The sequence below is a fragment of the Neoarius graeffei genome, chromosome 2 (genome assembly GCF_027579695.1).
Source record: "Neoarius graeffei isolate fNeoGra1 chromosome 2, fNeoGra1.pri, whole genome shotgun sequence".
NCBI classification, from domain to species: Eukaryota; Metazoa; Chordata; class Actinopteri; order Siluriformes; family Ariidae; genus Neoarius; species Neoarius graeffei.
Genome location: NC_083570.1, coordinates 36,106,605 through 36,250,783, shown reverse-complemented (window position 1 = coordinate 36,250,783; position 144,179 = coordinate 36,106,605).

The window sequence follows — 144,179 nt, the reverse complement described above, 5'->3', positions numbered from 1 at the left end:
AGTAATCCCATGTAGACATGGGGAGAACATGCAAACTCCACACAGAAAGGCCCCCATGGGCCACTGGGCTCGAATCCAGAACCTTCTTGCTGTGAGGTGACAGTGCTAACCACTACACCACTGTGCCACCTATTTACAAAATGCAAAGTACATTTTTCAGTTTCAGCATTTTGTATTTTATTTTTAACACATTTAAATTTATTGTGTTGCAGTGGGCACGGGCGATTGCTCTAAGACAATGAGGGAGGCTCAGCCTCCTCTAAAAATGACGAACATCGTGTAGGATGAATTGCGCTAGGCTTATGTTATAGCCGACCTTATAACATTGCTATTTCAGATCCAGAATCATAGAAATATATGTGCTCAACCCAACTACAGTGCGAAATCATTCCGTTATAACTTTCCCCAGTTCGCCTAATGTGTGCGTGAGTTTTTCCCCCTCGTGACAGCACGATGTAGCCCAGCCTCAGTGGACTTCAATGGCATTTGGGAGCTATGCGCTTTTCAATCTCAAAATGCAAGACGGTTATTGGACAAATACTGCGACAATGCCCGCCCACGGACTCCCAGCCTCACAGTGGGAGGGACATGGCAAAGCTTTCCACGAGGAGACTGGTGATTGGTGAAAGTGGCTGGATATTTTCTTTGATTGACAGCTCATTTTAAATATAGACAGGCAGCGGTGAATTTCAGTTCAGTCCCATGCGGATTCGCAAGTGCTATGGTGTATTGTAAGAGATCAGCTTACATTTCGATTTCATTCATTACATACGGTTTCTACCAGCTTTTTTAGTTTGTATATATTTTCATTGTAAATAAAGTGTAAATATAGTGTTGTCAAGTTTGCTATCTTAGTTCCAGAAATTTCGTTTATTTGAGTGACTGAACTTGAACTTGAGGGGGCTAGTCAGCTAGCAAGAAAGCTGCGCACGGATGCCAAGCATTGCTGATTTAATTTTGGCGAAGCCATTTGCCAGTCTTCCTTTCGAGGAAAAAATTAAAATTAAAGAGCAGGGTAGACCAACGCCTCAAATTGACTTGGTGAAAAAGGTAGGGAATAATACTCGTTCCTTTCAGCTCTCCTGGTACAAGAAAGTGAATTGGCTAACAGCAAGTGACCCACATCAACAACAGTGAATAGGCTACTTTAGTAATATGTCATGGATGGACCAAAAATATAGAATCTATTTAAAATGTTTATGCTGAGTATATTATATTGGAATATATATTTTTCTGGATATGAATTAAACACAGCTACAATTTGGAAAACATTTTTAAACAAAAACACAGCCGAGAACATTTCACACTACAGACCTGGATTAAAAGTGAAGGGTTATCAAAATTGTCAATAAAACATTTCTCAGTCAAAATAAGTAAAATATAGAGAAAGTGTCATTGAATGAAATGTGTGGCACCCAGCTCTATGTTTGGCTCCCCAAGGTCAGTGCTTGTGCCTATTCCAGAACACTGCTGTTACTGCTGAGGTTCCTGACAAAGAGCTGCTTTCAATAATGATCAATTTTTAACCAACATGCCACAATTTTAAAATATAAAATGTTTTTAAACAGATCACACCGCACTCACGATAAAAAGGTGCCAAACAAAACCAAAAGACTGTTGAAACAAGAAAAAATGTCTGCACACTTAGATCCTTTAGTTCATTTAATTGCCAAGCTTTCGGTCAGAGACCTTCCTCAGTGCCCTGAGGAAGGTCTCTGACCGAAAGCTTGGCAATTAAATGAACTAAAGGATCTAAGTGTGCAGACATTTTTTCTTGTTTCAACAAAATATAAAATGTTAAAATATACCCCCCCCAACACCACCATCATGTATATTGGACAGTAGGCTAATGGGCCAAAAGAACCTGCTATTTCACAGTTTGTGACCCTGCCAACAATCAGCCAGATCATAGACAAGAGTATGGGCAAAATTGATGTGTTTTTTTCTTTTTAAATCTGGAAATATCGTAACCGACCAGCCTCCCCTGTTTGAAAGACTACCAGCCGCCACTGGCAAGTGTTATTATTGCCTCCTTATGGATCTCCGGTTTGATTCTGCGCTCAGGTTAATGTCTGTGTGGAGTTTCTATCCACCGTCTCCAAATGTCTATGTAGGTTTCCTCTGGGTTCTTTGGTTTCCTCCCAAAAATTGGCACTTGTGTGTTTTGCCTATTCAAATTGATATCAGTAATTCACATCTGTTTGCTTATGTTATATATACATATTTTTCTTATTTGTGCCTTAACAGTGCTTTTTTTAATGGCAGATGATCTTTTATAAATCAGGAACATGCAACATACAGTACCAGTCAAACATTTGGACACACCTTCTAATTCAATGTGTACTCTTTATTCTTATTAATTAGAAGACATTTCATATCTGAAAGTAATGATGGACTTCTCTTAGTTGAGCAGTTCTTGGCAAAATATGGATTACTACAGTTGTGGAATAGGGCTATTTACTGTATTTTTATTATTTACGATTGATTGTTTGATTATCTCAAACACATTAAGAAGGCAAGAAATTGCACTAACTAACTTTTGACGAGACACACCTGTTAATAGACCTCTTGCAGTCACGTGACCAAATCCCGGCTGGAATGTACAGTAAACAGCCGCCATCTTGTCGGTCAACAACACAGCTGAATATTGTTGCACTCGTATACAAAATGGATCAATTTCAACCGACGGACTACACGGCTCATTTTTCTAATGAACAGATAACGATAGTTACGAATGTAACCGTGGTTCTATGACTAAGTGGAAGACTGCCAGGGCGGTGCTAAAAGCACTAGTGGAAGGATCTTTGCATCCACGCGTTTCAAGAGTCGCATACAAAAGTTGTCATCTCATGACGTATGACGTGCCTGCCTATATAAGGCAACATCCCACGTCATTTGGCCTCAAGATCATTCTCGCACAATCCGAGTGACCAAAGACCCTGGCGGTCTTCCACTTAGTCATAGAACCACGGTTACATTCGTAACCAGCGTTCTATTTCCTTCACTCCAGACCGCCAGGGCGGTGCTAAAAGCACTAGTGGAAGACGAATACCAACCCAGTCATGAGGAATTCAGAAGAGCATCACCACCTTCTGGAAGAACAGCTGCACACAGCAATGGCATGGACGCAACATTTAGCCTGTAGTACCGGGCAAATGTACATGTATTGGACCAAGTTGCAGCAGCACAAATGTCAGAGAGTGGTACACCCCGGAGAGCTGCCCATGATGTTGCCTGAGCACGCGTCGAATGGCAGCAGACAGGAGAGGGCACAGTACGTCCCATAGATTCATAGGCATGGGTGATTGCCTCCACAACCCAACGGGAGAGCCGCTGCTTGGACAGAGGCCTTCCTCTCAGAGCGCCACCAAAACAAACAAACAATTGGTCTGTCGTACGAAAGGCTGCCGTCCTATCAAAATAAAACCTCAGAGCCCTGACAGGGCACAACTCAGCATGCAAGTCCGTCCTGTCCGTTGGTATAGCAGTCAGCAAAATCGGCTGGTTGCTAAACTGGGGAGATAAGACTTTCGGGAGGAAAGCTGGGTTAGGCCACAATCAAACACTGTCAAACATAGGCCCCCAATGAAGACAAACAGTACTCACTGAGAGGGCATGTAGCTCACTCACATGCCGGGCTGTTGTGATGGCAAGGAGAAAAGCTGTTTTAACAGATAGCCACTTAATGTCAGCTGCTGCCAGGGGCTCATAAGGAGGCAAGCAAAGGGATTCGAGCACAGTGTTCAGATCCCATGACGGACTCCGCACAAAATGAGGAGGATTAAGACAAACTGCCCCTCTCAAAAAGGCTACCACCAGCCGGTGGGACCCAAGTGAAACACCTCCAACCTCTGAACGGTGAGCTGTTAGTGCTGCAACATACACCTTAAGTTTAGATGCAGCACTGCCAAGCTCTAAAAGGTGCTGCAGGAAATCTAAAATCTGTGGAACAGAGCAGCTTAGGGGGTCAATGTTGCGTTCTGCACACCAATCACAGAACACCTTCCACTTGCCTGCATACAAGCATCGGGTAGATTCTGCATGTGCGTTCACCACAGTGTTTCTGGTCCCTTCTGAACACTCCAGTAGTAGCCCCGGGGCCCCAAGGGCCACACCCAGAGCTTCAGGCATTCGGGACATGGGTGTTGAATCCTGCCCTCCATCTGCATCAGCAAGTCGTGCCTGCTGGGCAGCTGACAAGGGGGTCCCACTAGTAGTGACAGCAGGAGCTGGAACCATGGCCTGGATGGCCAATGAGGAGCTATCAATAGCACATGGTGACCGTGATCGTGCACACGGCAGAGAGTCCTCCACAACAGTGGTAGAGGGGGAAAGCCATAAAGGATGGCCCTCGGCCAGTTGTGGGCCAGAGCATCCTGGCCCAATGCTGCCGTTTCTTCTCTCAGGGAAAACCATCTCAGACAATGAGTTGTCTGACTGCTCGCAAACAGGTCCACAGTTGCTCTCCCAGAGGTTTTCCAGATCTGTTCCACCGTGTCTGGATGCAGTTTCCAATCCCCTTGAGACACCTTGCCGCGTGACAGAGCATCTGCCACACTGTTTAGGCGTCCAGGTAGATAAGATGCCCTTATGGAAAGGAGGTTGTCCTGAGCCCATATTAGGAGACTGTGAAGCCACCTGAAGCGCAACTACAGACCTTATGCTCCCCTGATGATTGATATAGAAAACAGTTGCCACATTGTCTGTACGTACCAATACATGTTTGCCCCGCAGCACTTCCTGAAAGTGGTACAACGTCAGAAACACCGCCATCAACTCCAGTGTGTTGATGTGGGATGTGCACCACGGAGCAGGCCAGGTGCCATTCACACCTTGCCGACGCCAGACTCCACCCCAACCCATGAGGGAAGCATCTGTCCGGATAACCTCCCACCATCCCGGTGGGGGACCAAGTGGAACTCCACGAGTGAGAAAGTGTGCCTGGGACCAAGGTCTTAGCGTGAGCATGCAACGGCATGTTATTCTCACCCTCATGTGCCTGTCTCACACTGGACACAGACGCAGTTGAAGAAGCCATCTCTGAAAAGCCCTTAGCCACGGAAGACCCAGAGGAATGACTACTGAGGCCGCTGTGAGTTTCCCCAACAGCCGAAGGAGAGAAACGTAACGCTGAGTTCCCCCGACATGAAGGTGGTTCACGCCAGTGAGAATTGAACTTATTCTGTCTGGCGTGGGACTGGCCAGCATAGTGTTCGAATCCAGGGCAAGGCCGATGAAACGTGCTGCCTGGACTGCGACCAGTTTGCACTTCCTCTGGTTCACCCTGAACCCCAGAGCCATAATGTGTAGTAGCAACCGGTGAGCATGTTCCCTGGCCTGTTCGGGTAATGCCGCACAAAGAAGCCAGTCGTCCAAGTAAGGGAGCACTCTTATACCCTCCTTCTGAAGGGGTTCTAGTGCTACTTGGATGCATTTCAAGAACACCCTTGGCGCCAGAGAAAGTCCAAAGAGGAGAACTTTGAACTGAAAAATCTTTCCCATGAACAAAAAACAAAGGAAGCGCCTGTGGTCCATGGCAATGGGTATGTGAAAATAGGCGTCCTCGAGATCTACGGTCACAAACCAGTCCTGGTTTGTGACTGCTTGCAGTACATCTGTTGTTCGTAGCATTCGAAAAGGAAGCACCTTCAAGAAACGGTTTAACCTTCTTAAATCTAAAATCGGCCTGAACCCGCCGTCTTTCTTTGGAACGAGAAAATAAACTGAAAAGAAACCCCCTGGGTGAACAATGGGGTCAACCATCTCTATGGCTCCTTTTTGTAGCAACAACTGAACTTCTCTCGACAAGGCTTGTAAACATGTTACAAGTTGTAAACAAGTTACAAGTTTATAAAACAAGTTACCTTAGCGACCAAACAGCTCGCGTGGAGTCAAGTCCCACTGAAGTCATCTTCAGTCACGAGCTGCACTGTAGATTGTCACAGGTATTCCCACAGTTAACACAATTCCAATAGAAAAGATGTGATTCCAACGCGAGAAAAAAGAAGAGGCCAAATGACGTGGGATGTTGACTTATATAGGCAGGCACATCATACGTCATGAGATGACAACTTTTGTATGTGACTCTCGAAACGATCGGATGCAAAGATCCTTCCACTAGTGCTTTTAGCACCACCCTGGCGGTCTGGAGTGAAGGAAATAAAACTAGATATATGTCTAAAATAAACGACTTACAGATTAGTGACCCTTATCGATTACCCCTACAGTTTTTAAATGAGAAGCCTTAAAGTAAGGAGAGGACAGGCGCGCTTCCCTATAGACTCCCATTATAAATGTGGCAGCGCTTGTACTGCAAAATCAGAAAAGTCACTCGTTTTTAACTCACTCTAGCATCCTCATTTTTTAAACTACAGACAAAAAAATTACATCAACGTGTTCAGGAAAGCCTTGTGGCACTCATTGTGAAATTTTGTGAATATCTCCTTCCGATTTCGTGTAAATCCCCGTTGTTTGGAGGGTGCACTCTGAGCAAATACTGCCCTTTCTGTGTGCCTTTCTGTCTCTAAGCGCAACGCGCGGGTGGGGGAGGGGCTGCTCGCTCTCTCTCTCTCACACACACACACACACACACACACACAGGAGGGAGGGGCTGCTCCCTCTCAGAGAGACACAGGTTTGTAGCATCAGGGCAAGTCACACATTCACACAGTTCAGTGGAGCTCCTGCACTTGCGGCTGCTATGCGCACTGCATCACTCTCACAATTTCCCACAGGGGTAATTATATGCCATACAACTCTCCGGCATTCTGGCACGGTAATATTTGCAGATTTGGGCGAAAAACAACAAAAGTCAGTGTCGGTAAATTGCGATGGCGGAAATATGGCGTTTGACTGACAAGATGGCGTCTGTTTACAATCTGGATTGGCTGTGACGTCACATGCAAGTGGACTATTGAAATGCATTCCAGGTGATGACCTCATGAAGCTGGTCCAGATAATAGTGTGCCAAGCTGTCATAAAGATGGATCCTTTGACAAATATAAAATCTAAAACAATTTGTTGTTTTGGCGGCACAGTGGTGTAGTGGTTAGTGCTGTCGCCTCACAGCAAGAAGGTCCGGGTTCGAGCCCCGTGGCCGGCGAGGGCCTTTCTGTGTGGAGTTTGCATGTTCTCCCCGTGTCTGCATGGGTTTCCTCCAGGTGCTCCGGTTTCCCCCACAGTCCAAAGACATGCAGGTTAGGTTAACTGGTGACTCTAAATTGACTGTAGTTGTGAGTGTGAATGGTTGTCAGTGTCTATGTGCCAGCCCTGTGATGACCTGGCGACTTGTCCAGGGTGTACCCCACCTTTCGCCTGTAGTCAGCTGGGATAGGCTCCAGCTTGCCTGTGACCCTGTAGAACAGGATAAAGCAGCTAGAGATAATGAGATGATATATAAACTATTTTCTACAATGTAGAACAATATTGAACATGTCAAAAAACTATGAAATAAATGGAAAAAAATATATAGATAGATAGATACACAGTAGTGCTTGAAAGTTTGTGAACCCTTTGGAATTTTCTATATTTCTGCATAAATATGACCTAAATCATCATCAGATTTTCACACAAGTCCTAAAAGTAGATAAAGAGAACCCAGTTAAACAAATGAGACAAAAATATTATACTTGGTCATTTATTTATTGAGGAAAATGATCTAATATTACATATCTGTGAGTGGCAAAAGTATGTGAACCTCTAGTATTAGCAGTTCATTTGAAGGTGAAATTAGAGTCAGGAGTTTTCAATCAATGGGATGACAATCAGGTGTGAGTGGGCACCCTGTTTTATTTAAAGAACAGAGATCTATCAAAGTCTGATCTTCACAACACACTTGTGGACGTGTATCATGGCACGAACAAAGGAGATTTCTGAGGACCTCAGAAAAAGCGTTGTTGATGCTCATCAGGCTGGAAAAGGTTACAAAACCATCTCTAAAGAGTTTGGACTCCACCAATCCACAGTCAGACAGATTGTGTACAAATGGAGGAAATTCAAGACCATTGTTACCCTCCCCAGGAGTGGTCGACCAACAAAGATCACTCCAAGAGCAAGGCGTGTAATAGTCAGCGAGGTAACAAAGGACCCCAGGGTAACTTCTAAGCAACTGAAAGCCTCTCTCACATTGGTTAATGTTAATGTTCATGAGTCATGAGAAGCGTTATGTTTGGAGAAAGGAAAACACTGCATTCCAGCCTAAGAACCTTATCCCATCTGTGAAACATGGTGGTGGTAGTATCATGGTTTGGGCTTGTTTTGCTGCATCTGGGCCAGGACGGCTTGCCATCATTGATGGAATGATGAATTCCAAATTATACCAGCGAATTCTAAAGGAAAATGTCAGGACATCTGTCCATGAACTGAATCTCAAGAGAAGGTGGGTCATGCAGCAAGACAATGACCCTAAGCACACAAGTTGTTCTACCAAAGAATGGTTAAAGAAGAATAAAGTTAATGTTTTGGAATGGCCAAGTCAAAGTCCTGACCTTAATCCAATCAAAATGTTGTGGAAGGACCTGAAACGAGCAGTTAATGTGAGGAAACCCACCAACATCCCAGAGTTGAAGCTGTTCTGTACAGAGGAATGGGCTAAAATTCCTCCAAGGACTGATCAACAGTTACCGGAAACATTTAGTTGCAGTTATTGCTGCACAAGGGGGTCACACCAGATACTGAAAGCAAAGTTTCACATACTTTTGCCACTCACAGATATGTAATATTGGATCATTTACTCAATAAATAAATGTCCAAGTATAATATTTTTGTCTCATTTGTTTAACTTGGTTCTTTTTATCTTCTTTTAGGACTTGTGTGAAAATCTGATGATGTTTTAGGTCATATTTATGCAGAATTATAGAACATTGTAAAGAGTTCACAAACTTTCAAGCCCCACTGTATTTCATATGAAAAATGTGTTATTCAACATGAGAAGATAAACTTCATATCTTCAAGCCAATGATTTTCTTTTTATTATATATACACACACATTCACAAACAAAAAGTACCCATATTTATCAAAACAGTTCATTATTCATATATTCCATTTATTTCATAGTTTTGACATGTTCAGTATTGTTCTACATTGTAGAAAATAGCTGAAATATAGAAAAACCTATGAATGAGTAGGTGTATACAAATTTTGATTGGTACTGTATGTGGAAACCAAGCAAACTAAAATCCATTGAAAATCATATAACTCTCACACTGTAAGTAATTTTCATCTTGTGAGGACAGCTCATAGCCGAAACTTGTCCAAGGACTCAGTGATTTTTTTTTCAGAGGGTGCAAAAACACACTGTGCTACAGAATGATAATACATGGTTTATCTGAGTCAACACTGTAAGAAAAAAAAATGGATAATTGGCAACAGGTCAGCAACATGATTGGGTATAAAAAGAGCATCCCAGAGAGGCGGAGTCTCTCAGAAGAAAGGATGGGAAGGGGTTCACCACTCTGTGACTCCGTGGGCAAACAGTGCAACAATTTAAGAATAACGTTCCTCAATGTAAAATTGCAAAGAATTTGGGGATCACATCATCTATGGTACATAGTATAAGATTCAGAGAATCTGGAGAAATCTCTGTATGCAAGAGACAAGGCTGAAAATTGACATTTGGATGCCTGTGATCTTCAGGCCCTCAGGCAACATTGCATTAAAAACAGATACATGTCTGTACTGGAAATCACTATAGGCTCAGGAACACTTCAGAAAATGCCTGTGAAAACAGTTAATTACTGCATCCACAAATACAAGTTAAAACCATATATAAACAATATCCAGAAACACCACCACCTTCTCTGGGCCTGAGCTCTTTTATGATGGACTGAGGCGAAGTGGAAGTTTGTCCCAAGGTCTGACAAATCAAAAGTAGAAATTCTTTTTTTTAGAAATCATGGACACCGCGTCTTCCAGGGTAAAGAGGAGAGGGACCATCTGGTTTGTTATCAGTGCACAGGTCAAAAGCCAGCATCTGTAATGTTATGAGGGTGCATTATTGACATGGGTAGCTTGTACATCTGGGAAGGCATCATTAATGCTGAATTATATATACACGTTTCAGAGCAATATGCTCCTATCCAGACAAAATCTTTTTCAGGGAAGGCCTTCCTTCTTTCAGCAAGACAATGCCAAACTGCTTTATGCATGTATTAAAACTGCATGGCTCTGTGGTAAGTCCAGGTACTAAACTGGCCTGCCTGCAGTCCAGATCTGTCTCCCATTTCAAACATTTGGTGCATTATGAAGCACAAAATATGACAAAGGAGACGCCAAACTGTTAAGCAACTGAAAGTGTATATCAGGCAAGAATAGGACAACATTTCTCTTTCAAAATTATAGCAATTTGTCTCCTCAGTTCCCAAATGTTTAGAGTGTTGTTAAAAGTAGAGGTGATGCAACACAGTGGTAAGCACTCCCCTTTCCCAATTCTTTTGAAACGTGTTGCCGACATCAAATTCCAAATGAGCATATATTTAAAAAAAATAAAATAAAATTTCTCAGTTCCAACATTTAATACTGTATATTGTCTTTGTACTATTTTCAATGAAATATAGGGTTTCCATGATTTGCAAATTATTGCATTCTATTTTTATTCACGTTTTACACAGCATCCCAAATTAATGGAATTGGGTTTGTACATAAATACACGTATTTTCTTACACTCTAAAAAATGCTAAAATACAATAATGAGTGGGATCCATCACATTCTAATGAGATACAGTGGTCAGATAAATCCACCACAATATGTACAAAATGAACATTTTTATTATTTCTTTAGGACAACTTTTTCCTCTTGTAAACATGTAGCATAAGTGCATTATGAACACTTTTAAATGAGAAAAAAATAAATGAAAATTGCATTCAGTGACGTGTGCATTAAAACAGGTGATTAAAACACCAAAATGACAACAGTTAATTTAACAATGTACAAAACACTATTAAGAATACTAGCTTTGTAGAAAACTTTTTTTTTCCTTTAACCAGCAACAAACAGAATAAAACACAACAAAATAAAAAAAATAAAATGAAGACACATTCAACAATGAGCAATGTGCCTGTACAATAATGGTGTTGTACCAAGAGTCATAACAGTAAAGTTTTACATTTTTGAAATAAGTGAAACTTTTAAGATTCAAAACCATTTTCAAACACGTAACAAGGCTATTGTCACCACTGAAATGTTTGTGCCATTTTTCTTTCACTGAACAAAGTTGGGTTATTAACCTTGTATTCATTCAAGTGCTGTGAATGAAGTGAAAGGCAAGGCTCCACACGTGTGTGTATGCGTGTGTATACTCTTGGTACCTCTCTCCATGTGCCACTGTGAGCAAGCTACTGAATGTAAAACCAGAGAAGCCTCTTCTCTGGTCATCTGCATGTTCATCAAATTCCATTTTGATTTTCCATGGATTTTCAAAGTCGTTCTGTTCATACAGGAACTTCAGCAGTCTTGAAGGAATGTGTTGCTGTTTTGTTCCCTTCTTCTCAGCCTTTGACCCTCATTCAGGATTTATTCCCAAAAATCTCTAAAGGAAATATACAGTTAACAATAAATTAATAAGTTAACTTTTGGAATTTGTTATATTCACTAAAGATGTTGCCAAGAACAGACTAGGGTTGTCAAACTTTGGTGCAAAGTATTTACATTGTGACAATATGTGCTAAAATTTTGCATTTGAATTGAAGATTATGAAATTATTAAATTGCCATCTTTAATACTTTCCAATCCAGCCATTGTCTTTATAATGTCATGACATATGTTTCCAGTGGTTGCCATTTGCATCTAAGTCTTCAGCTTGTAAGCTCAACTATTACAATATATTTCATCCTGGGGTAAGCAAGATTCAACAATGTCCAATTTACTAAACAGCAACATAACAATATACTCTAACCACAACATTTCAAAACAATGTGTTGCTTACCTTTGTATAAATTCCAGAGTAAGTGGCCTCTCCTTTGGGCATTTTATGTTTAGGACATAAAACAAAGAAAAAGTGTAGCTCAGGACCACAACGGGAGAGTTAATGTGGTCATTAACAACTTCCTGATTGACAGCAATCTTGAATTAAATCACCTTAAAATATATTAAGATATGACAAAAAGAAAAACATCACATGTCCACTTCAGAAAACTGCTCCAAGCGTAGTTTTGAAATCTTCTATAATCAATTTGGTTTTCTCCGCACCATATAAAGTTTTTAATAATAACAAGATTAACATGCTTGGAAAAAGTATTCAGCAACCAACATTTTTTCTTGACAGTTTCTTTTCCCAGACTGTACATTTTACATACATTTGAAGATTTTGTCCCCACCAATCAACATAGTCCTGAGCACCATTTCAAATTCACAAACTCCAGACAACTTCAGTAAAGCAATAAAAATCATGTCCCAAATTATCCAACTATCTTAGCAATAAAATTAAAATCCGGTGAACAATAAATCACAAATTAACTGCTGTGAGAAAATATTAATATGTTACAACACAAACCCATGATAATGATGCAAGGGGTGCTCAGTTCAACAACAGTTGAGTCCTCATCTAATCTCATTATCTCTAGCCGCTTTATCCTTCTACAGGGTCGCAGGCGAGCTGGAGCCTATCCCAGCTGACTACAGGCGAAAGGCGGGGTACACCCTGGACAAGTCGCCAGGTCATCACAGGGCTGACACATAGACACAGACAACCATTCACACTCACACCTACGGTCAATTTAGAGTCACCAGTTAACCTAACCTGCATGTCTTTGGACTGTGGGGGAAACCGGAGCACCCGGAGGAAACCCACGCGGACACGGGGAGAACATGCAAACTCCACACAGAAAGGCCCTCGCCGGCCCCGGGGCTCGAACCCAGGACCTTCTTGCTGTGAGGCGACAACGCTAACCACTACACCACCGTGCCGCCCACAGTTGAGTCCTGTTGTTAGAAAATAAAACATCAAAGAAACCACTATGAATGTCATGAATTATATTTCCATTGTATGTTTCCCATATACTTACATCATAAATGACTTGTAAGAATTAATAATCGAGATTCACTGATGTGCTTTTTCAGTTCTGATCCGCCTTCAGTACTTGAATATGGATATCTGCTGATACTGATGCTGATATCAATACCAGAGCTCTTTTTTATGTTGATTTATTATTATTATTATTATTATTATTATTATTATTACAAAAAGTGTAGGACTGCCAATTGCTATAGGAACTCCTTTAATGTTTTAAAAAACTTGAACAAATCAAGTGCATAGCTTCTCTAAACCTAATCCTATTTCACCAAGAAGAGATATTGTCAGGATGAGGAGCAGGGAAAGAGAGAAGCAGATCAAGAAACAAAAACAAGACAAAAAATGACGAAACCTACCTCATTTTGGTTGAAAAGGTGATCAGTGTTTTCCCTGAAGAATTTCGCAATGCCAGAGATCAGCTGTAGTGGCTCTTCACTGATTTGCATCCCTTTTGAGTGAAGGAAGTCTTTGATAGCCTTTCCATTTCTTGACAATTGAGGTATTTCACCCACGTGACCAAGTCACGTGATGCAGCCATTTTGGACGGCACGCTTAAGTCCTTCAGTGCAAGGCCGTATGAGATGGTGGAGACCTTTGCACATTTTAACAAGAAAGTAAGCTGTGATTCGTGTTAAATTGGATCTGTCTTTTATCACAAACACTGTACCCAGCCTTGGTATGGAGCCAAGGTTGTCGACAGAAGTCAACAGTTTGATGAAGGATGACCCCAGCAGTTTGAAACGGTACAAGGTAGGTTATGTTCACAACACTGTCTTGTTACTCGGGGGATCCGAGATCCCCTGAAACAGACATGAGACCCTTTAAAAACATGATTTGGGAAATGTTGGGGGGGTCTCTAAAATATTGGCAAAATGATGTTTATTGACATAGCAATCGTTTGTAACGGGAAGCATTTGCATATCCGAAGTGTTGTGTTTACATGACAATGACTGCTGCTGCCAGGTTGGTTGTTGAGTAGCCTGACTTTTTTTTTTTTTCTTGCGTGTGGTATCATTGTTGACACGAGGTTGTTTTTTGAACATGCCAATGCGGACACGATTTCCCCTGATGAGTTATGACTTCAGACGCGATGCGTGTGTGGAGTCCGCGTGATATGTGCGTAAGATAGGCTTCTCATGTGTTTGGAGATCCGCGCTCTTTTTTTTTTCTTTTTTTTTTCTTCCTCTTTCTTTCTTTTTACTTAATTTCCCTGTTTATTTCTGTGTCCCGTTTCTTTCTAGCCTCTGTTATTGCGTTTTATGTCTGATGTCTGCTACATGCAACCCTAGACAAATTAACACTGTCTTGTTTCACTGTTCAGATGGGTTAACAAACACTGACCCATTTACTTTTTGCTATATATTTTATCAAAATTGCGTTAACTGATAAACTAACCTGAAATGAAATGATCACTGCAAAGTCTGGAGTACTCTGTTGGCTCCCAATCCTGTCTCTTCACAGCTGTAATCCCTCTTGTTTGGGTCAGTAGTAAACCGGTAGTGATGTGTCGGTCGCGAACGATCTGGTTCAAAGAGCCGGCTCTTTGAAGTGAATGACGGGAGCCAGCTCTTCGGTGGGAGCCGAGCTTGGGAGCCGAAAGAGCCGACTCCTTATAGTAAGAAAAGCCAAAAGAGCCGAAATTCCCATCACTAGAAACGGGTAAAAGGAGCGTTCTGCACGCTGTCCCTGTCTGTTGTGGCAGCCCACAGCACAACAAGCAAACACCATGGTTATTTATAGAGTGCTTACTGACAAATTAATCTATTCTAGGTGTCTGTAACACGTTTTTTTTCAAGCCGGTTCTCCCTCTCTGTCTGCAGCGTTAGTATGTAGCTTGACGTTCAAAATGGCGGACACCGGGGCGTCACGTGACCCTGTGACGTCAGGTGAAATACCTCAATTCCTCTGCCAACTTTGCAGCAGAAAGCCAAGGAGGGGACATGTGATCAAACAGGTGAACCACTTCAAAAAGGAAGGGCCACTCTTCAAATACTGTGTCTATAGTGCTTCCTTTGTTGATAGTTGCATGCTGGATGCAACATGCTTCAGCCATCAATTTTCAAACACATGTCTCCTGAAAATGATGGGTTTTGAAGGCAGTTTTCAGTTCATCTTGTTTAGATTCTAGTTCTGCTGTACCTACCTGTTCAGTAGGTTGCCACTCCACACATGCATAACGATCTGAACATATAGACCTTTTCCTCATTGCATCTTCGTCCTCTGCTGGCCTCTTGACTGAGCTGATGGTTAATGGCCTCCGAACATTTTTGACTCAGTTTTCCAGCTGTATAAAGAGAGCATCATATCCTGTTCCAGTGACATTAGTTCCATTGGACTCTGTGTCTTGGAAAGAGCATGGATATTCCTCTACAATCTGCTTTGAAGTCTCACGCAGCTTTGCTCTTCCTGGCCTTCCATGCTCTTTACAGAGCATATCAATGACTATACAAACCAGCTCTCTTTAGGCTGTGGTATTTTCTTTTCACTCAAGGCAAGCATGAGGTTTGGGGCATTTTGTGCTATGGTACAGCATATGTCTCACGGGGTAGTGAATACTCCATGGGGCCAGGTGTTGGAGCTTGTGTTTGGGGCAGATGTACATTCTGTGGCAGAGGTGTCAAAATGGGACCAGGTACAGCTTGTGACTCTAAGGGTAACATACATCCCCAAAAATTAATGACATGTCCAATGTTACATTTGTATACAAGATTTAAGCTATTACAATCCAGACCATGGTATAAGTAAATGCATGTCAGAGCTTGCTACCATAACCAATCAGTGGATTATAGGATATTGAGGCCATACAGTGCAGAAGGATTAGGGTTAGAAATCTAAAAACTTACCTGCACTGAAAGCTTGAATTAGTCTTCTACACTGAATAGGTGGCAGAATTCCATCGATGTCCTCAGTCTTGACAAAGTTAAGATCATGTACACAATTTACTCCCATCACCTCCAGTCTAGCCATAAGTGAGTCCATCAGATCACTGCTGAGCGATGGCATTACTTTCTGAACTAATTCTTTCACAAGCTCCTTAGTGTCATATGCTTAAGTAGGATGAGTAACCTCTGTGATAAAAAGAAAGTGGAGCATAATCATTAAGCTTGTCAAGATTTTTGCAAATGAGCTTATCAGAACTATTTTTATCGATTTCATAGACTCCAAGCTCAGGCACTCAGCTGGCAGTTTTGTTTTGTTTTTTTCCCTGCAGCAAAAGTAGGACAGTTGTTTCACTTTTGATAAAAATGCTCACTATTTGCCCTAACTATAGTTGCCTTTTTGTATATTTCAGTCAGACAAACATGCCATTTGCATATGAAGTGCCTCTAACTTGGACTTTATCTGTGACAACTGAGTTAGATGAGGTAAGTCCAACTTCTGCAGCTGCTGCCCTGATGCCACTATCATAGAGCTCTGGATAAAAGCTAGTGGAGTCTGAAGCCTGTAATACACTGCTGTGACTCTGATACACCTGAAACAACTGATGTCTATCAGCAAGTGACTTAGTCACATTTCTGAAGTTTTTACTTAACCTGACACATCTTTTGAAATAGCTTTGCTTACTTTCAAACCACACGGTCCAAGTGTGAGTGGACCAAACTATAAACTCAAGTCAGCATAGTGCTGTTTTGGTCTAAGATTTACATGTGGGAATAACTCTTGCCTCATTTCCACATACTATTCAATCAGTACTTTCCTGTAAGCAATCAGAGACTCTGAAAGGATAGGTGTGCAGACAAATTCAGCTAACTCCCTGAGAAGAAGTACCAGCTGCCATACAGCATTGTCCTCATCTTCAAGTCTGTCACGTAATAAAATAGGTAAGAACCTCAATAGCCACCTGTTTTGGGCTGCATGGCTTCTAAGCTTTGTTCCTGTGTTGGGAATAGCATTTGGCTTGTTGCAGTTTTAACTAGGAAATGATTTGAGCCTGTCATTTAGTAACTGGTAACTGAACCACTTTTTCATTTTAATGAAGAACTGCACACACATTGCTAAGTCATAGTCAACACCCTCAAAAATGTCATGCTAGACAGGGCAGCAGTCCAGGCTGACACATGAAAATTAGACAGTTAGTTGAAAACACTGTTGCCGTTAATGCCTTGATGCATAGTCCCTTCAGGGTGACTCTCCAAAAACTGCACAGACTCATTATAACCAGCAAGATCTCTCTGAGGGGCAACTGTGAAAGGGTTTAACTGAAATACATCCTTTTGTGACTAGACAGTATCCAGTGAAATAGTCAGCAAAGCTGAATTTTTTTTTTTTTGTAAACCCACCAATCATGTGGGAGCCCAGGTTATCTACCATTATGCATGCAACAATACCTTTATATATCTTACCCACAAAAGGTATGCCCTTTACCTCCAGCTCACACAAGTCTGACTGAAAACTGAAAACTTTATCCACTCCAAAATATTTACAGTCTTTCTCTATACAGAGCAGTACCAACTGTATTTGATCAACAGTTGATTGGTGATGTAGATGGAAATTTCCCAGACAGACAAAACTTTGTGCTTTTGCTTGGCAGATCCAAGAGGATTGGCCACCTCAAAAGGATCTTGAAAAAGCATCACCTTTGTTGTGTACAAATTATGTTCCTAGCCTGTGGTTTTTTTGTTTTTGTTTTTTTAGTCATTTTTTTGGTTACTTTACACACATTCCATCCTCATTACTTATGCTGTGCAATAGCATTCACTACCTGGTGCAATATTTCTATTTCAGCTACCAGTATTTTATTAGTGCAATATTTCTACTTCAGGTGAAGTAATACTCTTATTTAAGTTCCATTCTTATTTTGTTGTGTAAATTACATACGTTTTTACTTTTTTATTTTTATACATAGACATATATATTTTTCCTATAGGTTTTTTATATACTTTTATTGCACTCTAGTTTTTTGTTACTGTTTATTCCTGCCTCTTTTATATTTGTGAGCTGCTGAAACATGTACATTTCCCTACCACGGGATGAATAAAGTTTATCTTATCTTTGAGTAATCTGGGTCTGAGGCAAACATGGCATTAGATCTAATGACATGTCCATCTGTCAAATCACGAAAGGTACCATCTTCAACAAGAGGAGGGTTAAAACTCTGCTGAGCTGCACTTCCCTCTCTTAGCATTACTTTGATACTTTCCAGTACTGAAATGTAATGTTCCTCTTCTGCCCTCTATCATTGTACCCAAGTGTGACTTCAACAGGTTGAACATACACCAGTAACTTTATTAGGTACACCCATACACCTGCTGTTTTATGCAGTTATCTAATCAGCCAATCCCTTGACAGCAGCAATCATGCAATAAAATCATGCAGATACAAATCAAGAGCTTCAGTTAATGTTCACTTCAAACATCAGAATAGGAAAAATTGTGATCTCTGTGACTTTCACTGTGGCATGGGTGTTGGTGCTAGATGGACTGGTTTGAGTATTTCAGAAACTGCTGATCTCCTGGGAATTTCACACGCAACAGTCTCTAGAGTTTATACAGAATGGTGAAAAAAAAAAAAGCATTGAGCAAGTGGCACTTCTGTGGGTGGAAATGTCTTGTTGATAAGAGAGGTCAGAGGTAAATGGCCAGATTGCTTCAAGCAGCCAGGAAGGATATAGCAACTCATAGCAACTCTTTACAACCGTGGTGAGCAGAAAAGCATCTCAGTATGGAACAGCAGAAGACCACATTGGGTTCCATTCCTGCCAGCCAAGAACAGGAATCTTAGATTCAAGAACAAGTTCCTATTAAAGTGGCTGGTGAGTGTAGTTAAAGTACGTACTTAATAAAAGATGCCTTTAATACTGCAACCTTCAATAGTGTGAAGTTAAAGGACCATTTGCATGTAAGGCCTCATGCATAGTGCTGTGCTCATATGCATTCTTCACAAGACATGTTAATGTCTCTGTTGGAACACCATACTGTTCAAGTTCTCGAGATAGCACGTCCATTGTATACTCCTGTTGAATATCCTGAAGATTTTTCATTTATTTTATTATCTCTGTAATAGTGGAGGCTGGGATTAAATACTGTGCCTGTAAACCCAAGTCAAACAGAGACAGATTTTCTGTGTAGGCATCTTGCACTTTATCACTCCCAACATCCTTACTTTGTTCTGCATCAATCACATCAGTTCCTCCAGGTCCATTCTCTGCTTTATGTACTCCCTCATCTGGAAAAGGCTGTTCTGCAACTTCATACAGATGAATAGGTGCTATCTGGGTGACATTCCTCCCTCTATGATATCTGGAAATATAAGATGAAAAACATATCTTTACATTTAATCTTAGAACATCCATGAAAGGGACAAGTTACAGTCAGACCTTCTTGTATATGGCCTCTCAAGTGAGACACAAGCCCTTTAAAATCTACATATTCTCTGCTGCAAAATTTCAACGAACACTTCAACTGTACTACAGTTCCAAGTTTGTCTGGGTATGTTTGTAACATGTGAAGAGCAGAGGAGTTGAATGAGGAAAACCTTCTTCCACAATCTTTATGGCCATATAAATACAGTGGTGCTTGAAAGTTTGTGAACCCTTTAGAATTTTCTATATTTCTGCATAAATATGACCTAAAACATCATCAGATTTTCACACAAGTCCTAAAAGTAGATAAAGAGAACCCAGTTAAACAAATGAGACAAAAATATTATACTTGGTCATTTATTTATTGAGGAAAATGATCCAATATTACATATCTGTGAGTGGCAAAAGTATGTGAACCTCTAGGATTAGCAGTTAATTTGAAGGTGAAATTAGAGTCAGGTGTTCTCAATCAATGGGATGACAATCAGGTGTGAGTGGGCGCCCTGTTTTATTTAAAGAACAGGGATCTATCAAAGTCTGATCTTCACAACACATGTTTGTGGAAGTGTATCATGGCACGAACAAAGGAGATTTCTGAGGACCTCAGAAAAAGCGTTGTTGATACTCATCAGGCTGGAAAAGGTTACAAAACAATCTCTAAAGTGTTTGGACTCCACCAATCCACAGTCAGACAGATTGTGTACAAATGGAGGAAATTCAAGACCATTCTTACCCTCCCCAGGAGTGGTCGACCAACAAATATAACTCCAAGAGCAAGGCGTGTAATAGTTGGTGAGGTCACAAAGGACCCCAGGGTAACTTCTAAGCAACTGAAGGCCTCTCTCACATTGGCTAATGTTAATGTTCATGAGTCCACCATCAGGAGAACAATGAACAACAATGGTGTGCATGGCAGAGTTGCAAGGAGAAAGCCACTGCTCTCCAAAAAGAACATTGCTGCTTGTCTGCAGTTTGCTAAAGATCACGTGGACAAGCCAGAAGGCTATTGGAAAAATGTTTTGTGGATGGATGAGACCAAATTAGAAATTTTTGGTTTAAATGAGAAGCGTTATGTTTGGAGAAAGGAAAACACTGCATTCCAGCATAAGAACCTTATCCTATCTGTGAAACATGGTGGTGGTAGTATCATGGTTTGGGCTTGTTTTGCTGCATCTGGGCCAGGACGGCTTGCCATCATTGATGGAACGATGAATTCCGAATTATACCAGCGAATTCTAAAGGAAAATGTCAGGACATCTGTCCATGAACTGAATCTCAAGAGAAGGTGGGTCATGCAGCAAGACAATGACCCTAAGCACACAAGTTGTTCTACCAAAGAATGGTTAAAGAAGAATAAAGTTAATGTTTTGGAATGGCCAAGTCAAAGTCCTGACCTTAATCCAATCAAAATGTTGTGGAAGGACCTGAAGCGAGCAGTTCATGTGAGGAAACCCACCAACATCCCAGAGTTGAAGCTGTTCTGTATGGAGGAATGGGCTAAAATTCCTCCAAGCCAGTGTGCAGGACTGATCAACAGTTACCGCAAACGTTTGGTTGCAGTTATTGCTGCACAAGGGGGTCACACCAGATACTGAAAGCAAAGGTTCACATACTTTTGCCACTTACAGATGTGTAATATTGGATCATTTTCCTCAATAAATAAATGACCAAGTATAATATTTTTTGTCTCATTTGTTTAACTGGGTTCTCTTTATCTACTTTTAGGACTTGTGTGAAAACCTGATGATGTTTTAGGTCATATTTATGCAGAAACAGAGAAAATTCTAAAGGGTTCACAAACTTTCAAGCACCACTGTACATTGTTAACCTGCCTGTGTGATCTACAGTGCCTCAGGTATTCAGTCAATGAGATGCATTTAAATTCACAAACATTACAAACCAACATAGCTGACTGCCTTATCCAATTTTTCACTAGGAAAGTTCAAATTGTTCAACGAAAAAAATGGTATATTTTTTGACTTGACTTCCTAATAGGGTAAGAGGTTGACAGTTGTCAGTCAGGAGCTCAGGTGACTCGGATGCTTCTAGCCAAAGCTCAGGATTTGAGGGTCTCCGAGGAAGGAGATATGATTTTGCAAATAAAACAAATGCTGTGCCTGCCTTTTCAGAGTCTCATATGCAACTCAAACTGAATTTAGAGCTTTGACATGTGTAAAGCTCTCAAGCGATGAGAAACAGATGCTGAAAGTTAATTCAGAATGAAAAAGTAAACAGGTGTGTTAATATATTTGCATGGTTAGAGTTCCAGCTTTCTCTCTCACTCACATACACCTGAGCTGTCTTGGCTAACAACTGAACTAGGCCAGCAGTAATCAATCACAGCCTCATCTGACGCAGCCACAAGTTCAAGATCATCACACAAATACTAAGATGTAATGTGCCGGCACCACCACCACTGCTAACTGGTGAAGGAATTAAACAGACCTATACACACAGTCACTGCACTTTATATGTTATTACAATTGCTGAACAACATCACTACGGCAAAGCGCCATATGCTTGAAACGATCTGCTCAGCATTACAAAGACTGCATTACATAGACCACGGCGTGAGTACACAGTAACACATACACAGTAACATATACACCTGAATAATATGAAGCTACAACTGGGGCTAACACAGTCCTTGGGTGGATCACCCCATGCTACAACTGGGGCTAGTGCCTGAGGCTAAAGCTGGGACTAACATTAGCCCAACTCTTTCTAACATCCACTACACTACACTAACTCAGCACTAACATGCCACGGTAGCCCATTATCTCACTAACTGGCATTAGCTGGTTAACTAACAAGCCAAACTTTTGCAACCCTGGTAGGAAGACAGGCATTACCATTTGTACCTATCGGTCATTGGCTGGACCACTTGAGGCTAAATCTGGGGTTAGCACTATGTCCACTAAAGTCTAAAATATAAGTAATATGTGTAAACATGACATTTTTCAAAATGAGTCCTGAAAACATTTATGGCTTATCTGGTAATGTTAATGGCAGACATGAGTTAATAAAACCTGAACAACTCTTTGAAACTAAAATGACACTGAGCTAATTCCTTAACATTAGCTCACTAAATTACACTAAATACGTAATTCTTAATTTTTACCACAGATGTGTGAGAAAGGTTACTCCATCTCTGAAATCTGAATGAAACTTGAATGGACATGTTTAATGACCACCGTGTGTACAATGGCACCTGCACTTAGAGGAGGTTCTAGCTCCCAGGATGCAATGCACAACTCAAAAAAACAGGTAAAACACCTGTGAAAAATCAATACAAAAAAATTCCTTCATATAAACATGGTAGATTTGGCTGTATTTTTACAGACTTTAGAGTGTATATTAATGCACCTAACTAACTAACTAACTAACTAACTAGTGTAATACCCTCTAATGGCAGGTTTGGACACAGACAGGCTTGTGAGGTGAAAAAGTGCCCTTTTATCTTTCTGGGAGGCTGTCCATCTGTGCTCTGGGTTCTTGGCCTGGCTTGTAACTCCAGTGATGGAACTTGGCAGCAGCCTGGGTGAGGGAGAGCCTGCGGCAGGCCAGGATCTCTTCTTTGAGGAGATTGTAGTCCTCAGCATCGACCAGAGGGAGTGCATGGTAGGCCTACTGTGCTTCCCCAGGCAGTGGGGCGAGGATATGGGCCCATTCTCTGGGGTGCCAGCCTTCTCTCTCTGTGACCCTCTTGATGGTCCCCAGGAACACCTCAATGTCATCAATGGCGTTGAATTTTGTGAGGAGGTGCTGAGCATCCCAGACTGGGTCAGGGAGGGAGACTGCAGTGGCGGTTTATGTGTGTTTAAGGGTCAGGAGCTCCTAGGTGACCCTGTGCAAACTGTGGGCCAGTTCATGGAACAGCTGCCCTTGCTGCACACTAACATCCAGAAGATACTTTATCTCTGGGTCCATGGCTGGGGTGGCTGGGTTTGTGTCATTTGCCCACATTCTCCACCAGTGTAGCATCCTCTAGTGACAGTATTGGACACAGACATGGGGACAGGCTTGTGAGGTGAAAAAGTGCTCTTTTATTTATTTATTTTCTTTTCTTTAAAGGAAATAGTGGGTCTTTGCTGGTGAAAGGAGTGAAGATCTGAGTGAAGGAGGCATGCTGGAGGGTGCCAGAGTGTGAAGAGTGGCTGGTTCTCTTCAAGGGCGACAAGGAGCAGCTTTGCAGAGTTCCAAATGGGGAGGGTTTCATCTGAGCTGGTATGTGCTGGCATATGAGACAATGAGTTAAAAGTAAGCATGCATATGAGCGTACTCACTCAGTGTTTGATGTGATGCTTTTTATATATTCTCCTGATACCTCCTGGAGCATGCATGAACGTGCTGTACAATCCTGCCAGTAACTTCTTGAGTAGTGGGTATTGAGAAAAGTAGTAGGCAGACCCAAAGCACCACCACTATGATGTGAAAAAGATGGGTGTTCTGGGGGTTTTCCCCTAAAAATGTTTAAAATATAAATATAAAATAGTGCATCCTGAGTGATCCGGAATGTAACATTTTGCATCTCAGAGTAAATAAAATGTTCTTCTTGATCTCATGATTTAAGTGTGTAATACACTGCCCAGCAAAATAATAATAATAAAAATAAAATAAAATAAATATAATTCACCATTTGGATTCAGTTCAATTCAAAACACTTTATTTGTCCCCTGGGGCAATTTAAAGGCACAGAGAGAAGTACAGTTAAACACATCATAAATATAAAAAAAAAAAAAACATAAATTATGACAGTGTGCAAGGTGGCAGTTTGTGGATAATTAAATCAGCAAATCGTCACTGTCAGGTCAAAACCTGCTATGTGACATTTTTCGTTTTTTACAGGAGACGTAAAAAACTGAATAAAACTCTGAAAAACTCTGTCTTCATGTTAAAACTGTTAATATTATAGTCATGCTGTCTGTTGTTGCCCAAATGAGGATGGGTTCCCTTTTGAGTCTGGTTCCTCTCGAGGTTTCTTCCTCATGTCGTCTGAGGGAGTTTTTCCTTGCCACCGTCACCACAGGCTTGCTCATTGGGGATAGATTAGGGATAAAATTAGCTCATGTTTTAAGTCGTTCAAATTCTGTAAAGCTGCTTTGTGACAATGTTTATTGTTAAAAGCGCTATACAAATAAACTTGACTTGAATTGACTTGACTTGTTTGTCTCTATGTGTTAGCCCTGTGATGACCTGGCGACTTGTCCAGGGTGTACCCCGCCTCTCACCCATAGTCAGCTGGGATAGGCTCCAGCTTGCCTGTGACCCTGTACAGGATAAGCGACTACAGGTAATGGATGGATGATACAGTGAGAAGATTCTCATTTCTTAAGCAAACATGTTGGAAGACATATCCCGTGCTTATGGAAAAGATGTTACTGTGTTTCAGAAGGGTCAAATTATTGGCCTGCTTCAAACAAAGAAAGCAACTCAGGTGATTGCTGAAATGACTGGAATTGGGTTAAGAATTGTTCAATACAATATTAAAACCTGGAAGGACAGTGGTGAACCATCAGCTTCAGGAAGAAAAAAAATCCTGACTGACCATGATCAGAGATCACTAAAATGCTTGGTGAAGTCAAATCATTAAAAAAAAACAGTAGAACTCATGGCTATGTTTAATAGTGAAAGTAACAGCATTTCCACACTCACAATGTGATGAGAACTCACAGGATTGGTACTGAACAGCTGTGTGGCTATAAGAAAATCACTTGTTAGTGAGACTAATCAAGAGAAAAGGCTTTAATTTGCTAGGGAGTATAAAGATTGAACTCCGGAGCAATGGAGAAAGGTCACGTGGTTTGATAAGTCCAGATTTACCCTATTCCTGAGTGATGGGTGTGTCAGGGTGTCCATCATGCATAGTGGCCACTGTACAACCCTCTGGAGGCAGTCTTACGTATGATCTGTGGTTGCTTCCATCTGTGGTTGCTGTGGTTGTAGTTGCTTACAAAGTTTTATAAGTGAAGTCAGCTCATCAGCTGAATGTACTGAATGACCAGGTTATCCCATCAATGGATTTTTTTCTTCCCTGATAGCACAAGCATAAAATTAGGGTTCAGATTGTGAAAGAGTGGTTGAGGAAGCATGATGAATCATTTTCACACATGAAATGGCCACCACAGAGTCCTGACCTTAACCCCATTGAGAATATTTGGGATGTGCTGGAGAAGACTATGCAGTGGATGGATCCTCAACACAAGATGTAGGTGAAAAATTAAAGCAGCTCTGGACTGAAGTAAATTTCGCTTGACATTACATAAGTTAATCAAAACAATGTCATGGTGAACGCATGCTGTAATCAAAGCTACAGGCAGTCCAACCAAATATTGGAGTGCATTGCGCTTTTTTTGGCAGGGCAGCGTATGTCTCATCTCATCTCATTATCTCTAGCCGCTTTATCCTGTTCTACAGGGTCGCAGGCAAGCTGGAGCCTATCCCAGCTGACTACGGGCGAAAGGTGGGGTACACCCTGGACAAGTCGCCAGGTCATCACAGGGCTGACACATAGACACAGACAACCATTCACACTCACATTCACACCTACGGTCAATTTAGAGTCATCAGTTAACCTAACCTGCATGTCTTTGGACTGTGGGGCAAACTGGAGCACCCGGAGGAAACCCACGCGGACACAGGGAGAACATGCAAACTCTGCACAGAAAGGCCCTCGCCGGCCACGGGGCTCGAACCCGGACCTTCTGGCTGTGAGGCGACAGTGCTAACCACTACACCACCGTGCCGCCCCCATGCCAATTATTATTTATATGATTTATGCATTTATACAGTATGTATTTATACTACTATTAAACACTTAATGCAAAAATGTTACTGAAACTATTCAATTGTAATTCTATTAATCTAAACAAAAGCTAACACAAATTGCACTTTTTACTCATCTACATATTCACTTTGTACTTCATAAGAATACAAACCAAAAAGTCAAATGCTAAATCATTACAAAGTTTTTTAAGTGTCACAAAGAATTATTTTTGAGGGGCATGGAAGCATTTCTTTCTTTACAAAACTGAGAAAGATAAGTGAATCTAGTAATGAACACATTCCAAGATAATCCTGCCAAATGTTTCCATAGAAATATGTATTTACCTGTTGTAAAATGATCCGAACATAGGTAGGTAAATGTTAAAGTATCTCATTTTGACCCATCAGACATCCCCATGCTTATACCCAGTTTTCCCACCCTTCCAGGTATTTGTAATGATCAGGAAATTTACTAAATGTTTGTTTGTTTGTTTGTTTGTTTGTTTGTTTTGTTTTTTCTCCATGCATCATGTTGTGGTTGTGACAAGCAGAGGCAGCACAACTTTTTGGCATACTTTTTGCAGAGAAACAGTGATTCTCGTTACTATGGTAGATGCAATAAAGAGCTTTGTTTTCACCTACCTGAAGTGTAACTAAGGACCGGCATTGGCCAAATGCCTGGATGGTCGAATCGGTCAATCAATAAAACCTTGTGATTTTTACTGGCAACAAAATATGCGATCAATAGAGTTCACTTTTATGAAGTATAAATCTAACTCGGCTAGATAACTCATGCACAATCTTGACACAGATACTCATAAACAATTGCCATTGTCATAGCACAAATGTGATTCTTGCTGTCAAAAAATATTGCTTTTCTCAGTGAATAAAAACAAATAAAGTGTGTCATACAAAAATGCAAGGGAAATTTTCATTTTTTGAAAAAACAAACAAACAACAAACTGTGAGTAACTGACGATGGAGTGTTTATAGGTGGCAAAATCACTGGCTACCGGCACTTATTGACAGGGATGGCTGTATTAGTGCCTGCCAGCTGTTAAAACACTCCTCCTCTTGTCTGTGTGCTCGATGCTGTCTTTTGCCAGTGGTACTGAACTGTCATTTCTGTGTCTCGGCACAGGAGATGGGGTGATTTCCTGTCAGCACCACTGTGGTGGTGCAGCAAGGAGTGCCTGCAGAGAGGGAGAAGAATGCTGCTGGTCTGCCATCATTACTCTATTTAGCAATAACATTTCTTAATTTGTTCACCCCTGGAGGAGAAACATCCAAGACCTTTATTTTATGTCACTGCCAACAGGGTGATTTAGTTTGTACCTTTGTGTTTTGTACAAAAATGTCCAGTGGTGCAGTAGTGATAGATTGACAGTCTTTCCAAGACTGGAAATGTTCTTCACGGACAGATAGAGATTTAAAATACTTAAGATGAAAGAAATGAACTGGGTATAAAACAGGTCTTCAAGTCTACTAGAGGCAGTGAGTCAAACCATGCCATACTCAGACAGTATTTGTATTTATACCCACTATACAACTCTAAGAGCTGGCATTAGCTTTGCCTTTAGGAGAGATGAGTGGATTTGAAATGGCAGCTATTTCTTTTTGAGACAATCACATACAGTAAAGGCAGTGTGTGACTCAGAAGTGACAGACAGTCAGTTGCTAATATGTTTTCATTCTGCTTGAGATGGACAGAACCTATCAGAGCTGCTTGATTTAATTCTACTGGGGAAAGTTTATCCTATATGGTACTCCTGCTTTCTTATCAAGAACATGCTTATTTCTAACTTGATGGGAAGTGGCTACCTCCCGAATGCAGAATAGTAGCATTTAATTATTGATCAGGCATGAGTTTAGTGTTTGCTTGGCGACTACTTACTTTAATGTGACAACCTGGTTTAATAAACAAGTATCACTCCAAGTATCACTGTGTTTCACTCTACTTGTCTATAGTCACTACATAAAATTCCACTTTTAGCAATAATTCATTACACTGAAACCATTACTACACTTATTACAGGCTGTCAGTCAGACTGTGCCATCAACTGTATAAAAAATGGACAGTGCATCATCTCGAGAAAAAAAAAATAGTGAAGCCACTACAGATCTAGCACCCCTCCTGGTTTGGTTGCAGTACAATGTTTAGCCCCACCCAACCATATGTGTTTCAGTGACAAAATAGCCTATTTTCCATGTCACTTTTCTCATCTAAACTGTCTTTCCATCTCATTCAAATAGTTAGTTTTCCCTATGCTAATCTCTGTACATTTTTATTTTCCCCAGAAATTAATTTTTAAAATATAATTCTATAATAATGTAAGCAGGCATGCCTACACTTCAAAATTATGTGACTGACAGATTTCCTAGGAAGAGACCGGCTATAGACGGTCCAGCTAATTCACAGAATTTACTGTCACAATACCTACTTATTTGATCTTATCTGGACACATGCACTAATACAAATTGTTAGGAATTTCTATTAAAATGTTTGAAACATTGAGAGGTTTAATATGGAAAACGCTAGTTTAATTGTGTTAGTTTAATCTCACTAGCTCAGACAGCCACCATGATAGCAATATTATTTCAGTATTAACAACATTCAGCCAGCCAGTGATCGAAATTTGCACAAAGGCATACACAAACAATAACATTAGAATTGATTTTATTAGTTTTTAACTCACTGTGTGCTATCAGCTGCAGTCTAAACCAGTTGCTCTTCCTGACTCACTCACTCATGGCGGCCTCAGCCGAGTCACACGCCTGGAGCCCCAATCCCGTTGATCAGCCATGCAGTTGGCTAGCTCAGCGGTACTGGCAGCACCCACATCCCTTTTCAGGGTGTTGATGAAGGTTGCAGGGAGACAGCCTTGACTTTTGCAACTGTGGAGAGGCTCCCATAGCACAAGCTCACCAGTAGGCAGATTCTTGTGCCTGAAGCAGTGGCCCGCAAGCCCAAGTCTCCGCCAGGCCACCTTGTTAGAAATTCTGGGGAGGGTACCATTTGGTATAGCTCTGCCAGATGATGTTCAGGGCCACACAACATTTGAGTGTAGGAGCCATCAAGAGATCTATCTAAGGTAGAGGTAAGGGCCCAGCATTCGCATCTGTCCAGGAGGACAGACTTGATGGTGGCCACAAAGAGCCTATGCTTCAGCTCACGGGAGACACTTGATTTCTAGATCTTACTCATATCATTCAGTGCCTGCCAGGCTAGTGTCTTGCAGACTTTGATATCCTGCTCAGTTGAATTAACCCATGAGCATAGATACTTGAAATCATCTACTTCTGCTTCATGTTCTTCCTGAAACCACGGTTAATCTGTTGGTGAATATCCAGGTCATGTCCATGTGATTAATGTCCTTCCTTGACGAATCCATATTCATGAAATATCTCCAACTGAAATTAATTAAGCTCTCTGGACTCTGGATAGATGCAATAAAAAGAATTTGAGAATGAGACTGTATTTGTCTGATACATTTCAGAGCGGGGGTCTACCAAAGTAGTGACCTTGGCACTACTGCGCAAATTTGAGAACAAGAAAGTCCCTACTGTGCTACTCTGTACTGCTCTGGTTACTCTGGTTACCCCTACTCTGGTTGCAAATTTGACAACGTGGTTGAGGGTATTTTAGATTCCGTTCTAGAAAATGGGAGTGAACAGGAGCACACCATCCATTTTTTTTTTTTGTAATACAGTTGATGGTCTGTGCATTGGCATTGAAACATGCAACGCTCTGTCCAGCTGTGGCTTCTTTGGGAACTATTTCCTTTGATGACGAGAAAAATAAACAAAATATTTCAATATCACATGCTGTTGTACTGAATATCAACATGGCTATGATTACACGGCAGTCTCGTGTGTACAGGCTGAATCACTTCCATGCCAATATTCAGTATAACAGCACTCTTGTTCATCTGACATTACTTTGACATTTTATGCAAAATGTTGAAAGAAAAATGTTGACAGAAAAAATCTGCAATCAGCAAAAAAATGAAAATGAGTTACTCAGAACTCTACTTTTTTCAAACATTAATATTAGTCAGAGTTTGCTTTGCAAACATGACAATTAAAACATCAGTGAGTGTGCGCCTTTGGAGTGGGGTGTCCACACAATGACCACTTTAATAGGAACACTTGTAAACCTGCCAATTATGTGACAGGAGCAGAATGTAGATACAAGTCAAGAGCTACAGAGTCTCAGTAATTTTCACATTAAACTTCAAAACTGGGAATAAAATGTGATCTAAGTGACTTTGACCATATGAGAATTTCAATTACTGACGATCTCATGAAATTATCCAGGACACCAGTCTCTGATGAACAGTCTGTAGAATAACCACACTGGTTTACACTGACATTCAGACTATACCAACACAAATAACCTCTCTTTGTAACCGTAGTGAGCAATGGAGTATCTCAAAACACACAACACATTGAACATTGAACATTTCCCATTTTACTGTGTTGGTCAATCCAATGAGTGCTGTAAACAAACCCTTTTTATGAAGGCACAGAGAAGCTACCGGCTGTAGTCAATCATGATCACTAAGAGGAAGTTAAGAGACCTCGGCCTTGGCAAGATAAGAGACATTTTGGAAGTTTCAGTACCTCTGAATTAATAATCTAAGTGAGTGTATGTACATTTTTGACCCTGTATGTATAATTTTGACCCCATGTTGATTTCAGAAAACCCAAAGAAAATTAAAACTTGTGCACCAAATTCTAGTGTGTTTTTTTTTTTAATTAAAGATGTATGCTGTACAATCATTCTGCCACAGAAAAAGAACAGTTCAAAGAAATTACTGAAAGCCCAAATATTCCCATGATATTCATATCCAAGATGGCATTCATGTCACTGTATGTAAACTTCTGACCACAACTGTATATCAGGATCTGATCCAATGACCTATTCTTGTATACATGCTGTTAAAGAGTGTGACATTGACTGGTAGATCTTGAGCATAAACACAAGGCATAAATTGTCTGAAAGAAACTGGCCAAAAACAAAATGCATACAAATTTCCCTCTTACTCCAAATGTAGCTGATCAGCCAAAACATAGAAATAGAACGTTAGTAGGTGAACTAACAATATACTCAAAGTACAACCCTGATTCCAAAAAAGTTGGGACAAAGTACAAATTGTAAATAAAAACGGAATGCAATAATTTACAAATCTCAAAAACTGATATTGTATTCACAATACAACATAGACAACATATCAAATGTCGAAAGTGAGACATTTTGAAATTTCATGCCAAATATTGGCTCATTTGAAATTTCATGACAACAAAACATTTCAAAAAAGTTGGGATGGGGCAATAAGAGGCTGGAAAAGTTAAAGGTACAAAAAAGGAACAGCTGGAGGACCAAATTGCAACTCATTAGGTCAGTTGGCAATAGGTCATTAACATGACTGGGTATAAAAAGAGCATCTTGGAGAGGCAGCGGCTCTCAGAAGTAAAGATGGGAAGAGGATCACCAATCCCCCTAATTCTGTGCCGACAAATAGTGGAGCAATATCAGAAAGGAGTTCGACAGTGTAAAATTGCAAAGAGTTTGAACATATCATCATCTACAGTGCATAATATCATCAAAAGATTCAGAGAATCTGGAAGAATCTCTGTGCGTAAGGGTCAAGGCCGGAAAACCTTACTGGGTGCCTGTGATCTTCGGGCCCTTAGACAGCACTGCATCACATACAGGCATGCTTCTGTATTGGAAATCACAAAATGGGCTCAGGAATATTTCCAGAGAACTGTTAGGGTTTTGCTGGGATTCGAACCTGGTTCGTTGGTGTGATAATCCAGCAAACCCCCACTAGGCCACCAGGGGGATGACTCAAATGCAGAGGCGTGAGGCGGAAGTAGAAAAAGAATCAAAAGGTTTATTTAAACTATATACACTATATACAGGGCAAAACAAAAGACAAAAAAAACCAAAGAGTATAATCCAAAAGAAAAGCAAAGTGCAAAAATACAAAAGCTAAGAAGATCAAAAAACACAGTACAAAGGAAACTGGAGATAAACATAACAGCACAAAGACTCCGTGACAAGAGGACTGAACTCAGGGGTATAAATAGACAAACTAATTAAGGACACAGGTGAAGATAATTAGGCAATTAACACAAACACAAAACACAGGAACAGTGGCGGCCTCTAGAGGCCAAAATAAACACGACATGAAAAGGAAATAACAGCGGCCTCTAGAGGCCAAAACAGTCCTAGTCCTAACAGGACCCCCCCCTCTAGGAGCGTCTCCTGACGTTCCCAGGGCGATCCGGATGGGCCGAATGGAAGTCCCGACATAGTTCTTTATCAAGGACATCCCGAGCAGGAACCCAGCAGCGCTCCTCAGGACCATAGCCCTCCCAGTCCACCAGATATTGCAACCCGCCGCGGACCCGGCGGGAGTCAAGCAGGCGATTCACAGTGAACACAGTCTGCCCCTGGAAGATGCGGGGGGGTGGGGGGTTCCTAGGGGCAGGGGCATACGTAGACGTCAGTACGGGCCGTAACAGGGAAACATGGAAAGTGGGGTTGATCCTCAGAGTCCGGGGCAACTGGAGCCGGTAGGAGACAGGGTTCACCCTGCGCGCCACCTTGAAGGGGCCAATGTAGCGAGGAGCAAGCTTGCGGTTCTCCACCCGCAGTGGAAGGTCCTTAGTGGACAGCCAAACACGCTGCCCAGGGCGGAAAGCGTGTGCAGGTCTTCTATGGCGGTTGGCCTGAGTCTGGTTGGTTCTGGAGGTCTGTATGAGGGTCTTCCTGACCTTGCTCCAGGTCTTGCGACACCGTCTCACATATTGGTTGACCGAGGGCACCCCCGCGTCCTCCTCCTGGTCCGGGAACAGAGGTGGCTGGAACCCGAATTGGCACTGGAATGGCGACAGCTTGGTGGCCGATGACTGCAGGGTGTTGTGGGCGTACTCCGCCCATGGCAGCCAGGTGCTCCACGATGTCGGGTTATCCATAGCCAGGCCTCGCAGGGTGGTTTCCAGGTCCTGGTTGAGCCTCTCCGTCTGACCATTGGACTGTGGGTGAAACCCAGAGGAGAGGCTGGCAGTGGCTCCGATGACCTTGCAGAACCCGTGCCACACTCGGGAGGAGAACTGGGGCCCTCGGTCTGAGACGATGTCCTGTGGAAGACCAAAGACTCGGAAGACATGATTAAACAAAAGTTTCGCAGTTTCAAGAGCAGAGGGGAGTTTGCACAGTGGTATGAAGCGGCAGGCCTTGGAGAATCTGTCAACTAAGACCAAAATGACCGTGTTACCTTGTGACTCAGGGAGACCCGTGATAAAGTCGACTGCCACGTGGGACCAGGGACGCCGGGGAATGGTCAGAGGATGCAGGAGACCCTGGGGACGCTGTCGTGGGTTCTTGGTTCTGGTGCAAACCTCACAGGACAGGACAAATGACCTTACTTCCTTCTCCATGTTAGGCCACCAGAAGCGTCTTTTCAGGAAGTCCAGGGTCCTCCGAGCTCCCGGGTGGGCGGTGAGAGGGGAAGAGTGACCCCACTGGAGAACCTTGGCCCGGGCTTGATGTGGGACGTACAAGAGGCCTGGTGGCCCCGTCCCAGGACCGGGGTCCTGGCGTTGGGCTCGTCGGACAGCCTCCTCAATACCCCAGCGGACAGGGGCCACAATCCGGGACACAGGGATAATAGGCCCGACTTCATTCTCCCTGTTAGTGGCAGAGAACAGTCTGGACAGTGCGTCAGGTTTGGTGTTCTTGGAGCCGGGGCGGTATGAGAGGGTGAAGTCAAACCGACTGAAAAACAGGGCCCACCTAGCCTGTCGAGGGTTCAGTCTCTTGGCTTGCTGGAGGTACTCCAGGTTCTTGTGGTCAGTCCAAACCAGGAATGGATGTTGTGCTCCCTCCAGCCAGTGCCTCCACTCCTCAAGGGCCAGTTTGACCGCTAGCAGTTCTCGATCCCCCACATCGTACCGGGACTCAGCAGGACTCAGGCGGTGGGAGAAGTAAGCGCAGGGGTGCAGCTTTCCTTCCGAACGTTGAGAGAGCACCGCGCCGACACCACTGTCCGAGGCGTCCACCTCCACGATGAATGGTTGGGAGGTGTCCGGGAGAACCAGAATGGGTGCCGTGCAGAAGCGGTCCTTGAGGTCTTTGAACGCCTTTTCTGCCTGAGGAGACCAGCCATAAGATCCACCTGTCCCTTTGGTGAGGTCTGACATGGGTGCTGCCACAGAACTGAAGTTCCTGATGAACTTGCGGTAGAAGTTAGCGAATCCTAAGAACCGCTGAACCTCCTTAACGGACTTGGGAGTAGGCCAATCCCGGACGGCCAGGGTCTTGGCAGGGTCCATTTGGAGTTGGCCTGTCCGTACAATAAATCCCAGAAAGGAGACCTCGGGAACATGAAATTCGCATTTCTGGGCCTTGGCGAACAGATTGTTCTGTAGCAGCCTCTGGAGAACCTGGCGGACATGGTGGCGGTGCTCCTGCACGGTCTTGGAAAAGATAAGGATGTCGTCGAGGTAGACAAAAACGTATAGGTTAATCATGTCCCTTAAGACGTCGTTGATTAGGGCCTGAAAAACAGCTGGTGCGTTGGTGAGTCCGAAGGGCATCACCTGGTATTCGTAGTGCCCAGACGGGGTGTTAAAGGCAGTCTTCCACTCGTCTCCCTGTCGGATACGGATGAGGTGGTATGCGTTCCGTAGGTCCAACTTGGTGAAGACGGTGGCGCCTTGGAGCAGGTCGAAAGCTGTGGACATCAGCGGAAGGGGATATCGGTTGCGCACAGTGATCTTATTCAGGCCCCTGTAATCAATACATGGTCGGAGCCCCCCATCCTTCTTGCCGACAAAGAAGAAGCCGGCTCCAGCAGGTGAAGTGGAGGGTCGAATAAACCCAGAGACCAGGGCATCTTTGAGGTATTCCTCCATGGCCTTGCGTTCTGGCTGAGAGAGTGAAAACAGTCTGCCACGAGGAGGGGTAGTCCCAGGGAGCAAGTCGATGGCACAGTCGTAGGCCCGGTGCGGAGGAAGAACGGCGGCCCTGCTCTTGCTGAATACCTCCTTGAGATCCCAGTACTCTGTGGGAACTTGAGATAACTCGGTGAGATCAGGGGGCTCGGCAGGAGACACAGGAGAGCTAGAGAGCAAACAAGAGGCATGGCATGCAGGGCCCCATTCCACAACCTGGCTTGTTACCCAGTCTATGCGAGGGTTGTGGCGAGTAAGCCAAGGAAGGCCTAGAATAACTGGGAACTCAGGTGAAGGAATCAGGTGCAGGGATATTTCTTCCTTGTGACTTTGAGACTGGAGGAAGACTGGAGAAGTAACTTGAGTGACTCTTCCATCACCTAACGCTTGGCCATCGAGGGCAGACACAGACAGAGGGACTTCAAGAGGTGCAGTAGGTATATTGATGCTTTGGGCGAAGTGAATATCCATAAAGTTCCCAGCCGCCCCTGAGTCTATCAAAGCTTGACAAGAATGGACAGACTCACCCCAGGAGATGGAGACCGGGATGTAGATTCCTTGGCCAGGGAGTCCGGGAGAGAGGGTAGGCCCCGTCACAACCCTCCCTCGGCTGGATGGGGCGGTCCTTTTCCCAAGAGTTCGGGACATGATGCTCGGAAGTGACCAGGCTTGCCACAGTAGATGCAGCACTTGTCCCTCCTTCTGCGCTCCCTCTCAGATGCGGAGAGGCGAGTACGACCCACTTGCATGGGTTCTGGACAGTCACTGAAGGAGGTAGACGGTCTCCAGGTAGAGGTAGGGAGGCTGGGGGGGCTCAAGGCTTGGTGGCGTTCTCTCATCCTGTTGTCCAGACGAATAGCATGTGAGATGAGGGTTTCGAGGTCACTTGGGCATCCAATAGAGGCCAGACCGTCCTTGATGGGGTCAGACAGACCATGGTGGAAGGCTGACACCAGGGCAGTCTCGTTCCATCCACTTACTGCTGCGAGTGTTCGGAACGAGATGGCGTAATCTGCGACGCTTCCTCCTTGCCGGATGGACATGAGCTTTCGGGCTGCGTCGGTACTGATGTCTGTCTGATCGAAGACCCGAAGCATCTCTTCAGAAAACAGCTGGAAATCAAAGCACTCAGGTCCCTGTCTTTGCCAGATAGCAGTAGCCCAGGCTCGCGCCTTACCAGCTAATAAGGTGATCACAAAGGCAATCTTGCGGCGATCCGTAGTGTAGGTGGTAGGCTGAAGCTCAAAGGTGAGTTGACACTGGGTAAGGAACTCTCGGCACTCACTGTGCTTGCCGTCATACCTCTGTGGTGCAGGAAGGCTGGGTTCGCGAGGTGAAGAAGGCAGCATTGCAGGAGGCACTGGAGCAGGAGTGGGAGCTGGATCAGGAGCAGGAACTGGATCAGGGGCAGGAGATGCAGGCAGAGATGTCAGCTGTGCCAGGGTTTTCCCAATTTGCTGAAGCAGTTCCTCGTGGCGAGCGAGGGCCTCACGTTGGCTGGTGAGCGTACGTCCATGAGCGTCCATGGTCGCTCCGAAGCGTGTCAAAGCTGCCATAATTCCCTGAAGGTTGGCCGGGTAGACAGTTGAAGCAGCCTCTGCTGAGTCGGTCATGACGGAGTCTTTCTGTTAGGGTTTTGCTGGGATTCGAACCTGGTTCGTTGGTGTGATAATCCAGCAAACCCCCACTAGGCCACCAGGGGGATGACTCAAATGCAGAGGCGTGAGGCGGAAGTAGAAAAAGAATCAAAAGGTTTATTTAAACTATATACACTATATACAGGGCAAAACAAAAGACAAAAAAAACCAAAGAGTATAATCCAAAAGAAAAGCAAAGTGCAAAAATACAAAAGCTAAGAAGATCAAAAAACACAGTACAAAGGAAACTGGAGATAAACATAACAGCACAAAGACTCCGTGACAAGAGGACTGAACTCAGGGGTATAAATAGACAAACTAATTAAGGACACAGGTGAAGATAATTAGGCAATTAACACAAACACAAAACACAGGAACAGTGGCGGCCTCTAGAGGCCAAAATAAACACGACATGAAAAGGAAATAACAGCGGCCTCTAGAGGCCAAAACAGTCCTAGTCCTAACAAGAACATTATCTGTGAACACAATTCACCATGCCATCTGCCATTGCCAGCTAAAACTCTATAGTTCAAAGAAGAAGTCGTATCTAAACATGATCCAGAAGCGCAGACATCTTCTCTGGGCCAAGGCTCATTTAAAATGGACTGTGGCAAAGTGGAAAACTGTTCTGTGGTCAGACGAATCAAAATTTGAAGTTCTTTATGGAAATCAGGGACACCGTGTCATTCGGACTAAAGAGGAGAAGGACGACCCAAGTTGTTATCAGCACTCAGTTCAGAAGCCTGCATCTCTGATGGCATGGGGTTGCATTAGTGCATGTGGCATGGGCAGCTTACACATCTGGAAAGACACCATCAATGCTGAAAGGTATATCCAGGTTCTAGAGCAACATATGCTCCCGTCCAGACGACGTCTCTTTCAGGGAAGACCTTGCATTTTCCAACATGACAATGCCAAACCACATACTGCATCAATTACAGCATCATGGCTGCGTAGAAGAAGGGTCTGGGTACTGAACTGACCAGCCTGCAGTCCAAATCTTTCACCCATAGAAAACATTTGGCGCATCATAAAACGGAAGATACGACAAAAAAGACCTAAGACAACTGAGCAACTAGAATCCTACATTAGACAAGAATGGGTTAACATTCCTATCCCTAAACTTGAGCAACTTGTCTCCTCAGTCCCCAGATGTTTACAGACTGTTGTAAAGAGAAAAGGGGATGTCTCACAGTGGTAAACATGGCCTTGTCCCAACTTTTTTGAGATGTGTTGTTGTCATGAAATTTAAAATCACCTAATTTTTCTCTTTAAATGATACATTTTCTCAGTTTAAGCATTTGATATGTCATCTATGTTCTATTCTGAATAAAATATGGAATTTTGAAACTTCCACATCATTGCATTCCATTTTTATTTACAATTTGTACTTTGTCCCAATTTTTTTGGAATCAGGGTTGTATAAAAGGTTAAACGTGTAAGATTACTATTGGATAAACTAACTAATAATTCTAGCTTATCGCAAAACATTATTAAATTTGTGGGTAAATCACAGGTAAGCTAGCATTGGCCTTCGCTAACATTACAGCTGAATGCTACACCGACTGGAAGGTAACTAGACTGCCATGCTAACAGCACTGAGTCATGGGTAAGCTAGCATTGGCTCTCACCAACACTGCAGCTGAGTGCTACACTGGCTGGAAGGTAACTGGACTGCCATGCTAACAGCACTGAGTTGCGGTGCACGTATAGGATGTTGAGTGGCATGAGCTGTCAAGCAAAAATAATCTAATTCTAAAATTTGTGAAGATTTGTAATGTGACTGAGGACTTATTGGGATTACTGAACTAACACACTATAATTATAATGTGATTTATCACAATGACTGTCCAGAAATGTAGAGCATGTCACACATCAAAGCCAGACATGTTTCTCCATGCAAGTGGTGATTTCATGTGTCCACGCTGTGCAGCCCGTAAAGACGATTGTCTTGAAAGAGGAATCATGTCCAACTTTGAGGCCCTCATCACATCAGTTGATCAGCAGGACACAACAACAGCACAAGTTGCCCCATTTCAACCAACAGCACCTGTGCTTGACGGGATCGACACAGATCCAGTACCCCAGGATCTCTTGGAGAGACTCATTGCCACAATGGATAATGCAGCATTTGTCAATGTGTTCAGAAACAACCTGTGCCAAATCTACACCTATGATCAAGCTGAGATTATCAACTGTCTCTGCAACATGCCACAGGCTAAGGAAATGTTAATGGAGCTGAGGCTGTCATTGTACGAAGATGCCATCTCACTCTTACCAGAATATTCCACGACAGAGATGTTCAATAGAAGGAAGACTAGTCTCTTAGCTGAGGATGTATTCATATTCAGCTATTGTATTATTAATAAGTCCCGTGACATAAGGCTGTCCAAACTCATGAAAAATCCTCCTGACCCTGTGACCAACCCTAAGCCGTCGGGATCAGCAGTCCATGAAGCTCACAGAAGAACTAAGTGAACATGAGAACACGGTACAGCAAGCTGAGTTACATCCACACACCAAGACACCTTGCTCTGATGAGATGGAGTCTGCTTCAGAATCACAGACTGTGGCGCCACTGGAACGGGACGATGAATGATGAAACTCCATTCCCGTTACCTGCTTATCGACAGAGATGATTTTGCCAAGGAAAGGTGCCAAATAACCCTGACAGAAAACCAATCATTGGTGCTTCATCGGACCTTCATCATGTTAAAGCTGCGAGGAACACACATAACATCCACTATAAAGTCGTGTATGTGGGTGCCATGGACGACAGGGTGACCATACAAGATATGAAACTTCACCTCAGAGATATTGGCATCAAGAACATTGTGGATGTTTTGCAGTTATTGTACAGAGAGGGTAAACAATCATCATTTTGTGTCAGAGTGTCTGCTATGAAGGACGAAGAGATCCTATATGACCCCCATAACTGGCCCCTTGGTGTCAGAGTGAAATTGTATCAGTATAGACCACTGGCAGCCAAACGTCAACATCACTCTCAGACAGACAGGCGGACAGCCACACGTCACAACCATCATTATCATCATCAACAGCAATGTGATTATCACTATCCAGATAACTGTAGAAAGGACAATAACTCCATTTGGCCTACCTTATCATCGGCATCAGGAGAGAATTTACACTTCCACCAGCAGCACCATCAGAGAACATACACCTGGTGTCATAACCAGGCACATTGCCAGCAGAATCCTGGAACTAGGTTTCACATCAGCAGCTTCTGATGAACATTCTCTCTAGACCACGTGTGTTGTATCTGCATGTCCACTTTTTTATGGTGAATAATCAAAGCACAAATAATTTAATGCTTTGATTAATATGCATCTGGTCCTATAACTGTAAGGGCCTAAAATTATCATGTGTATATCAAATGTAATTTGATATTTTTATAGGAACATTGGTTAAATCATCATGAAATGTCAGTTTTTACCAAGTGTTTTAAGGACAGACATATGTGGGTGAGTCTTAAATCTAGTATAGACCCCGAGGAAACTCTTATCAGTCGCCCATACAGTTAGGTCCATAAATATTTGGACAGAGACAACATTTTTCTAATTTTGGTTCTGTACATTACCACAATTAATTTTGAACAAAACAATTCATATGCAGTTGAAGTTCAGACTTTCAGCTTTAATTCAGTGGGTTGAACAAAATGATTGCATAAAAATGTGAGGAACTAAAGCATTTTTTAAACACAATCCCTTCATTTCAGGGGCTCAAAAGTAATTGGACAAATTAAATAATTGTAAATAAAATGTTCATTTCTAATACTTGGTTGAAAACCCTTTGTTGGCAATGACTGCCTGAAGTCTTGAACTCATGGACATCACCAGACGCTGTGTTTCCTCCTTTTTAATGCTCTGCCAGGCCTTTACTGCAGCGGTTTTCAGTTGCTGTTTGTTTGTGGGCCTTTCTGTCTGAAGTTTAGTCTTTAACAAGTGAAATGCATGCTCAATTGGGTTGAGATCAAGTGACTGACTTGGCCATTCAAGAATATTCCACTTCTTTGCTTTTATAAACTCCTGTGTTGCTTTGGCTTTATGTTTTGGGTCATTGTCCATCTGTATTATGAAACGCCGACCAATCAGTTTGGCTGCATTTGGCTGGATTTGAGCACACAGTATGTCTCTGAATACCTCAGAATTCATCTGGCTGCTTCTGTCCTGTGTCACATCATCAATAAACACTAGTGACCCAGTGCCACTGGTAGCCATGCATGCCCAAGCCATCACACTGCCTCCACCGTGTTTTACAGATGATGTGGTATGCTTTGGATCATGAGCTGTACCACGCCTTCGCCATACTTTTTTCTTTCCATCATTCTGGTAGAGGTTGATCTTGGTTTCATCTGTCCAAAGAATGTTCTTCCAGAACTGTGCTGGCATTTTTAGATTTTTTTTAGCAAAGTCCAATCCAGCCTTTTTATTCTTGAGGCTTATGAGTGGCTTGCACCATGCAGTGAACCCTCTGTATTTACTTTCATGCAGTCTTCTCTTTATGGTAGATTTGGATATTGATACGCCTACCTCCTGGAGAATGTTGTTCACTTGGTTGGCTGTTGTGAAGGGGTTTCTCTTCACCATGGAAATTATTCTGCGATCATCCACTACTGTTGTCTTCTGTGAGTGTCCAGGTCTTTTTGCATTGATGAGTTCACCAGTGCTTTCTTTCTTTCTCAGGATGTACCAAACTGTAGATTTTGCCACTCCTAATATTGTAGCAATTTCTCGGATGTTTTTTTTCTGTTTTCGCAGCTTAAGGATGGCTTGTTTCACCTGCATGGAGAGCTCCTTTGACCGCATGTTTTCTTCACAGCAAAATCTTCCAAATGCAAGCACCACACCTCAAATCAACTCCAGGCCTTTTATCTGCTTAATTGAGAATGACATAATGAAGGAATTTCCCACACCTGCCCATGAAATAGCCTTTGAGTCAATTGTCCAATTACTTTTGGTCCCTTTAAAAACAGGGTGGCACATGTTAAGGAGCTGAAACTCCTAAACCCTTCATCCAATTTTAATGTGGGTACCCTCAAATGAAAGCTGAAAGTCTAGACTTTATGTCCATGTCCATTATATAACTATAACTTGAATATGTTTCAGTAAACAGATAAAAAAACAAAATTTGTGTCAGTGTCCAAATATATACGGACCTAACTGTATGGTGGAATCGGATTCATGGGTAGGAAAATTCAGAATGTGATATATAAACTCATAACAGTAAACTCTGACAGAATAGCAGGCATACAGCTAGTAATGACTGGTAAGATTGTATTGACTCTGCTTAGTGTATACTTGCCATACTATAACAGTACAACAGAGCATCTTCAGTTGTACAATGAGACTCTAGATATTCTGCAATCAACGATGCATACAGTGGATGCATCACTTGTCATAATTGTGGGCGACATGAACACAAGTCTGCCTCAGCAGCAGCAACTACCTCATCACTGGTACAGAGCTTACCCTTTTACTGTATATAGCAATATTTTACATGACTTCTTGTGCAATAATGACGTTTTGTTTTATACAACGTATCAATTATACATTTTTAATGATATGCCAACATATTATATAGACTATGTATTTGTATCTAGTCATATTGCAGATGATGTTACATCTTGTAGAATCGTGGAACTGGAAGACAATGTCAGTGACCATCACCCGATACATGCGTGTGTTGATTTATGTGTTCATGAAATGAATTATGAGGATTTGAACAGTGCCAACTATGATGAACCTAGGTATTGTAGGTTTGATTTGTCAAATACTAATAACTGTCAAATGTATCGAGCCCATATAAATGAACTTGCACAGAATATAGATACTAGGGATGTTAGTAATATTGTTAATGTTTCTGGGGCTGAACAAGCTATCTATCAATACCCTATGTAAGTCTGTCACAGAGACAGTTCATGTAGCCTGTGATGCAACTGTTTAATACAAAGATTCATGCTACAAAGGTCGCTACAAGCCGAACAAATGGTGGAATCATGACTGTTTGGCCACTAGGGATCAGCAGAGATTTTGGCACAGAATTTGGGTTTCATGTGGATGCCCTCAATCTGGCCATGTACATGATTGCTATAAAGCCACCAGGAAAGCCTACAGAGATGCCTGTAGGTGCACCAGTAATGGTCATATCAGGCATGTGACCCAGACATTTGTTAACTTACGTCATGCAGGCCATATAAACCAGTTCTAAAACCATGTGAGGGGGCTGTGCCGTGCTGAAACAAACTATGATGACATATCACTGTCCTGTCTGTACGATCACTTCAGTAGTAAACTATTGGGTGACAGGCGATGTGACAGTGAACAGTATCGTCAGGCTGTTTGTGAAGTCAGTAGTCACTATGATCAACTGAACTCTGTTGTCATGGATAATGTAATTATAGTCTCGATGCTGATGAGATTTATAAAGAGACTGAGATATGGATGTTTACCGAGTATAGATAGAATCATGGCCAAGCATCTGAAGAACGCACGAGATACACTGCTGATTGATAGACTCAGTGATGTGTTCATGCTGTGTGTACGATACAGGGTGGTACCATTGATAATCGGTCATGGGTTGTTGGTCCCGTTGCTAAAGAAGCTGAGTCTAGATCCCAGTGTGTCAAAGAACTACTGCCTGGTAACAATTTCCTCAACATTGTTGAAACTCCTGGAACTATACATCATAGAGTCCGTTCATGTCTACATGTGGAATGACTTACAATTTGGCTTTGTATTTGGTAGAGGGACTGAGATGGTTGTAGCTTTAGTGAATGATGTGATCTCGTATTGTACAAACAGAGGATCTCCCATTTATACATGCAGTTTAAATGCAGAGAGGGCATTTGACAGTCAGCCACCGCCGATATTATTTTGGAAATGTATGGACACTAGGGGTGGCACGGTGGTGTAGTGGTTAGCGCTGTCGCCTCACAGCAAGAAGGTCCGGGTTCGAGCCCCGTGGCCGGCGAGGGCCTTTCTGTGCGGAGTTTGCATGTTCTCCCCGTGTCCGTATGGGTTTCCTCCGGGTGCTCCGGTTTCCCCCACAGTCCAAAGACATGCAGGTTAGGTTAACTGGTGACTCTAAATTGACCATAGGTGTGAATGTGAGTGTGAATGGTTGTCTGTGTCTATGTGTCAGCCCTGTGATGACCTGGTGACTTGTCCAGGGTGTACCCCACCTTTCGCCCATAGCCAGCTGGGATAGGCTCCAGCTTGCCTGCAACCCTGTAGAACAGGATAAAGCGGCTAGAGATAATGAGATGAGATGAGATGAGATGAGATGAGATGAGATGAGATGAGATGAGATGAGATGAGATGAGATGTATGGACACTATACCAGATCACCATTGGAGGATGCTTGTCCAGTGGTACTCTGCTCTCAGATTAAATGGGGTGGTAGCTTGAGTGGCCTCATCAGCATTAGAAAAGGGACCAGACAGTGTGGATTGACCCCTCCTGTGTTTAACATGTTTTACTATGATCTCATCCACTCATTATCTACTACTAATTGTGGTATATGTATTAATGGTCTTAGCTTCAATGTTTTCTGTTATGCAGATGACATCCTGTTAACAAGTCTAACAATTTCTGGTCTGCAGGAGCTTATTATTGTGGCAAATGAATATATCCATCCATTATCTGTAACCACTTATCCTGTGCAGGGTCACAGGCAAACTAGAGCCTATCCCAGCTGGCTATGGACGAGAGGCAGGGTACACCCTGGACAAGTTGCCAGATCATTACAGGGCTGACACATAGAGACAAACAACCATTCACACTCGCACCTACAGTAAATTTAGAGTCACCAATTAGCCTAATCTGCATGTCTTTGGACTGCGGGGAAAACCGGAGCACCCGGAGGAAACCCACACAGACACAGGAAGTGTCTGCATGGGTTTGCAGACATATAAACTCCATACAGAAAGGCCCCCATCGGCTGCTGGGCTTGAACCCAGAACCTTCTTGCTGTGAGGTGACAGTGCTAACCACTACACCACCATGCTGCCCCCAAATGAAGATATTTTTTCTCATAGTTTGCAGTTTAACTTTCCCAAAACAGAATTTGTACGTTTTGCAAATGCTATTTACACCCTCATCCGCTTTGATACCTGAATAACAATGAAATTGTTGAAAATGATAGTATAAAGTATCTTGGTGTTACACTGTCAAGTAGTCAGAAACCACTGCATGTAGACAACCAAGTGAAAGCCTGTAGGAATCCTTTTTTTTTTTCATTGCAAGGCATAGGATTATGTACATATGCAGTGTTTGTCCCCAGAGCACTTTTGTGTGTCAGGGCCGACACGCTTTAATTTCATGCTGACATGCTTTAAATTTGCCAACATGCTATTTTTTTGTTCTGACACACACTGAAAAATCACATCAGATTTCTACCTTTTGGTGTTTGGGGCATATTTTGAAGGAAAATCAGTGTTTTGGGCTGGTTTGCTGCCATGATGCACTCAGGCAGACCGGAAATGCCCCCAGAAATCCCAAATCACAACAAACGCCCTTAATCACTTTGCTGTTGCACTGGTATCATGATGCTTCAGTGCGTGAGTGAGCACCCTTGCTCTGACGTCACATTTACTTTAGCAACCATCACTACCCTATGCCTGGGGGACAAGTGAACTTTGTTTACATACTGTTCACATACTGAAGCCAAGCAAAGATGTCCAGCATCTGTTACCTGAAGAAAACTACAGCTAAAAAAGCTCTACTACTAGATTACTTGGATAATCTTAGTCAGAAAGAAGCAAAGGATAGATATACATGTAAATTTGAGTTTATTAGTGGTTATGATCCATTCAAAATTCCTCAAAACGACTGGAGTGATGGTGCAGATTTGTGGCCTAGCATTAGCATTAGCTAGATGTTGGACTATACCTTCATTTTCCCAAAGAGTCTTGACATGGAAGAACAGTTAAAAAAAAACTACAAAAGCAAGAAAACCTTCTTTGTGTAAAGACTTTTTCCTGACATCAGCTTTTGGGAATATAATGTTGCAAAAGCCAAAGCATTTACGGTACTCTCAAAGGACTCCTACCTGAACTGTGGACTCCATGGTACTCCATATAAATGTATTTGTGTGGGCGGCACGGTGGTGTAGTGGTTAGCGCTGTTGCCTCACAGCAAGAAGGTCCTGGGTTCGAGCCCCGGGGCCAGCGAGGGCCTTTCTGTGTGGAGTTTGCATGTTCTCCCCGTGTCTGCATGTGTTTCCTCCAGGTGCTCCGGTTTTCCCCACAGTCCAAAGACATGCAGGTTAGGTTAACTGGTGACTCTAAATTGACCGTAGGTGTGAGTGTGAATGGTTGTCTGTGTCTATGTGTCAGCCCTGTGATGACCTGGCGACTTGTCCAGGGTGTACCCCGCCTTTCGCCCGTAGTCAGCTGGGATAGGCTCCAGCTTGCCTGCGACCCTGTAGAAGGATAAAGCGGCTAGAGATAATGAGATGAGATGAGACATGTACTAGTAGCAATATTATTGCTCAATCATGTTGTTTATTCTAAGGTGCTTTTGGTGTTTGAAGTATTAAGTATAAAGGGCATTTGTGCAGTAAATGCAGTCTGCAGGGTTTTTTTTGTTTGTTTGTTTGTTTATTGTTGTTGTTTTTATAACTACAACAGAACTCATTTAAACTTTTGGTTAGTGGTGTTCTGGCAGTGGTTCAGGTAATAAAACAGCATTATTATATAATACATTGTTGTCAGATTATGACTTTATTTATTACTCATGTGAACCCCATGCTGCAAACCACAGCATCGCAGACCTTCACTTGTTGTAGCAACCTTTTCAATCACGTTAACAGTAAAAAAGTGACTGTGTCAGTACCACCACAAAATGCTCCTAAAAATCACCAGATGCCACCAAATGGGCTCCCTTTTTTTCAAAATTTTCCGGGGGAGCCCCCCCGTACTCTCGGCCCACGCAGCTACGTACTGTACTCTCCACCCTACAGGCCATGCAAGTTAGAGCTTTAATTTTAATCCTGGAGAGAACACTGATATGGATCCAATGCTGAAACTGTCAGTGGAATACAGTGATTAGACTGGTACTTATATATGTACTTATATATACCAGTACTTATATACTGTGTTAACATGACAAAATCCTTGTTGGCTAACTTATAGCAAATTTAATTGAAGTTGATCAAGGCTGCAATCGTTGTTCATAAGTTTTGTCAAAATGGTCCCCTGTTGAATGCGATAGGAGTGCATAGGATTGAGACTACATTGGGCATTGGTTATTTACAATCGTTATGAAATGTGTTAGTGACTGATTCTAGGGCCATATCTTTTTATATATTTTTACTTGTCCAAAAATCATGTGATAAATCATCTATTCAAGACAACCTAGTCGCACAAGCTCATCAAATGTGTCTTAACCATGGAATATCTCTTAAGTATATTTTTGATAATTATGCATGATATTGACAATGCAACCTGAAATGTTTTACCAGAGATGATGGCCTAGTCGACTCTGTTCACCAGTTATTGCTAAGTCATGATCTATATGACAGAAATGTTCTTAATATGATGATCATGCCATTTTAAAAAATTTTATGTGATTTATTATTTTTAATTGATGCTGTATGTATATTGCTCTGATTTTATGTATTTAATTGTATGTTCTCACCTTTTGAAGGCAATAAACATGCTACTACTACTACTACTACTACTACTACTATTCCCTTTGGACACAAGGAAAAATACTATGGAACTTCATGCTATGGAACTTCACGTGTACAATTGTACACATTATGTCCGAAAGGATTATTATTGCATTCAGATGGCTCTGGAAAGCCATATCATAGTCAAAGTAAATTCTACTCTAGAATAATGATTCTCAGTTAAATTTGCCAATTATGAATAAAAGAATACTTTTGTCTCAGAATATGTCTACAAAAAGACTGATTATCTGCTGCTAGACTGTGTTCTGTCAATAGAACCCTGGATGGCTCTTTGCATTATTGGATATTTAGAGCCCTGAAGTTGTGGCTGTTAGACTGCATGAAGCTACCAACTCCAATCTTGATATAATATATTGGGCAATTATTGAAGTGAAAAGTGAGAGTGACCCTGCAATCAGGCTATACTGTGGAGCCTATTTATTTACTTACTGAAGGAAGTCAGTTTATTTTTCTTAAGAATAATGAGCTGAGATTGTATCATTTTCTTTTCTTTGCTTTTTTATTTTCTTTTTCTTCATGTGGCCTCCTTCTTTATACTCATCTTCCTTCCATCCTCCCTTCCCTTTTATCTTTCTATTCAATTTTATTTTATTTGTGTAGCACTTTTAAAAATAGACATTGTCACAAAGCAGCTTTACAGAAATATATAAATTCAGGATATAAATTTAAAATGTATAAATTTATCCCTAATAAGAAGCCAGAGATGACAGTGGGAAGGAAAAACTCCCTGAGAGGATATGCGGAGGAAACCTTGAGGGTAACCAGACTCAAAAGGGAACACATCCTCATCTGGGTGACACTGGATAGTGTGATTGTAAATAATTTCCTAACTGTATACTGTAAACTGTCAGAAATACAATTGTGTAACCAGGAAATTATGAGATTATGAGCAACTTATGACTACGAGCACCAGAGTCATTTCCAAATTCATTATAGTTTTAACTTGACATCTATTTTGTGGAAGTTATTAACTGCTCAATGATAGAGACTTGAATGCAAAACTGTTCATAGCAATTGCAGTCCCTAAGGCTATCCACAGAAGAACATCCACAGCCATCTTTATGGTTTCTAAGTGGTACCATCAGTAATCACATTGATCTTTAGGATCACCGAAACAATCTATGCCCAAGAACCCTCCAGATCTGCTCTTTTATGTAAGAAAAAACTATTAACAAAAGGCTTAATGAAACAAATATGTTTTAGCCTATATTTAAACACTGAGACTGTGTCAGGGTCCAGAACACTAAATAGAAGGCTGTTCCATAAATTTGGGGCTTTGTAAGAGAAGGCTCTGCCTCTGATTGTAGCCTTCACTATTCAAGGTCCCAATAAACAACCTGCCCCTTTTGATCTAAGTAGACATGGCATATCATAAAAGACCACAAGTTCTCTCAGTCACTGGGGCATGAGACTATTTAATGCTTTATAGGTCAATAGTAGTATTTTAAAATCAAGGCAAAATGTGATTTGTATGCAATGCAGTGTGGATCATAGTGATGATGTAGTTGTACACTACTGTTCAAAAGTTTGGGGTCACCCAGACAATTTTGTGTTTTCCAATAAAAGTCACACTTTTATTTACCACCATAATTTGTAAAATGAATAGAAAATATAGTCAAGACATTTTTCTGGCCATTTGAGCATTTAATCGACTCCACAAATGTGATGCTCCAGAAACTCAATCTGCTCAAAGGAAGGTCAGTTTTATAGCTTCTCTAAAGAGCTAAACTGTTTTCAGCTGTGCTAACATGATTGTACAAGGGTTTTCTAATCATCCATTTGCCTTCTGAGGCAATGAGCAAACACATTGTACCATTAGAACACTGGAGTGATAGTTGCTGGAAATGGGCCTCTATTGAGGTTTTTCACCTGACATCACAGGGTCACGTGATGCCCCGGTGTCCGCCATTTTGAATGGCAAGCTAGCTAATGTCAACATCATAGTACCTAGTATGTTACTGTAGCAACGTTTACGTTCAGTCATTTCGATGACTGTTAAAACCTTTCAGTCTCAAGTTTTTCCTTTACTGTATTTACTAGTTTACTGAACCAGCCAGCCCCGGAGCACGCTAGCTAGCTAGCGCCAGCCAGCCAGCCCTGGAGCGCGCTAGCTAGTTAGCGCCAGCCCTGGAGCGCGCTAGCTAGCTAGCGCCAGCCAGCCAACCCCGGAGCGCGCTAGCTAGCTAGCACCAGCCAGCCAGCCAGCCCCGGAGCGCGCTAGCTAGCTAGCTAGCGCCAGCCAGCCAGCCCCGGAGTACGCTCAGTAAACTAGTAAATACAGTAAAGGAAAAACTTATAATGGGCCATGTCTCAACAGACTAAGAAGTTATTTCAATGACATTTAATAACATTTTGTTTATCCTGAGGACTGAAAGTAAATGAAAATGTGAACAAACCTTAGCTGTCAGTGAACAATCCTGGTGGAAGCAGGTAAACGTCGTTCTCTAAGCCTGCTAACCTCAATTTTTGCAAATACCTCTCCCTCTGCTTGCCCTGTAAATGCCCTACATCGCTGGATAGTGAAGGTGTTTTCTGCATCTCGCTCCTTTTTCTTTTATGTTTTTCGTTTGTCGCCTTCCTCGCATTCAAACTGATTCGAGCTGTGCCGTCCAAAATGGCAGCATCACATGACTTGGTCACGTGGGTGAAATACCTCAATACACCTATGTAGATATTGCACCAAAAAACAGACATTTAGTAGAATTTAGCTAGAATAGTCATTTACCACATTAGCAATGTATAGAGCGTATTTCTGATTAGTTTAAAGTGATCTTCATTGAAAAGAACAGTGCTTTTCTTTCAAAAATAAGGAAATTTCAAAGTGACCCCAAACTTTTGAACGGTAGTGTATATTTTGGTTCTAGTAAGGAGTCTGGCTGCTGCATTCTGGACTAACTAGAGCTTGTTTATTAACCTTTTATTAACCTATTGTTTTGGGAATATCCAGACAGTAAGGCAATAATCTACAATAATCTAACCTATAGGTAACAATAGTATGTTTTTCTGCATTGTGAAATGACATTATATTTCTTAGCACTATTTCTGAGATGAAAGAAGGCTATCTTAGTAATATTGACTACATAAGCTTCAAATGAAAGACTGGATTCAATAATCATGCTAAAGTATTTTATTGCTGCACATGATGAAACAGAAACACCATCCAAAAGTTACTATGTAATCGGAAAGCTTACTCCTAGCTGCATTTGATCCTAATACAAGTAATTCTGTCTTGTCAGAAATCAGTAGAAGGTAGTTAATGAGCATCTAGTTTTTTACACGTTTCTCAACTTTATTAAACTGTTGTCTCTCATCTGGCTTTGCTGAAGCATACAACTGTGTGTCATCAGCATAAAATTGAAAGCTAATTTCATGCTTATGAATAATATTAACCCAAGGTACCATTTTTTTAAAGTGGGCCTAAAACAGAACCTTGTGGAACACAAAACTTTACCTTAGTATGCATAAAGAAGTCACTATTTACATCTAAAAACTGATATGATCAGTCCAATAAGACCTGATCCAGGAGAGGGCCCTTAACTCCAATAATATTTTCTAGTCTATCAAGGAGAATAGTGTGATCAGTGGTGTCAAAAGCTGCACTAAGGTTAAGCAACATAAGCAAGAAGACACTACCTTTCTTTCTTTCTTTCTTTCTTTCTTTATTTATTTATTTATTTCACCACATGTCAGTGTGAGCTCCTGATGCCTGAGATCTGAGTACACTTTTACAGATCTACATTATGTGTAGGCAATCCATATTTTAGCACTAGAGTATGTTGCTATGAGTTATCACTCAAAAATACATAAAAAGAGGAGTACAAAAGATAAATAGATGAGACAACTGACATTTGAATCTGAAATGATTGACAGTTCTTTTGCACAGAACTTTTGAACTCTGATATTAACTGATACCCTGGAAGCCCCACCCCTTTTCTACCATGAGACATACCGTAAGTAATATCTCCCACTTGGAGGATGCACCTTCACTTTAAGAATGTTTTGAGGCCACTGATATGAAATAAAATCTATTAATGCAGCATGTTCCACTTGGCTAACATTAGACAAGTATATAGAGTACTATGATTATGTTAGTTAGAATTTGATCAAATATGCTGGGGGGGGTTCAGCCATCTGAACATTAAACATTAAACAAATGATTTGTTAAAAGGGTGTAGCAAGTGTTCTAGGTGGGTGGAGCACAGAAGCACGGCAGGCCAGAACTGAGTTCTCAAAAACCTGTTTATTATAGCTTTTCAGCCTTAACTACACACATACGCACGCACACAAGTCTCCAGGTTGGGGAGTAGCTCCCTTCCTCCACTCTCCGTCTCCTCTTATAGGGCGCGGTCACTGGGGAAGACACACAAATGTAGGTTAATTCCCATCAGGTGCAGTGATTCCACCACTTACCTTCCCTGACTCCGCCCTCCATTCACAGACCGACGCTTGACCACGCCCCCGCTGCCACATACCCCCACCGCCCGACTCAGGCCGGGCAGCCGTCCGGCCTGCAGCCGACTCCCCCCCCCCCCGACGGGAGAGGAAGTCCACCACAACCATCTGTGCCCCCGGCCTGTGGACCACCTCAAACTTAAACGGCTGGAGTGCCAGATACCAACGGGTGATCTGCGCGTTGGCATCCTTCATGCGGTGGAGCCACTGCAGGGACGCGTGGTCCGGCCAGAGGCTGAAAGGACGCCCCAGCAGATAGTAGCAGAGGGCAAGAACCACCCACTTGATGGCAAGGCATTACTTCTCTATGGTGCTGTACCTGCCCTCGTGCACTGACAGCTTGCGGCTGATGTACAGCACTGGACGGTCCTCCCCCTTCACCTCCTGGGACAGAACAGGCCCCAGCCCTCTGTCCGATGCGTCCATATGTAAAACAAAGGGGAGAGAAAAGTCAGGGGAGTGTAACAGTGGCCCACCACACAGTGCAGCCTTTACCTTAGAAAAAGCCCGCTGGCATTGCTCCGTCCAATGGACCGGATCTGGTGCCCCCTTTTTAGTGAGATCAGTCAGCGGGCTGGTGACGTCCGAATAATTAGGTATAAACCTACGATAGTAGCCAGCAAGCCCCAGGAACTGCCTCACCCCCTTTTTGGTCTTGGGCCTCGGGCAGGCTGCAATCGCTGCCATCTTATTGATTTGGGGATGCACCTGCCCATTGCCCAAGTGGAAGCCCAGATACCGTACTTCCACCCACCCAATCGCACACTTCTTCAGGTTGGCTGTGAGCCCCGCTCGCCTCAGTGACCCCAGGATGGCCCTCAGGTGTTTTAGGTGCCGCGGCCAGTCATTACTATCAATAATAATGTCATCTAAGTATGCGTCCGCATAGGTGGTGTGGGGGCGGAGGACCCTATCCATAAGCTGCTGGAACGTAGCGGGCACCCCAAACAGCCCAAACAGAAGTGTGACGAACTGGTGTAAGCCAAATGGTGTGGAAAAGGCTGTTTTCTCTCGGGATAGCGGAGTCAAGGGGATCTGCCAATATCCCTTTGTCAAATCCAGTGTCGAATAAAAATGAACCATGCCTAGTCGCAATACGAGGCATTGGGTACACGTCAAATTTAGACACCGCGTTGACTTTTCTGTATTCCACACAGAACCGGACCGACCCGTCGGCCTTGGGAACCAAGACCACCGGACTGCTCCAGTCACTGTGGGACTCCTCGACAATGCCCATTTCAAGCATGGCCTCGAGTTCTTCCCAAACCACCTTTTTCTTGTGTTTGGGCAGTCTGTAAGGGCGGCTGCGCACTACCACCCCCGGGGGCATCTCAGTGTGGTGTTCTATGAGGTGGGTGCAGCCGGGCAGGGGCGAGAACACGTCAGAAAATTCTGTTTGCAACCGGGCAACCCCCGCGAGCTGGGTCGGGGAGAGGTGGGCTCCACAGGGGACCGGAGCGGTGGGTGATGCCGATTTTCCCTTTTGAACCTCCGGCCCCAGCTCCGCCTTCTCTGGAACCACCGACACCAGCGCCAAGGGGTCCTCCTCGCTCCAATGTTTTAACAGATTGAGGTGGTATACCTGTAACGCCCCGCCCCTGTCCATTCGCCTCACCTCATAGTCGACGTCCCCGACTCGCCGTGTGACCTCAAAGGGTCCTTGCTACCTGCCAATTAATTTAGAGCTCAACATGGGCAATAACACGAGTACTTTGTCTCCCGGTGTGAATTCCCTAAGGCGCGTGCCCCTGCTGAACAGGCAGACTTGATGTTCTTGAGCCTGCCGCAAATTCTCCTGGGTTAGGTGTGTGAGTGTGTGGAGTTTTGCACGCAGGTCAATAACGTATTGAATTTCATTTTTGCACGGGGGAGGTCCCTCCTCCCAATTTTCCCGCAGCACATCTAGGATGCCACGCGGCTTATGCCCATATAATAATTCGAACGGGGAGAACCCTGTGGAGGCTTTGTGGGACCTCTCGCACTGCGAAAAGCAGGGGTTCGAGCCATTTATCCCAGTTATGTGTGTCCTCACTTACATATTTTTTAATTATGTTTTTGAGGGTGCGATTAAACCGTTCAACTAAGCCGTCCGTTTGTGGGTGATAAACGCTGGTGCAGATCGGCTTGATTCCCAATAACCCATACAGTTCACGCAGTGTGTGTGACATGAACATAGTGCCTTGATCAGTCAGAATCTCTTTGGGGATTCCGACTTGGGAGATGACGTGGAAGAGTGCTTCCGCAATACTATGTGCGGAGATATTGCGAAGCGGCACTGCTTCCGGATATTGCGTTGCATAGTCCACCAGAACTAAAATAAAGTGATACCCTCGTGTTGACCGATCTAATGGCCTGACGAGATCCATCCCAATTCTTTGGAACGGGGTCTCAATTAATGGTAGAGGGCACAAAGGCACTTTTGGGATGGCCGCTGGATTTACTAACTGGCATTCACGGCATGCTGTACACCACCTATGGACATCGCCGCGAATCCCTGGCCAATAGAACCGGGCCATTATTTGGGCTAGTGTCTTATCCTGCCCTAAGTGTCCAGCCATGGGATTAAAGTGAGCCGCCTGGAATACCAATTCCCGGCGGCTCTTTGGGATCAAAAGTTGGGTTATTTGTTCCTTAGTTTGAGTGTCCTGCGTCACTCGGTATAACCTATCCTTAATAATGGATAAATAGGGGAAAGACGGGGTGGCGTTTGGCTGGAGCATTTGACCATCGATTACTCTCACTTGGTCAAACGCATGCCGCAGAGACTCGTCTCGTGATTGCTCTAATGGTAAATCCGCAAGGGATTCCCCGAGAGAGGGAGGAGGAGCCTGCTGCTCCTCAATCTGACGCAGTGATGACGTAGATGGCTCTGTGACAGCTGCTCCCACCAATGCCACTCCGGGACCTCCCCCTGCTGAACTACGGCAGGACCCACTCTTCACTAAGTGCGTCATTAAATCCCGAAATCCCAGCCAATCAGTCCCCAAAATTATAGAGTGGGTGAGGCGAGGATTAACCGCCGCCTGAACTCTAAATTTCTCCCCTTGAAACAGAATGTGGACCGACACTAAAGGGTAGTTGTGAACATCCCCGTGCACACACAACACCTTCACCAATTGTGCTCTCCCCAATGCCTCGTCTTGCACCAGGCTTTGGTGGATTGAGGTCTGATTACAGCCGGAGTCCACCAAAGCCTGATACGTATCTCCTTGGATACTCACTGGTATGCGATACGCTCTGGCCTGATCAAGGGCGGTTCCTGGCGCATCGGGGATCTGGACCACCACGCCCACCTCCATCGCCGAGCACTGATGCTGGAGGTGCCCCGGCTCCCCGCAGCGCCAGCAAACCAGCCCAGGCTCTCTCTCTGCACCAGTGTCCCGGATATCACTCATCTGAGGGGGGGGAGGCTGCGGCGGGCCAGCTGGGGTGGAGCTGGACCCTGCCCCCGTGGTGGGGGAATGGGGCGAGGGAGAGGAACAGAAGGGGAGAGAGAGGGGAGGGGAGAAGGGGAGACATGCTGTCCTGCCATTGGAATGCCCACCATATGGTCCTCCGCCAGCTCAATGGCCTGATCCAGTGACGCCGGGCAATGGCACTGGACCCACTCCGTGGTTCCTTCTGGAAGTCGAGCGACGAACTGCTCCAGCACCACCAGATCGATGATCTCCTCGGCGTTGCGGTTGTCAGCCCTCAGCCACCAGCGGCAGGCGTCCCGGAGTTGCTGGCCAAACGCAAATGGCCGGCCGACCTCCTCCAGGTGCAGTGTGCGGGAGCGCTGCCGCTGCTGCTCCGGAGTGCTACCCACGTGCTGGAGGATGGCCCTGCGGAGGTCCGCGTAGACCAGCTGGCTGTCGGCGGGGAGCTGTAGCGCGGCCAGCTGCGCCTTGCCCGTGAGCAGGGGGAAGAGGCGCGCCGCACGCTGTTCCACTGGCCAACCCCACACCTCTGCTGCCTGCTCAAAGAGAGCGAGGAAGGCCTCAGGGTCGTCATGTGGGCCCATCTTTGTTAGGATGAGGTGGGAAGGACCCGCGGCGGTGGAGGTGGTGGACCCCGCCGACGCGAGTAGGTGCCAGAATGCCTGGAGATCTTCCTGCTGCGCCAGCACCAGGGCCTGGAACCTTTTGCTCCTGTTCCTTCCGGAGGGTGACCAGCGCCTGGTGCTGGCTCTGCCGGGCCGTGGCGAGGGCATGGATCAGGTCCTTGAAGGGGGAGGACTCCATGGGGCTGTTCTCTCCTGCGCTCCGTCCCGGGTTTCGGCACCACTGTAGCAAGTGTTCTAGGTGGTTGGAGCACAGAAGCACAGCAGGCCAGAACCAAGTTTTCAAAAACCTGTTTATTATAACTTTTCAGCCTTAACTACACACATACACACAAGTCTCCAGGTTGGGGAGTAGCTCCCTTCCTCCGCTCTCCCTCTCCTCTTATAGGGCACAGTCACTGGGGAAGACACACAAATGCAGGTTAATTCCCATCAGGTACAGTGATTCCGCCACTTACCTTCCTTGACTCCGCCCTCCATTCACAGACCAATGCTTGACCATGCCCCCGCTGCCACAAAGGGTTACGTCAAGAATGACTTTTAGTGATTGTCTTCCCTACTCTCTTTAAACCTGAAATAGCTTTAGGCCGGTATATCACGTATTGTGTATTTTTGGTGGTAAATTGTAAGCAGGGAAAATCTATATTGCACAAGCCTAATGCATAAAAATGATCAAACTATATTCAACTGTAATAAATCATAATGATATTTTAGCCTCCTCAAGATGATGCTACTTATCTAAGCTTAAACATTGCACTCTCTCTTCTGTCCATGATCTTATGCTCGTTCCCACAAAAAACAGACAGTTACAGTGCAGATTAATTTTCCTCCCATGAAACAAAACCATCTCCATGGCAACGTGACAAAATATCTCATCCTGGCACTGTACTGGCTGTAAATGAGATGACAGTCTAACAATTTCACAGAGAATGTAAAGGAGCTTAAAGATTGCATACAGAAGTGTATCTATCACACACACACTCACACTTATACACAAACACACAGGCTCGATACCAACCTGTTCTCATGCAGAATTCAACAAATCTACTGAGCCAGGGAAATTTCTTTAAAAAGAAAGCATAAGGAAAATAGAACAAACTTTACCCCCGTCTCTTACATTAACTATTTTCACATGACACGGTTGATGCTAATTCTTACAGATTTGGAGTCATAAGACTGTTCTGCACATACCCATCATGTTACATTGTATTTAAATGCTGGAGGCTAGTTGTGGGTGCTAGCAGACGGAGAGAATGTGTGAGGCAAAAAGCAGTAGTGAGACGTTCCTGAGTTGAATTTAAATCTGCATCAGAAATCCTGCAGCTATGCTCCACCATCTCCCATCTAGTCCCATAAGAGACACTAGCACTCATCTTAAAAGAGATTCCCCATCAAAGCTTCTGGCATTAACACCAAGGGAGATAAATCACACTCCAGCACAGCATCGAGGAAATGATGCTGACTTTCATACACTGGACCACATTAGCACAAAGTTTATGGTTATTTTGTTTACATTAGCTTTATTGGATGTTTTCCGTAGTCACTTTTTAATGCCTCTCAAGGGTTGAGGAGAACTTTCTCAAATCTGAAAAAGCCAATATATGAAATTTATGGAAGAAGTTAAATCTAACTTCTTTAAGCCTCGCTTGTATTTACAAAAGCAGCAATAGCAGATGAAAGGAATTCAGATAAGTAGAGTGATTACAGTGGATTTCCTGCAAATAAACATCTACGTTCCTAACATTTCCTGAGAATTGGCTTATGGAAATTGTAATTAGTTTGCAGTTGCAAGATTGTGTATTTAACCCAGTTGTCATAAAAATAAACAGAATAAGTCCTACAAACAAATTAAGTTCATCACTGCCCATATGGGGAAATTTGACTTTCAAAAGCTTCAACCAAAAAAAAAAAAGACAAACATTTGTATCAAAAGGTTAAACAACAATACAGAAACAGTGAAGTACAAAAGGGTGTACACATAGTACAAAACAATAAAAAATAATTTGAAAAAAAAAAGAAGTGTTAAACTCTTGTGCAGAATTAACCTACAGGATGTTCAAATTAATCAAGTTTACACCACAGTGCTGTTGAATGCTTCATTCTGATTGGTTAGAAGGGATCCACTTTGGGATCCATTTCTGTCAGCCAAGAACAGAAAGCTGAGGCTGCAGTGTGCACAGACTCACCAAAACTGGACAGCTGACTGAAAAAAATGTAGCCTGGTCTGAGGAATCTCCATTTCTGCTGAGGCACACAGACTGTAGGGTCAGAATTTGGTGGCAACAACATGAATCTATGGAGCCAACCAGTCTTGTGTTAACAGTCCAGGCTGGTGGAGGTGGTGTAATGGTGTGAGGAATGTTTTCTTGGCACAATTTGAGCCTGTTAATACCAATAAATCATCACTTGAGTGCCACACACTGTGATTTTTTTTTCTGTCTTATACTAACTCCAAGACACGAAGGGGGCTAGCTTGTTGTATGAATGTTTCACTACCTTAAACATAACAATAAATGAACAAAAGGCTCAATTTGTTATTCTTTAATTTAAACAAATAATAAAAGGACTGGGGCGGCACGGTGGTGTAGTGGTTAGCGCTGTCGCCTCACAGCAAGAAGGTCCTGGGTTCGAGCCCCGGGGCTGGCGAGGGCCTTTCTGTGTGGAGTTTGCATGTTCTCCCCGTGTCCGCGTGGGTTTCCTCCGGGTGCTCCGGTTTCCCCCACAGTCCAAAGACATGCAGGTTAGGTTAACTGGTGACTCTAAATTGACCGTAGGTGTGAATGTGAGTGTGAATGGTTGTCTGTGTCTATGTGTCAGCCCTGTGATGACCTGGCGACTTGTCCAGGGTGTACCCCGCCTTTCGCCCGTAGTCAGCTGGGATAGGCTCCAGCTTGCCTGCGACCCTGTAGAAGGATAAAGCGGCTAGAGATAATGAGATGAGATGAGATAAAAGGACTGGCAAATTGCTGTGGTATTAAGGAAATTAAATGCACACTTCAGAGTGTTTTATTCCTCTTATGCCACAACAATTTCCCATCGATTACCATTTTTCATATATTATTAAACAACTAATCATGCTTTTAAAGCATTCATTGTTGGGTTTAATGTTGTGAAACTTTCATATGACAAGTTTTTTTCCTGGTATTGTTTACTTTTATAACATCTACTATAAACCACCTCTCTTTTTTCCTCTCTCTTGAGTTAATAAGGCAAAAATAAAACAGCTGCAGAAAAAGTCCAAATTTTCAAGACTTTCTCATGGTGGAAAACCTTCTGACACACTGGAGACTTGTTCAATGAATAAGTGGTAAATAAATATTTCATACTACAATATTTCACCATACCAGTGGTTATATATTTGTCTTTATTCAGTACGATGTGAATTACAGCTGACACTACTGTCTGAGCCATGCTAGCATATAAAAATTAATCAACACACCTTCTGTCCAGTCAGATTTTGAATTCAACAGCAATGTGGTATAAAAATGATTTTTCCAAAATATGATTTTTATAAACAAAGTTGATTTTTTTCTATTGTAGAAAGGAGCTTGTTGATGATTTTGTAATGCACCTACCTCATGGTGACTCTAACAATCATTATTGTACAGAAATACTGTATACAGCAAAGGAGACAGGACCTATCCTTGAGGAGATGACACTATTGTAGAAAGGAGTTTGTTGATGATTTTGTAATGTGCCTACCTCATGGTGACTCTAACAATCATTATTGTACAGAAATACTGTATACAGCAAAGGAGACAGGACATATCCTTGAGGAGATGATAACCTTTCTTCTCTGTGGCCTGCATGTTAGAAAATCACTTCACAGTGCTGAAAAGGTAAATAAATAAATAAATATTACAATAGTTACAAGCACAGTGCCACTTTTTGACATCTTTCACTGTTACCATTTATATCTTATATATTTATATATTACCATTTATATATAAGTTTACTATATTACTGTGGCATCCTACCCAGTTTTTCCTGCTGTGCTTGTGCTGAACCGCTCCCCTTATGAATAAATCTAAACAACGGGTGAGCAACTTCAGAAGAGTTCTGAAAGGTTATTACATTGTCGCCTCAAGCAATTGTGTAACCTTCCACAAACCTCATTTTCTGTTGTGGACGTTACCGGAAAAGAATGCACTCATGAAAGATCATGAGAGATTTTAGACTACTTGAATAAATATTCCATGCACAAGCTCATGTAACCTTTGCTTCTTGTATATATTTTATAAAAATGTATATGAGTGTGTTTGGCTGTGAATAGAAAACTTTTTTTGTCAGATTTGACCTTTTCACTTTTGTTAATTGGAAACTGATGCTTTTGTTCCTTGCCCTCTTGGCAATTTACAGGTCTGAAAGATCCAAAAACCCAATTTTTAATATCTTGAGTATTCATGCTGCACATTTTCTCTTCACTTGAACTGCTGATGTATCGTAGGTGTTATATTCACTGAAGAATGACATTATATCTAAAAATTATTGAGCAATTTTCAGATTTAAAAAAAATCCCAGGTTATTATTCAGTAAATAATGTTAAGGATCGACTGTCAGTTATCCAGTGCATAATAAAAGGGTATACAAGACCGAGCAGACCCTCCTAATATTTGATATATTCAACACAATTCCTAGTTCTATTTGATATATGTTTTTGAAAAAAAAGTAGAACTCATCCTCTTTTTTTCTTTTTTCTTTTTTTTTAACACAGTGTACTGCCCTGTCATTTTTTCTCAATAGGTGTTTTGTGGTTGTTAATGTTGTATGCTTTGTGGGAGATGGGCTATACACTTTTATGGCATTGGAGAGCTTAGTGATATTTGCAGAAGTGAATTGAAACAGTGACCCCCATTTATACCTGGTCATGTCATGCGCTTGAGAATGATGTAAGTAATAAAACTGTTGGGGATGTGCTATTATAGGAAAATAATCAATGACAGGGTGTTTTGATATGGCCTGATGCAAAGCAGTCAGTGTTACTGCTGAATTTGTGTTCCAATACCAATACATCCTGAAGGGTTTTATTCAATTTATACTACCAACTTGCCAAAAAAGACTAATTTTCATTTATGAACAGCTCATTGAGCTTTTTAACCATCCATCCATTATCCATAAGTGCTTATCCTGTGCAGGGTTGCAGGTAAGCTGGAGCCTATCCCAGCTGACTATGGGCAAGAGGCAGGGTACACCTTGGACAAGTCGCCAGATCATCACAGGGCTGACACATAGAGATAAACAACCATTCACACCTACGGTCAATTTTTAGAGCCTCCAATTAGCCTAACCTGCATGTCTTTGGACTGTGGGGGAAACTGGAGCACCCGGAAGAAACCCGGGGAGAACATGCAAACTCCACACAGAAAGGCCCTTGTCGGCCACTAGGCTCAAACCCAGAACCTTCTTGCTGTGAGGCGACAGTGCTAACCACTACACCACTGTGCCACCTCCTTTTTAACCATTTTAGTTATATATAAAATTTTAAGAAGCATGACATTCAAGATTCAAGAGAGTTTTACTGTCAATACATCCATATACATTTAAATACCGTTTCCCTCAGGCTCCCCATGGTGCATTTATAGAGAAAAATGTCCACTTATAGAGAAAGAAAAAAATGAGACCTGGTGTGGCTGCTGCGACCTAGCACACCACCATGTCATGAGACAAGTTTGTTCCTGTTATCATTTATGTTATAGCTGCTATAAACTTTGTTCCTTAACCAGTCTCAATTTTTTCTCTCTCGAAGTTAAAAACATGTCTTGTCATGTTCTCAAGAAACAGGAAAGAGCACTGTCCTCTGTCCTGAAGCCTGACCATTGCTTGAGGGCAAAAGCACAGACAGTGATTAGTCAGCTGGTTCTCTGGGCGTTCCATCTGGCTGTCATCCAGGTCATGGCACCATGATAATAAATGTTGGCACAAGAAATCTTGTCTTAGCCAGGTGTTAGGTGTAAAAGATAAATCTGGAGACAGAAGCTTGAAGTAGATTGGATTTATTTGCAGATTTTTCTTCAGCTAGAGAAGTGCAGAAGTTTAGCTAAGAGTTCTTTTTCAACTTTGTCACTTTCCATAAGCATTTATGTACAGTAAATCATTTGAATATGTATATGTATACAAATCTGGAACATGAGATGTCTGCAATAAAGAGAATAGAACAAAAAGAGAAGTCAAACATCAGAGAAAATCCAAATAATTTGACATCGTCCATAAATATCACATGTACAGAAAGTTTTTCTTTAATAACAAATACATTAATATAAACCTGTGAGTTGGCCTGCAGCTGCTGTTAAGTAACATCACATGAGATGAAGTGCTGTTGTATTAAAACATATTTTAAGTCAAAAGTTATATTACTGAAAAGTATTATTTGCCATGATATGTAACCGATTAGAAAGAGGAAGTGGAGTTTTACATGACAAGCCAAATGATACACACAGTGAAACGTCCCAGTGCTGTTATCATGACATATCAGTTCTCTTGGAACACTGCTCAACCAATCAGATTAGTGGACCAGAACTAACTTTTGTATAAAGAAAATTAATCAACACCTTGTGACAAATCCACAAATTATCCGCAAATTATCCAAAAATCCTTTAAGATAAGTATTTGTATCTGTTATTTAAACCACAGGAGGTCTGACATAAGGCTGCAATGATTAGTTGATAAAATTGACAATGTTGATTACGAAAAATGATCAATGTGAAAGTTTATATTCAGATAAGAAGTATTGCACCACACAGCGCTGCGTGCAAAACTGTTTTCAGCAACACCAAAAACAGATGTACTGGTTTCACATTTTTCTCTCATTTTTTTGACTAATTTCATTTGAACCACGTAGGCTTTAGATGCCAAGAAACCAAACAGAGCTATTATATAGGTCCAAATGTGAGTTTACCGTAAATGTAGTTTGCACTAAAATGTAGTTTCACTCAAAAAGTAAAGCATGGTACAATATAGTCTGGGGATAGCTGTACATTGATAATGTAAGAGCACTCTATTAGCAGATAATTTTGTTTCTTTTTGAAATAAATGCTTGGAATATAGTAAGTAGAAGGCACCTGAAAATTTCCGTCTTGTTAGTGAAATATACATTTCATAGAAGGGTCTTGATTTTTTAATGTTAATTTTTTTAATGTGCACCAATTTAATAGATTAATCAGGCTTCTTAAGTTTACCCTGTTTAATTTTGGCTTGTTAATATTAATGATGAGACAACATCTATGATTTAGTACAGTTTACATAAAAGGGTAAAGATAAAGATCTGTTTAAATCCATAAATTTCAAGTATCTTGTACTTTTATTTAAAATAAATCCCTTATCAAATCCCATGTTTGTAATTTAAATTGGTTATTGGAGCAGATTATAAATTAGATAAGCATGAGAAAAGAAAGTAATCTGAGTAACAAGCTCCTCAGTTTTATATTATATACTCTGAAAAATGACATCTTAGCAAGTGAAGATATGTTGAATAAAGGAAAGGTTCTATAAAATCTCATTTTGAGATTATTATTATTATTATTATTATTATTATTATTACAAATATTAAGGTTATTTCTAGATATATTTACTCATTTCAAGCACAAAACTGTTTTACTCTATTAGCAGATCATTTTGTTTCTTTTTGAAATAAATGCTTGGAATATAGTAAGTAGGCGGCACAGCAAGAATGTTCTGGGTTCAAGCCCAGCGGCTGAGGGGGGCCTTTCTGTGTGGAGTTTGCATGTTCTCCCCGTGTCTGTGTGGGTTTCCTCTGGATGCTCCGGTTTCGCCCACAGTCCAAAGACATGCAGGTTAGGCTAATTGGTGGCTCTAAATTGACCGTAGGTGTGAATGTGAGTGTGAGCGCGGCACAGACGCAGCGGCCCCTCTCTCTCCCGTGTTTTGTTTGTTTACTTTCTAAAATGTGTTTTTCGGAGTGTCTTTCTTGTCAATGTATGTCGGAACACAAGTACAGCCGACAGGAATTGTTGCAAATTCGGAACAGCAAGATATGCGATGTTTTGGACATTGAAACACGGACGCTACAGGAGCTGGGAATCCTGCGCAGACCTGCAGACTCGCCTAGCATGTCGACCCCAGGAAAGAGGCATCGACCACGGTGCTCACGAACTAGGAAGCAGGGGAAACGCGGAGGCATCCGGAACAGGCTAGCAACTAACCCTACTCGGCCAGCCATACCATCTATCCTGCTAGCAAACGTCAGATCACTGGATAACAAAATGGACCACATTCGACCTCTAAGATCAGCGAACCAGACAGTAAGCAGCTGTTGTGTGTTCATTTTCACTGAAACATGGCTAAACGACAACATCCCTGACTCAGCCATACAACTGGAGCAGCTAACATGCTACCGAGCGGACAGAGCGCTCTCGGAAGGAGGTAAAAGTCGTGGCGGGGGCTTGTGTGTGAACAACAGATAACACACCCAGATGGTTTCATCATTCTCGCCGGGGATTTCAACCATGCTGATCTAAAAACTGTCCTTCCAAAATACCACCAGCATGTGGATTTTCCAACAAGGGGAAAAACACACTGGACATAGTATACACTTCCCATAAAGAAGCCTACAGAGCAACACACCTCCCCCAAATCAGACTATCAGACCATGAAACTGTCCTGCTACTGCCTGCATACAGACAAAAGGCGAAACTCACCAAACCGGTTCCAAAAGAGGTGAGAGTATGGTCAGACGGCGCCCAAGCTGCTCTCCAGCACTGCTTTGAAATAACTGATTGGGACATTTTCAGACAAGCAGCCACCTACAACAACCAAACAGACATTGAGGAGTACACAGACACCGTGACCTCCTACATCACCAAGTTCATTGATGATGTGACGTACACAAAAACCATCATCACTCGGGCCAACCAGAAGCCATGGCTGACAGGGAATGTCCACAGGCTGCTGAGGGCTAGAGATAAAGCCTTCAGAGCTGGGGATGAAGCGGGCCTGAAAACAGCAAGAGCCAACCTGTCACGAGGCATTAGGAAAGCAAAAAAGGACTACACACAGAAAATAACCTCCTACTTCAGAGATAGCAAAAATGCACAGAGCCTATGGAAGGGCATCCAAGCTATCACTGACTACAAGCCTGCGCCACGAAGCTGCGAAAGCAACACACCTCTACTGAACGACCTGAACAGCTTCTTCGCACGTTTCGAGGAACAAAACAACATCCATCCACAGAAAACACCAGCCCCACCTCACGACCAGACACTGTGTCTGTCTGTCGCTAGCGTGAAGAGAGCACTCACCGACATCAACCCACGCAAAGCAACAGGCCCAGACAACATCCCTGGTCGGGTGCTGAACGACTGCGCTGAGGAACTAAAGCATGTCTTCACTGACATCTTTAACACCTCACTGGAACAAGCCATCGTCCCCACCTGCTTCAAAGCTGCCACCATCATACCCATGCCAAAGAAGCCATCACCATCCTGCTTCAACGACTACCGTCCTGTAGCACTGACACCCATCATTATGAAGTGCTTCGAATAACTGGTCATGGCACACATCAAATCCACCCTCCCACCCACCCTGGACCCCTTCCAGTTCGCATACAGGGCCTGATGCTCCACAGAGGATGCAATCTGCTCTGCTCTTCATCCAGCCCTCACTCACCTGGAGAAAAAAGATTCATATGTGAGAATGCTGTTCATTGACTTCAGCTCAGCATTCAATGCCATAATACCCCAACAGCTGATCTGCAAACTGGACAAGCTGGGCCTCAGCACCTCCCTCTGCAACTGGCTACTAGATTTCCTCAGCAAGAGACCACAAGCAGTACGTGTCGGCAACAACACCTCGAGCACCATCACGCTAAGCACAGGAGCTCCACAAGGCTGTGTGCTCAGTCCTATGCTCTTCACCCTGCTGACACACGACTGCAAAACAACCTACAGTACCAACCACCTGGTGAAGTTTGCAGATGACACAATTCTGGTGGGTCTCATCACCAGCGGTGATGAGACACACTACAGGACTGAGGTGGACCTTCTGGCCAAGTGGTGCAGAGACAACAACCTCCTGCTGAACGTCAGCAAGACAAAGGAGATTGTTGTCAACTTCCAGAGAGGCCACAGCCAACACCTGCCACTGACCATCGATGGTGCTGCTGTGGAGAGAGTGAGCAGCACAAAATTCCTTGGAGTGCACATCAGCGAGGACCTCTGCTGGACCAACAACACCGAATCACTGGCCAAGAAAGCCCAACAGCGCCTCTACTTCCTGCGCAAAATGAAGCATGCCAGTGCCCCACCACCCATCACGACTACGTTCTACAGAGGGACCATTGACAGCATCCTCTCCAGCTGCATCACTGTATGGGGCGGGAGCTGCACTGACCACAACAGGAAAGCCCTGCAGCGTATAGTGAACACAGCTGGGAAGATCATCAATGCACCCCTCCCCTCCCTGCAAGACATATACACCACCCGCCTCACTCGCAAAGCTCTCACAATCGTGAGAGATGAGACTCACCCAGCACACAACCTGTTTAGCCTCCTGCCCTCTGGAAAGAGGTACAGGAGCCTATGGTCCAGAACCACCAGACTCACCAACAGCTTCATCCACCAGGCCGTCAGGATGCTGAACTCCCTCCCCTCTCTTCCATCACTGACAGCTCCACCCACCAGACAGCCAAGAAGTTAGGATCCTGCCCCCCCCCCCCCCCCCCCACGGGAAAGACTCTGACTCAGGAACACCCCCCCATACACACACACACACACACACACATACACACAAGGAAAGACTCTGACTCAGGAAGCCCCCCCCCACACACACACACACATGGATACACTCAAACATACACTCGAACTCAGGAAAGACTCTGACTATGGAACTGCACTATGTGACTTTGCACCTTTACCTGCACTACCTCACTTTTTTTACACACCATACACTGTTTCTCGTTGCTGCTGCCCTCCACGGAAAATACTTCTCTATGGAACTACACATGTGACTTTGCACCTTACCTAAACTATCTCATAAGAACTGCCTTGGGCCTTGCAATATAACAACTTACCATATGCTGCTTCTGAATGCTGCTACTATGATAACCTCAACTGGACTGCCCTGGACTGTGCTGTACTGTACTGTGTCTTGTATACTAGTCTTGTTCTTATCTTCCTGTCTTTAGCCTAGATTATTTTTCTAAATGTTAAATGTTTCAATTGTTTTTTTTTCAATCATTAATTTATTATTACTTATTGCTTGTTACACTGTTATTGGTCCTGTCTTGCACGTTAATGTCAGTCCTATGTTTGTCTATGTCTTTGCATGGGATAGAGAGAGACGCAATTTCAATTTCCTTGTATGGCCTGTGCATATGAAGAAACTGACAATAAAGCTGACTTGAACTTGAATGGTTGTTTGTCTCTATTTGTCAGCCCTGCGATGACCTAGCGACTTGTCCAGGGTGTACCCCACCTCTCACCCATAGTCAGCTGGGATAGGCTTCTGCGGCCCTGCACAGGATAAGCGGCTATGGATGATGGATGGATGGAAAATAGTAAGTAAATTTATTGGCCAATCGAATAAGACAATTTCAAGCTTTAAATTAGTAAAATAAGTCCACTATAGAGGAATTAGAGGAATAAGTCCACTATAGACACATGCACACCTGCAGTATGTAGTAGCAACGACTTCATGAATTTTTTTAATGACAAAATTGAGAATATCCAACAAAAAATTCAAACTACTAATTTAAGGTCAGACAATGAAAGTGACCTTGTAGTTAACTATATAACTGTATCAGATCATCAGTTAGAATGTTTTACTCCCCTTAAAGAAACTGAATTACTTTCATTAATCTCTGCATCAAAAGCCTCAGCTTGCGTACTAGATCCCTTACCTACACATCTATTCAAACAGATAATACCTGAAGTAATTGAACCGCTTCTAAAAATAATAAATTCTTCTCTTACGATTGGCTATGTACCCAAATCCTTTAAACTAGCAGTTTTCAAACCCCTGATTAAAAAAACTAACCTTGATCCATGTCAGCTGTCCAATTATCGGCCAATATCAAACCTCCCCTTTATCTCCAAGATCCTTGAAAAAGCTGTGGCACAACAGTTATGCTCATATTTACATAGGAATAACATCCATGAAATGTATCAGTCAGGATTTAGACCTCATCATAGCACAGAGACAGCACTGGTTAAAGTAGTAAACGACCTACTGTTGGTGTCTGATCAGGGCTGTGTCTCGCTACTTGTGTTGCTTGACCTTAGTGCAGCATTTGATACCATTGATCATTCCATTCTTCTGGATAGACTAGAAAATGTTGTGGGAGTTAAGGGAACGGCCCTCTCCTGGCTCAGGTCTTATCTAACTGATCGTTATCAGTATGTTGATATAAATGGTGATATTTCTAGACGTACTGAAGTAAAGTTTGGTGTTCCACAAGGTTCTGTCTTGGGTCCACTGCTTTTTTCTCTGTATATGTTACCTCTGGGTGATATTATTCATAAACATTGTATTAGTTTCCACTGTTATACTGATGACACACAGTTGTATGTCTCTGCAAAACCTGATGAGAGACACCAGCTTAATAGAATTGAGGAATGTGTTAAGGACATTAGACACTGGATGCTTATTAATTTCCTTCTGCTTAACTCTGACAAGACTGAAGTACTTGTACTAGGACCACATACAGCTAGAAGCAAGTTTTCTGATTACACAGTGACTCTGGATGGCCTTTCTGTTTCTTCACGTGCAGCAGTAAAAGACCTCGGAGTGATTATTGACCCCAGTCTTTCATTCGAAACTCACATTGATAACATTACCCGGATAGCTTTCTTTCATCTCAGAAATGTTGCAAAGATAAGAAATTTAATGTCATTGCATGACGCGGAAAAACTAGTCCATGCTTTCGTTACCTCCAGGTTGGATTATTGTAATGCCTTACTGTCTGGATGTTCCAATAAGTGCATAAACAAGCTCCAGTTAGTTCAAAATGCAGCAGCAAGAATCCTTACTAGAACTAGAAAATATGACCACATCATGCCTGTCCACACTGCATTGGCTCCCAATCAAATTTCGTATTGATTATAAAATACTACTATTGACCTTTAAAGCACTAAATGGTCTCACACCACAGTACCTGAGTGAACTTCTGCTCCTCTATGACCCGCCACGCCTACTTAGATCAAAAGGTTCAGGCTATCTGCTGGTACCTCGTATAGTGAAGGCTACATCAGGGGGCAGAGCCTTTTCTTACAAAGCTCCACAGTTATGGAACAGCCTTCCAAGTAATGTTCGGGAATCAGACACGGTCTCAGCATTTAAGTCTTGGCTGAAAACATATTTGTTTAGTCAAGCCTTTGGTTAATGGTGTTTATGAGGTAAAGGTGTAGATCTAGAGGGTCCTCAGACATAGAGTGTTTTGGTAAACTGGGATGTATGGATGCTGTCAGTCCCCACTCGCTTGCTCACTCAAGTTTGTTGATGGTGTAGTGGCTGGCTGCTTTATGTCCCAGGGCTCCCTCATGCCTGTGTTACCTTCTGGCTCTCCCCTTTTAGTTATGCTGTCATAGTTAGTTGCCGGAGTCTCTGCTTGTACTCAGTGCAATATGTACACTGTTCCTAATTATTCAGGTGACATTGGGCATACCTAACCACCTGCTTTTTCTTTCCCTCCCCCCCCCCCAAATCTGTCCCTCTGAGTTACATGGAGTCAACATAAAATCTTTTGGTGGAGAGGGTGGAGACCTCGACTGGCTCTCGTAGCCTACAGGGAATTGGCCATCAGACATTCTGTCGCATGTCCCAGACCCGGTGAAATGTAACTGAATTGTCTTGGCCAGCCCTAAGGGTCCCATCTGCATCTCATCATTGCTGAGGAGTGTGCTCCCATCACCCATTCAAGCATCCAGGCAGAGCAGGTCATGATATTTTTTAACCATATTAACATGCCATTGTTGTGTGTTATGCCTGATGTCAAGAGACTTGTCTCTGCGAGCCTACCACACAGATTTAATACTTGTGTCATTTTTAGGGCATACCTAACAACCTGTGTTTTCTTTCTCTCTCTTTCTCTCCCCCCCCCCCCATCTGTCCCTCTGAGTTACATGTTGGTCCTGGGATTGAGATGCTGGCCTCTTCTGCCCCTCGGACTTGCTTGATCCATCCTGGTGCCCTGTGTCTGGTTGGAGTTTTATCGCATCGCTCCTGTGGAGGACGGCCCCATGAGGACAGTTGAGGGTTACACCTGGAGGATGCTCTGGATTCTTACAGTAATGCTTTTATGGCTGAGGACTACAGTTGACTTGCTAACTTTAGGACTGCAGTTGTCATGAACAGTTTTGCACTCAAGTTTCCATTAATGAAGAGTTATAACATCAATGAAACTGTCTTCATGTTAAAACTGTTAATGTTATAGTCATGCTGTCTATTGTTGCCCAAATGAGGATGGGTTCCCTTTTGAGTCTGGTTCCTCTAGAGGTTTCTTCCTCATGTCATCTGAGGGAGTTTTTCCTTGCCACCGTCGCCACAGGCTTGCTCATTGGGGATAGATTAGGGACAAAATTAGCTCATGTTTTAAGTCGTTCAAATTCTGTAAAGCTGCTTTGCGACAATGTTTATTGTTAAAAGCGCTATACAAATAAACTTGACTTGACTTAAAAGAAATATCTAGAAATAGGCTTAATATTCTTGCAGTGTGTTTTTTTTAAACAATCTAATAAAGAGAAATATTAGGTATCTTTACTAACATTCAAGATAATTTATTTTATTTGGTTTAGTTTTTGCAGTGTAGCCTATTATTGAAAAAAAATTCTAATAATATTTGTTACAGCCATTCTCATTTAACAGACACATTTAAGCTGATTAACTGATTATTTGTTGATCAATTCATATGAATTTTCATTCAAATCTAGCCAGATACTCCCATCAGGAAGCATATAGCTTGCAGGACATTGGAACCGAAGATCTTAGAATAAAGACCAAGATAGAGCAACATAATTTATCTCTAAGGTAGCAAAAGTGGAACAGTTCCAGTCTCAAAAGTAGGTGTGTCACCTTATGTCACAAACAAAATTTTGCTGAGAAGGTTGATAAACCATAGCTGCATGTCCTGAAACAAAGTCAGTTTTTCAAAGAAGCAGTTCTGGTCTGGGGCGGCACGGTGGTGTAGTGGTTAGCGCTGTCGCCTCACAGCAAGAAGGTCCGGGTTCGAGCCCAGTGGCCGATGAGGGCCTTTCTGTGCGGAGTTTGCATGTTCTCCCCGCGTCCGCGTGGGTTTCCTCCGGGTGCTCCGGTTTCCCCCACAGTCCAAAGACATGCAGGTTAGGTTAACTGGTGACTTTAAATTGACCGTAGGTGTGAGTGTGAATGGTTGTCTGTGTCTATGTGTCAGCCCTGTGATGACCTGGCGACTTGTCCAGGGTGTACCCCGCCTTTCGCCCGTAGTCAGCTGGGATAGGCTCCAGCTTGCCTGCGACCCTGTAGAACAGGATAAAGCGGCTAGAGATAATGAGATGAGTTCTGGTCTGCATAAAGGGGGATCAATCCTCCCTCCCTCTTCTGAATGTCGAACAAGGAAGTGGTAATACGTCTGTGGCTTTTGTTCTGCCTCAATCCTCTCTGTTTGAAATACAATTGCTACTATGCTGATTACATCAGAACCAAAGAGCATCATTAGCATTAACCCCTACTGATTTTAATGTGACTTGTTCACTAACACATTGTCCACAAGCAAGTATGTGCCATATTTAGCTCAAGGAGGTTTAATTTGATGCCATGTTTAAGTTGACACTATGTTAAAGATGTGTGTGTGGGGGGGGGATGCGAACAAAACTAAGGGCTTTACATCAATTTTATAATTAGCTGTAGCAGTCATGTTTCAGGATATGTTCTCATCTCATCTCATTATCTCTAGCCGCTTTATCCTTCAGGATATGTTGTTATTGTAAAATAATCAATATCTGGGTAGTAACTGTAACACACTTCCAGAGTATTTTCCTATTAAAGCACACTTAATCATGTTCTGTTCTATACTATCATTCTTCCGTTGTGAGACTAACCTGTACAATTCTTCCACACATAATAACTCATTTGGCTATCAAAACTAGACTGTCTATGCAATGAAAATACTGTTGGTATATAATCCTGAGTGTGAAACTGAATAATGTATACATGTATTTTAGTGTCTGGTTCCTATTAATAAAGTGCACAATGCCAAAAAGGCAAAAAGGTCTGATGATTACTAATTCATAACAATCTGCATGAACCAAAACTCATTAGAAAAAGTCATGAATGGTTAATATTAGGGCTAGATTGGGCAATGAAATGCAATGAAAAAACATACCCTCATTAGTATTCCTGCTGATTTTGTGTGAGATGTGTTTGTCTGAGCTGTAATTGCTTTATTTAGGCTTTGGCTATAAACGGGAGACATGTATCAAAGTTCCTCTCAGCTCCTGAGACACATTAAAGGAATCACACAGATGTTCTCATGAGGAAGTGTTTATACTCGATAAACATGACAAACACACTCATAATCATAAAAATCACATGCACGTTTTAATGTCGAGGCTGCATATTAATTTCCTCAAATGACCATTAATATTCTGGAAATGTGGCTCAGATGTTTTGCATTCAAATTACGTTTCATCCAAACTGTTCATTTTTGAAACAATCCAGCAGGACACGCTGAGCATGACAGACATTTCAGAATTGAGTATGATGAGGGAGAGAGACAGTTCAACAGTGTCTCAGGGATGTTTCAACTTCAGAAGGAACTGATGTGAGATGAAAAACTCAAACTCAAATGAGGCTTCAAAACACTCATAGCTCATGACTGGGCTATATCTGTGTATAAAGAAAAAGCATGGAAGCTCTTTTTTTTTCTTTCCTCACAAGTCTATATGCTGTTTTCTAATGTGCTATTCACACAAACAGTCCACTTAGCTTTGACATTCTGTTCACTACTGAGCTTGAAATATCTCATCACCATCTTTATAGATGACACAGCAATGCAATTGGTTGAAATTGCATTGTTGAAACACACACACACACACGCCAATTTTCTTTCATATTAACAAGACCATTTATTTCGAACACTGTTAGTGAATTATATTATATAGACATGAGTGTTTTACTGGGAAATAAATACACCACTCATATTTTTCATATGAGCTACATCTGGGACATGGAGAACCAAAACTGTGACATAAATCTCTATGAGGAAATTAATGAACTGTTTTGATAAATTTGGGTACTTTTTGCTTATGAATGTGTATATATAATAAAAAGAAAATCACACATTGGCTTGAAGTTAAGAAGTTTATCTTATGTTGAAAAATTCACATTTTTCGTATGAAGTATAACATGGATCTGAGTGACCTCTTTCCCGATATTTCTCTCCAATGATGTCACTCCCAGTTTTTTTCCCGCTGACTGGATGCGCATTGTCAAATGATGAACTGATTCAAAATTAAAATTCTTTTGATTAACTTGCATATTTTGTGGCTGTATCCAAATAATATAAAGAACATTACATGGTTGTGCGAAGATATGAAGTTCATCTTCTCATGTTGAAAAATGTATCCCTTGTTCGCAACACTCACTCATGATATATTAACCACTCGAAGATAAACTTCTCATCTTCATGCAACCATGTAATATCCTCTATATATTACTCTTCACCCATATGATACAAAATTATTTCCAGCTCCAGTGTTTAAAAAATGATTATTGCATTAGACCAAAAAAAGAAAAGAAAACTGAATCTTACTTTAATAATACTTTAATAATATGACATTATTGAGTTGTTGTAAGCTGCCCTGACATTCTTGTAATTTTAATTCATGGCTATCAGTCGGTCAGTAATCAGAATTGATGGGAAATTTGCATTTATACATCATACAGCAGCATTATAATGCAAACTTTAAGCATGACAGAAATGCACAGGAGCTGGAGGCCAATCATGGGGAAAATGATATTGTATAGGAAAGGGACTCAGGACTGACGGAGATTTAACTTTTTTCTTGATAGTTATAAACTATTTATTTGTTGTAGAATTTAATGGGAAACTAGAGCAGCAGCTACAGTTATTGACAGTCCATAATTATCGACACCTTTTCAGATTTACCAATAAAAAACAATTGTACAAAGGTGAGTTTCAGTTACAACATTATTATTGGTTAATTAATCAATTGGAAGACCCCTCCTCACCCTTTGATCTTGCCATCTGATGACACAGCTTTTTACTGATCAAATTCACCGACATTTCATGATACCCTTGTCGAAACCTACTTTGTTTGTTAGTCTTTCATTTGACACTCACCATTTTGTATCTAAAAGCGTGTTTGAGAAGTGATGTGAGGTGTTGATAATAGTGATCAGGCCAAACAAAATAATATATGTGTTTCCGGTTACCCGACCAACCCTGTAAAAACACTGCGACCCTTCAACCGTTTATGACCACGATAAACAAACTATTTCTCGCGCCCGACCCTACCTGCTTGGCAGCCACCTGGCGAGTCAAACAAGAACCGCGAGGGCATGTCATATAAACCACTCGGTATTTGCCGAAAGACACGAGGCCCATCAGGAGTAAATTGACAACCAACACGCCCAGTTTCCATTGTGCTATAGATGTAGTTCTGGTTCACCTTACGAGCGTACATCACGACCTTGGAAATATGGCGTCTGCTAACGCCTCAATCGACGATGGTAGGTATAGAAATCACTGGACATCGTTGCTATAACGAATTTCAACTGATATATTTGAAATAGATTATATGATGATTCAGGGTGAATCTGGATGGTATTTTGATAGGCGGCAATGACTAATTTTGAAGAACAATCCTACAGATTATAGCGCCCCCCCCCCCCCCCCCCCCCCCGCTGACCTGTTCCTTTGTGCAGTCAGTGAGCAGTCATGCAATCACTGAACAAATCATGATAAATCCTGTTCCCAAAACTGATGAATACAAGCCATTATTTTTTTGATATTAGATAGGGTTTGGGTTTGTATTGACAGACCCCCCCCCATATAGTTGAATATGGATTTATTTTTACATGCTAAAACACAAGATAATTACCATCTACCATGTTCTGAAGTTCCATGTGTAAATTTGAAGGAGCTGTCATAAAAATATGTCAAAACTTATTATGACACTGAAATTGGTAACAAATGTATACCTTGTATAATACATTTTTGGTGGAGTAGGTCACAAAAAATATACTATCCATAGTGTTCAACCTGTTATTGTGAGAATAAACAGTTGACCTTTCTGAAATTTGTACTTGAATAATCCCAAAATACAGTTGTTCATTCTGTAATTTCCCAACTCTGGGAATATGTAGATGGCACTCACATGACATGCAATGAGGTCCAGGTTCAATTCCACCATTCCTACCTTGGTATAATTCATCTTTCATCTCTCATAAATGGGTGCCGGTCAGTCCTGATTCAACCTAATTAGTCCAGCAATGGCTATGTGGAGAAGATTCACTAGAAAAACCCCATTCTATTATTATTTCCAACACCACTAAACATGCATGTAGCCAAGTTGATGATATTAATGGACATTGTGTTGGTGGTTTTGGGTACATGCGGGGAAAATAATTTAGTGTGGATATGGCTAGATAGTGATTGAAACACGGGCGATTGCTCTAAGACAACAAGGGAGGCTCAGCCTCCTCTAAAAATGACGAACATTGTGTAGGATGAATTGCGCGCAGCTTATGTTATAGCCGACCTTATAACATTGCTATTTCAGATCCAGAATCATAGAAATATATGTGCTCAACCCAACTACAGTGCGAAATCATTCCGTTATAACTTTCCCCAGTTCGCCTAATGTGTGCGTGAGTTTTTCCCCCTCGTGACAGCGCGATGCAGCCCAGCCTCAGTGGACTTCAGTGGCATTTGGGAGCTATGCGCTTTTCAATCTCAAAATGCAAGATGGTTATTGGACAAATACTGCGAAAACGCCCGCCCACAGAGTCCCACGGACTCCCAGCCTCAGTGGACTTCAATGGCATTTGGGAGCTATGCGCTTTTCAATATCAAAATGCAAGACGGTTATTGGACAAATACTGCGAAAACGCCCACCCACGGACTCCAAGCCTCACAGTGGGAGGGACATGGCAAAGCTTTCCGTGAGGAGACTGGTGATTGGTGAAAGCGGCCGGATATTTTCTTTGATTGACAGCTCATTTCAAATATAGACAGGCAGCGGTGAATCTCAGTTCAGTCCCATGCGGATTCACAAGTGCTGTGGTGTATTGTAAGAGATCAGCTTACATTTCAATTTCATTCATTGCATATGGTTTCTACCAGCTTTTTTAGTTTGTATATATTTTCATTGTAAATAAAGTGTAAATATAGTGTTGTCAAGTTTGCTATCTTAGTTCCAGAAATTTTGTTTATTTGAGTGACTGAACTTGAACTTGAGGAGGCTAGTCAGCTAGCAAGAAAGCTGCGCACGGATGCCAAGCATTGCTGATTTAATTTTGGCGAAGCCATTTGCCAGTCTTCCTTTCGAGGAAAAAATTAAAATTAAAATTAAAGAGCAGGGTAGACCAATGCCTCAAATTGACTTGGTGAAAAAGGTAGGGAATAATACTCGTTCCTTTCAGCTCTCCTGGTACGAGAAAGTGAATTGGCTAACAGCAAGTGACCCACATCAACAACAGTAAATAGGCTACTTTAGTAATATGTCATGGATGGACCAAAAATATAGAATCTATTTAAAATATTTATGCTGAGTATATTATATTGGAATATATATTTTTCTGGATATGAATTAAACACAGCTACAATTTGGAAAACATTTTTAAACAAAAACACAGCTGAGAACATTTCACACTACAGACCTGGATTAAAAGTGAAGGGTTATCAAAATTGTCAATAAAACATTTCTCAGTCAAAATAAGTAAAATATAGGGAAAGTGTCATTGAATGAAATATGTGGCACCCAGCTCTATGTTTGGCTCCCCAAGGTCAGTGCTTGTGCCTATTCCAGAACACTCTGCTGTTACTGCTGAGGTTCCTGACAAAGAGCTGCTTTCAATAATAATCAATTTTTAAACAACATGCCACAATTTTAAAATATAAAATGTTAAAATTTACCCCCCCCCAACACCACCATCATGTATATTGGACAGTAGGCTAATGGGCCAAAAGAACCTGTTATTTCACAGTTTGTGACCCTGCCAACAATCAGCCAGATCAGAGGCAAGAGTATGGGCAAAATTGATGTGTTTTTTCTTTTTTCTTTTAAAATCTGGAAATATCGTAACCGACCAGCCTCCCCTGTTTGAAAGACTACCAGCCGCCACTGGATTGAAATAATGCATACATCACAAGGAACTGTTTGTTCAGGGTATAAATCAGGTATTCAACACTTCCAATGATATTCTATACTCAACTTAAGATATCTGAATTGATAATAAATCTGAAATTGGAGGAGTTTGTGTCAGTGAAATGATACATTCCTTGATTTCCTCCAGATTTAAACCTTAGAGCAAATAGTATGAACCATGGACTAACGGCTGAAAAATGAAAGCATTTGCATTTATTTTGCAACACAATTTACAAACACAGAATAGGAAACTTAAATATAGGAAATTTAGTTTCTTTATTTGAAAAGAAAATGGCACGGAGCAGTTGTATTCATTAGAACAACATAAGTGAACATTGCATTCATAGACAGAATAAGAAAAAACATGAAGCAAATATAATGTCATTAAGGCCGAGATGTTAGGCATGCACCCAATTTTGATAAGCACACAAGACATCAGTTTTAAGTATGAAAGTCCCCACTAATATATAAAAATATATTTTGGAAATGTTCAGAACTGAAGGGATAGATCTACAGTAGGTACTGGACCACCACCACCAATCTGGCCACCACTAAATAGATCATCCACCAAAATATTCCCATTTTACCTGGAAAATGAAAGTATGCCATCATTATTAGAACAATTTATATACAAGTGCATCCTTATATCATCAACGATATCTGATGACTAGGCTTAGTTTTGAACGAGTATTTTGCAAAAAAAAGTTTTCAAAGGAAACTTCTCACTTTTTCCAACCTACCCTAGAAAATTTGTCATAAACTTTTGGGATAAACACATTTTTTTTCCCTACCTACCTACCTACCCTATTTTGAAAACCCAGGAAACAGGAAACACATATATTATTTTGTTTGGCCTCATTTTCACCAGTGTCCACCATTATCGACACCCTGTGGAATTAAGTGACATTTCCAACTGTTATGTATCAATCTTTGTGTAACACTGTTGAAATACAACCCCAATTCCAAAAAAGTTGGGACAAAGTACAAATTGTAAATAAAAACGGAATGCAATGATGTGGAAGTTTCAAAATTCCATATTTTATTCAGAAGAGAACATATATGACATATCAAATGTTTAAACTGAGAAAATGTATCATTTAAAGAGAAAAATTAGGTGATTTTAAATTTCATGACAACAACACATCTCAAAAAAGTTGGGACAAGGCCATGTTTACCACTGTGAGACATCCCCTTTTCTCTTTACAACAGTCTGTAAACGTCTGGGGACTGAGGAGACAAGTTGCTCAAGTTTAGGGATAGGAACGTTAACCCATTCTTGTCTAATGTAGGATTCTAGTTGCTCAACTGTCTTAGGTCTTTTTTGTTGTATCTTCTATTTTATGATGTGCCAAATGTTTTCTATGAGTGAAAGATCTGGACTGCAGGCTGGCCAGTGCAGTACCCGGACCCTTCTTCTACGCAGCCATGATGCTGTAATTGATGCAGTATGTGGTTTGGCATTGTCATGTTGGAAAATGCAAGGTTTTCCCTGAAAGAGACGTCGTCTGGATGGGAGCATATGTTGCTCTAGAACCTGGGTATACCTTTCAGCATTGATGGTGTCTTTCCAGATGTGTAAGCTGCCCATGCCACACGCACTAATGCAACCCCATACCATCAGAGATGCAGGCTTCTGAACTGAGTGCTGATAACAACTTGGATCATCCTTCTCCTCTTTAGTCCGAATGACACGGCGTCCCTGATTTCCATAAAAAACTTCAAATTTTGATTCGTCTGACCACAGAACAGTTTTCCACTTTGCCACAGTCCATTTTAAATGGGCCTTGGCCCAGAGAAGACATTTGCACTTCTGGATCATGTTTAGATATGGCTTCTTCTTTGAACTATAGAGTTTTAGCTGGCAACGGCGGATGGCACAGTGAATTGTGTTCACAGATAATGTTCTCTGGAAATATTCCTGAGCCCATTTTGTGATTTCCAATACAGAAGCATGCCTGCATGTGATGCAGTGCCGTCTAAGGGCCCGAAGATCACGGGCACCCAGTATGGTTTTCCGGCCTTGACCCTTACCCACAGAGATTCTTCCAGATTCTCTGAATCTTTTGATGATATTATGCACTGTACTCGTAGATGATGATATGTTCAAACTCTTTGCATATTTACACTGTTGAACTCCTTTCTGATATTGCTCCACTATTTGTCGGCGCAGAATTACGGGGATTGGTGATCCTCTTCCCATCTTGACTTCTGAGAGCCACTGCCACTCCAAGATGCTCTTTTTATACCCAGTCATGTTAATGACCTACTGCCAATTGACCTAATGAGTTGCAATTTGGTCCTCCAGCTGTTCCTTTTTTGTACCTTTAACTTTTCCAGCCTCTTATTGCCCCTATCCCAACTTTTTTGAGATGTGTTGCTGTCATGAAATTTCAAATGAGCCAATATTTGGCATGAAATTTCAAAATGTCTCACTTTCAACATTTGATATGTTGTCTATGTTCTATTGTGAATACAATATCAGTTTTTGAGATTTGTAAATTATTGCATTCCATTTTTATTTACAATTTTTACTTTGTCCCATCTTTTTTGGAATCGGGGTTGTAGATATACTTTAAAAAAAAATAAGTGCTGTGATTTATAATTTTTTTCTGATTCATAACAGAATGGAATGCTTATAGATTATTTGGAATCCTATTGCAATAAATAGAATAAGAACAGAATTAAATTCCTAGTATATAAAAAAATTACATGCTTGAAATATTCAGATTTTTCTATTCCATTCAGAAAATATTTTGCAGTTTGCTGTAAATATCTACCATATATTACAATATCAGCCCTGTGATGACCTGGCGACTTGTCCAGGGTGTACCCCGCCTCTCGCCCATAGTCAGCTGGGATAGGCTCCAGCTTGCCTGCAACCCTGTAGGACAGGATAAGCGGCTACAGCTAATGGATGGATGGATATTACAATATCAGTAGACATTTTATATTTTTAGATGTAAAAATATAAAGTTTTGGTTCGAGGAATGACATGCAACCTTTGACCTGGTTTTTCATGTGGTTACAATGTCAATTGTCTGTTGACATTTATTGATAAAATATACAAAACTAGAAATTAATAAAAACAACGAATGATTAACAAAATGTGACTGTGAGTAGAACTCACAATCTTCCCATCAAGAGGCGAACACACTAACCACTAGGCCAACTCATGGTTTATACTAACTATAAGTCTATGTAAAACAAAATTTAAATAAAAACTATATTTTGTTAATACCACATACCAATTATTTTTATAAATAATCATCTGGATCTCGATAATTGTGGAATGGTGTGACAAGATCTGATATGCTAAGTATTCAGAAATCAACTCATTTTTTTCCAGTGAAAGTATGAGTAACTATTCATGCACAATTTACATATTGAAAGTCTTTTCTACATTTACAATGGCCAAAAGATTGTTAAGGTGTCAATAATTGTAGCCGCCGCTCTAGTAGCCAACAACTGTATGTTCATTGTGGAATTTGTATTGTTACACAGTTGTGAAGCTATTAAGCTGGACAAGTCAAGTCAAGTTTATTTGTGTAACACTTTTAGCAACAGACATTGTCACAAAGCAGCTTTATAGAAAATTAAAGGCTTTAAACATGAGCTAATTTTATCCCTAATTTATCCCTAATCTAATCCCAATGAGCAAGCCTGTGGCAATGGTGGCAAGGAAAAACTCTCTCAGACAACATGAGGAAGAAACCATGAGAGAAACCAGACTCAACAGGGAACCCATCCTCATTTGGGTGATAACAGATAGCATGATTATAAATAATTTGCTTCTGTAACTGTATCCTATATAATCACAAAGTTTAACTGTGTACCCAAGAAATTCATGATAGTTTTAACATGAAGTCTATTTTGTTGAAGTTATCAAGTGTTCATTGATGGAAACTTGAGTGCAAATCCTTTCATGACAGCTGCAGTCCTAAAGTTAGCAAGTCAACTGTAGTCCTCAGCCATAGAAGTCATAACAGTCATTAATTATTTGATTGCAAGCAAGTCATCCATTGTTTCTCCTTACCCTTACCCTTACCTTACCTTGTGTAACTTACAGTATATTTATTGCTCCCTGTTATGATTAGCATGTTAATGGGATCCAGCTCATGCCTAATGTGTTTAATAGGCTGGAGGGCAAAATAGATAATATGATACACAGAGATAATTATGTCCTCAGAGTCATGAAGACTTTGTTTGGGTGCTTCCCAAACTGCCTCCTATTACACCCATTGGTTTGTCAGGACACCATTATTGTTGCTGCTATTTAGGCATACTGTTTGTCCTTTTTTTTTTGGTACACTGAATTCTTTGTGAATGTGTATTGACTTGTCATTTGTAGCCATGAGATTAATCCATAGCTTAATTCATTGCAACACAACCAAATGTTCCAAAATAATCTTTAGCAAGTAGCTTGCAATAATTGATATCTCTATATTTTTAATTCTTTTTACTTATTAACCCATACATATTCATTTACAACTTGGTGCAAATCAGGTTGGATTTATTAGTATTACATTATCATGCAAAGCAGAAAAATCAATTATAGATTTAATAAATTGTTTTAAAGGTTTAAAAAAACAGTACTAATAGTAGCATATCATTTGTAATGCCAATATACAAGGAATCAAATGGACTGTAACAAAAAGACTAATGCTGTTATTAAAAAAAAAAATTCTCATAGGGAGCAGCCAAAAAAAAGAACCAATATAGATGAGTAAGAGGGGTGTCATTTAAACTATTCGTTGCTCATTTATTTATTTATTTCCCCCATTTATCTGATTACATTCCTTCTGAGTCACTGGCAGATTGCAGGAATCAACACAGGATTAAAATGGATTTTTAAAAAAAGAAGTAAGATTAACAGTGTTGGGAACATATTCATATGCATGGTTATCAAAACATATTGAATCATAAATGTGCCTCATTTGATTACGCAATAAATGTCAGGATCTTATGCTCAGGAGCCCAGGTCATTACTTCAGGTGGAGACAATAATGGCTGTGTGCAATTTCTGAAATAAAATGAGAGATGGAGACAAATGTGTTCTTTTTATGTCTATGACTGAGGAACAAAGAGAAGAAAAGAGAGAGAAAACTAGGATAGATATTTACCTTCTGTATTGTTCTGTATTTAGTTGAATGAGTCACTTGATGGTACATTCTGCACCACTATTCATGCCACTATGTGTGTGTGTGTGTGTGTGTGTGTGTGTGTGTGTGTGAGAGTGACTGTCACCAGTCATGATGGTGACTGTCACTGAGGCTACATCCACACGACAACGGCAACGAGATGTTATTAAAAAAAAATCGCATCCACATGGGCAACGGATCAGTAAAATATCAGGTACATATGGCAACGCAACGCTTGCTGAAAACGATGCAATACACATGCCACACCTCTAGGGGGGCTGTAAGACGGTCCCATCGGAGACACCAGGACAATAGAAGAAGTAAGGACGCATGCAGATAAACTATTATACGTGAGACTTCATATTAGCCACAAAGTCAGGAAAATCTGTTCGTAAAGTTACGTTATAATGACCAAATACAATGAAAAGTATTTTTCCAGTCTCACCTGTGAAAGGTAATCCCATGTGATCTCGTTTGGACGGTAAACCTGTTGGTACAGTTAAACGCAGCACATGAATGAGGCATCTTTATTCTCCGCTTTGCCCCATCCAATATGGCGGCGAGGATGACGTATGATTCTACGCGGAAGGCAGCGTCTTTAATGGTCCGGAATAAATTGAATGCTACACGTTGATGGATTAATTTGTTCTTCTACGCCCTTTTTGAGGAATGTATTGTAGGACTTAAACCAACATCTGAAGAGGTGAGATCGCTCCTTTTTTTCCCTATTTTTGCTGGCGGGATTGACTCTGCCCTAAGGGCAGAGTCTCTCTCTCTCTCTCTCTCTCTCTCTCTCTCACTTTGCACCATTACACAATAAATATTCACAGTGAAAATATTTTGTAAGCGCGTTTCATGAACCAAGTTATAGGATTTGTTGACAACTCGCATCGAGTTCGTTACACTTCTACCCGGCGTGAAGCACTGACAGTCATGTGGTTGTGACGTCATCGTAAACAAATCCGTTCTACTCATCCAGACGACTTCGCAACGGCGCCATTGCCAGATCTTTCCACTCTGGAACCCATTCTCAAAAGATTTCGTTTTGGGGCACCCAAAACGCCGGTGCCGTGTGGACGCCAGGCCAAAACAATAAACAATTTTATCAGATTCACCTGAATCCATTGCCATGTGGACAGGGCCTGAGTTACTGTATGACCCCCACCCACAAACGGCTTATTATTTTAACAATGGCAATTTTTGACCTAATAATTTGCGACCTAAAATGAGCAGATGTGGGACTGAGTCATTGTTTTGCAAGGCAGAAGTAAATCTCAAGTCCTGACATTCAAGTGAAAGGTTGATAAGTCCAAGTCAAGTTACAAGTCATTAATTTCAATTCAAGTTCTAAATAAGTCTTAAAAGCAGGGTAGGTAATTTTGGAGAAACAAGCAAGGATGTTAGGTTTTGAAAATATCTAACTGAAAAAATCCCACCCCTTCACTTCAATCCTCCCTCCAAACCCACTCCTCCAAAACACATGAACGCACACTGCCTGACTACTGCTGGAGGACGAGTCCATGAGATAGCGTTGGGGAGAGGAGCGTAGCATGTCATTGTCATATCCAATGATCTAGTGTCTCATTCACATGAAAGAAAACACCTAACATTATCAGAATGAATATTAACAAGGAACATGGCTATTGTTAGTACTTGCAACTGTCACCTACCTCACTAGCTTTAGCAATATGTCCGCAATATGTCTGCTTAGTTTTGTGAAGACTCCAGTTGCATGCAATGAGTGCAGGGGCAGACAGAGCACATGCAGGTAGACAGGTAGGCCATCCAATCACTTCATTTGGACTGAATGTTTTTTTTCTTTTTATTACTATTGGGATGTAAAGAGAATTTCAATAAATATAACAAAAATGGGCGGCACAGTGGTGTAGTGGTTAGTACTGTCACCTCACAGCAAGAAGGTTCTGGATTCGCAGTCAGCAAGGGCCTTTCTGTGTGGAGTTTGCATGTTCTCCCCGTGTCTGCGTGGGTTTTCTCTGGATGCTCCGGTTTCCCCCACAGTCCAAAGACATGGAGGTTAGGTTAATCAGTGGCTCTAAATTGACCGTAGGTGTGAATGTGAGTGTGAATGGTTGTTTGTCTCTATGTTGCCCCTTTTCCACCAAAGCAGTTCCAGGGCTGGTTCGGGGCCAGTGCTTAGTTTGGAACCGGGTTTTCTGTTTCCACTGACAAAGAACTGGCTCTGGGGCCAGAAAAACCGGTTCCAGGCTAGCACCAACTCTTTGCTGGGCCAGAGGAAAGAACCGCTTATGTCAGCGGGGTGCGGAGTTGTTAAGATCAACAACAATAACAAGACCGTGAAAGATCGCCATTTTTAAGCGGCGAGAAGCAGCAGCTGTACAAACGCGAAGTCATCCATTATTATTATTGTTGTTGCCGCTGCTGCTTCTTCCGTGTTGTTTTTGCTTCAATATTCGCGCCAAGGTTTAAGCAAACGTAGCGACGTAACTGACGTATACAGCGATGTAATGATGTGGCACCACAAGCGATGGAAAAGCAAACTGGTTCTCAGCTGGCTTGCAAGTTGAACGAGTTGTGAACTAGCACCAGCACTGGCTCTGAACCAGCCCTGGAACTGATTTGGTGGAAAAGGGGTAACAGTCAGCCCTGTGATGACCTGCCGACTTGTCCAGGATGAACCCCACCTCTCACCCATAGTCAGCTGGGATAGGTTCCAGCTTGCCTACGGCACAGGATAAGGGGCTACAGATAATGGATCAAGTCAAGTCAACTTTATTGTCAAATATGCTATGCATGCTCAACATACAGCACAGATGAAATATCAGTCCTCTCTGACCTACGGTGCAAACTGGCAAAGCAATAAATAAAAATAGAATAAAAATAGAATAATTAAAAAAAAAAACAATATAAACAGTATAAACACTCTAGATAGGAACTAGACAGACTAAACACTCAAACAATATAAACAGAATAAATAAACAGTATAAACACTAGATAAGAACAGGACAGACTAAACACTCAGACAATATAAACAGTATAAAACACTCTAGATATGAACTAGACTAAACACTCAAACAATATAAACAGTATAAATAAACAGTATAAACACTAGATAACAAGACAGACTAAACACTCAAACAGACAATATAAACAGTATAAACACTCTAGATAGTAAATAGACTAAACACTCATATACATAGACACTCACACACACACGCGCACACACATAAATTGGTACAAATAACCAAACAGTCAAGGGCACTTGAGGTATAGCAGGTAAACATGAAACATGAAATAAGCAGTATAAACAAACTAGCAGCTGTTAAGGTGAGGTAGTGCGGAATAGTGCAAATGAGCGAGGTAAAGTGAGATGTGCGGTCCCTGAGTTCAGTGTGTTAATGAACGATGAGATGTGTGTGTGTGTGTGTGTGTGTGTGTGTGTTGGGGGGGGAACTGTGAGGATGGCATGTCAGATGCTGAAGGGGGGGCAGGGGGGTGTGCGAGCAGAATCTGTGGCAGGGGGCAGAGGGGGGAGAAGGGGCAGAACAGGGAGGGAGTTGAGCCTCCTGACCGCCTGGTGAAAGAAACTGTTCTTGAGCCTGCTGGTTTTGGCCTGGAGACTCCGCAGTCTCCTCCCCGACGGCAGCAGGCTGAAGAGGCTGTGAGATGGGTGGGTGGGGTCACCTGCAATCCTGATGGCTTTGCGGGTGAGGCGGGAGTTATAGATATCCATAAGAGAAGGGAGAGAGACACCAATGATCTTCTCAGCTGCTCTCACGATGCGCTGCAGAGTCTTGCAGCAGGACACGGTGCAGGCGCCGTACCACACGGTGATGCAGCTGGTCAGGATGTTCTCGATGGTGCCTCTGTAGAATGTGTGCATGATGGGGGCCGGGGCTCTTGCTCTCCTCAGTTTGCGGAGGAAGTACAGACGCTGTTGGGCTTTTTTGGCCAGTGATGCAGTGTTGTTGTTCCAGGACAGGTCTTCAGAGATGTGCACACCCAGAAACTTGGTGCTGCTCACCCTCTCCACTGCAGCACCGTCGATAGATAGTGGAGCATGCTGGGTGTGCTCTCTCCTGAAGTCCACAACAATGGATGGATGGATAACAAAAATATTTCTAAAATAATTTACCTCCCCTGCATCTAATGTGCCCTTTACCAAATTGAAAGCCAGAGTGATAAATAGTATAGTAAATTTATACAGTTTTGCAGGCTTACAATTGGTGTCCATCACTGTCTTGACAAACTTTATAACTCAATGATATTCAATAAGTATTTGAAAGATGCATAACTATGACTATAAAAACTGAATATTTCAGTTCATTTTCACATGAGATGAGGTATATACTGTTTTCACTAAGTGTGCGCTTCTGTCTCAGGTCAATTTGGCTTTGTTTTGGGATTCACTTTGTGCAGCTTCAAATGTCAAACAAAATTTTGTCAAATAAAAAGTTGCTGATTTTACATCTGATATTCTTGAACCACAGGTTCTACATGTTGCAGCCCATTTAGTGTTGCAAACAACACAGTCTTTGTAGGCATAGGCTAAAAAAAAACCCTGCTCTTTTCAGCTTCACTATATCTAGTACACATTGACTGGCTGTCAGACCGGTTGGACGTTTACCTTGGAAATGAAGATTGATGCTGATTTGCTGAAAATTCATTGTTTGTTGGGAGAAATAATATTTGATTCACTGTGCACTGTTAAATATGTAATTTTTTGTTTTAAAAATGTATCGAGACTTTCAAAGTTAAAGAGCTCATGTCCAAGTGAAGTAGTGAAGTAACAAGTCACTGATTGTAAAAACTCAAAGCCAAAGTCTTTGATAATTATGTCAAGTTGAGTCAAAAATCAAGAAATCTGTGACTCAAATCCAAATTGAGTCCAAATCATTTGACTTGAGTCCACTTCACTACAGTGCAGTATTCTTCTATTGACTTGTGCCTTACTGGACTCTAACTTTAATCTTCAAAATTTTATTGTAGGTCTCATATGTATTTAAAAAATATCACCATGCAATTGTAGGAGCTTCTGGTACCCACAAAGATGGTACAACACGCACACACGCTCACACACACGCTCAGTGCATGGGCTCTGCTGTAGTTTTTCCACAGTAAATGTGGAAGTGCTTCACACACCAACTCCTGGAGTAAAGCCAAGTGTGTGAGCTGTTACAGTTAATTGTCCACTTAGCCATTTAATTGGGTACTTGAGCTTGGATTGCATCCTGATTCAGTTTCAGTAACAACCCAACTGTGCTTATTCTCCCTAACCATGTCCCACAGGACACTCAAAACTATTTCATGGTTGATACTCATGTATCAACATCATCACACTGATTACTTCCATAGTTTTATAGAATGTTCCTAAAATTCTACTGTAAGATATACCAAGTCATACATTCATGGGTGTAATAAATGCAAATAAGTTGAATTATTTACTCTATCATCTTTATTTTCCAAAAAAAAAAAGACATTTGGAGCTTTAAAACCTGAGCACACTTTGCAAAATCAAAATACAAAAGCACTGATGGCAAAATTCAAGATTTGTTGTTGTTGTTGTTGTTCGGTTTGAATGATCCAGCTACATATTTTCTGATTACCTTGGTACTTGGAGGAAACACGGCATGAACCCAGTTGGACATTAAGTCTTTGTAAGTCAACACTTTGGTCCACAGATGCCTTTTCCACCAAAGCAGTTCCAGGGCTGGTTCGGGGCCAGTGCTTAGTTTGGAACCGGGTTTTCTGTTTCCACTGACAAATAACTGGCTTTGGGGCCAGAAAAACCGGTTCCAGGCTAGCACCAACTCTCTGCTGGGCCAGAGGAAAGAACCGCTTACGTCAGCGGGGGGGCGTAGTTGTTAAAATCAACAACTATAGAGTGCTTCAAGGTCAGCGAGAACCCAGCGGCGGCCATATTGGAAGTCAAAGGTCGCTGTGTCAGTGCATTGTTGTTGTTCAGCGAAGCAAAAAGGGATGACAATGCCAAATACATGTGTCATTGTTGGCTGTAGTAGCCGGGGGGAAAAGGGTGGCAAAAGCTTCCACAGACTCCCTAAAGTCGTGACTAACCAGGGAATTGCAGCACAGGAGAAAAGCGAGCGGAGGAGACGACAGTGGCTGGCTGCCATTAACTGATCAAATTTAGGACAACTTGACTGTATCCGGATTTGTTCTGATCACTTTGTGACAGGTAGGTTAAATTGTCTTGAATTTCATAGTTACTAAAATAAATGTGATACAAACTATTATCTTTTCTATGTACTTTCAGCAATGATTAATGGATATATTTGTCACATTAGGTAGCTTATGTCTACTGCAGTGCATTGTTGCATCAAATGGCATTTAAGATCTAGGCCTAGTAATGGTTATGTACACATGCTTTAGTTCACAAAATGGACTTGGGTGAAACACTAGATAGTTCACAAGATCGATGCATGTCACATGCGGCAACAAGCTGGGGTCAGCTTTCCATTCCTTCTCACTAACAGTGTATGGATCTACATTCCCAATGAAACGTACCTTCTCAGCATAATGCTCCCGTGCCTGCTTATCCAAACTTTCACAGTAGTGCTCCATCACTTCAGATGTCTAAATTCTTAAAAAATCCAAGCTTCTAAGCCCTCTAACGTGGAAACGAATCAGTGAATGTGTACTCTATGATGTGTACTCTATGAGCGCTCTGGAGCGAGTGACTTCCAAGATGGCCGCGCAGACCGCAGTGTTACTATTTTTAGCATCATCTCAGAGCACTCTATAACAAGACCGCGAAAGATCGCCATTTTTAAGCGACAAGAAGCAGCAGCTGTACAAACGCGAAGTCATCCATTATTATTATTGTTGCCGCTGCTGCTTCTTCCGTGTTGTTTTTGCTTTGATATTCGCGCCAAGGTTTATGTAAACGTAGCGCCGTAACTTCCGTATACAGCGACGTAACTGACGTATACAGCGACGTAACTGACGTATACAGCAACGTAATGACGTGGCTCCGCTTAGCACTGCGAGCGATGGAAAAGCAAACTGGTGCTCAGCTGGCTCGCAAGTTGAACGAGTTGTGAACCAGCACCAGCACTGGCTCCGAACCAGCCCTGGAACTGATTTGGTGGAAAAGGGGTATGAGTGCCATTTTACACAATCAACAATCAATCAGAAGGACAATCTGACATAAACAGGAATACTACATCCAGCTTTCTTGCAACAGTATCCGGTTATTTAGCACAAAAGTCTTTTCACATAAGTCTTTTAGCACAAATCTAAAGCCTTTTAGCACAAGTTCTAAAGTCTCTTAGCACAACTCGATGTTCTTTAGCACAAATCTGGATTATGGTCACAATAATAATAATAATAATAATAATAATAATAATAAAAATACTCATCTTGATATAGGAAGGGGTTTATTATGATTGGTTAGGGACTGGAAGTCGGAATTTCTGCTGCTGTGCATGTTAAAGTGCATATCCTGGACCAATTTCTTTTTTTTTTTTATATGAAAGTACAACCCCGATTCCAAAAATGTTGGGACAAAGTACAAATTGTAAATTAAAACGGAATGCAATGATGTGGAAGTTTCAAAATTCCATATTTCATTCAGAATAGAACATAGATGACATATCAAATGTTTAAACTGAGAAAATGTATCATTTAAAGAGAAAAATTAGGTGATTTTAAATTTCATGACAACAACACCACATCTCAAAAAAGTTGGGACAAGGCCATGTTTACCACTGTGAGACATCCCCTTTTCTCTTTACAACAGTCTGTAAATGTCTGGGGACTGAGGAGACAAGTTGCTCAAGTTTAGGGATAGGAATGTTAACCCATTCTTGTCTAATGTAGGATTCTAGTTGCTCAACTGTCTTAGGTCTTTTTTGCCGTATCTTCCATTTTATGATGCGCCAAATGTTTTCTATGGGTGAAAGATCTGGACTGCAGGCTGGCCAGTGCAGTACCCAGACCCTTCTTCTACGCAGCCATGATGCTGTAATTGATGCAGTATGTGGTTTGGCATTCTCATGTTGGAAAATGCAAGGTCTTCCCTGAAAGAGACGTCATCTGGATGGGAACATATGTTGCTCTAGAACCTGGATATACCTTTCAGCATTGATGGTGTCTTTCCAGATGTGTAAGCTGCCCATGCCACACGCACTAATGCAACCCCATACCATCAGAGATGCAGGCTTCTGAACTGAGCGCTGATAACAACTTGGATCATCCTTCTCCTCTTTAGTCCGAATGACACGGCGTCCCTGATTTCCATAAAGAACTTCAAATTTTGATTCGTCTGACCACAGAACAGTTTTCCACTTTGCCACAGTCCATTTTAAATGAGCCTTGGTCCAGAGAAGACGTCTGCGCTTCTGGATCACGTTTAGATACGGCTGCTTCTTTGAACTATAGAGTTTTAGCTGGCAACGGCGGATGGCACGGTAAATTGTGTTCACAGATAATGTTCTCTGGAAATATTCCTGAGCCCATTTTGTGATTTCCGATACAGAAGCATGCCTGCATGTGATGCAGTGCCGTCTAAGGGCCCGAAGATCATAGGCACCCAATATGGTTTTCCAGCCTTAACCCTTACTCACAGAGATTCTTCCAGATTCTCTGAATCTTTTGATGATATTATGCACTGTAGATGATATGTTCAAACTCTTTGCAATTTTACACTGTCAAACTCCTTTCTGATATTGCTCCACTTTTTGTCGGCGCAGAATTAGGGGGATTGGTGATCCTCTTCCCATCTTTACTTCTGAGAGCCAATCATACTTTTTATACCCAGTCATGTTAATGACCTATTGCCAATTGACCTAATGAGTTGCAATTTGGTCCTACAGTTGTTCCTTTTTTGCACCTTTAACTTTTCCAGCCTCTTATTGCCCCTGTCCCAACTTTTTTGATACGTGTTGCTGTCATGAAATTTCAAATGAGCCAATATTTGGCATGAAATTTCAAAATGTCTCACTTTCGACATTTGATATGTTGTCTATGTTCTATTGTGAATACAATATCAGTTTTTGAGATTTGTAAATTATTGCATTCCGTTTTTATTTACAATTTGTACTTTGTCCCAACTTTTTTGGAATCGGGGTTGTATGTCCCTTTACACACTCATCCAGAAGGGTAATTTTGCACAAGGCCATCTGTCTACAGCAGAAAAAAATAAAATAACAAAACCCATCTGGAAAAATCCCAAGGGAGTCTGGAGCCAGATTCCTGACGTCACCTGCGGATCCGCCAGCAGGCTGAGAGAGCTTGCATGGTTTCAGTGCACAGCCTGTGTAGACCAAGTTTAGCAGCTAGCGATTTTGCATTGAAATATGGAATTGTCACCTGAGCGCAATGTTACTTCACCTTTGGATGAAGAATATAATGAGATGTCAGAATTGGGGCTTCATCTGTTTGGATTTGATGATGATTCAAGTAGTGAAGATAATGGAGACAACACCGGGGATGTAAATAATACGGTCGTTTTCTCAAACAAACCAGCGCTGACGTAGGATTCAGAAGGAGGCGTCCTGCACGTGACGTCACGAAAATCAGTGTTTGCCGGGAAATCAAATTGCCAAGTTTTTTCAGAGGTGGACGAATTCACCTCAAATGGCTTGATTTCAACTGAATTTTTCTGGTATTGTGCAAGGTAACACAATTGCACAAAATGCAAAATGTGACAGATATTTGACCAAAGTTTAATATAAAATAGGAGAATTACATTGATCTTGCTCCTGAATTTACCCATGATATGCACTTTAAGGACCAGTTGTTGATCTCTGAAACATGGACTGAAAATCCGATTCTTTGTTGTTTTTGGATATTTGTAGTTAAGCCATAACAAATCCTGAATTGTGGGCACCTTCACAGATAACTTCAGTCACTTCTGATCATATCACAAATTCAACTGACTGTCAATAATTACACATTTGCTGAATTAATTAACCAGGGGATTATGTCTCTTGCCCTGCTTGACAACATGTGTTTTGCCGACTAAGAGCGGAATCTATTCCTAAAAACTTACTCAAATTATTAAAAGTCCATTTGATGTCACATATTACTGTTTTCATATGTATTTGGCTAATAAAGCTACAAAGTCTTTAACTGAAAAAAGACCCTTGAGACAATGTTCTTAAATAAGTTCCTGTTCTTTTTTCTTTCAGTAAAACAGAGTTACTTCAAGTAAGGTCTGTCTGTTGAGTGGAGTCATATTTTTGACTCATAATAAATGAATAGCAGCCCATAAATTATCAACTTTCACTGGCCACTTTATTTATAACATCTCCTCACCTGCTTATTCTCGCAATTTTTCAATCCAGCCAATCATGTGGAAGTGGTGCAGTTCATAAGATGTAAATAGAGGGGAAGAGCATTAGTTAATATTCACATCAAACAACAGAATGGTGAGAACATGCAGTCTCAGTTACTTTGACCGTGGCATGGTCTGGTACTTCAGAAGCTGCTGATTCCTGAAATTTTCATGAACAACAGTGTCTAGAATTTACACAGCAGATAAACAAGCAGCAGTTATGTGGGTGGAAATGGCTTGATGGTGAGAGGAATCAGAGGAAAATGACCACAGGTGGGTTTAAGAGGCTTTCCCAAAAGCCTCTTAAAGCTAAAGCGTCTTAACTAGGCGAGAGAGCATTCATTGTGCTGCTCGCGCTCCCATTTAAAGATGATCTTTGTGCTGCGATGCTTTTGGGAAACTCAGGCCAGATTGGGTCGAGCTTGCAAGAAGGCTAAGAACTTTTTACAACCGTGGTGAGCAGAAAAGCATTACAGCCAAGCATGACACATAAAAGCTTCAGGCTGATGGGCTACAACATCAGGTTCCACTCCTGTCAGCAAAGGGCAGGAATCTGAGGCTACAGAGGGCACATGATCATCCAAACTGCATAACTAAAGACAAAAAAATTGACAGTTTGATGATCCTGATTTCTGTAGATGCTATAGTCTGAATTTGGGATGAGTAAAATGAATCTAGCCTGCGTTCAACAGTTCAGGCTGCTGGTGGTAGTGAAATGATGCAGGGAATGTTTTCTTAGCACACATTGCACCCTTTAATACCAACTGAGCACTGTTTGAATGCCATAGCATATCTGAAGAATATTTTTAAAGCTCCATTTAAACTATTTTCCATACATGACGATTTTAAATTTTAAATGAAAGACCTAAAATTTGTAACTGACTGCAGGTTTGCTTGGCTACTAATGATAAACTCATGTTCAGGATTATTATTAGCCATGCCACACTGGTAATAAAATATTTGAGATTACTCTGGACTGTGTGGTTGTGTGCTTGTGTGTTGTGTGCAAGTTTGAAATAGTCTTGTTCTACTGGCACATAATTTTGCTCATTTTAATATTCATTTCTGGAAGGAAGCAAGAGATTATTCAGAGAACAACCAGGGTGCCAATGATAATGCTCAACAACATGCTACTACCACCATGCTTCACACCAGCATGGTAAACTCAGGATGATGAGCAGTGTTGGGTTTCCACTAGTCATGGCACTAGCTCCTTTGAAAGCACCCTTTCATTGTCATCAGATGTAATAACTTTTATTACACAGTATATTTTACTGGTGCTGAAAACAACTAGAATACTATTCGCTGCATAATATAAGATGCTAGCTAATTGATGTTAACTATCAGGCTAGAATGTTAGCAAGTAAGCAATATAACCTGCACAAGCTTGCTTTCGAATGACGTGAACTAGGTTTTTTTTTTTCAGTCAAAACCATAGAAAACCTGGCGACTTGTCCAGGGTGTACCCCGCCTTTCGCCCGTAGTCAGCTGGGATAGGCTCCAGCTTGCCTGCGACCCTGTAGAACAGGATAAAGCGGCTACAGATAATGAGATGAGATGAGATGAGATGAGATGAGATGAGATGAGATGAGATGAGATGAGATGAGATGAGATGAGAAAACCATAGAAAGACTCCTGTCATTGAGGCAAATACACTTACCTTTGTAAATGTTCTTGTACAGTTTGGATGACAGTCATGTTTGTGGAAACTTTGATGGGACCTTGGTCTAGTGAACAGGGGGACATGTGGCTGGTTCCTACAAGGAACACTGATTTTATCATAAAAAATATACAACAACAATAATAATATTCTTCATTTGGCTGCTCCCATTAAGGGTTTCCACAGCAGATCTGTTCCACACATTTAATTTGGCATAGGTTGTTTTTTTTTTTTTTTTACACTGGATGCCCTTCCTGATGCAACCCTCCTGAATCCATCCAGGCTTGGGACCAGCACTAAGTATGCACTGTCTTGTACAACCCCAGCGGCTGGGTATTTTACCTAATCTGCATGTCCACATGAAACCAGAGCACCTGGAGGAAACCCACGCAGACATGGAGACAGCATGCAAACTCCACACAGAAAGGTCCCCGTTGGCCATGAGGTTCGAACACAGAACCTTCTTGCTGTGAGGCAACAGTGCTAACCACTACACCACTGTGCTGCCCCAATAATAATAATAAGAATAATAATTGAAAGTGCCAAAATATTTCCTTTTGGTTACTGAAGTTAAGGTTAGGGCGGCACGGTGGTGTAGTGGTTAGCGCTGTCGCCTCACAGCAAGAAGGTCCTGGGTTCGAGCCCCGGGGCCGGCGAGGGCCTTTCTGTGTGGAGTTTGCATGTTCTCCCCATGTCCGCGTGGGTTTCCTCCGGGTGCTCCGGTTTCCCCCACAGTCCAAAGACATGCAGGTTAGGTTAACTGGTGACTCTAAATTGACCGTAGGTGTGAATGTGAGTGTGAATGGTTGTCTGTGTCTATGTGTCAGCCCTGTGATGACCTGGCGACTTGTCCAGGGTGTACCCCGCCTTTCGCCCGTAGTCAGCTGGGATAGGCTCCAGCTTGCCTGCGACCCTGTAGAAGGATAAAGCGGCTAGAGATAATGAGATGAGATGAGATGAAGTTAAGGTTAGATTGAGGTGTAGTGAAGCATTAATTACCTACATTAATAGAGTCAATAGAAGGTCCTCACAAGGATAGTAACAAACATGAGTAGGTGTGTGTCTATGTGTGTATGAAAAGTCTGGAGCATTGTAAGCACCATTTTGTGTTTGTTTATTTGTGTGTGTGTGTATGAGTGAGAGAGAGAGAGAGAGAGAGAGAAATGCAGAATACACTATTCTGAAGGCAGCGCATATGAAATGCCGTAGATTTGTCATCTTGCTTTTCCCAGAATCTCCACAACAATGTGATAACACTGTTTCTTTTCCTTGTGTGACCATAAAACAAACATCTCAGATGGAAATTTCACACAGCTCTTGTGTTGCCTTGGCCATTACCTGCCTGCACTGTGTTCCCTGATGAGATCTTAGGACAAAGTATTTTTAGCAATCACAGGGACTAGGCGAGAAGGTCAACTTTGGAGTCACTCAGAGAAAGTCTTGAGTGTGTGTGTGTGTGTGTGCGTGCGTGTGCTGGAAAATCAGATCTATGTGTATCACAAAGGACCTTCAGGAACTGCATCCACTTTTTCAATATTTGGGTAATTCTTGTATAGACCTCTGTAGAAGCAGGGGCATGGTCAAGAGCCTTTTTGTGAATAGACGGCAAAGCTGGGAAAGGTGAGTGGTAAGGATTTACACCTGTGAGGGATTTGTTCGAACAAGTGTTATGTGTTGCATTGTATTGCATTGAAAAAATGATAAAAAGGGGAGACAGCAGAGCAACACAGAGCTGTGTGTGAGTGATTGTGTGTGCAGAACAAATTAAAATACCTAAAAAGTAAGAGTGAAAGAAAATAAAGAATACCTTTTTACTTGTCCCATCTCCTCATTTTCCCCATGGACCCTCAAGTGTTACAACCTCTTTTGTGTTTGTAAACAAAAAGAAACTGGTTGCAAAATTGACACAATTAGCTTACCAACCTGATGCTACATGATTGTAATCTGAAGGAAGAATCTGAAGAATTTTATAGAAGAATCAGATTCATATTAGCTAAAATGTTATCCGTTTTTTTTTTCATCATGGATTAGCACTAAAATGACAGGGAGTACTCTTCATCTAAATTTTCAGTAACTCAAGAAAGATCCTTATAGCTTGGCATCCTGTCAGTGGCTGAATGTTGCTAGGCAGTGGTCTCATCTCATTATCTCTAGCCGCTTTATTCTGTTCTACAGGGTCGCAGGCAAGCTGGAGCCTATCCCAGCTGACTACGGGCAAAAGGCGGAGTACACCCTGGACAAGTCGCCAGGTCATCACAGGGCTGACACATAGACACAGACAACCATTCACACTCACATTCACACCAACGGTCAATTTAGAGTCACCAGTTAACCTAACCTGCATGTCTTTGGACTGTGGGGGAAACTGGAGCACCCGGAGGAAACCCATGCGGACACGGGGAGAACATGCAAACTCCGCACAGAAAGGCCCTCACCAGCCACAGGGCTCAAACCCGGATCTTCTTGCTGTGAGGCGACAGCGCTAACCACTACACCACCATGCCGCCCTAGGCAGTGGTCTAGCCTGTAATTACCAGTACAAGAAGACGGCAGTGAGAGCATCACAAGAGAGCTTACTGAAAGCATATATGCAGAGCCATGGCCTCACTTTCGTTTATAAATGCCTTGAAACCTCAAGAATGGCACAGGAATAGTTTTAAGCGTTAACAATAAATCTCATCTCATCTCATTATCTGTAGCTGCTTTATCCTGTTCTACAGGGTCGCAGGCAAGCTGGAGCCTATCCCAGCTGACTATGGGCGAAAGGCGGGGTACACCCTGGACAAGTCGCCAGGTCATCACAGGGCTGACACATAGACACAGACAACCATTCACACTCACATTCACACCTATGGTCAATTTAGAGTCACCAGTTAACCTAACCTGCATGTCTTTGGACTGTGGGGGAAACCGGAGCACCCGGACGAAACCCACGCAGACATGGGGAGAACATGCAAACTCCGCACAGAAAGGCCCTCGCCAGCCACAGGGCTCGAACGCGGACCTTCTTGCTGTGAGGCGACAGCGCTAACCACTACACCACCGTGCCGCCACAATAAATCTAATATCGTAATTTTTATGATTAAAGTGATTCATATAGGTAGCAGTCTGAGTGAATGACCTTGACATCTGCAATGTCACAACAGGAAGTCTATCGGTCTCATCGCCATATACACAGAGCTGACTGCAACTCCGATCCTCCATTTTGAGCTAATTTATCGCCATGCCATGTAGATGTGTTTTTGGCTGGTGCAGCAACGTGACAGAAGGTGGATTTACGTTGCATTCATGCCCCAAGAATGTTCAAACTGCAAAGATTTGGACACGTTTTGCGAGAAGTTCATGGGCACATTGGGCAGCTATGAAGTGGTCTCTCCTCTGCTCTGCACATTTTACTGAAGACTCATACGAAACATCTGATCTGTTGAGGAGCATTGGCTATAAGCCCGTATTGAAAGAGGGTGCAGTACCAACAATTAAAGAAAAATAAAACAAGGAAAGTATTTATTTTCTCATCTCATCTCATTATCTCTAGCTGCTTTATCCTGTTCTACAGGCAGAGATGCCTACCCCAAATTTTGAATTTCAGTATTCTTGAAAACATTTTTCAGTATTTTGGAATGACTTTCAGTAACATTAATTTATGCGCATTTCCATTATAAAGAGGTATATATACCAATATGTTTAACATTTAAATTATTAAAAAGAACTGTTTTGTGTGAATTGAATAAACAAAACGCGAGCAGCCATCTCAATTGAATTTCCACTCAACAAATTTCTAGAGCATACAATATATCACATTTTTATAAATACAATAGAGTTCCCTGTTTGCAGACATTACAGTTGACTACCAATCATTGGTATTGAATGCAACTCCTCAAAATTATTATATTATATTGCCTGGCAAAATGTTCTACCTGTTAACAGATTCTAATAAAATTAAAAAAAAAATTCTTATTTCATGCCAAAGAGAGTCCGACATTGTTATCTTAATGTACCAATATATAAATACTTCAGCATAATGCTTCAGAAGAGACATTGAATAAAATGACATTTATAATTGTATTTAAAACAGTGGAATGATCAATTTTTTGCCACAATCCCAACACCACTAATCATAAAATTCTGTTTTTGATCATACTGCATGTACATTTGCACTTGCAACACTGAAAAGACTTTGAATTAAAGAAGGACAGCCAGTGTTTGATATTTCAGTGAATAAAAATCATACATGTAAAAAGAAACTGAATAAGTTTAACTCACATTTCATGGCACTAATCGGCAAATTCAACTCCAAGCACAGGTCAACCATCACCGCTTCAGCACGTGTCACGTTCCGTGTCTTTTCATCCACAGATTTCATAAAAAACTGCTGGATACCCCCAGATTTACTTTCCGCCTGACTCGCCATTTCAGCATACTCCATATGGGTTTTTTTGTAGTTGACATGCCGCGTGCAGTCATCGCGACCACCATGAGTGATGTTAATGTCAGTTCTACACAGTTTGCAGTGCGCATATCCATTGCCCTTTTGACTGGGTGTAATGCACGGCCATTGTACCGTATCGAAAATAGCACGAACAAATGTGCGGAATCTGCGCATGTCACACACAGCATGTGTGGTTGTCGTAAAAATAAATAGCCGTGAATCGTGCATGGATTGAAAAATTCGCTTGGACATTTAAAAACAACTCACTGGAATTTTTTAAGACTTTATAATAATTCCGTACAGAATAACACTGTTTGCCATAACATTGTATTTACGTAACTTTTCCGTACAAAATACAGCCAATCCGTACTAGTAGGCATCTCTGTACAGGGTCGCAGGCAAGCTGGAGCCTATCCCAGCTGACTACAGGCGAAAGGCAGGGTACACCCTGGACAAGTCACCAGGTCATCACAGGGCTTGATTTTAACTCTCAAAAATATCATCTCATTATCTCTAGCCGCTTTATCCTTCTACAGGGTCGCAGGCAAGCTGGAGCCTATCCCAGCTGACTACGGGCGAAAGGCAGGGTACACCCTGGACAAGTCACCAGGTCATCACAGGGCTTGATTTTAACTCTCAAAAATATATTTCTTTTAATCCCATTTATGCAGCATACAAGAGTAAAGGATGGAGATACTATCCACTCAGAAATGTATTTAAAAATAAAGGCTCTGCGTATCTCCTTTAAGGAGAAAGCCACTGCTCTCTAAAAAGAACATTGCTGCTCATCTGCAGTTTGCTAAAGATCACGTAGACAAGCCAGAAGGCTATTAGAAAAATGTTTTGTGGACAGATGAGACCAAAATAGAACTTTTTGGTTAAAATGAGAAGCGTTATGTTTGGAGAAAGGAAAACACTGCATTCCAACATAAGAACCTTATTCCGCCTGTGAAACATGGTGGTGGTAGTATCATGGTTTGGGCCTGTTTTGCTGCATCTGGGCCAGGATGGTGTGCCAGCATTAATGGAACAATGAATTCTGAATTATACCAGTGAATTCTAAAGGAAAATGTCAAGACATCTGTCCATGAACTGAATCTCAAGAGAAGGTGGGTCATGTAGCAAGACAACGACCCTAAGCAGACAAGTCATTCTACCAAAGAATGGTTAAAGAAGAATAAAGTTAATGTTTTGGAATGGCCAAGTCAAAGTCTTGACCTTAATCCAATTGAAATGCTGTGGAAGGACCTGAAGCAAGCAGTTAATGTGAGGAAACCCACCAACATCCCAGAGTTGAAGCTGTTCTGTACAGAGGAATGGGCTAAAATTCCTCCAAGCCAGTGTGCAGGACTGATCAACAGTTACCAGAAATGTTTAGTTGCAGTTATTGCTGCACAAGGGGGTCACACCAGATACTGAAAGCAAAGGTTCACATACTTTTGCCACTCACAGATATGTAATATTGGATCATTTACCTCAATAAATAAATTACCAAGTATAATATTTTGTCTCATTTGTTTAACTAGGTTCTCTTTATCTGCTTTTAGGACTTGTGTGAATATCTGATGATGTTTTAGGTCATCAGAAATATAGAAAATTCTAAAGGGTTCACAAACTTTCAAGCACCACTGTACATTCATGTGAACTACTGCACAGAGTTTTATAAATAATCTCCCAGAGTTATCAACTTTGATTGGATCACCATCCGCCCCTGCAGAACTTGATCAGGCAACTGAATGCAGTCAACGTTCCACTGTACTTTAGGTAATATAGCTCCTCTTAAAAGAGCAATGATTAGAGAGAAAAAATTAGCACCCTGGTATAACGATTACATTTGCACTTTAAAACAGACCACTTGAAAATTAGAATGTAAATGGCATCAAGCAAAATTGGTAGTGTTCAAATGAGCATGGAAGGAGAGTTTCTTGAAGTAAAGAAAAGCTCTTTTCTGTGGAAGGTATTATCTGTTTGAGAATCATGTAAGGGATCTAGTACACAAGTTAAAGATTTTGATGTGGAGATTATTGAAATTAGTTTGATTTCTCTCGGGAGTAAAACATTCGAATTACTGATCTGATTCAATTATATTTATAATTACAGGGTTACTTAAATTGTCTGGCCTTAAATTAGAATTTTTTGTCAGATATTTTCAATTTTTTCATTGAAAAAATTCATGAAGTCATTGCTACTATATATTGTAGGTGTGCATGTGTCTATAGTGGTCTTTTTCCTAGTTAATTTTGCGACAGTAGTAAATAGGAACCTAGGATTATTTTTGTTATCTTCTATTAGGGAGGAAAGACATGTCGATCTAGCAGTACTAAGCAATTGAACCACTCCTAAAAATAATAAATTCTTCCCTTTGAATTGGCTATATACCCAAATCATTTAAACTAGCAGTTATCAACCCCCTGATTAAAAAAAACCTGACCTTGATCCCTGCCAGCTGTCCAATTATTGGTCAATATCAAACCTCCCCTTTATCTCCAAGAGCCTAGAAAAAGCTGTGGCACAGTAATTATGCTCATATTTACATAGGAATAACATCCATGAAATGTATCAGTCAGGATTTAGACCTCATCATAACACAGAGACAGCACTGGTTAAAGTATTAAATGGCCTACTGTTGGCATTTGATCAGGGCTGTGTCTCGCTGCTTGTGTTGCTTGACCTTAGTGCAGCCTTTGACACTACTGATCATTCCATTCTCCTGGATAGACTAGAAAATGTTGTGGGAGTTAAGGGAATGGCCCTCTCCTGGCTCAGCTCTTATTTAACTGATGGCTATCAGTATGTTGATGTAAATGGTGATTTTTCTCGAGATACTGAGGCCCTGTCCACACGGCAATGGATTCAGGTGAATCTGATAAAATTGTTTATCGTTTCGGCCTGGCATCCACACGGCACCGGCATTTTGGGTGTCCCAAAACGAAATCTTTTGAGAACGGGTTCCAGAGTGGAAAAATCTGGCAACGGCGCCGTTGCGAAGTCGTCTGGATGAGTAGAACAGATTTGTTTACGATGACGTCACAACCACATGACTGTCAGTGCTTCACGCCGGGTAGAAGTGTAACGAACTCGATGCGAGTTGTCAACAAATCCTATAACTTGGTTCATGAAACGCACTTACAAAATATTTTCACTGTGAATATTTATTGTGTAATGGTGCAAAGTGAGAGAGAGAGAGAGAGAGAGAGAGGGAGAGAATAGCCCTTAGGGCAGAGTCTTTAGTCCAAACACTGCGTAAGCAGTATAACCAAACTGCGCACCGCCAGTGCGCTTTCCAAAAACAAAAACAATCCCGCCAGCAAAAATAGGGAAAAAAAAGGAGCGATCTCACCTCTTCAGATGTTGGTTTAAGTCCGACAATACATTCCTCAAAAAGGGCGTAGAAGAACAAAGTAATCCATCAACGTGTAGCATTCGATTTATTCCGGACCATTAAAGAATTCTGGAGGATATCAGAATGTTGGCGTACCGGCTTCCATCTACTCCCATTCATTCCTCTTTTCATGTCTTTTGTTTTACGCTACTGATTAATAATCAAAACTTTATGTGGCTGATGCTACAGAAGAAGGGGTTTATGCGCATGCGTCTACTTCTTCTATTGTTCTGGTGTCTCTGATGGGACCGTCTTACAGCGCATGTAGAGATGTGGCATGTGTATTGCATCGTTTTCAGCAAGCGTTGCATTGCCATATGTACCTGATATTTTACTGATCTGTTGCCCATGTGGACGCGATATTTAAAAAAAAAAAATCTCATTGCCGTTGTCGTGTGGATGTAGCCTGAGGTAAAGTTTGGTGTTCCACAAGGTTCTGTTTTAGGCCCACTGCTTTTTTCTTTATATATGTTTCCTCTGGGTGATATTATTCGTAAGCATGGTATTAGTTTCCACTATTATGCTGATGACACACAGTTGTATGTTTCTGCAAAACCAGATGAGAGACATCAGCTTAGTAAAATTGAGGAATGTGTAAAGGACATTAGACACTGGATGCTTATTAACTTCCTTCTGCTTAACTCTGACAAGACAGAAGTACTTGTACTAGGACCACATGCAGCTAGAAAGTTTTTCTGATTACACAGTAACTCTGGATGGTTTCTCTGTTTCATGTGCAGCAGTAAAAGACCTCGGTGTGATCGTTGATTCCAGTCTTTCATTTGAAACTCATATCGATAACATTACCTGGATAGCTTTCTTTCATCTCAGAAATATTGCTAAGATAAGAAATATAATGTCACTACATGACACAGAAAAACTAGTTCATACTTTTGATACCTCTAGGTTGGATTATTGTAATGTCTTACTGTCTGGAAGAGGGTGCAGTACCAACACAAAGGAAAAGAAAACTACAAGAAAAGGAAAGTATTTATTTATTTATTTACACTACCGTTCAAAAGTTTGGGGTCACTTTGAAATTTCCTTATTTTTGAAAGAAAAGCACTGTTCTTTTCAATGAAGATCACTTTAAACTAATCAGAAATACACTCTATACATTGCTAATGTGGTAAATGACTATTCTAGCTGCAAATGTCTGGTTTTTGGTGCAATATCTACATAGGTGTATAGAGGCCCATTTCCAGCAACTATCACTCCAGTGTTCTAATGGTACAATGTGTTTGCTCATTGCCTCAGAAGGCTAATGGATGATTAGAAAACCTTTGTACAATCATGTTAGCACAGCTGAAAACAGTTTAGCTCTTTAGAGAAGCTATAAAACTGACCTCCTTTGAGCAGATTGAGTTTCTGGAGCATCACATTTGTGGGGCCGATTAAATGCTCAAAATGGCCAGAAAAATGTCTTGACTATATTTTCTATTCATTTTACAACTTATGGTGGTAAATAAAAGTGTGACTTTTCATGGAAAACACAAAATTGTCTGGGTGACCCCAAACTTTTGAACGGTAGTGTATTTTTTTATTTATTAAAAAAAAAAGGGAAAGTGAGTTCAGTTGCACCAGTCCTCCCAGAGTGAGCCGAGGGTTGTTGCTAAAATACAGGACAGGACAGGACATATCACTCAGGCAGTGACCTCCCTGCAGTTGTTGCTAAAACCGGTGACATCCCATTCCGTCCCGGGTTTTAGTAATTGCCTGAGCCGAGCAGTTAAGGCAGAATACACAGTATGAAGAAAAGTGAATAAGTGTAGCAGCCATCTGATTTCTAAACTGGATATTGCTGCCATCTCGCCCTTATGTAGAAGGAATGAATGAACAGAGAGAGAACTGAAAGTCAGATTGTTTCAAAAACAATCGGCCTTCAAGAAGCGAGAACACAGACGGATAAGCTCCAACTCTCATTTGGATTAAAAAAAAATTGTTTACCTGCATTTAGATTAATACATGTAACTTGTATTGTGTGTTTAAGTTACCAGTATAAGATTATTTAATTTGCTTCAGAATGTGATTGTCTCAGTTCATCTGATTATTTAATTCGCCTTTTACGTTTTATCAGTGAAAATGCATGCATGTTGTATAAGTTATAACACCTATCCTGTTTTAATGACGGTCAACCCACAATCAATGAAGTGAAATCAGTTTTAGTTGAGCAAGTCAGTAACGGTATTTCTTACTTTCACCATAAATTTTTATTTATATGACTTTGGTCTATAGCTGTAAAAGGCCTCGGCCTTAAAATAGGGTGCCCAGATTTCCCTAGTCTGAAACCGGGACACTTTTGCGCGCGACCATGCTCGTGCACGCACACCTTTTTTTTACGTAAACGTGACACTCAGAGAGGTGCTCTTATCATTTTCTTGAAACTCACATTTATCAACATCTCACATGAAATAAAACAAACAGGCATTTTGTTATTTAGTAGCATAGTGGTATACAGATCAGTTAAATTATGGTCAGACAACAGATTTTGTAATGGCTGAGAATACTGTAGGCCAGGCTATGTCCATAGGCCAAATTTAAACTGATTTATTTCACCTGTTTGTGAGAACACCAAGAAGAATGCATATGCACATGTAGGCTATATCTCTAAAATTGTATGCACTATAGCATGAACTTAAAAAGTAGATATGTGACCTCAACATAGCCTAGGTCAGAATCAACCTTACTAACCATTCCCCACAACTGAATGAATAAAGCAAGAAGATGTGTACAAAAGTGAACACTTTAATGGAAGGAGCAACAAGCTGTTCAACACAGCAATATGGCCAAACTGTCAGAATGGTATGTTAAACAGAAACAAAAAAGAGACAAGTGATTTGAGAATATACACTCAAACAAAACAGCAATAAAGGAGGAGAGGGGCAACAGCCCGAGGAAAGCCCCCACAGGAGCGCACATCATTTGCAACATAGGCTACCCAACTCAGTACAAGAACAAAGCACAGGAACAAAGCTAAGGCGACTGTCAATCCACCCACCCTAAACAAAATGCATTAGCCTATGTATATTTACAAGAAGAGTGTAACGGTTACCACCGTGGGCTACGGAGAAGGAACACTTACAGTGTGTGCAGTAGGCTTCGTGCGTATTGTTTTGCACCTCTCGGAGTAAGGGGTAGGTGCCCTGTAAATCTTTGGAAAAGGTACATTTTCTTTTCAGCATAATTGTTGCGGCATTACTGCTGCTAGCTGCTAGACAAAGAACATTCGTGCCAGTTAATGTTTATTTTATTGTTGCATAGCAACACGTTCTGTTGTCTGGAATAATGTGGCTAAATAAACACCCATGCCACAGGGCCAGGGGACAGTAACCAGGAAAGTTTGCGATTCCTGTCAATTCATCAAAATAGTAAATGCAGACATTTCTCCGCTAATGATTCCCACGCTGCTCAGTCGCAAACGTCGCGAGTAGTGAAAATCGGGACATATCCATGTCCCGACAGACTTTTGTCGGGACTCAGGACACACAACCCCAAATCGGGACTGTCCCGGTAAAACCGTGACATCTGGTCACCCTACCTTAAAACCGGTTACTGCAGTGATGTCACAGACTCAGGCATGGCTTGCTCAGCGGGGCAGCTTGAATACCAACTTTGTGGTTGATTTTAACTCTCAAAAATATATATTTTCATTCTTATTTATGCAGCATACAAGAGTCAAGGATGGAGATTAAGGTGCATCAGTTGCCCCCTAAAAATGAAAAGTTCCTCCGATCATGATGCATTTTTGTTTTTATGTTCCTTTTGGTAAGAAAACACACTGGGTGAAATATTTTGACAAAATTCAAAAGTTTAATGGTGGCACCAGGAGCTCAAAGTTATGGAAAAAGCTGCTATTTTATGACTTTTATGACAATTTCGATCACTTTTCATGAAACATTATGGCACCTTATAGAGTATACTAAATATCTTAGATACTGTAGACAGTATGTCTAGAATGTCTAAAAATATTTGGAGGTTTATTTTAGGGTGTCACTAGCATTATCTATCAATGTTATAACCCTGGTTTTAAGCTTGCTGCCTATGCATATGCTAGCCCCTATTAAAGTTATAATGATGCTGGATTACCTGTTTTCAAGACAACTGAAGATACAAGTGAAAAGTTAAGAAGCAAATTCTCAATGTCCATTTCCTATGTGGCCATCTCAGATTTGGAACCATTACTCTGTCTTTTGCTACAACTTGCACAATGTTCTGGAATCTTTCTTCTATTGTGGCAGAACCAACTTTCTCATGGGCGAGTTTAACCCCACGCTCTGCCACATCATTTGTCACAATGAAGTTTGTGAGTGTTGCCTTTATCCTCTGGTAAGATGCCAAGCCATCCCATTGTGACACTGGTGTTGAGAGCAGATGATCATCAAATATATCAAAAGCTGCAAAGAACAGCCACGAGTCTTCACCTATGAAGTTTTCCAGTTTGAGGGCCACAAGAAATCAATAAATGGAGTCCAACATTGTGATTCAAACCTTACGTGAAAACATAAAATAAGCGTTTTTTGGCAAAAAATGAACCTCATGGTGCCACCATTAGACTTTTGAATATGGTCAAAAAATTTTACAGGATGTCTTTATTGGTGAAAAGGAACACCCAAACAAAAATGCATCAGATTTTATGAAAGTGAGGGCAACTGATGCACCCTAATGGAGATACTATCCACTCAGAAATGTATTCAAAAATAAAGCATCTGCTTTAACTGTGCTTTGCTGCATCCGCTTCTTATACTCCCCCAGAGCTTCATGGAGGGTAGATAATCAGTATTCTCCAATGAGGCAGAGTTAGTGGGCCCTGCCCTTTAGTTATGTGTGTGCTGTTGGTCTAAAACACCAGCAGTGTTGAACTGCCACAGTGAGGTGTAGTAAGGTGGAGAGTGCTGACCTTTCAGCACCACCAGAACGGCATGGTGAAGAGCCTGTTTGGAGGTGCGTGCTGCCAGTATGTGTGTATATATACAGTCAAGCTGGAAAGTCTCCACACCCCTTTCAGCTTCTCTACATTTTATTGTGTTACAGACTTACTCTACAATCGATTGAGCTCATTTTTTGTCACAAACTTCTACACAAAATAGCCCAATGACAAAGTGAAAGCAGGTTTTTAGACATTTGTGCTAATTTATTAAAAATCAAAATGTAAAATATCATATGTACACAAGTGTGCACACCCTTTGATATGACACCCAAAAGTGAGCTCCAAGCCATGGGGTCAAAGGAATTATCTGCAGACCTCAGAAACAGGATTGTGTCAAGGCATAGGTCTGGAGAAGGGTACAGAAAAATTGCTGCAGCTTTACAGGTCCCAAAGAGCACAGTGGCCACTATCATTCATAAATGGAAGAAGTTTGGAACCACCAAGAATCTTCCTAGACCTGGCCGCGCGGCCAAACTGAGTGATCAGGGAAGACGGGCCTTGGTCAGGGAGGTGAGCAGGAACCCGAGGGTCATTCTGACAGAGCTCCAGCGTATCCTTTTGGAGATGGGAGAACCTTTCAAAAGATCAACCATCCAGGCAGCACTCCACAAATCAGGCCTTTATGGTAGAGTGGCCAAACAGAAGCCACTCCTTAGTAAAAGGCACATGACAGCCTGCTTGGGGTTTGCCAAAAGGCACGTAGAGGACTATCAAACCATGAGAAACAAGATTCTCTGGTCTGATGAAACCAAAATTGAACTTTTTGGCCTGAATACCAAGCGTCACATCTGGAGGAAACCAGGCACCGCTCATCACCTGGCTAATGCCATCCCTACAGTGAAACATGGTGGTGGCAGCATCATGATGTGGGGATGTTTTTCAGCAGTGGGAACAGGGCAACTAGTCCTGATAGAGGGAAAGATTAATGCAATCAAGTACACAGAGATCCTTGAAGAAAACCTGCTCCAGAGCACTCTGGACCTCAGACTGGGGCGAAGGTTGATCTTTCAACATGACAACAACCCGAAGCACACAGCCAAGAGAACAAAGGAGCAGTTTTGGAGAAAGTCTCTGAATGTCCTTGAGTGGCCCAGCCAGAGCCCAGACCTGAATCCAATTGAACATCTATGGAAGGAGCTGAAAATGGCTGTGTACCGATGCTCCCCATTCAACCTAAAACAGCTTGCAAGGATATGCCAAGAGGAATGGGCAAAAATGTCCAGAAACAAGTGTGCCAAGCTCATAGCTTCTTTCCCAAGATGTCTTGAAGCTGTAATTGCTGCTAATGGTGCATCAACCAAGTATTAGCGGAGCACCATACCTAAGAAAAAATGGTAAACCCATTAAGTCGATTTTTTTTTTTTTTTGTGGTTTGTCAGTGTACGTGTACCACCACTCATACACACCGCCTCGTGGTCAGTGTTAGTAATTACCAGTCATACACACCGCCTAGTGGCCAGTGTTAGTAATTACCAGTCATACACACCAGCTAGTGGCCAGTGTTAATAATTACCAGTCATACATACCGCCTAGTGGCCAGTGTTAGTAATTACCAGTAATACACACTGCCTAGTGGCCAGTAAAGAAATAAAACAAAAGAGACTGGCTATGATATAAGAAAATTCTGCAACCCAGAAACAGATGGGAGCTCCACTTTTAGGCAGTGCCTAAATCTATATATTAGGTTAAGGGTGTGTACAGATACGTAACCCCTAAATAACCTATTTTTGTCAGTAAAATAAAAGTGCATATTTTCTAAAAACCTGTTTTCACTTCGTAATTACTGGCGATTGTGTGTAGATGTTTGAGGCAAAAAATGAACTCAATCTATTGTAAAATAAGTCTGTAACATAATGAAATGTGTAGGTGAAAGGGGTGTGCAGACTTTCTGGTTTGACTGTAAAAGCAGTCTCCTATTAGTAATTTTGATGATGCGACAGTGTATAACAGTAAAGTTACTGAATATTTTTTCCCAATAAAAATTCCCCAAAATTATGCAAAAGCATATTTTTCCAAAATAACTGTTGTCGTATTACAAACAGGAGACTGTTGATGTGTGCAGTGATTTTGGTGGCACAATGGTGAATAAGGGTGAAGTTATTGAATATTTTCATAACATCTCTTTTGGGTCTTGCACTCTTCAGATGGACCCTGTGCACTTGTCTCACAGCCAGCTGCACAGAGAGACCAGTGTTATTAGTCCAGCTCGGAGAACAACTCATTTTGATGAAAATTAGGTTGTAGCTTGTCTACCTTGGTACAGTCGGAAAGAATATTGTGTTTTAACAGCATTTTGTTAAAGAGTTATTGATCCGGGAAGTTTGAACCTGTTGTAGGTGCAATTAGTTTTAAGTGATCAATCTAATTAAATCAGTCTCATTAATAATCTCATTAAATCAGTCTCATTGATAATCTCATTAATTAATACAATTAATTTTGGTGCTTAATAATAAATTACCAAACAGCTAAATTATGGTATATTCCAAATTATTATGATCACTTACTGTATTACATAACTCATATGCACCTTGGAATTCTTTTGAGATTGGGCAACTTCCAAAAATATCGGTACAACAAATAAACATACCATTTCAGTAATAATTTAATTTATTATAACAAAGATAAAAATGAATAATAGCAGTTGAAATCTTCAGCAAACAATGAGGTATATGTGTGTGTTTGTGTATGTGTGTGAGTGTGTTGTGGTGAAGACAAAAGATTAGCTTTGTGTTGCTAGCTAAGACAAAGGAATGCTAGCTAAGATGTGTTTGTGTGTGTGAGGGCTTGTGACTACGTGTTTCTAAGTAAAACAAGAGAGTTAGCTTTGGTTGCTAATTAAGATGTGTTTGTGTGTGTGAGGCCTTGTGACCACGTGTTTCTAAGTAAAACAAGAGAGTTAGCTTTGGTTGCTAATTAAGATGTGTTTGTGTGTGAGGCCTTGTGACCACGTGTTTCTAAGTAAAACAAGAGAGTTAGCTTTGGTTGCTAATTAAGATGTGTTTGTGTGTGTGAGTGTGAAAGAGGGGCTGCCACGTGTTCCCTTGAGACAATACAATTAGCCCTGGATGCTAATGAGACAAAAGAATTAGCCATAGGCTAATTTCACTAGCTTATAACATTACTGAATCCACTGAAATCTTGATGAGGTCAAAATATGTGTAATAATGAAATTAAAGTGTTAGAAAGGAAAAGAGAGCATGCAAAACCTATCTATTACACAAAACAGCTGAGAGAACATAAAACAATGATGGAACACAGAATCAGTGTGCACACTTAAACAGTTCCTGAGTTTAAATTCACACTACTTCAAAAGAAAACTAATTCCTAAGACTAGTCTTTATGCCCAAAATGCCAAATCTGCTCCAGTACCTTGCCTCTGTGTAGGAATGCAGAGAAGCTACGAAGAGGCTGAATTTCACAGGAGCTCGTGAAGACTTCTGTAGAAGGCAGAGAATTCTTGATCCAACGCTTGGTAGTTCATGGGAAGAAAGTCTCTGGTCAAATAATGTGCACAGCGCTTTAGTTAGGAGGAATCCAGTCGCTCCTAACTTTAAATTAAACTGCTTTGGGCGGCAGTTCGTAATGTTACTATAACAGACAAACAAAACTGGCTGTAGCTCAACCAAGAGAGAGATAGCATGATTTAAGTAGTTCTACCGTGGCCAAGGGTAAACAAAAACTGCACTGAATCGTTTTTCTCGGGAGAAAGACGTCTTTATCGGGGTTGCTCTGACAAGCAGATCTCTTTGTGCCTGCAGACGCTTGTCCAGACGAGAGAGAGAGAGAGCCTCTTTATGTCAGTGTGACCTGAGTCACATCCATGCCAAAAGAGGAAGAGAGTAGCGTGCCTTAGTTTCTTATGGAATCATGGAGGAAGTGACGTAGGTGACCCTGCCCAGGCGTGACGTAGGTCAACGCGGAAGTTAGTTGATGGGAGTTGTAGTTCTTAGATGGACTGTGTTACCTACACTGTGAACATATTTTTCCATGTATTTCCAACTTTACCGCAGTTCAACCAAAGCATGAAATAGAACTTGATTAAATCATGTAAATGAGCCACATTAACTCATTTATTCTCCACACACCTCATTCAAACCATAGATTCAAACATGAGTTTTATCACATTATGAATTGAAATGTTTCACATAATAATGTGAAAATATATTTGATTGTAACAATAAACTTTTCACGTTACTATGTGATACTGATTTTTTTTTTCTGGTGTGGTAGCAATATGCTTCCATAATTTATCTACTTTATCTAGCAGACTCTACAAGAAAACTATATCCAACATTTCATAGAGGAATTAACCAATCTAAGACAATACCTTATATTTTGTACAGCTTCTTTGCTGAAATTTTGCTCTTAACCACATGATTTTGCTTTAATGAGACCTTGAATACCACAGATACAAAAACCTAATCAAATGCTATTGCTTGTTTCACTACAAATATATAATTGCATTATTTTGTTTGTAGTGATAAAAGATCAGCTCAATTTGTTTTTGTGCCTTTATTTTTAACAGTGTGTTCTCCTGGATTTCATTTCCTGTATTTTTATTGACCAATATCGCATAAACTGCATAAAATATCATTATCTGGTGTCATAATAAATGTTTTGCTGGTTGCTCCTTTATCCAAAAAGGGTTAGCATTAAATGGCCTAATGTCTAGGTTAAAACCTAGACAGAAAAAAGAGTAACATTTACTTAATTTTGAATAATCTCATCTCATCTCATTATCTCTAGCCGCTTTATCCTTCTACAGGGTCGCAGGCAAGCTGGAGCCTATCCCAGCTGACTACGGGCGAAAGGCGGGGTACACCCTGGACAAGTCGCCAGGTCATCACAGGGCTGACACATAGACACAGACAACCATTCACACTCACACCTACGGTCAATTTAGAGTCACCAGTTAACCTAACCTGCATGTCTTTGGACTGTGGGGGAAACCGGAGCACCCGGAGGAAACCCACGCGGACACGGGGAGAACATGCAAACTCCACGCAGAAAGGCCCTCGCCGGCCCCGGGGCTCGAACCCAGGACCTTCTTGCTGTGAGGCGACAGCGCTAACCACTACACCACCGTGCCGCCCCTAATTTTGAATAATAATAATAATAAATAGAATATTGGAGAATAATACACAAGTGTTGGATGAGGAACATGTTTAAAAATTAATAAAGATTTTCACATAGAATTAGCAAATACAACAAGTGTTGCCAGGCAAAACAAAGCTCACCCAGTGGCACTTATTTTCTACCTATATGTTGACAGTGGGGCGGCACGGTGGTGTAGTGGTTAGTGCTGTCGCCTCACAGTAAGAAGGTCCAGGTTCGAGCCCCGTGGCTGGCGAGGGCCTTTCTGTGTGGAGTTTGCATGTTCTCCCCGTGTCCATGTGGGTTTCCTCCGGGTGCTCCGGTTTCCCCCACAGTCCAAAGACATGCAGGTTAGGTTAACTGGTGACTCTAAATTGACCGTAGGTGTGAATGCGAGTGTGAATGGTTGTCTGTGTCTATGTGTCAGCCCTGTGATGACCTGGCGACTTGTCTAGGGTGTACCCCGCCTTTCGCCCGTAGTCAGCTTGGATAGGCTCCAGCTTGCCTGCGACCCTGTAGAACAGGATAAAGCGGCTAGAGATAATGAGATGAGATGAGAATATTGGAGAATAATACACAAGTGTTGGATGAGGAACATGTTTAAAAATTAATAAAGATTTTCACATAGAATTAGCAAATACAACAAGTGTTGCCAGGCAAAACAAACCTCACCCAGTGGCACTTATTTTCTACCTATATGTTGATAGTGGGGCGGCACGGTGGTGTAGTGGTTAGCGCTGTTGACTCACAGCAAGAAGGTCCGGGTTCGAGCCCCGTGGCCGGCGAGGGCCTTTCTGTGTGGAGTTTGCATGTTCTCCCCGTGTCCATGTGTCCACCTGTCCTCCAGGTGCTCCGGTTTCCCCCACAGTCCAAAGACATGCAGGTTAGGTTAACTGGCGACTCTAAATTGACCATAGGTGTGAATGTGAGTGTGAATGGTTGTCTGTGTCTATGTGTCAGCCCTGCGATGACCTGGCGACTTGTCCAGGGTGTACCCCGCCTTTCGCCCATAGTCAGCTGGGATAGGCTCCAGCTTGCCTGCGACCCTGTAGAACAGGATAAAGTGGCTAGAGATAATGAGATGAGATGTTGATAGTAGTAATATTTCTCAATCATCAGCTGTCAGGTTATAGTCCTATGAAAATCAATGACCTTGAGTTTGACATTTCAGAGTCATTCAAGGTCAAAGGTCATGGCAGCAACTGAAAGCCCATATGGGACTTCTTATATGTTGATGACCATTTTAAAGTTATAGCCCTTTGAAAACCCATGACCTTCAGTTTGACCTTTCAAGGTCACTCAAGGTCAAATATCATAATGCCAAATGAAAGCCCATATGGAGCTATCCTGTGCATTTTGGTGAAGATTGGTCAAAAACTGACTATGCTAGAGCACCGACAAACAAACGGACAAACAGACATTAACATACTTGCAAAAATCTCCAATTTTTGCAAGTAACAAACCGCACTGATTACAACACCTCACCCCGCTTAAGCCTCACTCACAACCCGCCATAAGTGCTTTGGACACGCACAGGTCGCAGGGTTTGGTAGCTCGCAGCCATGCCGCAGGGTTGCGGTGAACCCGGGGGAAAGTTTGGGGGAGGAGTCCGGGCAAAGTACTTGTCAAGTACAGGTTGCACACCTGACTTCCTCGAGGCGTGGGAAAAATTCCGCCATTAGCCTGTGGAACGTGTATATCTGACACACATGATCAGTGTGTGTTCAGTGAGTGTGGAGTGTGTGAGACTTGCATTTTACCAGTTTCCTGCACTATGAGTTCGGGCTGCACTTGTGAAGCATGTGTGATGCATGTGATTAGCACGTTACAATCACTCATAACTTGCGTGTGATGTAAGCCAGGAGTGGGTATAAAACCAGCATGTCTGCAGCATTCTGCGTCTGTCTTTTGGCTGAAGAACATTGGATATTTTGTGGGAAAATTAAAAAATTTTCAGTTTAAAATTTAGAAAATGGGACCCAAGAAGAAGTGAGCATAAGTGAAGTAACCCAGCCTGAAACAGCAGAGGAGGAGGAGGAAGAATCTGATGATGGTAGCAACACCAGTGAGCCCCTGCATGGACAGGGAGGCATATGCCTTCAAGCCGGCAGAAGGCACAGCACCCCGCCAGAGGTATTTTCACAGGTAAATACACATGCTTTAAACATTCATTTCAGTATCTATATGCTTATGTAATTAATATTATATATATGCTGATTTTCATGTATGTTTCAGCTAACCACGCCCAGAAGTGAGGACATTGCAATCCCATCATCGCTGTAAGGCCATTGTCCCATGCTCAGTGATAAGGACAAGGACATCCTGACACCCCGTCCCATCACTCAGCAGGAGTAGGAGCAGGACAGCAGCTCAGAGTCAGTGTGTGTTTCAGTGCTCAAACTGTTGGGCTATTTAGTTGGGATTTTTTACAGTGTAATAAAATGCATTATTCCCTTGTACTCATATTTTATTATTTGACATTTGCATGGTAAATTAAACAAATACTCAAATAAAAACAGCAAATGAGGTGGTCTTCTTCCTTTCCACAATGCTACACGCTATAGGATCGGTTCCTTGGTTCCTCCCCAATATATATACCCAGAGTCACACAAGTGTTGCGCAAGTCTCAAGCACGGTTTTGCAAATTTTTTTTTTTACCATAGACTGCCCGTAGTAGCACGTACGGCAGGTTGTGAGTGAGGCTTTACTCCGTCACTGGCAAGGTAAAAATGTGCTTAACTACCATGCGTTTAATACCATTAGGACATTGTGCTGATTTACTCTTTTTGTTTTGTTTTTTTATTAAAACTTTACTTACAGTCTATAATTCGGGTAACAGGATTATACAAGAGGTTCTGAGGCTATGTTCAGACTGTCAGTCAAAATCTGATTTATTTCCATATCTGATTGGAATTCTGATTGGCAAGTCTGAACTGCCAAAAGTCATGAGATCTGACTTTTACAAATCCATTTAAAATCATATTTGTAGGTGGTTTGAAATATGATTCAAATCACATTTTTGCAAAGCTGTTTAGGTCTGACTGCTCCAAGGTCAGGCAAGCCTCTGTCTCTGACACTGTCTTATCATTTTTATAAAACCTGCACCATTGCTCCATGTGGTTAATTAACAAGCCCATTTGATTGCCTTCCATTTTGGTTTGGTTATGTCAACTACTTCTACTTTGGGGCACAATATCATTACAATCTGAACCTAGCCAAAATGACAGTCAATATCACTGAAAATAACACTAAAAATGGAGAAAAACTATAATTTGAGAACTCAATTTTCTTCTTCCCGTGCATGATCTTCAGGATATTCAGATGATGAAACTTTCTGTTGAAAATGTGATTTCTGAAAGATTTAATATCATAGGACTGAATGTATTCAGGTAAAAAGGTTGCGTGAATGACACTCATAAAGGACACGTGACCATTTTTAACAATGTCTTTCGACTTTACATACAACCCCGATTCCAAAAAAGTTGGGACAAAGTACAAATTGTAAATAAAAATGGAATGCAATGATGTGGAAGTTTCAAAATTCCATATTTTATTCAGAATAGAACATAGATGACATATCAAATGTTTAAACTGAGAAACTGTATCATTTAAAGACAAAAATTAGGTGATTTTAAATTTCATGACAACAACACATCTCAAAAAAGTTGGGACAAGGCCATGTTTACCACTGTGAGACAGCCCCTTTTCTCTTTACAACAGTCTGTAAACGTCTGGGGACTGAGGAGACAAGTTGCTCAAGTTTAGGGATAGGAATGTTAACCCATTCTTGTCTAATGTAGGATTCTAGTTGCTCAACTGTCTTAGGTCTTTTTTGTCGTATCTTCCGTTTTATGATGCGCCAAATGTTTTCTATGGGTGAAAGATCTGGACTGCAGGCTGGCCAGTTAAGTACCCAGACCCTTCTTCTACGCAGCCATGATGCTGTAATTGATGCAGTATGTGGTTTGGCATTGTCATGTTGGAAAATGCAAGATCTTCCCTGAAAGAGACATCATCTGGATGGGAGCATATGTTGCTCTAGAACCTGGATATACCTTTCAGCATTGATGGTGTCTTTCCAGATGTGTAAGCTGCCCATGCCACACGCACTAATGCAACCCCATACCATCAGAGATGCAGGCTTCTGAACTGAGCGCTGATAACAACTTGGGTCGTCCTTCTCCTCTTTAGTCCGAATGACATGGCATCCCTGATTTCCATAAAGAACTTCAAACTTTGATTCGTCTGACCACAGAACAGTTTTCCACTTTGCCACAGTCCATTTTAAATGAGCCTTGGCCCAGAGAAGACGTCTGTGCTTCTGGATCATGTTTAGATACGGCTTCTTCTTTGAACTATAGAGTTTTAGCTGGCAACAGCAGATGACACAGTGAATTGTGTTCACAGATAACGTTCTCTGGAAATATTCCTGAGCCCATTTTGTGATTTCCAATACAGAAGCATGCCTGTATGTGATGCAGTGCCGTCTAAGGGACCGAAGATCACGGGCACCCAGTGTGGTTTTCCGGCCTTGACCCTTACACACAGAGATTCTTCCAGATTCTCTGAATCTTTTGATGATATTATGCACTGTAGATGATGATATGTTCAAACTCTTTGCAATTTTACAGTCAAACTCCTTTCTGATATTGCTCCACTATTTGTCGGCGCAGAATTAGGGGGATTGGTGATCCTCTTCCCATCTTTGCTTCTGAGAGCTGCTGCCACTCCAAGATGCTCTTTTTATACCCAGTCATGTTAATTGACCTAATGAGTTGCAATTTGGTCCTCCAGCTGTTCCTTTTTTGTACCTTTAACTTTTCCAGCCTCTTATTGCCCCTGTCCCAACTTTTTTGAGATGTGTTGCTGTCATGAAATTTCAAATGAGCCAATATTTGCCATGAAATTTCAAAATGTCTCACTTTCGACATTTGATATGTTGTCTATGTTCTATTGTGAATACAATATCAGTTTTTGAGATTTGTAAATTATTGCATTCCATTTTTATTTACAATTTGTACTTTGTCCCAGCTTTTTTGGAATCGGGGTTGTACATATTTGTCATTGTAATATCAATAGGACACAAAATGGCACCACAATCTGTCTTAGTGTCCTTATTTAATCACTATTTACAGTACATACGGTGTTGTAGCTCTACTGCAAACATCCATCAACACTGGGAAATGTCTGTGAGCAGCATTACAATCCGCCTTACAAATGTGACAGTATAACAAAAATAAATTATTATTTTAATAAATGCATGAAAAATAGCATAAAGTAGGTGGAAGGAAGGCATATTTATTTATTATCTCTGCACCCTCTATCAGGCTTTAGCAGAGTGTCTTGATCTTACTAACTGCTAATTAGCCTGTTAGTACTGACATACTTATGCTATTGTTTTCTTCTAACACTTTTTTTTGTGAATTGGCCCAGACAACAATGCTCTTTTATCCTTACTGAAGTCTTGAAATCTTATAAAGACTCTTCTATTCTTCATGAAACATTTGCCACGTAGCATGCAAATTGCATTTATTTTTGACGCAAGCAATTATCTGCAAGGAGATTGGGGTTTAATTTTAAACAAAAAGCCCTGAAATAAGGGTCACTGTGTGAAATCTGGAGAGAAATTGAGAGAGCTTTTTACATTAGTCAGGCTGTTAAGGTACTGATGGAATTGCTATTGCTAATGCCTTCATAAGATGGAAGTAAATACCTCTGCACACGGCGCTCATGAATTCAAACATGCAAACAAAAATGGTGCTCTTAAGTGGCTTATCAGTTGGAAGTGGGACGCTTTTACCTCATCAGTGACTGCATTCTACTTAATTAGACTTTGATTGATTTCAATCACACAGCTTCAGTGAGTCATCTCTGAGAAATTTCTCAAAAACAGCCTCTAAATAACTTGAGCATTTGAATGTCCAGTATGAAAGCTCACATTTGGCCTTCATTTCATATTTAAAATAAGATAATAATATTTTTAGAAGTAAAAATAAGCAGAAGCGATTAGTGAGGTGGGTATACAAACTATTTTTCAACATTTCTAATGCACATACAGTGGCTGCCAGAATCATTGGCACCCATCACAGAAATGAATAAAAATAAATAACATGCAGTAAGTGACAGTTTGAGCTTAAATACACAGAAATGCTGTTTAGTGTCATATTGGGGCTGGAATTCTCATGTACACTTCTGGGCTACGCTTCCCAGAGTGCACTGCAACCCACAGATGTGGTCACTGCGGACTGCAATGCTCATGGTCATGCACACAGTCACGGAACTTCTACCAGTCCATAATCACAGCGTCAAGACTATTTAAGGACCCCACACACATACACACATTGCGAGGTATTGTTTAGTGCATGAGTGTATTGTTTAGTGCATGAGGACTTTATCAAGCCATTGCTCTATGTTCATGCTATTCTGGTTTTTGATCCTAGTTCTAGTTTCCTGGTTTCCTGATTCTCACCCTGTCTAGTTCAGTTTGTTTGCTGATTGTCTGACCTTGTGTCTGGTTTTTTTCTGCAAAATATTGGTTTAAAATTATTTGAACCTTTACAATTATTTTGTATTGATTGCATTTCATTAATTTCATCCCTGTAATTTCAGGCAAGTTTGGAGACACTTGCAGAGGGAACACGGGGTCAAGTACTGGTAAGTTTTCCTGTTCCAGACCTTTTCAACTTTGTGTGTGTGTTGGGGGGGGGGGGGGGGTATGCTTGTGCTTAATTTAGTTTTCTCAATCATGATTGATGACACTTTTACAAATTTACTTTATATTTTTAGTCCAAAGAGAGAACAATTCAAAAATTATGTATTTTTAAGGATGATGGTTGTGGCAGCGGGGGCGTGGTCAAGCACCGGTCTGTGACCGGAGGGCGGAGTCAGGGATGGTAAGTGGCAGAATCACTACACCTGATGTCAATTAACCTGTGTTTGTGTGTCTTCCCAGTGACCGCGCCCTATAGAGATCTTGCAGTCACGTGACTGGAAAGTACACAGCCGCCATCTTGTCGGTAAAAAACACTGCTGAATACTGCTGCACTCGTGTACAGAATGGATCAATTTCAACCGACGGACTACACGGCTCATTTTTCTAATGAACAGATAACTAGATATATGTCTAATATAGGCGGCACGGTGGTGTAGTGGTTAGCGCTGTCGCCTCACAGCAAGAAGGTCCTGGGTTCGAGCCCTGGGGCCGGCGGGGGCCTTTCTGTGTGGAGTTTGCATGTTCTCCCCGTGTCCGCGTGGGTTTCCTCCGGGTGCTCCGGTTTCCCCCACAGTCCAAAGACATGCAGGTTAGGTTAACTGGTGACTCTAAATTGACCGTAGGTGTGAATGTGAGTGTGAATGGTTGTGTGTCTATGTGTCAGCCCTGTGATGACCTGGCGACTTGTCCAGGGTGTACCCTGCCTTTCGCCCGTAGTCGGCTGGGATAGGCTCCAGCTTGCCTGCGACCCTGTAGAAGGATAAAGCGGCTAGAGATAATGAGATGAGATGAGATGTCTAATATAAACGATCTACAGATTAGTGACCCTTATGGCTTACCGGACGGAGTTTTCACGACCGGATTTTGAACTGCCAGCGGAATACCCAGACGTGTATAATTACCTCATTAACTTTCCCTCGCTGTTCAGTGGTGAAGCACTGTGTACTTATAAATCTCTGGACAGTTATCTTTACGGAAATTCAGGATTTGTCAGCGACTCAGATGTGGCATCTTGTAAACAAGAATCCTCATTGGATGGGTAAGTCACTTAAGTATTGAGTATAGCACTGGCAAGATGATTATAGAATAGAATAAGGTAATTCCAGCTGTAATTCCAAATCGTCCGTGTTGTTTACCATGGATCTGGCGTTGGAGAGATAGAGGCTTAGCAGTGGAGGTTTGAGTGGCTGTTTTCTGAGCTTAGCCAACAGGCCGGCTCTACAGCCTCGCTTTTGCTTCCGCTCCCGGCGCCGCCTCCTTCGCTTTGCTTCCGATAACAATCCACGGAGACCCCGCTGGTCTCGCTATCTCATCCGGAATGTTGTGCATGCGATGGAAATCGCTACAAACTGTCATTTTCTGCTGGAAACCAATGTCCAGTAAGTCCATACAGTTGTAGTGGATATTGAAGTCCGGTACAGACGAACAACACGCAAAAATACACACAAAAAACATAAAAAACGTGCACAGGTAGGGAGAGCTTGTAGCCGCAGCCGTTGTAGTAGAATTGTATATAGTAGGGTTTTCCAGAAGAAAAGGTAGAAGTAAAAGCAGAAGTAGAACCAGAAGTAGAAGTAGAAGGCGGAAATATGGCGTTTGACCGACAAGATGGCGTCTGTCACAATCTGGATCGGCTGTGACGTCACATGCAAGTGCTCCATATAAAGAGAGAGAGAGAGAGCAGAGGAAGGGAGCTCTCTCCTGAACCAGCCAACTTTTGTGTGTGTGTGTGACTGGAAGAGTATTTGTGTCTGAAAAGAACAAATAAATTGAGTTATGGAACTTTATTCTGGCCTGCCGTCTTTCTGTGCTCCTCCCCCTCCTACGAACTGCTACAGTGATGCCGAAACCCGGGACAGAGCACAGGAAAAGAACAGCCCCATGGAGTCCTCCCCCTTCGCAGACCTGGTCCACGCCCTCGCCACGGCCCAGCAGAGCCAGCACCAGGCGCTAGCCACCCTCCGGAAGGAGCAAGAGCGCCGGTTCGAGGCCCTGGTGCTGGTGCAGCAGGAAGATCGACAGGCGTTCCGGCACCTCCTCGCGTCGGCGGGGTCCACCATCTCCACCGCCGCGGGCCCTTCTTCCCTCACCCTAACTAAGATGGGCCCGCAGGACGACCCCGAGGCCTTCCTCACGCTCTTCAAGCAGGCAGCAGAGGCCTCGGGCTGGCCGGTGGAACAGCGCGCCGCGCGCCTCCTCCCCCTGCTAACGGGTGAGGCGCAGCTGGCCGCACTACAGCTCCCCGCTGACCGCCGACTGGCCTACATGGACCTTCGCCGGGCCGTCCTCCAGCGGGTGGGGTGCACCCCTGAACAACAGCGACAGTGCTTCCATGCTCTGCGTCTGGAGGAAGTCGGCCGGCCGTTCGCGTTTGGCCAGCAGCTCCGGGACACCTGCTGGCGGTGGTTGAGGGCCAACAACCACGACGCTGAGGGAATCCTTGATCAGGTGGTGCTGGAGCAGTTCATCGGCCGCCTGCCAGAGGGAACTGCAGAGTGGGTCCAGTGCCACCGCCCGGCGTCGCTGGATCAGGCCATCGAGTTGGCGGAGGACCATTTGGCGGCTGTTCCGACGGCAGGACAGCGGACATCCTCTTCTCTCCTCTCCTCTCTCTCTCTCCCCCCTCTCCTCCTGTGTCTCGTCCTCACCCCGTTCCCCCACCGCGGAGGCGGGGGCCGGCCCCACCCCAGCCGGCTCATTGCACCCGCGGTGCCCTCCCGTTTTTCCCTTCTGTGTCTGTCTCTCCCCCCCTCAGATGAGTGAGCCCCAGGGCGCCAGTGCAGAGAGGAAGCCCGGGCCGGTTTGCTAGCGCTGCGGGGAGCCGGGGCCACCTCCAACAGCAGTATTCGGCAATGGAAGTGGGCGCGGTGGTTCGGATCCCCGATGCGCCAGGAACTGCCCTCGATCGGGCCAGAGCGTATCGCATACCGGTGAGTATCCAAGGGGATGCATATCAGGCGTTGGTGGATTCTGGTTGTAATCAGACCTCAATTCACCAAAGCCTGGTGCAAGACGAGGCATTGGGGGGAGCACAGGGGGTGAAGGGGATGACCATGTGTGTGTGCATGGGGATGTTCACAGCTACCCTTTGGTGTCGGTCCACATTTTTTTCCGAGGGGAAAAATTTAGAGTAAAGGCGGCGGTTAATCCTCGCCTCACCCACTCGATAATTTTGGGGACTGATTGGCTGGGATTCGGGGAGTTGATGAGTCATTTAGTGAAGAGTGGGTCCTGCTGTAGTTTAGCAGGGAGAGGTCCCGGTGTCGCTTTGGTGGGAGCAGCTGTCACAGAGCCATCTACGTCATCTCCGCGTCTGGCGGATTTCCTGTTAGAGCAGTCGCGAGACGAGACTCTGCGGCATGCATTTGACCAAGTGAGAGTAATCGATGGTCAAACGCTCCAGCCAAACGCCACCCCGTCCTTCCCCTATTTTTCTATTATGAAAGATAGATTATACCGAGTGACGCAGGACACTCAAACAAAAGAGCAAATCACACAGTTTTTGATTCCAAAAAGCCACCGGGAATTGGTATTCCAGGCGGCTCACTTTAATCCCATGGCTGGACACTTAGGGCAGGATAAGACACTAGCCCGAATAATGGCCCAGTTCTATTGGCCAGGGATTTGCAGCGATGTCCGTAGGTGGTGTACGGCGTGCCGCGAATGCCAGTTAGTAAATCCAGCAGCCATTCCAAAAGCGCCTTTGCGCCCTCTACCATTAATCGAGACCCCGTTCAAAAGAATTGGGATGGATCTCGTCAGGCCATTAGATCGATCAGCACGAGGGTACCGTTTTATATTAGTTCTGGTGGACTATGCAACGCGATACCCGGAAGCAGTGCCTCTTCGCAATATCTCAGCATGCAGTATTGCGGAGGCACTCTTCCGCGTCATCTCCCGAGTTGGAATCCCAAAAGAGATTCTGACTGACCAAAGCACCTCGTTTATGTCACGGACACTGAACGAACTGTATGGGTTATTAGGGATTAAGCCGATCTGCACCAGCGTGTATCACCCACAAACGGATGGTTTAGTTGAACGGTTCAATCGCACCCTCAAGAATATAATTAACAAATTCGTAAGTGAGGACGCACGTAATTGGGATAAGTGGCTCGAACCCTTGTTGTTTTCAGTGTGAGAGGTCCCCCAAGCCTCCACGGGGTTCTCCCCGTTCGAATTATTATATGGGCGTAAGCCGCGCGACATTCTAGATGTGCTGCGAGAAAATTGGGAGGAGGGACCTTCACCAAGTAAAAACGAAATTCAATACGTTATTGACCTGTGCGCAAAACTCCACACACTCACACACCTAACCCAGGAGAATTTGCGGCAGGCCCAAGAATGGCAAACCCACCTGTACAACAAGGGTACGCACCTTAGGGAGTTTGCACCGGGAGATAAAGTACTCATACTGTTGCCCACATCGAGCTCCAAATTGATCGCCAAGTGGCAAGGACCCTTTGAGGTCACTCGGCGAGTCGGGGACATCGACTACGAGGTGAGGCGAATGGACAGGGGTGGGGCGCTACAGATTTACCACCTCAATCTGCTCAAACTCTGGAATTAGGAGGTCCCCGTGGCGTTGGTGTCGGTGGTTCCGGAAAAGGCGGAGCTGGGGCCGGAGGTTCAAAAGGGAGCATTGGCATCGCGTACCTCTCCGGTCCCCTGTGGAGACCACCTCTCCCCGACCCAACTCGCGGAGGTCGCCCAGTTGCAGACCGAGTTTTCGGACGTGTTCTCACCCCTGCCCGGCTGCACCGACCTCATAAAGCACCACATTGAGACGCCCCCGGGGGTGGTAGTGCACAGCCGCCCTTACCGGCTACCCGAACACAAGAAAAAAGTGGTTCAGGAAGAACTCGAGGCCATGCTCAAAATGGGCATCATCGAGGAGTCCCACAGTGACTGGAGCAGCCCAGTGGTCTTGGTACCCAAGGCCGACGGGTCGGTCCGGTTCTGTGTAGACTATAGAAAAGTCAACGCGGTGTCTAAATTCGACGCGTACCCAATGCCTCGTATTAATGAGTTGCTCGATCAATTAGGCACGGCTCGCTTTTACTCGACACTGGATTTAACAAAGGGTTATTGGCAGATCCCCTTGACTCCATTATCCCGAGAAAAAACGACCTTTTCCACACCATTCGGCTTACACCAGTTTGTCACACTTCCTTTTGGGCTGTTTGGGGCGCCCGCTACGTTTCAGCGGCTGATGGATAGGGTCCTCCGCCCCCATGCCACCTATGCGGCCGCATACCTCGACAACATCATTATTTATAGTAATGACTGTCAGCGGCACTTACAACACCTGAGGGCTGTCCTTAGGTCGCTGAGGCGAGCGGGTCTCACAGCCAACCCAAAGAAGTGTTCGATTGGGCGGGGGGAAGTACGGTATCTGGGCTTCCACTTGGGCAACGGGCAGGTGCGTCCCCAAATTAACAAGACAGCAGCAATTGCAGCCTGCCCGAGGCCCAAGACCAAAAAGGGGGTGAGACAGTTCCTGGGGCTGCCTGGCTACTATTGTAGGTTTATACCTAATTATTCAGACGTCACCAGCCTGCTGACTCATCTCACTCAAAAGGGGGCACCAGATCCGGTCCAGTGGACGGAGCAATGCCAGCGGGCTTTCTCTGAGGTAAAGGCTGCACTGTGCGGGGGGCCACTGTTACACTCCCCTGACTTTTCTCTCCCTTTTATGTTACAGACAGATGCGTTGGACAGAAGGCTGGGGGCCGTTTTGTCCCAGGAGGTGGAGGGGGAGGACCATCCAGTGTTGTACATCAGCAGAAAGCTGTCAGTACGCGAGGGGCGCTACAGCACGATCGAAAAGGAGTGCCTCGCGATCAAGTGGGCGGTCCTCACCCTCTGCTACTACCTGCTGGAATGCCCTTTCACCCTCTGTTCGGACCACGCGCCCCTCCAGTGGCTCCACCGCATGAAGGATGCCAACGCGCGGATCACCCGTTGGTATCTGGCACTCCAACCCTTTAACTTCAAGGTGATCCACAGGCCAGGGGCGCAGATGGTTGTGGCAGACTTTCTCTCCCATGGGGGGGGGAGTCGGCTGCAGGCCGGACGGCTGCCCGGCCTGAGTTGGGCAGTGGGGGTATGTGGCAGCAGGGGCGTGGTCAAGCGCCAGTCTGTGACTGGAGGGCGGAGTCAGGGAAGGTAAGTGGCAGAATCACTACACCTGTGTGGCAGCAAGGGCGTGGTCAAGTGCCGGTCTGTGACAGGAGGGCAGAGTCAGGGAAGGTAAGTGGCAGAATCACTACACCTGACGGCAATTAACCTGTGTTTGTGTGTCTTCCCAGTGACCGCGCCCTACTTAAGGAGGGAGCGCAAGAGCAGAGGAGATCAACTCTGGACTAGATGCTGACTGTGTGTGTGGCTAGCCCATAGAATTGTTCACTGAAAAGTGTGGCAATAAAGCCTTTTGAAACCCTGATCTCTGTCCTGCCGTCCTCTGTGCTCCACCCACACCTCGTGAACCGTTACAGCCTGATGTCAGTTAACCTGTGTTTGTGTGTCTTCCCAGTGACCGTGCCCTATATAAAGAGAGAGAGAGCAGAGGAAGGGAGCTCTCTCCTGAACCAGCCAACTTGTGTGTGTGACTGGGAGAGTATTTGTGTCTGAAAAGAACAAATAAATTGAGTTATGGAACTTTATTCTGGCCTGCCATCTTTCTGTGCTCCTCCCCCTCCTACGAACTGCTACAATGGTTTATTCGCAATTTATTTGCAAATATTCCTTCGGCATGCTGCTAATTTTGGCACATTCATTCATTCATTCATTTTCTGTACCGCTTACCCATTGTGGGTCACGGGTAAACTGGAGCCAATCCCAGCTGAGATCGGGTGACAGGCGGGGCACACCCTGGACAGGTCACTAATCCATCCATATTTTGGCACATAAAATGAAAGTACTATTATGTAAAAGACAAGGTTTGTATCAAAACTTATTTTAATAGTGTTCACGGAAATGTAAGTAATTTATCCTATTGTTTGAGTGCAGGGAACTTATTGTGTATAATGCTCATACAATCATGCAAATAATTCTGTATTACTTTTAAGCCATTAGTTTTTTGATTACGCCTATAAGGTGGCTCATTAAGTTGGAATCATCTGCACCTAAAATAGAAATGCAGAATATTTTCAAATAAAGAGCTGCTTCATTCATTTATTCATTCATTCATTCATCATTCATTCATCTTCAGTAACCATGTTACGCTGGTCAGGGTCATGACTGATCCAGGATTACAGCTGTAGTGGAAGTTTGAATCCCAAAAGTAGTCAAAAATACACTTACACGAAAGAAGTTACCTTAAGGCACTTTTGTTGCATGAAGCAAGTCCAGCACTGAGTGATTCCCAAAGAGCACTGAATTCTCCCACAAACAGCATGGGCTTTTAAACAATTTGTCCCAGTACAAGGTACCTCCCCAGAACCACCTCAAACCAAAATGGCAGCTCCTATTAAAGTCATTGTAAAAGGACCTTTCTTTCTTTGAACACAGACTTCTGATTGGCTGCCCAGTACAGGCTTCCCATTGGCTAAGGCACACATTCTGCTCATCTCATCTCATTATCTCTAGCCGCTTTATCCTTCTACAGGGTCGCAGGCAAGCTGGAGCCTATCCCAGCTGACTATGGGCGAAAGGTGGGGTACACCCTGGACAAGTCGCCAGGTCATCACAGGGCTGACACATAGACACAGACAACCATTCACACTCACACATTCACACCTACGGTCAATTTAGAGTCACCAGTTAACCTAACCTGCATGTCTTTGGACTGTGGGGGAAACTGGAGCACCCGGAGGAAACCCACGCGGACACGGGGAGAACATGCAAACTCCGCACAGAAAGGCCCTCGCCGGCCACGGGGCTCGAACCCAGACCTTCTTGCTGTGAGGCGACAGCACTAACCACTACACCACCGTGCCGCCCTACACATTCTGCTAAGTTTGAAATAGTACACACTCACTCATAACTTTCCACCAAATGGCACCTCAAGCTTTTAGCTGCACAATCGGGGTCTGTGTTTAGTACTTCAAGTGCTTCTGCAATGATTATCAATGATTTATGCAATCAGTGCGAAAGAAAACATAATCATGGTTACACACAAGATCCTCTAAATATTCAAACTCATACATTTTTCTTAGGCTCAGTTAATGGAGCCTAGTGACAGAAAAAAAACCTAAATAGAGTATCATAAATTCAGGCTAAATAATGCAACATCATTTCTCAGTGATCTTAGGAAAATATTTGTAGTGGGCTAATGCACCTTTGTGTCAAGCCTCTAAAATACTGGAATGAGAAATTTCTCACTTTCTAAACTGGCTAACAAAAATACATTCTGAAGTCTGACCTGTTGACCCGTGTAACACAGATAGCCTGGCTCAAAGATAATCTTGGCCTCAGATACAGAAAGCCAAATATATTTTGAAGCTCTACAGCATACTAAATGGTAATCTTGAGTTACAAAATAATTGGTCCATTGCAGGAATGAACAATGTGTGCTAAGTTTATTGATGTGTGGTTTCTCCTCCAAGCATACTGTATTTTTGTGGAAATAAAAGTTTGATAGTAAATAATTCGCCTTGGTTTTGCATTCATTACACATCACGTACACCTTTGCTTCTCAAATGTGCCGACTTATTCACAGACAGATGAGTCAGCAAAACACAACGAAGCATATCATCCCTTATGAAGGTCAAATACCACAGTCCCACCAAACAGTGCACGAAGATAAGTCCTGCACAGCTGCTGCAACATCACTCAGAACATTGCGCCAAGCACAAAAGCACCACAACGCACAGACATCACCCACAGTGAACCATACCTGTCAACTTTGAGGTTTGAAAAAAAGGGATAGTTCCCAGATTTTTAACTCAAAATAAGGGAAAATTTCGGAAAGTCAAACTTTCCGAAAATTTCGGAAAGTCGGTAATCGAACTGACTTTTCTTCACAAAATTAAATTCGTCCTGCCATTTGGGCAAGTAGCGGCAATACACGTTTTTTGGTTTTGCCTCACTCCTTTCTTTATTCATGTCTCTAGTCTCGCCGTCTCCTGAAACTCGCTCCCTGAGAACAGTGCTTGAAGTGGAAAAAAAGAAGTGCAGGAACCCTGATTTTCTGACAATGCCATCCCAGTCATTCAAATAAGTTCAAATCAAGTTCAATTTTTTTAATTGAAAACTTCACAGTTTTTGTATTGCCTTCACGCATTTTGCAAAACTTGGCTCATAAGGACAATGCTCTACTCTTTTCATCTGTTGTTGTGCTACAGTATTTGTTGTTTGAACAGATGTGTTTTCACAATGACTCTCTGAGATATTATTTTTGAACGAAGTGTCTTAGTTTATAGACAGCTGGAGTAAAAACAAATCAGAACTAAGAACCACAACCGTATTGTCAAGTTGTGTATGATTTTCCCCAGTTTTGTGCCCCAACTTCAAAAGAGCTTTGGTCACACAAGGAACACTCAGTTTTTCCCCTTTTTTGTTTTTTTATTGAAGTTCAAAGCTGATGAAGGGGTTGATTAGGGCTTGATTAGGTTGATAACCTTCAGAACAACAGAAAAACATTGCATCATTTTAAGTTTAAACTAATAAAAACAAGTCATCACAACATTACTTTAAGTTTCAAAAACAAAAAATGAGTAATTAGTGCACGTATTGCACTAAAAGAAAAGCAAAAGAAGGTTTAACACCTTTAAGTTTACTAATCACATACATAAACACCTTTAAGTTTAACTAAGTTCACTAATCACCAAACCGCTCTCACGGTGCGCTCACTGGATGCGACCCAGCGCACGGAAAGGACGCGGCCAATAACAAGAAGGCGCTGCTCAACGCGCTGCGCACAGCTGCTCAGCTCGCGCTGATTTTTTGGCGAAGTGTGATAAAGGCTGTACAGCTTGTCAAAGAAGATCTTAAAGTTGTTCATGTCATTGATCTGCTTTAAAACATCCCCAGCTGCTAATTCAAGCCTGTGGTTGAGGCAGTGCCAGACAAACAAATGGGGAAACTTCGCACACAACTGCGCTGCCACTCCGGTGAAAATAAAGAAGTGCAAGAACGCAGTTCAAGCCCTGCCTGAAGAAAGAATTACGACCATCTTTTAGTTTTGTGAGAAGTTCCAAGCAGTGACCTTGGTCAGACTAGCGCTATGATTCTGAAAGTCTTCTTCACAGACATGCAATTAAAATCAATGTGTAATTACTAGACTGCCACCTGCTGTACTGGAGAGGGCGGGGACGTGAATTCATGGCCCGACTTTCTGCTGTAAACTCCTGTCAGAGGCGCGTCATGAATTCTGGACCTACCGACTTTTTTATATTGTGAAAATACGGGATATTTTCGGGAAAATAAAAAAACGGGAAGACAGTGGGAAATAAGTCAAAATAAGGGATTTCCCGGGGAAAACGGGAGGGTTGACAGGTATGCAGTGAACCAAGGCCTGGAGAGAACCGATGCCCAAACTTGGGTCTGGCGCTACACCACAACTGGCTGACAAAACATTCAAACAAAAAACAAACATCAAACTACACAAACACAAAAAAGAAAAACAAAAGGGAAAATAAAATAAAACGCTCCAGTGAGAAGCAGCAACTAGAATGTGCACAGCGTACTCTCAACCAGAAAAACAGAAACGGAAGATTTTCTTTGATTTGGTATCAGCGGTCTTATTGCATTCAGTTCCACAAAAATCCAAAAAATAAAAATAAAAAAATCCACCTTAAACATTCGTTAACAGCAAATAAGCTGTTATGGATGCCAAAACATTTTTTTTAACCTTAAAAGCCTGAGAGGCTTATTTCTGATCGTCCGTTTATACCAGCAACAGGACATTAATTCTTCATGATTTTTTATAACATGTACATTATGTGATTCTTCCAAATTTGTAACTGTTCCAGTATTTACAACCTTTTCATATCACTTCACTCATAAATTGTTTCATGTTTTCTAGATTTTGTGAGTTTATTGACATTTCTTATATTTTCACCTGCATGCTTCTTGATTCTATGTTCCCAATCTTGTTTTATGTAGTTCTACTTTGTGATTGTCCATGACCAAATTTTCTGTTTAATATTCAATTCACGGGGCGGCATGGTGGTGTAGTGGTTAGTGCTGTCGCCTCACAGCAAGAAGGTCTGGGTTCGAGCCCCGTGGCCGGCGAGGGCCTTTCTGTGCGGAGTTTCCATGTTCTCCCCGTGTCCACGTGGGTTTCCTCCGGGTGCTCCGGTTTCCCCCACAGTCCAAAGACATGCAGGTTAGGTTAACTGGTGACTCTAAATTGACCGTAGGTGCAAATGTGAGTGTGAATGGTTGTCTGTGTCTATGTGTCAGCCCTGTGATGACCTGGTAACTTGTCCAGGGTGTACCCCGCCTTTCGCCCGTAGTCAGCTGGGATAGGATCCAGCTTGCCTGTGACCCTGTAGAACAGGATAAAGCGGCTAGAGATAATGAGATGAGATATTCTATTCATTCCTCTTGTCTTGAATAACAAACCTTTTTTGTAAAATTAACTAACTGACTACATTCAAATATTCGAATCAAAACTACCAGTGTTATCTTTTCTTCAGGAAAAAATGTAATGTAATTAGTTTTGCATTTCATTATGTTTTTCAGCTTGTACAGCCAAATGCGCAAAATTACTTTGTACTTGTGTATTTACATAATGCAAATTGTGCGATACCATTTAAGCAGATGCTGAGAGTGTAGATGTTTTGCACAGCTACTTCAGCAAATTGTCAAAACCAAAGTGTAAACAATTGAAATGTGAAAATTGAAGCACTGTGAGAAAGACAGGGCAGGCATGTTATGAAACATGTACAATACACCAGACATATAAAAGAATTGTAATGAGAACAATGAATAAATTACTGAAATTACTACAGTTTTGAACATCTGGCAGGCAAATGCTAATGAGAGCTTATGGTTAAGACATGAAGATGGGTTCACAGAAGTTTACACTCTGCCTGAAGACTTGAGGGAGCCCTTCAGATGCTGGAGAGAGAAAACGAGAGATGGGGAGTTGGCAGACTTTGAAGTGCCCTATAACTATGTTAGGTCAAATTTCTGAGCAGTTAATCAGCACACACATGTACAGAAAGAGAGGAAATAAGGTTTAGAAATCATTGAAAACTTATATGCAGTAATAACCTTCTCAAACTATGATAAAAGGTCCTCAGTGCAGTTTGATTCAGAATAATCTCACATTTATTCTTTTATTGGCATTTTGAAAATGATTGCAGGTATTAATTGCAATCTGTTTAAAAATTAACTCCAGAGTCCCCCCACCCCAACACCTGCCGCTGACATTATGTAATTAATATTTGCCATGTTACTTATTTATCTCATCCAGAAATAAATAAAAAGCCTTACAATTACTTCTCAGAAATTGTTGGATGCCTTCTGAGTGGTGAGACAGAAAAGAGTTAGTCATATATTCAGGAAATCACAAGATTGAATCCTGTCAATGCCATAGCTATAATATAGCCATAGCAAAATCATCTATGCTCTCTGGGTGGGAGGAGCATATTCTTACTTCCCTGTCAATCACAGTGTCAATAGCCAATCATGTGCATTTGTGAGCTCATGTATGTGAAAGAGAGTAAATAGCTCTTTCTTCAGATGGTGTTAAACTTCAGTCTGAAACTGCAACAGACAAATGCCACATCAGTCCTACCAGACTATCAGCACTAAAAATACCATTTTGGTGAAGTACTAGCACTTTAACAACTGTCTTACATCAATTTATCCATCTCATTTTTATTATTCTCTAGTGATTGTAATGGGTGGCATGGTGGTGTAGTGGTTAGTACTGTCAACTCACAGCAAGAAGGTTCTGGGTTCACGGTCATCAGGGACCTTTCTGTATGGAGTTTGCATGTTCTCCCCGTGTCTGTGTGGGTTTCCTCTGGGTGCTCCAGTTTCCCCCATAGTCCAAAGACATGCAGGTTAGGCTAATTGGTGGCTCTAAATTGTTCCTAGGTGTGAATGGTTGAGAGGAGAAAATGTCTATAATAATCCAGTAGAAGGCAACAGGAAACCACTATTGTAACGTTTCCTAGGCACTTTGAAGAAGAAACCTTTATTTGTCACATGCACACTTCAAGCACAGTGAAATTCATCCTCTGCATTTAACCCATCTGAAGCAGTGAACACATGCACACACACACACACACACACACACACACTCAGAGCAGTGGGCAGCCCAGAGCGCCCGGGGAGCAGTCAGGGGTCAGGTACCTTGCTCAAGGGCACCTCAGCCCAAGGCCACCCCACGTCAACCTAACTGCATGTCTTTGAATTGTGGGAGAAGGAGAAACCTTTATTCATCACATGCACACTTCAAGCGCAGTGAAATTCATCCTCTGCATTTAACCCATCTGAAGCAGTGAACACACATGCACACACACCCAGAGCAGTGGGCAGCCCAGAGCGCACGGGGAGCAGTCAGGGGTTAGGTACCTTGCTCAAGGGCACCTCAGCCCAAGGCCGCCCCACGTCAACCTAACTGCATGTCTTTGGATTGTGGGGGAAACCGGAGCACCCAGAGGGGATCCACGCAGACACAGGGAGAACATGCAAACTCCACACAGAAAGGCCCTCGCCAGCCGCTGGGTTCAAACCCGGAACCTTCTTGTTGTGAGGCGACCGTGCTAATCACTACACCACCATGAAGCCATCAGAGCAGCCATGTCACTCTAGTGATATGCCAAAATGGAAAGATGAAGTGATTGTCACATCCACCATAGACAATTCCCACCCTTAGCTACAGGATAGATGCAGTTTTCTAACAGTCAACCAAACATTATGCAAATGTAAACAGTTTTTTAGCATTTCCATATCCATTTATAGCATTACACTACAGCAAACTTACAATTATTTAATTTACACAAATGAGCAGTGTGAAGGAAATTTAGTGAATGAACATTCCTATTCTCTGTGTTTCTGTGTGTTGAGCTCAAGTGGCCTAGTGTACTGAGAAAAGTTGTTTTCCCCACATACTGTAATCGCCTTTCCATGGCCTTGGCTGGTGATAAGCCTGGGTGTCTGGGTTCTCCCTAACCACGCATCTGCCTGTACATCCCAAAGCATGCCAGGTGCATGCTTTAACAAAGCTTCATAGAAAATCTTGAGCCAATGACGTGAAGACAAGAGCAGTAAGCAAATGCCTTTAGAGTATAATAGATAACAGCCACTAAAGCACAACTCAGAGTGCGCGTACTCTCGGCATCACTGAAGTGGTGTCTTCTTCTCTTCTTTTCTTCTTCTTCTTCTTTTTCTTTACTAATGTTAGGGTTTTGCTGGGATTCGAACCTGGTTCGTTGGTGTGATAATCCAGCAAACCCCCACTAGGCCACCAGGGGGATGACTCAAATGCAGAGGCGTGAGGCGGAAGTAGAAAAAGAATCAAAAGGTTTATTTAAACTATATACACTATATACAGGGCAAAACAAAAGACAAAAAAAAACCCAAAGAGTATAATCCAAAAGAAAAGCAAAGTGCAAAAATTCAAAAGCTAAGAAGATCAAAAAACACAGTACAAAGGAAACTGGAGATAAACATAACAGCACAAAGACTCCGTGACAAGAGGACTGAACTCAGGGGTATAAATAGACAAACTAATTAAGGACACAGGTGAAGATAATTAGGACTAACACAAACACAAGACACAGGAACAGTGGCGGCCTCTAGAGGCCAAAATAAACACGACATGAAAAGGAAATAACAGCGGCCTCTAGAGGCCAAAACAGTCCTAGTCCTAACAGGACCCCCCCCTCTAGGAGCGTCTCCTGACGTTCCCAGGGCGATCCGGATGGGCCGAATGGAAGTCCCGACATAGTTCTTTATCAAGGACATCCCGAGCAGGAACCCAGCAGCGCTCCTCAGGACCATAGCCCTCCCAGTCCACCAGATATTGCAACCCGCCGCGGACCCGGCGGGAGTCAAGCAGGCGATTCACAGTGAACACAGTCTGCCCCTGGAAGATGCGGGGGGGTGGGGGGTTCCTAGGGGCAGGGGCATACGTAGACGTCAGTACGGGCCGTAACAGGGAAACATGGAAAGTGGGGTTGATCCTCAGAGTCCGGGGCAACTGGAGCCGGTAGGAGACAGGGTTCACCCTGCGCACCACCTTGAAGGGGCCAATGTAGCGAGGAGCAAGCTTGCGGTTCTCCACCCGCAGTGGAAGGTCCTTAGTGGACAGCCAAACACGCTGCCCAGGGCGGAAAGCGTGTGCAGGTCTTCTATGGCGGTTGGCCTGAGTCTGGTTGGTTCTGGAGGTCTGTATGAGGGTCTTCCTGACCTTGCTCCAGGTCTTGCGACACCGTCTCACATATTGGTTGACCGAGGGCACCCCCGCGTCCTCCTCCTGGTCCGGGAACAGAGGTGGCTGGAACCCGAATTGGCACTGGAATGGCGACAGCTTGGTGGCCGATGACTGCAGGGTGTTGTGGGCGTACTCCGCCCATGGCAGCCAGGTGCTCCACGATGTCGGGTTATCCATAGCCAGGCCTCGCAGGGTGGTTTCCAGGTCCTGGTTGAGCCTCTCCGTCTGACCATTGGACTGTGGGTGAAACCCAGAGGAGAGGCTGGCAGTGGCTCCGATGACCTTGCAGAACCCGTGCCACACTCGGGAGGAGAACTGGGGCCCTCGGTCTGAGACGATGTCCTGTGGAAGACCAAAGACTCGGAAGACATGATTAAACAAAAGTTTCGCAGTTTCAAGAGCAGAGGGGAGTTTGCACAGTGGTATGAAGCGGCAGGCCTTGGAGAATCTGTCAACTAAGACCAAAATGACCGTGTTACCTTGTGACTCAGGGAGACCCGTGATAAAGTCGACTGCCACGTGGGACCAGGGACGCCGGGGAATGGTCAGAGGATGCAGGAGACCCTGGGGACGCTGTCGTGGGTTCTTGGTTCTGGTGCAAACCTCACAGGACAGGACAAATGACCTTACTTCCTTCTCCATGTTAGGCCACCAGAAGCGTCTTTTCAGGAAGTCCAGGGTCCTCCGAGCTCCCGGGTGGGCGGTGAGAGGGGAAGAGTGACCCCACTGGAGAACCTTGGCCCGGGCTTGATGTGGGACGTACAAGAGGCCTGGTGGCCCCGTCCCAGGACCGGGGTCCTGGCGTTGGGCTCGTCGGACAGCCTCCTCAATACCCCAGCGGACAGGGGCCACAATCCGGGACACAGGGATAATAGGCCCGACTTCATTCTCCCTGTTAGTGGCAGAGAACAGTCTGGACAGTGCGTCAGGTTTGGTGTTCTTGGAGCCGGGGCGGTATGAGAGGGTGAAGTCAAACCGACTGAAAAACAGGGCCCACCTAGCCTGTCGAGGGTTCAGTCTCTTGGCTTGCTGGAGGTACTCCAGGTTCTTGTGGTCAGTCCAAACCAGGAATGGATGTTGTGCTCCCTCCAGCCAGTGCCTCCACTCCTCAAGGGCCAGTTTGACCGCTAGCAGTTCTCGATCCCCCACATCGTACCGGGACTCAGCAGGATTCAGGCGGTGGGAGAAGTAAGCGCAGGGGTGCAGCTTTCCTTCCGAACGTTGAGAGAGCACCGCGCCGACACCACTGTCCGAGGCGTCCACCTCCACGATGAATGGTTGGGAGGTGTCCGGGAGAACCAGAATGGGTGCCGTGCAGAAGCGGTCCTTGAGGTCTTTGAACGCCTTTTCTGCCTGAGGAGACCAGCCATAAGATCCACCTGTCCCTTTGGTGAGGTCTGACATGGGTGCTGCCACAGAACTGAAGTTCCTGATGAACTTGCGGTAGAAGTTAGCAAATCCTAAGAACCGCTGAACCTCCTTAACGGACTTGGGAGTAGGCCAATCCCGGACGGCCAGGGTCTTGGCAGGGTCCATTTGGAGTTGGCCTGTCCGTACAATAAATCCCAGAAAGGAGACCTCGGGAACATGAAATTCGCATTTCTGGGCCTTGGCGAACAGATTGTTCTGTAGCAGCCTCTGGAGAACCTGGCGGACATGGTGGCGGTGCTCCTGCACGGTCTTGGAAAAGATAAGGATGTCGTCGAGGTAGACAAAAACGTATAGGTTAATCATGTCCCTTAAGACGTCGTTGATTAGGGCCTGAAAAACAGCTGGTGCGTTGGTGAGTCCGAAGGGCATCACCTGGTATTCGTAGTGCCCAGACGGGGTGTTAAAGGCAGTCTTCCACTCGTCTCCCTGTCGGATACGGATGAGGTGGTATGCGTTCCGTAGGTCCAACTTGGTGAAGACGGTGGTGCCTTGGAGCAGGTCGAAAGCAGTGGACATCAGCGGAAGGGGATATCGGTTGCGCACAGTAATCTTGTTCAGGCCCCTGTAGTCAATACATGGTCGAAGCCCCCCATCCTTCTTGCCGACAAAGAAGAAGCCGGCACCAGCAGGTGAGGTGGAGGGTCGAATGAACCCAGAGACCAGGGCGTCTTTGAGGTATTCCTCCATAGCCTTGCGTTCTGGCTGAGAGAGGGAAAACAGTCTGCCACGAGGAGGGGTAGTCCCAGGGAGCAAGTCGATGGCACAGTCGTAGGCCCGGTGCGGAGGAAGAACGGCGGCCCTGCTCTTGCTGAATACCTCCTTGAGATCCCAGTACTCTGTGGGAACTTGAGATAACTCGGTGAGATCAGGGGGCTCGGCAGGAGACACAGGAGAGCTAGAGAGCAGACAAGAGGCATGGCATGCAGGGCCCCATTCCACAACCTGGCTTGTTACCCAGTCTATGCGAGGGTTGTGGCGAGTAAGCCAAGGAAGGCCTAGAATAACTGGGAACTCAGGTGAAGGAATCAGGTGCAGGGATATTTCTTCCTTGTGACCTTGAGACTGGAGGAAAACTGGAGAAGTAACTTGGGTGACTCTTCCATCACCTAACGCTTGGCCATCGAGGGCAGACACAGACAGTGGGACTTCAAGAGGTGCAGTCGGAATATTGATGCTTTGGGCGAAGTGAATATCCATAAAGTTCCCAGCCGCCCCTGAGTCTATCAAAGCTTGACAAGAGTGGACAGACTCACCCCAGGAGATGGAGACCGGGATGTAGATACCTTGGCCAGAGAGTCCGGGAGAGAGGGTAGGCCCCGTCACAACCCTCCCTCGGCTGGACGGGGCGGTCCTTTTCCCAAGAGTTCGGGACATGATGCTCGGAAGTGACCAGGCTTGCCACAGTAGATGCAGCACTTGTCCCTCCTTCTGCGCTCCCTCTCAGATGCGGAGAGGCGAGTACGACCCACTTGCATGGGTTCTGGACAGTCACTGAAGGAGGTAGACGGTCTCCAGGTAGAGGTAGGGAGGCTGGGGGGGCTCAAGGCTTGGTGGCGTTCTCTCATCCTGTTGTCCAGACGAATAGCATGTGAGATGAGGGTTTCGAGGTCACTTGGGCATCCAATAGAGGCCAGACCGTCCTTGATGGGGTCAGACAGACCATGGTGGAAGGCTGACACCAGGGCAGTCTCGTTCCATCCACTTACTGCTGCGAGTGTTCGGAACGAGATGGCGTAATCTGCGACGCTTCCTCCTTGCCGGATGGACATGAGCTTTCGGGCTGCGTCGGTACTGATGTCTGCCTGATCGAAGACCCGAAGCATCTCTTCAGAAAACAGCTGGAAATCAAAGCACTCAGGTCCCTGTCTTTGCCAGATAGCAGTAGCCCAGGCTCGCGCTTTACCAGCTAATAAGGTTATCACAAAGGCAATCTTGCGGCGATCCGTAGTGTAGGTGGTAGGCTGAAGCTCAAAGGTGAGTTGACACTGGGTAAGGAACTCTCGGCACTCACTGTGCTTGCCGTCATACCTCTGTGGTGCAGGAAGGCTGGGTTCGCGAGGTGAAGAAGGCAGCATTGCAGGAGGCACTGGAGCAGGAGTGGGAACTGGATCAGGAGCAGGAACTGGATCAGGAGCAGGAACTGGAGCAGGAGATGCAGGCAGAGATGTCAGCTGTGCCAGGGTTTTCCCAATTTGCTGAAGCAGTTCCTCGTGGCGAGCGAGGGCCTCACGTTGGCTGGTGAGTGTACGTCCATGAGCATCCATGGTCGCTCCGAAGCGTGTCAAAGCTGCCATAATTCCCTGAAGGTTGGCCGGGTAGACAGTTGAAGCAGCCTCTGCTGAGTCGGTCATGACGGAGTCTTTCTGTTAGGGTTTTGCTGGGATTCGAACCTGGTTCGTTGGTGTGATAATCCAGCAAACCCCCACTAGGCCACCAGGGGGATGACTCAAATGCAGAGGCGTGAGGCGGAAGTAGAAAAAGAATCAAAAGGTTTATTTAAACTATATACACTATATACAGGGCAAAACAAAAGACAAAAAAAACCCAAAGAGTATAATCCAAAAGAAAAGCAAAGTGCAAAAATTCAAAAGCTAAGAAGATCAAAAAACACAGTACAAAGGAAACTGGAGATAAACATAACAGCACAAAGACTCCGTGACAAGAGGACTGAACTCAGGGGTATAAATAGACAAACTAATTAAGGACACAGGTGAAGATAATTAGGACTAACACAAACACAAGACACAGGAACAGTGGCGGCCTCTAGAGGCCAAAATAAACACGACATGAAAAGGAAATAACAGCGGCCTCTAGAGGCCAAAACAGTCCTAGTCCTAACAACTAATTTATATCTTTGTTTTATATGATCTACTATAATAAAAAACTGAAAAGACAACTGCTAAGTGTTCTGAAGTGTTTATTAGAAGTTTCCATTACAGCAGTTCCTATGCTGTACCTGTGTGTTCTCATCTAGGCCTTATACCTGAATGCCAGATGTGATCCAAAAGAGAAATTCCTGCCTATTTGGAAGGTATGACAAAGCATATGGTTCAGGTTTGGCCTTGCCATATCTTGAGAGTATTCCTGGGGGTATTCCTGTAGCAGGCTTGCAAAACCATTAGCTTCCAGTTTTACATTAGAGGCAGCTAGCAAACACTCTTATCCAGAGTGACATACAACATACACAGAGAAGCCTGGGGAGTAGTTAAGGTGTCTTGCTGAAAGGCACAGCCATTCCTGCTGGGCCAGGGATTCAAACTGGTAACCTTTTGGTCCTAAAGCCATTTCTCTAACCATTAAGCCATGGCTTCAGATAGCTACTGTGGGCTTTGCATGAAGTCTCCCTGACATCTAAAACAATACATTGACAAGGTGTGATTTTTAGTATTGTGTCTAACAGACTGGCAGCATGGTGGTGTAGTGGTTAGCACTGTTGCCTCACAGCAAGAAGGTCCTGGGGGCCTTTCTGTGTGGAGTTTGCATGCTCTCTGCTTGTCTGCATGGGTTTCCTCTGGGTGCTCTGGTTTCCCCCACAGTCCAAAGACATGCAGGTTAGGCTAATTGGTGGCTCTAAATTGACCGTGAGTGTGAATGGTTGTTTGTCTCTATGTGTCAGCCCTGCGATGACCTGGCGACTTATCCAGGGTGTACCCCGCCTCTTGCCCATAGTCAGCTGGGATAGGCTCCAGCTTGCCTGCAACCCCGCACAGGATAAGAGGCTACACATAATGGATGGATGTCTAATAGACTACATTTTGTTAGGGTGGAATTGAAATAAGCCCCACCCTCCAGGACAAGATAACATCCCAGTGTATTATTTGCTAGTTCCAAGCATATTTTTGGAAAAAATGCTAGCAGTGGAACACTGTTTTTATGTTTTTGTTACATTTTTTATGAAATTCCTTGATGGTGCAACCTGAGTGTACAAAGTTAAAATAAAAGATGAGTCTTAAAAGGCAAAATTCAGTTTAGCTGGATTATGAACACATGCTAAACCCAGTCATTTCACCCTTTATTGGTAGAATCCAGGGACTGTATTCAATTTCAGCATTCAGTCTCTGATGAAACTGGCAAGTGCATTCAACAGGGATATCCTGAAATAGACACTGCCAGAGAAGGTGTTGATGAGCTTTTGAAGCTGCAAACCAACTGTGGCCTCAACAATCCAGCAGGAGAGGCTTGGCTGAGACACTGCACACATAATCTTAGGCCAGTGTGGCAAACATCTGGATGCATGATTGTCCTGTTTCATACAGATTTGAAACACACATAATCATTTATACAGGTTCATGCAAATTAGCTACTCATCACTGAGTGCTTGATGTCTTGTTCTGTCAAAAGAAAATGCATACATGTGCCCATACCACTGCACCTTCTCCCTCATTAGCTCTAGAAGCCAATTGGCCTTGAATGATGATGACTGATGGAGCCAAATAAATGAGGTGGAGATAATAAGAGGTAATGAGGAAATGTATTTTTCTATGGAACAGAGAGGTGGCATGGCAGCTGCAGTGATGAACCTGTATTATACCACAGTACTGTTGAATTCTCATACCTGATTGGTCAGAAGGTGTTCATTCAATTTCTACAACTGCAGTTCTAACAGTAGTGCCAATAAATAAATAAATAAATAAAGCTTCAGTTAAGGTTCACACCAAACATCAGAATGCAGAAGAAGTGTGATCTCTGTGATTTTAACCGTGGCATGGTTGTTGATACCAGAAGGGCTGATTTGAGTTTTTCAGAAACTGCTGACCTCCTGGGAATTTCACACTCAACAGTCTCTAGAGTTTACACAGAATGATGATGATAATAAAGTGGATGTTGAGTGTATATTTATGTGCCTTTTCTAACACGTTATTGTTTGTATAGTAATAGCTCATACAAAGTGGCTTTTGTGGTGGACGCTTCACATAATCTATGACTAATAAAAATAGATTTTAAAATGTGCTTTTAATATGGTTATATGATTAATCTTTCTGTAAGGAGATGTTTATGCAATCTTATTAGCTTCAGGAGAGAAAATAAAAGAAACATTAATGAGGGAAACAACTGTTTATAGCCTTTACAACACACATGATAATATTAACTAACTTTTTTTAAAGATTGGATGATATGACCGATCTATTTTTGGGTTTTGTTTGACTTTAAACCCATTGTAGCAGTTCCCTGAGTGGAGTGGACACTGAAGCACAGAGACAGGCAGGTAGTGGTACCAATTTCCAAGTTTATTCACTTTGCTTTTCAGCTTTCCAAAAAGGAGTCATGCACCTGAAAACACACACACACACACACACACACACACACGCTCCAGTCAGGAGACCCCCTCCTCTCGGTTCTCCCTCTTCTTATCAGTCCATGCCAATCACTGCAAAATACACAACATTAATTAGACAAAGGTGTGTCCACTTTGGCACTCACCTTCCCCAGCCTCGCCCTCCATTCACAAACCGGTGCTCGACCATGCCCCCCTTCAGCCACACCCATCTTTTCCTGTTTTTTTTTTCCACATTTGGCATTTTCATGCTCAAAAGTGAAAGTTCCTGCACTGTTTCTCACCAACTCCCACCCATAAGCTAGTTCGCGCTACAGCTACCAACTGGGGAGAGCCAACGCTAACACTAACATCGCACTCCGAGAGACATTTCTCAAAATTGCTGTTTATGCTGCATCACATGGAGGCATAACACACATGGAGGAAAACAGTATCTACTCTCTTCCACATACATGAGCTCACAGATGCTGGCAATTGGCTAGCATCACTGTGATTGACCAGGGAGAGAGAATATGCACCTCCCATCCAAAGAGCATGGTCTAAATTGCTACCTTGACTCCAAGCAATAGATAGCTGTGGCATCATCAGGATCTGAACTCATGATCTTCTGATGATAAGGTCTGTTGCACCACTCAGGGTGCAAACAGTTTTGCTATGAAATTCTTTATAATGGTTTATCATGATTAGACTCAACTGATGACAGAATAATCAATAATTAAATAGTAATGTGTGTATTTTTACATTTTTTTTTACATTAAGCTATTATTTTACCTCCAGCACTGATCACCACAAAAATCCCACAGTCTTATTTTTGCACTTGCATAATAATCAAGAAAATTGGTGCTATAATGTATGACAGCAATTAAGATTTAGTATCCCTTGGAATGTTCTCCATCTGGTTTTTAAGGAAGGAATATGGATGATTGAGCCACTATCCTTGAGGACATTTTAAACTGCAGAGAGTCTGTCTTATTGAAAATTGAAAATTCCTCCTTTTCATTCATTAATATTGAGTGAAAAATTCACGGAAAGTATATAGCCATAGCTGTTGGACTGACGAGTCACACATTACTATATTTATTAGCTCTTCTTTCCAATTGGATTAATGAACTGAATTAACAATGCGAATTATTGTTGATAGCTGAGTGGCTTTCTCCTTGTGAAAATTCCTCTAATTCCACTAACTTTTACAATTTATTGGGTCACAACTGAAGTCAAAGATGTCTAAGATCATTACTGATTAAGAAGAGTCAGATATTTAGATTTCTTATTTTAATTTGAATTCAAAACATAACGAGAAGGTTAAAGTTCAAGATAAACATTGTTGTTGGCCCGTTAAACACCCAGGCTGGCTAAAAGAGTAATTGTTTTGTTTTGTTGTCACTGATTTTAAAACGGTAAAATGTTTAACATGTTAACATGTTTAAGCATGTAAGGGTTAAAGGACTAAAAGTTTAGAATATGTAAAGTTTAAAATGTTTAAACACAGTTATAGGTTAAAACATGTTCAAAGATTCAAGCTTCAAGATTCATTTAAAACTTTAAAACATTGACTTTCTATTCCAGTTGGTTGCTAGGGTGTTGCTAGATGTTATCCCAGCTTATTGTCAGGGTATTGCTAGGTGGGGGCAGCATGGTGGTATAAGTGGTTAGCACTGTCGCCTCACAGCAAGAAGGTTCTGGGTTCGAGCCCAGTTGCTGATGGGGGCCCTTCTGTGTGGAGTTTGCATATTCTGCCTGCGTCTGTGTCAAAGGCATGCAGGTTAGGCTAATTGGTGGCTCTAGATTGTCTCTAGAGTTAATGTTTGAGAGGAGTAAACCTCTATAATAATCCAGTAGAAGGCAACAGGAAACCACTACTGTAATGTTCCCTAGACACTTTGATGGCTGAATCCATCAGAGCAGCCACGTCACTGTAGTGATATGCCAAAATGGATGGATTGCTAGGTGGTTGCTATGCTATCCCATCTGGTTGCTAGAAAAAAGAAAAAACACACACACACACTTTGGACCATTGCTATGCAATTGTAATGACAAGCTTTCCCACAAGCACACTATTGCCATATGGGATCTACATCCATATTATTTTCATAATAAGAAGCAGAAGAAGTACATTATGAAGAACAGTGTGTTGTATCTGGCAAGCCAACACAATTATTTTTGAAACACAATTCCAATGAATCTGCTTGAATATCTGATAAAAGCAATAATTAATGCTCTATCCCAACTTCTCACACAAATACAAAAGACGTTCCAGTCTGGAGGCAGGGCTTGGAAAAAAAGATAAAGTCTTTTCAAAAGAGACCACAAAGCAGAAGCAGCCTAGAGGAAGAAGAAATGAATAAGTCACAATGATATTTATAAGAAATGCATGGATATCTTCAATTAGACTCTACATCCTAAGAAGAAGGTGCAGTTCTCTAAGATGATGGCAGAAAAGAGATATATGATGAGTTTCTGTGTGTAGTTATATAGCTTTTAATAATTGATTAAAATTAGATTCATGGCATGGTGGTGTAGTGGTTAGCACTGTTGCCTCATAGCAAGAAGGTCCTGAGTTCGAGCCCAGCAGCCGAAGAGGGCCCTTCTGTGTGGAGTTTACATGTTCTCCCCGTGTCTGTGTGGGTTTCCTCTGGGTGCTCCGGTTTCCCCCAAAGACATGCAGGTTAGGTTAATTGGTGGCTCTAAATTGACCATAGTTGTGAATGGTTGTTTGTGTCAGCCCTGCGATAACCTGGCGACTTGTCCAGGGTGTACCCTGCCTCTCGTCCATAGTCAGCTGGGATAGGCTCCAGCTTGCCTGTGACCCTGTGGAACAGGATAAGTGGCTACAGATAATGGATGGATAGATTCATAACACAGAATATTTTCACTTTGAAACACTTGCTCTTATTGGAAAAGAGCAACAGGTATTCTGCTTTGGGTCAGGATGCATCACACCGCACTGCCACTGAGTTTCTTCTTCTCATACATCAGCCGTAGTTGACTGTTTACTGCAAATTTATTAGCTAGCTGAGGAGAGGTACCCAGGTTGAACATCAAGGACGTAGAGCAGTTTCCACTCAACCATTTACACCTATGGGCAATTTAGAGTCACCAGTTAACCTAACCACATCTCTGAGCTGTGGGGGAAACCCACACAGACACAGGGAGAACATGCAAACTGCACACAGAAAGGCCCCCAGCAGCTGTGAGGTTCAAACCTGGAATCTTCTCGCCATGAGGCAACAGTGCGAACCACTGTACCACCATACCGCTCATACCATCATTGATTATTTTCCTCAAACAGCACTCCCCTGAAGGGTTTTCTTCCTTA